Source organism: Colias philodice, chromosome 23, assembly GCF_061535455.1.
Source record: "Colias philodice isolate Cphi_HAF_F1 chromosome 23, ilColPhil1 Martin Lab GWU primary, whole genome shotgun sequence".
Classification (NCBI taxonomy): domain Eukaryota; kingdom Metazoa; phylum Arthropoda; class Insecta; order Lepidoptera; family Pieridae; genus Colias; species Colias philodice.
The window spans coordinates 3761863-3882515 of NC_143108.1; the positions used below are offsets into that span (position 1 = coordinate 3761863).

At 32.3% G+C, this 120653-nt stretch overlaps 3 protein-coding genes and 2 non-coding genes across 7 annotated transcripts; 3 read left to right on the forward strand and 2 right to left on the reverse strand.

Moving 5' to 3' along the window:
* Nucleotides 1–2556: 2556 nt before the first annotated feature.
* Nucleotides 2557–12031, reverse strand: LOC149477975 (uncharacterized). The gene is made up of 8 exons (XM_089709752.1): nt 11961–12031; nt 9642–9870; nt 9158–9372; nt 5251–5481; nt 4778–4894; nt 3739–3905; nt 3090–3182; nt 2557–2632 (listed from the first exon to the last, which is right to left on the reverse strand). The coding sequence occupies exons 2-8, from the start codon at nt 9748–9750 to the stop codon at nt 2563–2565; spliced, it is 1002 nt and encodes a 333-aa protein (XP_089565878.1). The 5' UTR covers nt 9751–9870; nt 11961–12031; the 3' UTR covers nt 2557–2562.
* A 1804-nt stretch (nt 12032–13835) lies between these two features.
* Nucleotides 13836–13954, forward strand: LOC149477976 (5S ribosomal RNA). The gene has a single exon (XR_016317524.1). It is a non-coding gene; the product is annotated as a 5S ribosomal RNA (ribosomal RNA).
* A 910-nt stretch (nt 13955–14864) lies between these two features.
* On the reverse strand, nt 14865–73241 carry LOC149477977 (lateral signaling target protein 2 homolog). Of its 3 annotated transcripts, XR_016317506.1 has the most exons (15): nt 73008–73241; nt 50153–50293; nt 38510–38647; nt 37962–38152; nt 34614–34761; nt 34040–34145; nt 33382–33537; nt 32376–32475; nt 30646–32046; nt 30048–30152; nt 29309–29508; nt 28722–28929; nt 27431–27564; nt 17070–18567; nt 14865–15080 (listed from the first exon to the last, which is right to left on the reverse strand). XR_016317506.1 is itself a non-coding variant. In XM_089709963.1 (14 exons), exons 1-14 carry the CDS (start codon nt 73068–73070, stop codon nt 18434–18436), a joined length of 3225 nt encoding a protein of 1074 aa, XP_089566089.1. In that variant the 5' UTR covers nt 73071–73241; the 3' UTR covers nt 17058–18433. The 3 variants fall into 3 exon arrangements, 2 of the variants coding, with proteins under 2 accessions (XP_089566089.1, XP_089566090.1); XM_089709963.1 differs by lacking the exon at nt 14865–15080 and having other exon boundaries at nt 17058–18567; XM_089709964.1 differs by lacking the exons at nt 14865–15080; nt 73008–73241 and adding an exon at nt 53052–53142 and having other exon boundaries at nt 17058–18567.
* Nucleotides 36757–36873, forward strand: LOC149477978 (U5 spliceosomal RNA). The gene has a single exon (XR_016317525.1). It is a non-coding gene; the product is annotated as a U5 spliceosomal RNA (small nuclear RNA).
* Nucleotides 73242–78832: 5591 nt separating the features above from the next.
* Crz (Corazonin) lies at nt 78833–86592 on the forward strand. Its single transcript, XM_089709732.1, has 3 exons — nt 78833–78887; nt 82798–82988; nt 85733–86592. Exons 2-3 carry the CDS (start codon nt 82800–82802, stop codon nt 85817–85819), a joined length of 276 nt encoding a protein of 91 aa, XP_089565858.1. The 5' UTR covers nt 78833–78887; nt 82798–82799; the 3' UTR covers nt 85820–86592.
* The last annotated feature ends 34061 nt before the right edge of the window (nt 86593–120653 follow it).

Consider the following 120653-nt stretch of genomic DNA (forward strand, 5'->3'; position numbering starts at 1 on the left):
TGCAACGGCGAAATGACAGCACACATAGCTTTATGGAAATGACGATAAATTATTCGGTTTAGTTCGGCAACGCTCCATCTGTCTTTTATTTTGTAATCTAAGCGTTCAGCATGTTTGATATTTTGGAATGGTATCCGTCTTACGCATGGAATATAAGGGCTAAAAAAATCCGTCTTACGCTTTTTCGATCAGGCCACGTGTCCTGACGCGAGTTTAAGATTTTATACCCAACGCCGCTAAAGAAGTTTTCACTTCAAAAATAAATATCGATGTTGGTCCAGTTGTTCACTTCATGAGCAAGGGAAATAGGGATTCATTTTTGTATACAGAGATATAATTGTAATAGAAAATAGTTCGTCTTCTCTCACCTATTATTGTTAAGAAATATTGTAATAAAAAATAATTCGTCTTCTCTTACCTTCCTTCCTACAACGTATAGTGAGCATATATCGTTGTTTTGTATGTTTCCTGCGACACGTGTATTGGAAAGTGGGAGACGTTATAGAGAGCTCGAATTTCCCTACCGATACTATAAAATAGGAGACTGAAACACACTGAATAGATGAAATCCTCAATACTTGTGTCTAAATTGCGGAGTCAGAGTTGTATCATGTATATGTACCTACTGATATTTTTGCATTAGGGGTACAATGTAGTATGTAGCTTCATAATATGGTTCCGATATTTATAGAATCGGCGTAAAATAACTGTAGCTGATTTACACGGGCACATAAAAAACTAAATAAATTTCTCCGAATTTTCATCTCTTGTAAGAATTGAAAAAACTGAATCGTCAACTGTAACTTTTACCTATTAGGTATTAAAAATCGTACTTATATCTACTATAAAAAAATAAATTTCTATATTATATTTAAATACAGCATTATTCGTAAATCACGAAGCGTGAAACGTTAGTTTGCGTTCGCAATTTAATGCTCGGTGATTTAGTGCACGACTAACTGTGTTGTGAGATTTAACAACTTTTAACTCAAGCAAAGTTTGGTGACGAAACTTTGTTGCTAAGCTTGTGGACTGATGTTGAAGAGTTATGAAGGTTTAGACAGGAGTACTCGTCATTATTTATAAAAAAAAACCCTTAACCCTACAGTAGTCGCGTGTCTTAATGTGACGTGTGAGGTCGCGTGGTCTACAAGGGTGGTCTACATGCCGGCGACATGGCCAGCGGCCGTGCCACCGTACCAAATAACGAAGCTATTTAAATACATATATCTACTTCCAGATAATGAGAATGAACGTCCTTGAACCTTACCAACCTTGAAACAAAAGAAAAGGTTATAAGAAAAATAAATATGCAAATAAGTCATCGCCGCCTGAAACTTTTGTAATTACCGTTTTGTTTAATTTTACAATACTTAACTTTAAAGAATTAGAGAATTTAGAGAAGAATATAATATGTAACTTATTTAAACAATATCTTTGAAATAGTGAAATAGTGGCATATCTATAAATTAATATAAATGATTATACATAATATTTAGTCTGTTCTTTTTTTCTGTAGAACTTGATAACGTTTCGTTTAAATAAAAATTTTACATGCCTGTCTATAATTTCGAAACTCTACATCATACTTAAATAGTGTTAACAACAGCATATTCCAACCAAGACCCAAGTATTTAGTCTTACTGCAGTGACGTCACAACACATGCAGCTCGAATTAAATTCAGCCGCTGAAGAGCTTAATTACATTGTATGTATAATTTTCTAGTGCTTGATAAAGCGCTGCATAATATGTCTATATAACAAAAAATGTAATCTTTATTATAACGCAGTTTTACTGAATACTGGCGCTTTTGGCAACGAACAAAAAGTTTCATACTCCCAAAAAATTATCATAGCTTGGCTTTAACTTGGATTTAGATACAATCCTTTCCTTACAGTATTTTCTGCTGACTGTATTTAGTGACAAAATTCAATCAATTCAGCATTCGTTACGGCATATTAAATGCACAATAATGGGTATAATATACCTAATACCTATTATTAAATTAAAGTTCAATAAAATAAAACCCATAAATTTAAGTAGAATTTAAATCAATAAGATAATTCATTAAAATTTTAATAAACGAAGAACAATAGAAATAAAACGACGAAGTAATGTCACAATCACTACATTAAATTAAAACAAAAACGCCAAATTTAAACCAAATTAAATTTAGCGACTAAATTAAAACCATAAATAACTTAAAAATTTTCAATTAGAAGACGTCTGGCACAAACGGAGTAATAAAATAATGTTAATTAAGTTACAAGCTTCAGTCTAAAATCAATCAATTGCTTAGTTCTGCAATTCGTAATGAGGTAATAAATCATTGGCACTTTATTGTTTTAAAGTGTATTGAAATCGTCTATTACTTTGCTTAACATTAATTTGTATAAATTTATAAGAATACAATATGTTAAAAAAGCGTAGAGAATATCAATAGGCTGCACGATAAAATCTCACAGGATGAAATAATATTACAAATAAGGCAGATTTTGACATGACAGGATACCAAGGCTTAATAAAACTCGCATATTTTTGAACATTTTTATTTTTCGTTTTCAACCATAAACTCCAATCGGTATTTGCGGTCGAAGTCTGATCTTCTCTATTCTTTCGTTTTCAGCTGGTCTGTGGAGAAATTTAAATGTTAAACAAACGTTTTACCTATAATAAGGACTTAGTGATGTGTATTATAATCTACATTTTCGTAATGAGAGCCGTCAATTCACTATCAAATACAGTGCAATGATTAACTATGAACAGTTAATAGTATAGGATAATCTATAATATTAGTTTTGGACTCTACATTAAATTTAAACTACTGCTGTTTGGTTGTTTGAACTTTGAACGCGCTAATCTCAGGATCTACTAGAACGATTTTAAAAAATTCTTCGGTGTTAGATAGACCATTTATCGAGGATATTAGGCTATATATCATCACGCTAAGACCTACAGGAGAGGAGCACTGCGGGAAAAACCGCGGGGCACAGCTAGTATACTATAAAAGGTTATATTGCTAGCCATAATAATTTAGAGGAATATAAAATATATGCAAAATAAAAATACATATAATAATCATAATCACCCGTCAGGATGGTTTATCCAAGATATTTTTCTTTCTACAATATCGAAGCCTCGTTCCTGTGGTGATAAATTACATTGCCTTCTCGAGCCTTTCCTGTAAAAAATATTTATAATAAGTATTTCCATACATTTTTAATAAGTTTAGTATAACTACAGCGACTAATAATATTAACTAAATGTACCAAGTTTAAGCATCAATATGCATGTTCTGAAACTTCTTAGACTTCTTATGATATACTTCGGTTATAGTTAATTAATCGATTTTTAACGAGCTTAGAGTGTCATTAAGTGCATTTTTTTTATAAAATACTTACAGATGAGTTGGTAATTTTCAATTTATTTGTACACTGTTTCTACCTATTAGTGCTAATATTCTCATTCGCTGCTATAAGTTACTTATTAACTCAAATAAAACATTTCTTTTTTATTTTTAGTATATCTAGCAATTTAGAATCGCCAACACGTGGTTTTACACTGGTCGAAAAGCATTACTATGGTAGCTAAATTCTATGGAATTAGAAAAATTTAAACTGCTTTTTTATCTAAATTTAATTTTTTTTATTTAAATGTAGAGTCATCCATTTGAAAGTCTTTAACTTAAATGTATTATCATCTATTTTAAAGCAACGAAACGAGAAATATTTCCTTACCCAGATAGATTCAACACGCAATCCAAAAACACTCCGTTACACTGTGTACTTGTAAAGAGGTAAGGTCCATCGCACTCCAGATTCGACTTCACTCGGAACACAGATGCTACACCGATCAGTACTTCATGTGTCCCCACCCAGGTGACGAGCGGACCGCCGTGATCGTTCTGAAATTAATTACAGAACTAGCGAAATTAACGTAAGGAATATGTTTGTCCTACAGGGATATATGCATCTTATGAGGGTATGAGGGTACTAGCTCATCGCCAGTGACTTTGGCTGCATATTCAAAGAAAATTCATCCAACAAAGGAAAACCACGGAAATGACATGTTTATCCACGGTTCAAATAAGGCTATATAATATATTACCTACTTTCTAGCCAATTATCTATCGCCAGACACAAAAATCGATTCAAAAAATCACTTGGCTGCGATGTGAAAACACATTTGTAAGACATAATTAATTATAATATCAGTACCTAATGATAACGTCGATTATATTATGGATATTTTATAAAGATAAAAGAAATTGTAATTTGCAATGTGAATAAAGTGCAGATAAATAGAAAATTTATTTGAACACTATTGCTCTTGAGCAACCTCTGTTTTTAATGTTTATTTCATACGAATACATACATATCATTATACTCAGACAGAATAGAGCGAATTTTATTCTTTGGGGAACGAATTAAAGTGGATAAATATGAATTGTTTCGGTTGCTTGTTATAGAATATAATAGGATTCATTTGAAAAATAATTGGTAGAAGGTTTATAGAAAATTATATAAAACCACTGAGAAATTTAATGATCCCTGAAACTTATACCTAATGCGAATCTTATAATTAGATAAATTACGTATGATCTAATTTTACTAATCAGTCTCAAAACCGTGTATATCCCAATAATTATAAATAGGTGTGTACTGCGTACTTTAATTTATATAATATAATTTTGCTCCTACATTTTAGTACCTGCTGTATTATATAATTAATCTAAAGGATTATAATTATTAAAATGATTACTTATTATTTTTGTACCTGACAAATACCATTTCTTCTAGTGTAAGTATAATTTGTCATAAGAGTTACATTGTCTAAATTTCTTCTAGTATCGTCGCTGCTTTCATTCGGGTCCTTAGCACATTGTAGATATTCCTGAAAATCTTCTGTGATTAAAACAATAAATATTCTATATTATTTAAACTACTTCGACTACTAACGTTTTACTTGTTTATTTAGTATAATTTACTTCTAAATTGATACGTTTAACAGTATAAAAAAATCATCATTACTAAACAACTTGCAACTGCAACTTAATATTATGTAGTTTTATTGCGTAACCTATTTTAATATTAGGTATATTTATTAAAAGCCTTGTTATTTACCAACCAAGAATACATTTAATTTCCCAACCTGTGTTTATATTTTTTATTGGGAATTGCCAATCACGTAGCTTAATTTAAAAAGACATTTAATTTAACAACTTACACGCTAATACAATATGAACTCACCACACCATCAATAAGAACTTTCTTATACACGCATCCATCAGCTACCAATTCTGCCTTCTCAATAATTTCGCCCTTGTCATCAAGATTGCCCGCCGCATACGTACAGATCATGTATTTATCTATAATCTGTTCCATTTCAGCAGAATAATGTTCTTTACACCTTTCCTTGCTGTAAAGTCGAGTGGACGCATAACGCAGCTTTTCTTGGTTCCAGTCTTCGCGCTCTTTCGTCTGTTATATTAAATAAATATTTCAGGACAATTTTCACACACCGCACGGTCTGATCCCATACTAAGCTTTCGCTTGTGTTATGAAAACCAGATGGCTGATAAACATACATAATATATATTTTTAAATAAATACTTATATAGATAATTAACACCCAGACACAGAGCAAATATCTATGTTCATCACACAAATATTTGCCCCGGGTGGGAATCGAACCCACGACCTCTGGCTTGGAAGGCAGGGCCACTACCAACCAAGCCAACCGGTCAGTCAAATATTAACCCTTAAATTGATTTCGTCCGTTTTAAAGGACATAGTATTTACACACATGCTGGCGCTGTTATAGCAGACCTAAGCTTTGCTAATCGGTATATTGGGAAGGTACTAGCTATGTCCTTCGCGTACATGCAGGTTTTTTTACCAAAGCGAAGTACAGTCGCGAATGGTGACCATTTGAAAATTGCAAAAAACAGATCTCTTGACTCTCCTGATAAAATTGATAATAACTGTAAGTATTTTGGCTATTTTGCTTATAATGTTATATTATTAGTTAGAATACGATTGTAAGTATAGTATTTTGACATAATTTTTACATATTTTACAATATTTGGAATACAAATCTTAGTTTATATACGATGTCCCATAAAACGGACGTTGACAACTTGGAGTATATTATACTGGGGTATTCTACACATGTCCTATGTAACGGACGTTGCCAATAAGGCCCTTCATTTTCAACGTCATCCTTTTGATATATTTTTCTCTATTTTTAATATGTTTTAGAGGAGCATGACTTGGCAATCAATAAAAAATTCCCTCACTACCTCTGGCGGAAGCTGAAGAGTCTGGCGTTGAGTTGAGATGACGATTTTGAAGGAAATGTAGACCTACGGGAGTGATTTCACTATGATAACAGTGTCAATCATTTACCCCCAGCACCATACCTTCGGAATTAAACGACATATTGATTTGAGACACAATGAAGACCCAAAAAGTCATAATTTTTACCATCAACAAAATATTATTGCTGCAGAATTACAGCCATTACATGCGGTGCGAGATGAATCTTCCCTACTTCTCAGTAGATATTCAGCCACAGCATCATGTTACTTACCAGAAATACCACCCAATGTTTGAAAATTTAAATAATAATACCTTACAAAATAAAAAACTGGCAGAAAATGGATATAATATATGCCAAAGAATCCAAAAAAAAAGCGATTTAAATTTCCTGTTTGTTTTGGTACTTCAGGCATGGTATACGACTTCTTTGCATACGATGAAGCAAACACATTTCAATCTGTACAATATAAGGAATGGGAAGAGGACTTTCTTGGTGTATTAGATAAGTTCTCAGGCTATGTAATACTATTTCTATTCCAATTCTTAGCATATTCTTAGGCTGTGATTTTTGGTAGTGTCGTTTTTTAAAATCCATTATTTTTAACGATATCATTAAAGTTTTAACCAACATTTTAAGACAGATGTTTGAAAAGCTTATTCTAGATCGTCCATAATTATAATTTTGAAATACAGAGTTGAAAATGTGCATTGTATTCATGTTCCACAGTTGCAGGAATAATGTGCAATGTCCGTTATATGTGACGGTTCGAACATGTACATATAATTGGCAGTGTCCGTTTTATGTGACATAGTGAAAACAATAGAAAAAATTAAAATTTTTAATTTTTTTTTTCATTTTCCTCTTTTCTATCCTAATTCCAACACATCCTCCAAATTTGGACATTATAAACACAAGTTATCTAGGGGTGACAATTTAAGGGTTAAGAGAAGAACGTAAGAAACCATTAAAAAATTATTCTTAACTAGTATTTGCTTTATTTTTCATAAATTATGCAAAATTTTGAGCATTTTCATACTTCATGTAATGAACTCATTTTTTTAACAATAACAGAAAATATTACAATGAATTCATAGTCAATATTTTTTTCTTCATGTAACCAAGCTATCGAAATCATAAATAAATCTACTAAAATATATTATCATTAATCGTTATCTAAAGTTCTATCTCTTATAAATTATTGTAACAGATTATTCGTAGAATATATTAGAATCACATTTCACAAGAAGTATGATTGTATTATTTTCAGAAAGGTTTCAGCTTGGATTCAGTCAGAAGAAATATGAATCGAGATAATATTATTGACATATTGACAGTACTGTGCCTCAGACATAATATTATAAAATACTAGCTGTTCCCCGTGGTTTCACCCGCGGGGCTCCGCTCCTGTTGATCTTGATGATATATAGCCTATTGGCTATAATTGCCTTCCTCGATAAATGGGCTATCTAACACCGAAAGAATTATTCAAATCGGACCAGTAGTTCCTGAGATTAGCGCGTTCAAACAGACAAACTCTTTAGCTTTATAATATTACAATATATACTACAGTAGCACCTCTATAAGTCGAATATCAAGGGAGACGCCAAAAATTCGAGCTATAGAGTTTTCAACTTATGGAGGATTTCGACTTAGGCGGATTTTGATTCGACATAAAGAGTTTGAGGTTTATTCTTATAAATTTTGAGTTAGAGAGGTAAAATAAATTGAAATTCAACTTGTAGAGGTGACAAATATGTTTTTATTTATTATAAACCAACATTATTTCAAATCATTAATCTTATATATAAAAATGAATCGCAAAATGTGTTGGTAAGCGCATAACTCGAGAACGGCTGAACCGATTTCGATAATTCTTTTTTTATTATATTCCTTGAAGTACGAGGATGGTTCTTATGTAGAGAAAACGTAAATATGTACCACGGGCGAAGCCGGGGCGGACCGCTAGTTTAAAATAAAAAATACTGATGACTTTTTTAATGCCAATTAAAAAAGTCAGTATGTATTTTTTTTGCTTTAGATAATTTGGTTGTTCTCTAGCATTTTATAATCTATAATGAGCAGAAAATTATTCTTCTTTTTCAAAGATACTGGTTTGCTTTATAAAATTTCGTAAGGTATTCAATGCGGTTCTTGCCTCTTTGATGGAAACCCATGGAGCGCATGTACTATTTACGTCTTCTATGTCATCTTAATCATTAGTATCGGTTTTCTGAGCTACTGAATCGATAATTTCGTCATCAGATACTTAACGCAAACACGTGTTTCGTGAGCCATAAATTAATTATCGTATACTCCGAAAATGTTTTCTAAGAAACAATAGTGTACTTGCACAAGTTCTTAAAGTCGGTAACTTATTTTTGTTCGAACAATAGAGGTAATAAATTCCAAATCATCAAGTTATAAAGGTTGTAAAATAAAACGTTGCTATGTTTGAGTACAGAGGTCAAATTTGATTTTTTCAAGTTATAGAGTGAAAATATGTACCAAAATGGCTTGGAGGGACTCTGTGATTATTTCGACTAGCAGAGGGTCAAAATTTCAAGTAAAAGAGGTTTTCGTGTTTGAAGGGAAGGTAACAAAACATTTTTTCGAGATTTAGAGGTTTTTGACTTATCGAGGTTCGACTTAACGAGGTGCTACTGTATATAGTATAGAATATAGATGAATACAAACAATGCAATATCTCTAGTGTGTATTTGTGATTATAGTTTCTTACGGAATTCAATAAACATTTATAATAAGAAGAATTTGCGTTTTAATTTAACAGTCCTTTATAATAAAATGTAGCTTATACAATGAAATAAATGAATTTACCGATCGCCATCTACTCAAATGTCCCCAGCCCATAACAATAGCATCTATCCCTGCTTCTTGGTACTTGGGGTCGTAATTGACAGATATAGTAGCAGGTATGTAAGAACAATCGGTATTATATGTCTCGTCTGATAAACTGAAGGCTGATTCTACTTTGACTACAGCTATGTCGATGGACGACCACTTTTCGATCTTTGCGTAGTCCAAATTGTATGCTGAAAATGTTTTAAAATGTTGAGACTTGTATTTTGTAAACTTATTGGCGTTTAGTATTCGCTAATGTAAAATATGATATTCTCTGAAAAGTACAGTTTCTATAAAAGGAGCTGACATTTTGAGACGCGACTCTATATTTTCTCTGAGAAAATATAAAGAAAAGATTTTAACGGATTTTAAACGCGATTTATTGATTATGCTATCATCCCTTTTCTTCTTCCCTTCTCTTTTTAAATTTTTGCCCTGATCAAAAGAATAAAAAACTTACTTTTAGGCACACACGTAAACACAACCTTTTTTTTCTTCGACTTAGTGCATTTATCCTTATTAAGATCGTTGGGTTTCACATATTTATCATAACCAGCTATCACATACATATGACGAACGTCTTCAACGCAAGCTGCAGAGGTGATCACAAACCAGGGGGTGACTAACGCCCCCCCACAGATCCAGGCATCGTACTTTTGGGGGGAGAGAGGCGCTTTGGTAAGGTAGACCTGGTAAGGGATTTAGCAGTTTAAATGCAAATGCAAGTTGAGTTATTAAATATTATATTAATTAAGAAATAAATAAAATAAATAATTTCAAACACGGCACGATCCACCATATGGCTGATAAACATGTACATATTATATAATTTTAAATAAATACTTATATAGATAATTAACACCCAGACACAGAGCATCTATGTTCATCGCACAAATATTTGCCCCGGGTGGGAATCGAACCCACGACCTCTGGCTAGCAGGCAGGGCCACTACCAACCAAGCCAACCGGTCAGTCAAACAATTGTAAGAAACATTTGTAAAAGAGAATTACTAGATTAGTTATAAGAAAAAAATTCAGGGAGAGCTGAATGACTTAATGAAATTAAAATAACGAGATTTTATGTTAATAATAATATGTATAATGATAATCTTAACATTAATATAACCAGTTTGAATTTTGAATTTGAATTTGAATTTGAACCAGTTATAGGTATACAAACTGGAGAGCTAAGTATAGCAAAACATAATTATTATACTTATACTGAAATTTTCATCTAACTCTATGAATGTTTGTTTTAAGTAATTTACCAAGAAAGATAGCTATTAGGTATTATAAAGAACAACATACATTGTATCACAAATTATTACTTAACTCTGAGACAATTAATATTTATTTATTTATTTATTTACGGCATACGCCAAACCATACATATAAGTATTAAACTTAATTCTAAACTTATCACTATGTTCTTAGTTCTAGGTACCCTTACATTCTTCACCTATCATTCCCATCCCTGACACAAATCATTTACTGGTGCAGAATTGGAATTGAGTTCAGCAGTGAAAGCATGCGAGGCACCGGAGACTGCTGGCGTTGAACCGTGCGTGTGCGCCAAGCAGCTAACAGTTGGTGGCTACGAGCCCGTGTAATATAATTGTCAGGCACATTAAGCCGTAAGAGCATTTCTACTAAATCATTAGAATCTATTTTATTGTATAAAACGTTAAGAGCAAATTTAACAGTTGATAGACTTCTACGAAGTTCCAGCGACATCATTATATAATTTCATCAGTCATTGCTTCATATTTAATGCTTATGAGACTTGAGAATTCTCTGATATAGTTGCGTCTCGTTAGCTAAACCTCTAGTGAATTGTTTGTATGTAATCAGGTCTTGATGCATAACTAGCAAGGAAAACCAGCGTCTAAGGCAATTAACAAAGTCCCTTACCAATTTATAATTGAAAGGGTTTAATTTTTAACAGCCTTTGCATTTTCGCCAGAACAAATTATGTAGGTACATAATTAGGTACAGCTAGAATTTGAAACAATATTTTCGTAGAGATTTTAGTTTGTATGCCATTCGGTATTCCTCAGTCATCACTATAATCAATTAAAACTACTATCCACAAGTAAATTATGGTACATATTGTTAATTTTTCAGTTCTGTTTTAGGTGGATATTTAAAACTGACTTGAAATAAAACAAAAGAGAGAATTCTGAATTCGCCTGTTTAAATTAGATTTGTTTATTGTTTTTGTTAAAAATAATAAGTATTATAAATAATATTATACACTTCAGAACAGACATCGTTATGTACCCATGCATAAAATAATATATTACAAAGGTGTACAGAAACGTATTAGATATTCAGCATTATCTTAGTTCAAATGCCTCAAACGTAATGCACAGTCAATAGTCAAAGGCACATAGTATTTCTGTGCAAATTAATCCAATGTCCAGATGAGCTGAAGCTTAGCATTCATAGGAAGCTTATTGTGCTATTACTAATTACTATGGAATGGATGAGGCCCGTAGCTTGATTAAAATCTTGTTCAATACAAGTTTCTTGAAGGGACAAGTAAATGTAACACGTTCTACCTACATAATAACATTATCACTAGCAACACCGATATTATTTTCCAAATTAATCAAGAAGGAGATTGTAATTAATCATTGGCAATTAATTGAAAGCAATATAGGTATGACTCTACCATACAAAAATTATTGAGAACTAATTTTACTGCATAGGATGCAATATGGTGTAGTTATTAGATTTATAAAATTGTAGTTATTTAAATAAAAGGTTTCTTGCTTACCACGTATCTCTTCTCACTGCTTAGTACGAGTCCATCTTTAATTCTTCTTTCTGATACGCAACCTTAAAATATGAACTATATCGAAATATCTCAAAATATAAGTTATTATTAGGAAGATTTTTTAAAATAATTATAAGTGTTCATACTTAATACATACATCATAACATTATAATAAAATTATCAGAATAGAAATATAGATATGTACCTATGTAAGTAAAAGATTATTAAGGTTAAAAATTCGTGCAAAAAATTTCAAACCAACTAAAACTTACATCTCAATAAAATCAATACACCAACTAAACAACAACAGAATATCTGCGCCATTTTTATAAAATCTCTGCATTGTTATTATTTCCTTCCATCGCATGCTTGAGTGGAATACAAAATTAACTAAGATTAATCGGCTTTACTCTAAAAATATTGCGCAGTTCATACAATTTACGGAAAACAATTTTCTATTAGACTAGCAAATTGAAATTTTTTGCTCGTGCATTTTAATGACGTTTTAATATATTTTTGTTAAAATAAATCATCTCTAAAATGTATTTTATATTAAAAAGGGGAAATCTCTTCAATTGTAGGTATTGCATAAAAAATGGAAATTCAAATAAATCTACCCATACCGAAATAATATAAAAAATGGTACAGAATCTAGAACGACACCGCTGCTTCTACATAATATTATGTCCACTATATTTTAAATAGGAAGAGCGACTTAAATACAATGATCGCGTTTCTTGTGTCTCTTTACAAATTAAAACGTTTAAAAACACCAACTATTTTCGTCGTTTTCTACATGATTTTGTTATCTCCACAAAGAAAAAATTCTCTGGTTAACCATATTAAAATTATCGGTTTCAACTTTCACTCACACTTAAGTATATCTACCTACTCAGGATTCTCTTGCAAAATTATAATCGTGTATAGCCTCTCCTTTGATCGAATTTTCTCAAGCGTAAATTAATTGAAGTTCGCAGATAATGCAAATTGCCTCTTATCCTATTTATTCAATACCTCGCTCTTGATTGAATCGAGACGACCAATGGTTGAGGTCACTCGATCTTATTATATCGAGATTAAACCGAATATTCTATTATTGTATCCTTACCATTATGGAAGCAAGACGTGACCAGGAAATTTAAAGCATTTTATTTTCATAAAATATACAGCACAGGTAGGCTGTGTGGGTGGCGTGCTACGACTACTAAAAGCTGTACTCACTTCATTATAATATTATATCGATATTATTTTAGAGAAATTTGATATTTATTACTTTAAATACAGCTAAAGTTATAAGTATCAAATTATGGTATCGGTTGAATGAGATGTTTTACGGTCAATAGGTACTATTTATTTTCCAAAGATTAGAAGTTAACTAATAACATCCGTTATGTGATATCGTATTAAAATAGACGCAGCCGTTTCAAAGAAACCCGCATATAGGCAAGTACTGACGCATTTAAAGATAGCTATTAATTTATTTTATTATAATGAACTGTATACCTACCTACATGGACAAGTACCTACATGCACCAGTACATGCACTTAATTTACTTAAAACTTATTGTATAAAAATTTAAAATCATTATTAAGCGCCACCTATAGCAAAGTGATGGAACTAACTTCAGCACAGGATTCATGCTGTTGACACTAGAGACATTCCACTACTTTGAAGTCAGGAACGCTACATAAAAACTCTATGAAAAAATTTTGGTGCAATTTTGCGGTTTTTAAACATTTTTATAACAATACGGCCTACTGCCTATAATATACTAGGCCTTCGTAAGCTATAAATTCATTATTAAAAGTGTTCAGTCCTTCCCTAGAGGTAATAGTTATACAATAACACAATACTTAGAAGTATGATGATTCATCGCCAACGTCGATACCACGTTGAATACACCGGTTCTCGTCCGATCACCGAAGTTAAGCAACGTCGGGCGCGGTCAGTACTTGGATGGGTGACCGCCTGGGAACACCGCGTGATGTTGGCTTTTTGCTTTTGTACTTTTTAACACTAGGCATAAACATTTTTGATTGTAAAAAATGTATAATATCGAGTTTCTTGTAACTGCAAATTAATTATGTAGAAAGTAATTTCAAGTACCTCAACTATTTAATTTGAGCTGCGTGATTTTTTTTGTTAAAAATCACCCACATACCGTGCGGTGATTACACCTTGTTAATTAAATCATATAAATTTATAGTTTATTTAAAATTAATTAAGAAGCTAGTCGAAAAGAACCTCCTCCTTTTTTTGAAGTCGGTTAAAAAGCGAATATATTTGATAAATAAAAAAAAAGCTCAGATTATAACATTATATTTCAACAAACAGCTTTTTAATATTCTCTAATATCTAAAACTGAAAAAAAACTCGACGTCTTTCTAAGAATATACCTACCACAGAATAAATAAAGGTATAAAGAAAACTCCCAATTCCTAATATATGACATTTATTTTACACAAATTACATAACAGTATCAACATATCACTTATTGGTCTCCATCGTACCACATCTTTTCATAAAATATACAAAAAGCAATCTATGGGTACAATGTTACCTTTACAAAATTTACAATAAAACTTACTCGAACCTAATCTAACACCTTCGATTATAAAAATGTATGGAATATAATTTTTATTTCAACACGTTCACGTTTAAAAATATAAACATCGTTCGCTCTTAAAATATATTTCTATTTATAAAGGGTTTATTTTTTTTACGGTAGCTCTGTTATTTTTGGCCAATTCTTTAAGTCAACGATTACTTTTGTCTTTTGTCATATTTATTAATTTTCATCCAATTTCTTGAAATTAAACGTCCTTTTGATTTAAATTGGAGGTAAAGGAATCTTATCTTAATTTTCTCCAAAAAAATTAAAGATTTTTCCCTTTTTTCAACTGTTTTCTTTCGTGCATTGGCCAAAAATAACATGGCTACATTTAACATTAAAATAGCATAGCAACAATGCGTATTTATTTTAGAGAGCTACCTATAAAAACACAACTTAATACATAACGTTTCATCAGTCAATAATTATGGAAAAAATATATTTTAACACTTTCTGGCCTTTACCAAACAAACTGCGTTAAGCAAAAATAAACGATAGTACCATTAAACTTGTCAACTCTGGTAGGGTCATTGACAAAAGTGCTGATGTTGCGCTTGCTTTTGAAGATTTCTTTAGTAGTGTCCCTGCTAGTTTAACTAAGAATTTAAATTCGTCTTCAGCGCTTGCAGAGTCTTTATTGAGGGATCACGTTGCCGAGTGTAACAAATTATTTGAATTGCGACACGTGACTGCTGATGAAATTGTTAAAACCTTTAAAACATTAAATTTAAAAAAAACCTGTGATCTCTGGGGTATGTCTGTAAATTTAGTAAATAATATCATAGAAAACATTGCCAATCAACTAGCGTTTATATTTAATCAGTGTTGCGACTGTGGTATATTCCCTGATTTACTAAAGTTTAGCAAAGTTATTCCTTTATTTAAAAGTGGTGACCAAGAAGACAGTAATAACTATAGGCCAATTTCCATATTACCAACTTTGAGCAAAGTCTTCGAGAAACTAATTTTAAACCAATTAAATAGTCATTTTGCATCAAATGGTTTACTGCACGCCAAACAGTATGGTTTCACAAAGGGGCGCTCTACCACTGATGCCGGAGTAGCTCTTTTGTCACATATATACAAAGCATGGGAAAATTCAAAGAATGCTTTGGGGATATTCTGCGACCTTTCTAAGGCTTTCGACTGTGTAGAACATTCCACTCTATTACGGAAACTAAATTTTTATGGTATCAAAGGTTTAGCTCAGGATCTCATAGCTTCATATCTTCAGAACAGGGTACAAACCGTTGTCGTTAATGGAGAGAAATCTCGCGGTGCGCCGATTAACATAGGTGTTCCGCAGGGATCTATCTTAGGACCGTTTTTGTTCTTAGTGTATATTAATGACCTACCTTATTATTTGCAGGATATGTGTGAAATAGTACTGTTTGCAGATGACACCTCATTAATTTTTAATGTGGATAGACATGACACAAATGTTGACGAAGTAAACTCTGCTCTTTTACGCATATCCAATTGGTTTAATGCTAATAATTTACTATTAAATACAAAAAAAACAAATTGTGTAGAATTTATCCTCCCAAATGTAAAAAAGGTGAAAAGGAATATTATTTTAAACGGGGAGGTATTATACCCTGTGGAATCGACTGTTTTTCTTGGTTTGACATTAGATGAGAAGCTTCAATGGGGGGCCCATGTTATCACCACCGCTGCTAAGCTCAGCTCAGCTGCATATGCAGTTAGAAGAATAAGGCATCTCACCGATGAAGAAACGGCTAGATTGGTTTACTTTAGCTACTTTCATAGCATAATGTCCTATGGAATTCTGCTATGGGGCAGGGCTGCAGATATAGAAACTATATTTATATTACAGAAAAGAGCCATACGCTCTGTATATAATTTGCGTGCTCGAGACTCACTAAGAGATCTCTTTAAGAATACTGGTATCCTTACTGTACCGTCGCAGTATATATTTAATAATATTTTATATGTACATAATAACGCTTACTTACACACAAAAGTAGGAGATAGACATTGTTATGACACAAGAAACAGAAATAAAATTGAAATGCCATTATTCCGGCTAGCTAAAGTTAAAAATTCATTTATGGGCCAAGGTATACGCTTTTACAACAGAATTCCTCATAATATTAAAGAGTTAAGTAGTTCTAAATTTAAATCTTATATAAAAAATGTACTTGTCAAGAGAGCCTATTACAGTATTAAGGAATATATGGAAGATAAAAACCCATGGAGGGTTGTCGCGTAAAAACCACAGGACAGTTCTTTGGCATATTATGATAATATAATATTATGATATTATTACATATGTAATTTGTAAAATTGTAAATCTGACATGATTAAAAAGAGCAACTATGGAGTTTCTTGCCGATTCTTCTCCGTAGATACTGCTTTCCGAATCGGTGGTAAATGTTAAAATATGTACTTAATGACGTTTCAAAAGTGCTTCTAGAAGAAGTCTAATTGAATAAATAAATGTTTGAGTTTGAGTTTGAACCTTATGAATAAGAACAAACTATATATTTAATATTATTATTGTGTGTTTACACTCAACGTAGTTTCTTTGACATAGGCGTAAGGTAGGTAAAACTATAGATTTTGGAATAAAAATAAAAAAATATCACGAAAAATAGTTGGAAATATATTTATTTATTTGAATAATAGATGGTTTTGAACGCTTAATATTAAGAAGGTTAGTAAAGACATTATACATAATTTTTATTTAAATCTATGCCAAACTTTTTAATGCGTAAAAAATCTATCAATTTATAACCTTAAAAATATGTATCATAAGATTCAAAATAGCTATTAATTATCTTTTCAATATTAATTTTTCAAAACCTCTAAAACCAATGTGCGAAATATTGAACTTATTCAATATAAATGTGGGTTGTTAACAATACGTAAATATTTTTACATTTTGTAAACTTTACATGTGAGAAATATCACATTATTAAAAGGTTTAATAATCCATAGCACATGAATATTTGTTGATTTTAAACCTTATTTTCTTATTATTCTCTTTGTTAAATTTACAAAATATAAAATAATATCCATGTATTACATTTTTTAACATTCACACGAAGTGAGTATTGTCCGTCATATGAAGAAAATCACTCGAAATTTTATACAAAGTAAATCAGTGCAATATTATTTTAATAAAGGTAATATTTAAAATCATAAAAGAACAGAAACAGAAACTGTGGAAGAAATTATGAAAATGAAGAATTCAATTGTCAAATAAAACAAGATTGCACGGAAATTATTTGATAATATCATACATTTAAATCCTTTACTTTTTTACATAAATTGTCGATATGATTTTTACTATGCGTCAAAACAAACATATTTGTCGAACTGATCAATATTTTCTTATTATTTTTATGTGAAAATGTAGACACATTAAAATTTTTAAGTTTCTGAAGGTTATTTCATGTGTCAAATATATTTTTATTATTTTCTGCGGTTTTCTTTGTTATATTTTTTTTAACGAAACACTGTCTCATCATCCTTCTCTTATCAACATTAGAGAGTGAAAGCGACAAAATATTGCTTAGTTCATGCTTTAAAATTATTTTTCGAGTCAAAACATCGCTCAATTTTACTATTTAACATTGAAACTAAAAACGATATCATCACCCATCTCTTTTCATAATTTACGAATGAAAATCCAAAACATGTTTAGCTCGAGTCTTTTAAAACAACTTCTATTATGAAAATGGAAACTCAAACACAATCAAACAAGTTTTTTCAAGTTCAAATCACGTTTTTTACAAAAAAGTACCCACTTTTACAAAAATTTTCGCGTTTACCCACATTTTTTTTAAATAATTTTTATTGTTTTTTTCTTGCATAATTTAATGTATTTTCACACAGTTACCGATACGTGTGCCGCCTGCAAGTGCGCGCTATACACTGGAAGCACTCCTCGCAGACTCGTACGGGTTTCATTTGCCCGTAGCGAGGCAATGGGATTGAATTCGAACTGCACGACGCGCAGAACACTTTGCCTGTGAATTGTAGACACATTGTTGTTACATTATAGTTATTTATTTATACTAAATTAGAAAGATTTGTATTTTTGTATATTATAATAAAAATCTCAAAAAACCTTAATGATTTACGTGTATGTAACCTGCATGCATGTCTAACTAGCGAGTATTGTTTTTAGTTCTTTAAGTTTATTGCTCAATTTTGTAGTGAAGGTTTTTCAATTAACTCGCTCCAAGCTTGCACAGCGTGCCACATATGCATTACCTGTATCCACGTTTCCTACAGTTGTTCGTCACCAATACGAGAATCACGCAGATGATCCAAACTATGACTATTTTTACTCACCTTATTTCTTGAAGCAATTCCGCTTCTAGCATGCGCAGCGGCTAGCGGCAGCGGCGATATGATATTATATGACCTACACGTAGGGCGCACAGCAGTTTTTGCAATAATTCGATATACGTTACCCATACAAGAACCACGCCGATGGATCAGTGCAGCACGCAGTTGCAGAAGACGCGGACTTTACATACTTTGGACCGGTTGATCTATCGCCCTGACCCCGAGGCATATTATGGGGACATCAGCTTGGTTCTGGTACGCATGCGCGGCACCACAGCTACATATACCTAAACACGACTGATACCTCACTGGCTGGCACGACCGGCTTGACACCACATCTAGTGCGCATGCGCGACACCACCTATATATATTATACAGGGTGTCCCACTGTTGGTATACTAAGCTCAAAGGAGCTTATAGTTTTGCATACGCTGAGTACGTAAAAAATACTTATAAAATTCCAGGAGCAATTTTTTCAAATATATGAATTCTTAAAACTCTATGTGTACACCCATAACAAGCAACCCGCCCAACTTTGCTACCAGCACGTGAGCTATCGTTTAAGATTATGTTTTCATAGACAAAATGCGCACATTAGCGAAGCGGTATATGCCATCTGCGCGAAGCTAGAGAAGAAAACATGAATTTTCAGAAAAAAATTAGCAAACATTTTTTGATGTAATTTTGTTGTTTAAGGTGATTGCAACGATCTGTTCCCAGCCAATATCCCGCTAGATGGCGCTGAATTCTACATTTCTAGTTTATTTGAGTTTTTGCGTAATTGGAATAGTCATCAAACCTAGGAATAGTCATGGCGGTTACTGAATATTATATTTTATTGAAATATGTTATATCATTGCCTTAAAATCCACCCAATTCGGTAAAATTATGCGTTTTAACATCTGTCATTGCATACAGGGTCGTTTACACACACAGACGTATACAAAAATGATAAAGATTTAACTCTAGATGGCGTGAATGTAAAGCGCGTCACACACGGTGAAGATACTACCTATAATATTTTATCTAATCTAGTAATATTTTATATTACAGTATCTTAAGGTATCCGGTATCAGCGTTCTGACCATCATTTTTCTTTTTTCGCTGTAGAACCGCCATCCTGTTACAAATGACCCACAAAGGAGAATGACCACGGGTGGTATCGGTAAAATTTTAGTTGTGCCACGTATTCGTTATATTGTTAATTCCTATTTGTATTTATAATGATCATATGTATCAATATTAAGTCTTAATTAAACCGGATAAATTGAAATAATAGTAAAAGTAAAAGTTTTTCTTTTGAAACATGTATGAACTTTCGCATTAGTAGGAAGTAGGATTGTTATAAAAATAAAAGTTATATTTGTTGGCGTAAACTATTTTATTGTAATTTTGGGAAATAAATAATGTCAAAATTGATTACCTACAATAAAACGCAGTTTTATTTTATTACCTACATTACACTATTGTTTTTTTTTTATCAAAACATGTATTTGAAGTAGCAAATATGATATTATGCTGATCCAAGCATTTTCACTCAAAACTAATATCACTAATGATTTGTAAAAGTAAATTATTTCAAAATACATTTCATAACCAACAAGTAAGAATAATTATTCATACAACAACAAATCAAAAACACTATTTACTATGGAAAAAAAACCAGGAAGGTGAAAAACATATTTACGATTTCGATGCACTCGACTTTTAGTAAAATAATAGGTAAAAATATTATTATGGTTTTGATCACAGACATATCTGTGGTTTTGATTTTAGCTACTAGTATCAGAAAGCTGCGTGTTCAATGCACGTCGGGGTCCCACAACTGTGGAGGAAGGAAGGTAGAATACCTCCATCGAATAAGTGAAGTTTCTCGACATACTCGATTTGCCGGCCGGCCTCAATGAAGATTGTCCGAAAGTTGTATATGTGCTCTGTAAAGAAAAAATTTCGCTAGCGCGATTCAGAGTGAGGTGTCGTACAATATACCTAATGAAGTTTTTCATCTTTTTATTTTACTGCAAATACAAAATAAAAATTAAACAATGGTAATGTAAATTCTAAACAAACTACTACCAAAATACAATTAGAACAAAAATCATTTGACTTGTTTATTTCACCCAGAGGCCAGAGGCGGCTCGTGACAAAATTGTATAGGTGTTCACTTGAAAATTGAAATAAAACAACGAAAATACAATAGCGTTCGGGATGATTTATTACAAAAAAATGAGCACCACATTTTATAAATGTCTATAACACTAAAAATTACAAAGTACAGGCTATTTCAAAACGAATTCAATGACTAGGTATCAATAATTAGTAAATCACCGAATTTGCATTCGCGAGCGTAGGTATCCATAGTGTTTGTCACTGACGGTCACTGACCTCTATAACTTATAGTTATAGAGGTCAGTGGTGTTTGTTGTGTAAACATGTATGTATTTGAGTAGTTAGTAGCATATTATATTCTGAATTTCTGATCCATGCCTATTCACTCAAAACTAATAACACTAATGATTTGTAACAGTAAATTATTTCAATAGGTAGGTATTTGAACATTTCCCAACAAGACGTAAGAATAATTATTCGTAGGTATACAAGATACAATAACAAATCTAATACACTATTTATTATTTTATTATTTACTAGCGGTCCGCCCCGGCTTCGCCCGTGGTACATGTTTACGTTTTCTCTCCATAAGAAGTAATAGCTAGAGAGCTAGCGCAAAGCTACCTGTATGTATTTGACCAGACCTGGATTTTTGTGTGTTGATTCCCCTATACCTACTATACATGAGATGAGGAGTCACTAAGCCCAGAGTGGTGGACGGGGCGCGCGCTTAGGTAAGACAGGTGGAAATTTTTGGCGAACTTTGAAACCATTTGACCACGTCTGCCATTTTGATATTTGAAAATAGATTATTATTACTATCGGAAAATAACAATGGCAGACCATTATCACGCGGATAACATTCTGGCAGACACTTATGAAAGTGCTGAAAAAAATACAATTTTGAAAGTATTTGACCAGATCTGCCATTCATATATTTTATTTATTAGGGTCTTAAAAACTTATTTTCGAAACGGCAGACATTTTCATTGCGTACAGACTTCAGCAGACAACAAAACTTTACAGACTTCAGCAGTCAACAAGACTTAGCTTCTACATGGTCAGATGTATATATGTATTACGTTCCCTGACCTTACATCAATGATTTACTTTATTAATGTTTTTATGGTCATTTACATTTAATTTTGAAAACTATGGAATAAAATTTATAAATTTGATGATACAAAACTAAATATACATTTGTAAAGAATCTCAAATATAAAGTTGTGTTGCAAATAACAAATCATCATTTAAATATTTAGTTTATTTCTTTATTTAAGAAACAATTAACAATTACAAAACAACATAAAAAAACACGCATGCATTTATTGAAATGTTCATTCATCATCACTATCGTATGGCGTTGTGTGACTCGTCTTCATAATCCATTGAATCGGATTCTGTAAAAGTAAAACGTAAATTATATAATAAAAGAAATGAGTCATTATAAACTTACCTAGTAAGGCAATGCCTTTGATGTCGCACGATGCCGCCGCGCCGCCAGTGTAGGTACTTCTGCTGCTACATGAAAATATGCTAGGGTTGCAACAAATGGGAAATAAAACAATTGTGATTATTACTATTATGATGTAATCATTTATTCATATTATGTACATTCAAAACAATTGCTATTATTAAATCTGATGTAATTATTTTTTCATAAATATATAATTATTATTAATTACATAATATATTGCACTGTGAAATATTTACGTATCACTTTATTTTTGATGTTCTTAATTGTCTTTTATAAAATTTAAGTGACGCATTCGCATTGGGATCAACAATCCGATAAGAAAAGAATGGAGACAACATATACATAGCTTTGATTTCAATTCTACAGATACAAAATATACAATCTATCTAAAATGATACAACGGATGTTTCCTGCGTTTTCTCGTCAAAATACCGAAACAACGTAATTATTGTATAGTAGTTGGGCGTGAAAGTAAAAAAACAAATGAAAAGTGTTTTCCAACTTATGATTACTTATGATTATTTATTAAATTTACGCGATTAAGAATAATTTCAACGATACAATTTAGTAACCGAGAATTCAGAGGATTAAAGAAAATACCTGCCTGATCATTTTATCAAACTCTAAAAGAATTATGGTTATTTCGCATCACTCGGTTTATTAGTTTGGTAATAATTATTAAAGGTAGTTACAACCCTAGCCATTGAGTCGAACGGTAGGCAACACAATATCGACTTTGTGCGGGTACATATGGTACATTTCTTCTTGCTGTGAAGCGTAATTATTATTATTAAGATTTTTTAGGCTATTTTGAATCAGCTGTTCTAATTTAATTCTAGAAATTTATTAAAACGTGATTTTTTTAAAAGTATATTATGAGTTTATAAATACCTCAACCAATAGTTATTGTGTCCTATCCTCATTTCTTTATATCTTGGTAGTTAACTAAAGTGTTAAATTTACATAACCTCAACAACAACATTTACACTGCCACTGCACTAAAACTAAACTAACTAGCTCTCTAGCTATAAGAACCATCCTCGTACTTCAAGGGATATAATAAAAAAAGAATTATCGAAATCGGTTCAGCCGTTCTCGAGTTATGCGCTTACCAACACATTTTGCGATTCATTTTTATATATAAGACTAGCGGTCCGCCCCGGCTTCGCCCGTGGTACATGTTTACGTTTTCTCTACATAAGAACCATCCTCGTACTTCAAGGAATATAATAAAAAAAGAATTATCGAAATCGGTTCAGCCGTTCTCGAGTTATGCGCTTACCAACACATTTTGCGATTCATTTATATATATATATACTAGCGGTCCGCCCCGGCTTCGCCCGTGGTACATAATATTTACGTTTTCTCTACATAAAAACCATCCTCGTACTTCAAGGAATATAATAAAAAAAGAATGATCGAAATCGGTTCAGCCGTTCTCGAGTTATGCGCTTACCAACACATTTTGCGATTCATTTATATATATATATACTAGCGGTCCGCCCCGGCTTCGCCCGTGGTACATAATATTTACGTTTTCTCTACATAAAAACCATCCTCGTACTTCAAGGAATATAATAAAAAAAGAATGATCGAAATCGGTTCAGCCGTTCTCGAGTTATGCGCTTACCAACACATTTTGCGATTCATTTTTATATATAAGATAAGATTATGTGAAAATAACCAGGAAGGTGAAAAACATATTTACGAAAACATAGTAACATAATATGGCTGTCGCTACAATAATTATATTTCAATTTTATCTTTTTATACCTAGTAGAACTGGCCGACGAATAAAAAAAATCGTATTAGAATAAATACAATAAATTACGGAACAAAAAAAGGATTGTAACTGAATTAGGTAAGTATGTTTGTTTCTGGGCGCACCGTTTTCGACGACGCGACGCGCGACGTAAGCGTATAGGTATAGGTACCTACTTTGCTAAAACAAACTAATAAAATTGTGTGTCTGTCTGAAAATTCGGAAAAGCATATTTTGCAAGTTTGTAATTACTTTGATAGTTTACCGATTTATAATAATTGTAATTGTAATTGTATAATATATAATTTGCAATGTGGTGAAATTTCATAAAAATCACGGGCCAATTTTTTGTTTTGAATCCCACCGAAAATATAATTGCGTTATTAGAATAATTAATTACTATACCTACCCACGATCAATTATTACAATATAGTCTCAAATGCATACTAGAGAAATATTGCAATTTGATTCAATTAAAATGCATAGCATACAAAAATAAATTCACAACACAAGAAATTCCGCGCGCAAATCATAGCGCGTGTCAATGAAATCAAGAATGTTTTATATCAAGCCGACGCGGACGACGACGCGACGCCGAACAAAAGTACCTACGACGGACGACCACGCTTCGAGTTGCCAAACAACATGAGTAATAAATTGTTTACAAAAAAAACAAGTTTTCCATTTTTCTGTATGAGTAGACAGAACTTCAAAACGCCACCTGCTACGGTTTATATTATGAACGATTGTTATAAAAATAAAAGTTATATTTGTTGGTGTAAACTATTTTATTGATCAATAATTTTGGAATTTAAAATTGTCAACATTGATTACAATAAAACGCAGTTTTATTTTATTACACTATTGTTTTTTTTATCAAAACATGTATTTGAAGTACCATATAATATTATGCTGATCCGAGCATTTTCACTCAAAACTTATATCACTAATGATTTGTAAAAGTAAATTATTTCAATATACATTTCATAACCAACATGTAAGAATAATTATTATTATTCCTACCTACAACAACAAACCTAAAACACTATTTACTATGGGAAAATAACCAGGAAGGTGAAAAACATATTATTATTTACGATTTCGACGCACTCGACTTTTAGTAAAATATAGTAGGGAAACATAATATTATGGTTTTGATTTTTGCTACTAGTATAAGAAAACTGCGTGTTCAAACTACTTGTTTGTCTGTCTGAAAATTCGGAAGTACTTTGGTAGTTTACCGATTTATAATAATATTGTATATATCGTTGTTTAAAAAATATTCAAACACAATAAAATATGATATATGTACTGATTTATCACTGGTTTCAGTGATGAACTGATGAGTCAATTATAGCCACTATACTTTCGTCATACGTGTGTATGATTGATGTGATTTGCAACGTGGTGATATTTCAGAAAAATCACGGGTCAAATTGTCCCACCGAAAATATAACTGCGTTATAAGAATAACTATACCTACGATAAATTATACATAATACAATATAGTCTCAAATGCATACTAGTGAAATATTTTATTTGAATCAATAAAATAAAAAAATAAATAAAAAATAATAATAATACAAAAATAAATTCACAACACAAGAAAATCCGCGCGCAAATCATAGCGCGTGACAATGAAATCAAGAACTTTCGAGCCGACGCGGACGACGAAGGAGCCTAACAAAAGTACCTACAATCATAGGCGGCTCGTGACAAAATTGTATGGCCGTGTTCACTTGAAATAAAACAACGAAAATAGGTACCTACAATAGCGTTAGCAGTACAAAAAAAATGAGCACCACATTATAAATGTCTATTTATACACTAAAAATTATAGAGTATTTCAAAACGAATTCAATTATTATTTAGCAATAATTAGAAAATCCCCGAATTTGCATTCGTGATCGTATTCATAGTGTTTGTCTACACTAATATTATAAAGAGGAAAACTTTGTTTGTTTGTTTGATTGTAATGAATAGGCTCATAAACTACTGGACATTTTACCAATGTTTGCAAGTTTGTGATTACTTTGATAGTTTACCGATTTATAATAATTGTATACTTATATCATTGTTTAAAAATATTCAAACACAATATGATATAGGTACTGATTTATCACTGGTTTCAGTGATGAACTGATGAGTCAATGTTAGCCACAATACTAATCACTTTCGTCATACATGTGTATGAACTATGATTGATGTGATTTGCAATGTGGTGAAATTTCATAAAAATCACGGGCCAATTTTTTGTTTTGAATCCCACCGAAAATACATATATTACTAATTGCGTTATTAGAATAATTAATTACTATACCCACGATCAATTATTACAATTTACAATATAGTCTCAAATGCATACTAGAGAAACATTGCAATTTGAATCAATTAAAATGCATAGCATACAAAAATAAATTCACAACACAAGAAATTCCGCGCGCAAATCATAGCGCGTGTCAATGAAATCAAGAATGTAATTTTATATCAAGCCGACGAGCGACGACGCCGAACTAAAGTACCTACAGTACCATTTACCTTCAGTGTACAATACAGTTTACAGACCTACGACGGACGAACAATAATGAGTAATAAATAAAAAAAAACATAGTTTCTAAGGTCATTAGTTTTATTTTATTTTATTGTTATTTTCTTTGAACGATTGGAAATGAAATTACTCAATTTTTACACAGAACTTTGATTTATTAGAATTATGCTCATTATGCATAAGATAACGAACGCGAATGCACGACATCTAGCGCGTCAATGTCTAAACATCGCCTTTCGTTTAGACATTGACGCGCTAGATCTGTAATAAGTATATAGTCTATGCGCTAGATGTCGTGCTTTATGTCGTGTTTCGCTTGGCAAAAGTCACGCACACTACTGTAGAAGTGTCAAATTTTTCCGGTATTTTACTGTTGTTTTTCTAAGTAAATATTGTAAATTATTGATTAAAAAGGTCGAACGCGCACACATTTCATTATAGAGAAGTGATAAAATGATTAGTTTTAAAGAAATAGTGTCTGTGTTAAGTGTTTAGAGGTAATCAAAAATGTATGGAGGGACGGTCGGAACATCAACCTTAAGTATTTTTTACGTGATCAGTGTATGCAAAACTACAAGTCCCTTCGCGCTTAGTATACCGTTAGTGGGACACCCTGTATATAATAGTGTGCAGGGCGCTTACCGCAGTTCCGGCAGTGGTGCCGGCGGCGGAAGGCGGTGAAGCTGTTTGCGCAGCGCATGCAGGCCGGCGCCGCGATGTCCGGCACCCACTCGGGCAAGCGCTCTACGTGCGGGCCCTCCGTGCGGGAACGACCGCTGGAAATTAAACAAAAAAAGACGTGTGGCACTCGGGGACTGCCGCGGTAAAGCTATTGCATGCTATGCCTTCAAGCCACACCTCCGCGCCCGTCCCCGTGGGGAGCGTGAGGTTTTTTCGTTACGGAATTTCTCGATTCGGTCCCCGCGCTCAAGGCCCGCGATAGAAGCTATGCAATAGCTTAAAAAAATATTTCGATACAAGTAAAAACTATTTTTATACTAGCTTTCCGCCCGCGACTTCGTCCGCGTTTTTTCAAAAAAAACCCGCATAGTTCCCGTTCCCGTGGGATTTCCGGGAAACCTATCCTATGTGTTAATCAAAGTTACCCTGTATATGTGTGCTAAATTTAATTGTAATCGGTTCAGAAGTATTTGCGTGAAAGAGGAACAAATATACACATACACATCTATCCTTACAAATATTAATAGGATTTGCATCATGAATAAAATGGAAAAACAAATCAGTCTTCAGTGAAACACGCTTCAAAATGCAAGAGATTACTCGACAAAGTTTCCACACACGCAGCACGCGGGAGGCACCCGCTCTCAACATTGATCACGTTTATTCTAGACACATAAAACTGAAAGAATAGAATAAATTCGATTGCTCTGGCGGGTCACGAGTGGCTGAATTGGTCAGGCATCCGCCCCGGAATGGCGCGAAAGGATACGGGTTCGAGTCCCGCCTCGTGATCGAACTTTTTCTATTCTTTATAAATTTATATTTATATAAATTTGAATGCCATAAAACAAAAAATATCAATTTCAACATTGATCACGTTTCACACGCTACGCACGTGCAAAATGCACGTTCACATAAGTTCACTACGCGACCTACTTGTAGGCGTTATATGTTTGACTATATTATCCTAGGAATCATTAACTGTAAGCTGTTAAATTCGATATTAAACAATTCCTTACGTTGCTTGATTTATTTGACTATTGAGATAATTTAACCCATTGAGCCCCGATCGGTCCACGACACAATAGATTTTTTATTGTGTCTGTGATTCCGGGGCCTGAGTTATTAACCATATTTCCTGTGCATGTGACTGTTATATTTTCAAATTACTCGCTACTATCTCGCTTGCTTACACAAGTCAGGTAATTACCTGATTTTTAACTAAATATACCTTTAAAAATATCATAATTACCTCAAAGTGAGATCACCAGTGGACACAGAGGCTTGTAGATTCCCGTTATTCTCCATAGATTTCCGTCTACCCTCATTCTGTGTCGTTTCGTCAATTGTCGCAGAGTTGACCGTATTCCGTCTCGCTATGTGACCGTTCTCTGAGGGAGTGTCCGAATTACTGTCCGCGTATACTTCCTCCGCTGAATATACGCTGTCGAATGAACTGCCTGTAAGTGAATTAAATTTATTATTAAATTTACACTTTTGATGGAGTATAAAAATTTAAAGTTTTATTAATATCGATATAATTTGGGATAAGTATTTTTTGATTCATACAACAAATAGTGTCACGAGAGAAAACAACAGAAAACTATTTATAGGAGACTAAATCAAATTTAATTTTAACTACATTAATAAACTCAAGCATTTAGTTATTCAATTAGACTTCTTATAATAGTACTTTTGAATTGTCATAACATTTTTTTTACATTTACCACCAATTCGGAAAGCAGTCCTATAGGAGAAGAACCGGCAAGAAACTCCATAGTTGCTCTTTTAAAATCATGTCAATATTACAATTTAATTTTACATAGTAACTACACTTACCATTCTGTATAACCTGATCCTCCGTAGGCTGGTACTCTATAGCAGGAGGTGCTTCCTCCTCTTGTGGAGTATCACTCGTCTGGTTCATAATGAACACAGCCTTCAGAATGTTCCGAAGGTCTGCTGCGAAATTCGTCTGCAACTGGTCTGCAACGCCCGCTATACAGACGAACAGACGGTGGATCAGGTCTTCGCTCGATCTGAAATTGTTATGTTTAATTACTAGTTTTCCACCCGCAGCTGCGCCCGCTTTGCCTAAAACATGATAAATTATATACTTAAACCTTCCTCTTGAATCACTCTATCTATTAAAAAAAACCGCATCAAAATCCGTTGCGTAGTTTTAAAGATTTAAGCATACAAAGGGACATAGGGACAGAGAAAGCGACTTTGTTTTATACTATGTAGTGATAAGTTAAGTTTTAGAATAAAGGGATCAACAGTTTAATATTGTACAACATAAAATAATCTGTATTTTATCAAAAGAAAAGACTTACGATGCTCTGAAAATGAAATTGACATTCAACCAATAGCGCTACAGCATAGGAAAAACTATACAATAAATAACATAGAAACCGGTTATGAAATAACTACAAGCAAATCTTTAACCCTTGCAAAATTAACATATATAAAAATAATCTCGTAAAACTTCAATGTAGTTAAAAAGTGAACGTACGAAGACTATTTCCAAAAGATAAACAGAACTTCTTAAACACGATTTAAAATTACAAAAACTTACTTGAATTTCGCTCTAGCCTGATGTCTAGCGGCAAGTTCTTGAGCTTGTAGCGCTAATGCAATTTGCTCGTCGTCCGCACACTCGGAGGTGCCACACGACGTTCCACTGAAATATCAATAAAATCATTTAAAAAATTAAAAAAAAAATTGGTTGTCTGTAAAGTCGGTTAACTGACGATAGTTGAACGTGACAACGTCCGATTGTGCTTCTTTGTCGCTCGTTCTCTCGCTCGCACATGGAACGTCTCAGAGCGAGGTAACGCCGCATGAGTCATGTTTTTTCGAGCGTGCAGCCGGCTCTATCGAATTATAAGACATTGTCACGTCAAAATATAACACGCACAATAATATCTATACCGAAAGATGTTTTCTACGACTAATCTGTTACCATAGTTCTTAAAATTAAGAATTAGAGAAATTGTTTTGTTTCATTTTGCTACGATAAATTACAATTTTCCGATTGTTATATTCAGTGAAATATATTTACACAATTTTAAGAAAACAGAATATCTATACAAAATGGGCATAAGCTGCAAAACTTTACATGTATAGAGTAAGATTAAATGAAATATGTCACATTAAAAATGATAAAAACTCACCTTTCCTCAACGAAATGGTCCAAATTCAATCTGAGCGGGCTATTCTGCGATTGCGTCGTCCTATTATCCAATATCACCATACTGGGCGACCATTTTTTCTTCTTACTTTTGCCCCCACTCTTTCGTTTCTTTCTAACACTGCTTTGTGACGAATTCGGCGTCTCTGTTCTCTCTTCTACCGGCGTTAAATTAATATCGGACAGTCTTTGCCTTCTCAATTCGGTTATAACTTCCTCTATCGTCCTAAATTCTTCTTGCGCATTACTTTCATTGGAACTCTCCCCTTGGAGCCTATCTATAACTATTTGTGATGATCCAGCCTCGTTCTTCTGATTATCCTGCTCCTTATAATTTATATTTACAGTCACCTCGCCGGATATATCGAAAGAACTCTCTAGATTGTTTTTTACGTCTTTATCGACTTCCGTGTTTAATACCCTGTTTTGTTCCATGAAATGGTTGTCTTTTATTTTATTCTGGTCTGTGTCGGGAGATCTATCTAAGCTTGTGTTTTCTGTGCTAACTCCAGAATCGACGGGCGATTCGTGATCACTATCGTAACCTAACATGAATTTAACGCGCTCATCGTTGTCCATTTTGGCGGAATGAAAGCTCGTGTTATCTTCACTTCGGTTATCGATATCTATTATTTGTCTAAACTCTTCGTTAGTGAGTAGGAGGGAACTTAGATTAACGTTAGCTAGGGAGATATTACTATTTACAATTTCTGCGTCTATATTGTCGGGTATGATGAGGGGGAGATCATTGTTTCCTATTTCGTTGCCGTCGTCTTGGTTGAAAACCGCGGAATTGTTGTGCGACAACGAAGCTAATACTACTGGTTCTTGGCTTATTGCGTTTGGAATCAAATATCCGTGACTAGTAGAGGGCATGCAACTTAATTGGTCATTCCTGGGTCCGGGGAAGAATGTTTCCGAATTCTCAGTCAAAGTGGGCACATCGTTGGTAGAATACGAATGCATTTGGTCCAGAATGTCAACATCGCTAACTATAGAGGAGAGTCTATCAGCTATTTCCGTGACTTGTTCGTTAAGCGACGTGACTAGTTCTTGGTCCGGTATTTGTCTGGGCGTTTCGTTTGACGTGGACGCTGCAACTGCGTTTATGACAAGCGGGTCGAACATCATAAGGCCGTTGGTGGATAGATTCCTCAGTGAGGACAGGTCAGTTTCAGCTCTACTGATTTTCCTGCTTCTGTCCATACTCTCGTTCGTTTGGAACGTGTCTGTGCTTGTCGTGTCTGTGTGTTTGTCTCTGTCGTCATGTTCGGACACGTCGTCCATGTCCTCGTTGAGACGCCTGAGTCCATCTATGATTGGTGTCATCACTTCTATATTGTCTGGCAAGTAGTCAGCGTCTGTTATCGTCGGTTCGTTGGAACTGAAAAAAATTTGCGATCTTTAAATTCAAATTCAAATTATATTTATTTGCAAGAACGTAGTTACAAATTACAGATGTTTTAATTAAAATATTATGTGGCTAATACCTATCGATTGGGTGTGCAAATATTTAGAATTGTGGTAACAAAAATATAATATTTCCAATTTTAATTTTATTATGTGTTGTAAAGCAAATAAAAATATTTGGGATAAACGCTTGATGTAAATCAAGAAAGATTCATTTCATAATAATGTAAATAGGAATACTAACTTTCAATACAATTTGTTGCAATTAACAAGTTATTTATCTAATAAAGGACATAAACATACCTCTGCGTATACAACTCTTTACAATGTGCGTGGTCCGCGTAGAATTTCGACACAAATTCACCGATGTCCGGGTAACACGAATCGGCTGATGAGTCTTCCACTGAAATGATAAGAAAGAAATTATTAAAATCATGGATTTTTTTTTAACTTTAACACATAATCTACCAATACTTAAATTAATTGCAAAAGTTTCTCTTTCAATGTTATTTTTATAGTAGCACAGAAAAGTGCTTTTAATACTGCTTTTTATTTAGCTAACGTCGGCTCACGCAGCCAGTCGTTACCAACTTCAAAGCGTTAACACACACATTTAACCTGTGTACAGATGTCTAATGCTAGTGTGAGTGTCAAAACGATACTTTTGTATGGAGTATCCGGGGTGTAATAGTAGTAGATGACGTTTAGTGCAGAGGATAATCTTCGGTCGTATGTCGTCGGTGTGGACCATGAGACCATGATCGAGACCAACACCAGGTCGCAGATCTTGATTTGCGATACTTAAACAGTATTTTTTACCTCTATAATAAATATTATAGGACATTATTACACAAAACGACCTAGTCCCACAGTACGCTCAATTAAGGCTTGTGTTGTGGGTACTAGGCGACGATAAATATAATATTTAATAAATACATATATAGATAACACCCAGACCCAAGAACAAATAATTGAGTTCATCACACAAATATTTGCCCAGACCGGGGATCGAACCCGGGACCGTCAGCTCAGTAGGCAGTTACTTACCACTGCGCCAACCGCGTCGTCATATAATAAAACTAGATTTCCGCCCGCGGCTTCAAAGGAAAACCCGCATAGTTCCCGTTCCCGTGGGATTTCCGGGATAAAACCTATCCTATGTGTATCCAAGTTACCCTCTATATGTGTGCTAAATTTCATTGTAATCGGTTCAGTAATTTTTACGTGAAAGAGTAACAAACATCCATACGTCCATACATCCATACTTACAAACTTTTGCCTTTATAATAAGTAGTAGGATAACACTGACCGGGCGGCAGATCAAGGCCGGATAACGCAGCCAAGTCCCCGTTAGTGCACAGCAGCCGCTCGAGCGCGGCCAGCTCGCGCCGCTCCAGCGTCCACAGCAGCGAGCGGATCTTGTGCAGCAGCGTGCGGAACGGACGGAACATGTCCGACATCTCCTCTGCGGATAAATAAAATAAATAAAATAAAATAAGCCTTCATTACTGCAAAAACATTACAAACTACTACAAAAATCTTATACTACTATATGCCGTTGACATTATTCCTTATTTATTCCTATACTAAATTGTATATTATTTTAAACGTTTTTACGGATAGATACGAACAAATGTGTGAATCATCTATACTGAAGAGTATGTTTGCTTGAACGCGCCAATCTCAGGAACTACTGGTCCGATTAGAAAAATACAATACACGACCTACAATTCACAACCGATACACTAAAGAACTAATTCGACGTTTCCTCTGCAAATACCATTACAAATTTATTTTCTTCATATTATATTCCTTTGAATTTTACATTTACAGTGTAGAATTTTTAAATAAATTAATGATATGAAGTACCATCTTTTACATTTTAATCCACGACCACTTTTCACACTACACAGACAGAACACAAAAGACAACACGAATCATATAACATTTAAATAAAATCAACTTACCAGGCGGTTTATCGATAGACAGCGGGCCACTAGAGTATATGAGTAAGCCGCTGACTATCGCAAGGCGGGGCACTGCGAACATCAACGCCGGATCGTACGAATCCACCTGAAATATTTACAAATTTATTTTGTTAATATACAATATGAATACGAAAAACTAAAATATCTATTTGTTTATTTTTGTCAAATATCCCTTTAAAAAAACGTATTCTAATTGCCCGTATTTGACAGTTTACGTGACATTTTAATATTATCGTGTAATACTTGGACGGATAAGTTTTATCCAAGCATTGAAAAATCGTCCCTAAATCCTATAATTAGAACGAAACTAAGTGACTGCTAGTTCTATTTTGAGAAAATATTCGGATAATGATAATGATTTTTTATGCAATTTAGCTGCGTCCTGCAGTTTCATCCATGATTAATTTTAATCCCAATATTGCTTATCCTTATGAAATATCACATTTAAAAGTAGCCTAAGTTACTCCTTACATCGGCTATCGGTGATAAATTTCATAGTATCAAAATAATAAGAATCATACATATTCCTCATCAATAAATAAATGCTCCATACCTGTTCCTGCGTAAGCAAGTTGTGTTTCAATGCTCTTCTCAAGCTCTCAGAGAAAAGCACACAAATAAGTTGTTGAGCTTCAAACTCGTGCGGTGTTTTTACGTTGACCATTGCGCTCACGTAGCATAGCTCGAATTCGGCGAACAATCTGAAAGGTAAAGATAAGGTATTTATAAAAAATATTGTGTGGTTTTATGAAACCACGGTAAAAGTGAAACTGTTCGAACGGTTCCGAACACTGCTTTGTGTAGCGCATGTCGCGTGACGGTCGGCTGCCGAGTAGGTATACCTACTCGGCAGCCGCGATACACGCGACATGCGCTACACAGACCAAAAAGTTTGAGACGATGTAATAAAAGTTTCACTTTAATAATCATTAACTTTAGATCATTATAAAGTTGCAATCTAACGGCCTTACTAATAAAAAGTTAAACAATGGATAAATTTCTACGATTTTCTACCATAGCTGTGTCCTGCTCTTGCTCACATGAAACGTCAATCATAAAAAAAAGACAGGTTATTGCAATAACTAATTCATTGCATAGTGAATGGGTAACATTTTATTAGTAAGACCGTATTTATAGTATTAGGTAGTTCAATAAAGAAACGAATCTTCAATGGCGGCCAAAGCTGACACTGACGTATGGTAGGGTCAGCAAAAAAGAAAATAAAAATAACGTAAATGTATAATTATTTTATTAATTATTTCAAATTGTTTGTTGACAAACTTTTTTGTTATGGTATTTGTGTATTTATATGAATTATCATATTTACGTATACAGAATGTAACAAAATCCCCATAATATTTGTAATGAGCCCATAAAACTGAACAACTTTTCCCAAAGAACATATTTTGTCAAATTCCAATAAAACATTATTTACTTTCGCAAATGCATAATTGTCATTGTAAATTTAATAACAATTAATAACAATAACTAATTCATTGCATAGCGAATGGGTAACATTTTATTAGTAAGACCGTAATTATAGTATATGTATTGTAAGTAAAAACACAGTATTACAATATTATTTCCTACAGTAAGGAATCGCCTTTGATGTCGCGCGATGCCGCCGCCAGCGTAGGTACTTACGCTGCCACACGAAAATACGCTAGGGTTGCAACAAATGGGAAATAAAACAATTGTGATTATTAATATTATGATGAAATCATTTATTCATATGTACATTCAAAATAATTGCGATTATTAAATCTGATGTAATTATTTGTTCATCTTATATATAAAAATGAATCGCAAAATGTGTTGGTAAGCGCATAACTCGAGAACGGCTGAACCGATTTCGATAATTCTTTTTTTATTATATTCCTTGAAGTACGAGGATGGTTTTTATGTAGAGAAAACGTAAATATGTACCACGGGCGAAGCCGGGGCGGACCGCTAGTAAATATATAATTACAGATATTGCACTGCTAAATATTATTTACGTGGACACTTTATTTTTGGATGTTCTTAATTGTATAGTATACCATTTGAGTAAGTAATGCATTCGCATTGGGATGCACAATCTGATTAGAAAATAATGAGGACAACATATAGGTACATAGCTTTGATTTTAATTCAACAGATACAATTAATACAATCTTTCTGAAATATTGTTTCCTTCTGGGATTTCAATGTAGATTTACATCCGTAAACGGAACAGTTTTTGCGCGTCATAATAGAATATGTAAGTACCTATGTATAATAAAATTATTACACAAAAAATACGACTGCGTCGTCCTTTCGCGATAGTTAATGCAAACTCAGCGTGATTGCATTAAGCGGCCCGCGTCGCCCGACCCCCCGCCAGTTCCCCTCCGTTTCTCTGCACAAGTACATTCGTCGCCATACTGTAGGATGGTAATACTGTGGTAAAAAGGTGTAGGTTTAGGTTATAAGCGGAAGTGGCATGTTGAAATGTGACTAATGAATACATTATTAACCTATTTAATTTAATATCAAAACTAATTGCTACAAAATAACATTATCTGGGTATGTAACAAACAACCCATATGAGTAGGTCAGGCAAACTAGGTTTACTAATACGGCCACTAGATGGCACCACCGTTGTTCATGCTGTTTGTAACTCGCGCTTATGTTATTCTTTTCGTAAAACTACTTATTCTAACGCATATTTAGCTTCGGCACTCTGGTTTCCCTTCAAAACGTATAAATCTTTCGCCTTTTACTAAAGATTTCCGTGGAGGGGAACACTCAAATGAGTCTAACTCAATTTTTTACACCCTACATTCGTGTAGGGTATATAAATTATACATTAAAATTATTAATTAATAACATATCATACCGATTAGAAAGACATGTTTTATTAAAAAAAAAACATTAAAATGAAGGGAATGTCAAATACGTTAAGATCTTATTATGATCTATTGACTATGCAATATGCATGCTTTCAAATCAAATTCAAATTTCAAATTTATTTATTTGTTTCACAATTTTTACAACTCATATAAATTGTAGTAAATCCCTGGTTAACCCACTAGGAAAATCCTGTGCGGGGTCAACCAGTGACCTCCGTCGGCTTAGCATATTTTTAACAATATGATTTTAACAATACATATTTAGAGACAGAAATTTTTATGTAGGTACAATCTTCAAACTTAGTTAGACTTAACTTTAAAAAATAAATAAATATATAAATAAATAAGATTAATATACATATAATATATATAAAGATATTCATTATAAAATGGTTTCTTACAAGTTATCTAATTATGTGAGTATGTGTGTCTGTGTGTGTGAGTGAGTGTGTATGCGCTTGCGTGTACGTGTGTGTGCGTATGTATGTGTGTGTTTGTGTGATTTTTAGAGGATATCATACAAAATTTTTTCAGTGTCATCATAGCTTAATCCTTGAAACCAGTCGTGTGCTACTGTTCGAAGTTTGTAATTAGATAGATTAGATATTTTAAACTCCTTATTAGCAAAATTATATAAGGCGGGGCCCAAGAAATTTATATGATTTCTGCTTTTTTTAAGATTAGTTCTAGGAATAATAAAAACTTTATTCTTTTTACGCTTTGAAGCCAGGGTTAAGTCACTATTATCTCTAGGGAAACTATGCTGTTTTAAAATAAGGCTATGAAAGAATAGTTGTCGCACTGTGAGAACTTTAAACTCTTGATATAGGTCGAAGGTAGGGAACAGAAAAGGTTTGAAAGTAATAATTTTTAAGAGCATACGCTGAGCTCTTTCGAGACATATTAGACGCGTTTTTGCAGCTCCACCCCATGCGAGTATACAGTATCGAATGACAGATGGTTATATTAATATATTTTTTGCCAAGCGTTGAGCGACTTTATAAAATCTTTTTTTTTTTTCGACTACTAACCTATCGAATATCCTCAAGCTCTCATGCAGCATATCGTCGTGGTCCTGTAGCGCGAGTCCCCGCGGCCTGAGGCACTGTTCCCGGAGCAACGATCGCACCGTCTCGAGGCTGCGCGTGAGCGCTTTGGCTAGCGGGCGCATCGCCGCCGATTCCTCTTCGCGGTTCAGTATTGACGAGCCCGCGGCTAGGCACTGGAAATTTAAGTTGTTTTTTTTTTTTTTTGGTGACGAGAAATCAGTTTATTTATATTTACAAACATGGTCCTCTTAACGTAAATAACACAAGTAAAAACAGTATTTAATACTACAAATATACATTCGTGATATACATACATTATGTCTACAAATATAAGCGTTTGTTGAACTCATCTCTATCTATGATAAACAATTTTTCCATAAAGCTATGAATACTCATGTCTCAACCACACTTTAAGCTCATTCACGATCCATTAATGAAAACGATATTTTAACCATTTAATTAAAATAGCATATGTTTAAAAATCACTTCCATTGTTAAATTTTCATCAAAAATAGATACACAAAACTGACCTCAGCACCGAACCACAGCTGCCCAGCGAGATTGTCCTGCAGCACGTCCTCCGGGAACTTGACGCGGAAGCCGCGCGCCACCCGCTCGTCGCCCAGCACTTGGTCCATGATTTGGCTTGTGATGTTTAGCACACGATCCTGGAACGTAATAGGAACTATTATAAGATGAGTTCGTAAATGGTTGATGTATGAACGGGTACGTAAATGAAACGTTTCGAGAGTCAGTATATTGTAAAGAGCAACTACGAAGTTTCTTGTCGGTTCTTCTCCGTAGTAAACTGCTTTCCGAATCGGTGGTCGTTAAAACTATGTTATGACAATTATTCATAAGTGCTTCTGGAAGAAGTCTAACAGAATGAATTTATGAATGGGTAAGTAAACGATATTAGCACTGCTTGATGTTCAGTCGTAGTTAAGTATCAATATAATCACATTTCTTGATAAAGCTAAGACGCGATCATCTTTAAACATTCAGTACAGACAGGTGGCTTATGGGACAGGACAGACAGGTGGCATAACTTGAACTTGGTTTAAGTGTCATTATAATTGAATTCATAGAATATACCTAGAATCAAAAAGTCAAAACATCTTGAGATAATCGAGCAGATGTTTTTCGGAGTGATAATTATTGATACGCAACAAAACTCGTTCACATTCCACAGCTTAGTATAGAAATGTTCATGAAAAGGCATGTGCGTACAATCCTATCTATGAGTTTAATTAAACTTACAAGCGGATCAAAAAACACCCATACATCAAAACTCAGCGTAATTATGTAGATTTAAGCATAGGTACAGACAAACAGGCGGCAGAAAGCGACTTTGTTTTATGCTATGTAGTGATAGCGTTTGTTACAATTCGGTCCCATTTTAGAATCTGGAGCGTTATCTCTCTACCCTGGAAGGCTGGAAAGCTGGTAACTTTTTCGTTGAATATAATTTATCCAAATGACATTTGACACGCTACTCTCTCCACATCTCATTTGGATCGCCTAGTATATCACGTCGTGTCAGGTTACCGCGTCACGTGACACGCATTGTCCATACAGTGGACACCGGTCCGGTTCGCTGACCGCGACGTGTTCGGTTTCAGTTTTACTGTGTTACTGTATATTAGTGGCAAAGCTCTATGTGCCTAGGTGAAATTGTAGAAGGGACATTGACGACTTCATTATTGTAATTACTGGTACTGAGTGGTTATTGTCTTGTATGGCTATAAATTATAATCATTAACATTGGTATGTGACACAGGACACTTATGTGTCAATTCCAATTCGCAAGATGCTTTAGTCTGAATAATAAAATATTCAAATTGGTACGAATATATTACATTTGTTTAGTTTTAGTACTATTTTATAGCTTATTATTTGTAAACTGTTTATTAAAAAAAGTTAAAACTAAAAAAAATCTAAAATAACATGAAAGAATTCCAATGAAATGCTACGCATTTATTTCACCATCACGCTACCTAGTACCTATAACCACAACTACACACACACACATACAAACGCATTTGTTACTAGCGACGCAATCGGTCGCGTGCACACGTGATAAGGTCCAGTGCACACTATCGAAGTATCGAGTGTCGATCTGTCACTGCGCATGAGATTTTTATTAGGTACTTAATACGACCGAACTTATGTATTGCTACTAATGCATTAGACAGAGATTTTTTTGCTATATTTTCACCAATTTGATATATATTTCATGCATAAAACTCATTGGCTATTTTAAAGACTGGTAAAATAACATGAAGTAATCATATACTATACTACTACATTTATTTCACCATCACGCTACCTAGTATCTATAACCCACAAATACACACACATATACACACATGTATATACATACAAATGCACTTGTCACCGTAGCGAGGCAATCGCAAGACGCAGACGCGGTCGCGTGCACACCGGTTGCAATCGCATCACACGCGATAAGGTTGAGTGCACACTATCGAGTGTCGATCTGACACTGCGCATGAGTCGCTTACAACTTTATACACCGGGAAGGTAACTACATTATATTAATATTGCATATATAGTTTCTCAGACACGTGAATAGTTATTCTTCCAGCTGTAATTTAAATCCCTTCCATAGCTTTCGCAACCCCTACCCAACAAGCATATGAGACTTTGGCACATATTAGACAATAGACAATAATAAACAACACACAAGATATTTGTTAAATAAATTATATACAGATATGAAACGACGTAACTGAAAGCAAACAAACCTCAAATACACCTTTAAAATTGCATATCACCATCTCACCACTGTATCTGCATGTAATTCACCAAACAAAAGCATTAATTACCTGCAGTGTACACGTTTCGGTATCGCGTTTATCATAGTAATTACATCGATGAGTGTGTTCCTTGTAACGCATTAATTAATATAATTAAAAGCCTAGTAAACGATTGAACCTGAACGCATTGATTGCCGTGTTGTTCATGTTAATTTCAATTAAATATAAAATAGTAAAGGGGCAATTTTGGAGCGCAGGAAAATTATTGGAAACATATAAGTAGTTCATTCTTCGTTTATTATTTGTTTTTGGTAAGAGTTATTATTAAACTGAATTTTTTATCTAATAGCAGCACTGGCACTTGGCAGACGTCGTTCTGCCCTATTGCGACTTTTTCGTGTTTTCTCTCCATAACAAACTTCTTTGTGCCTTAACAAAAACTTGAAAACATTAGCCGAATTGGTCGAGCCGGTCCCTATAACTCTTAGCAACAGCTTTGGCAATTCATTATAATACAATATGGACAAAATAAAGATCTAATCACTACATAGTATTTAAAAACAAAGTCGCTTTCTCTGTCCCTATGTCCCTATGTACGCTTAAATCTTTAAAACTACGCAACGGATTTTGATGCGGTTTTTTTAATAGATAGAGTGATTCAAGAGGAAGGTTTTAGTATATAATTTCATAAATACTAAACTTTTCTTACATAATTAATTGACTTCATTAATTGTAAAAATACACTCTTATTTGTGTGATTAATTACAAGCGCACGCACATATCATAGGAATTATTATTATGTAGGTTTTTCATCTGATCAGAGATTCATAACTTAATTTGCATTGATCATAAAATATGATAATCCGGAACAACAAAACCAAATAGTTCACGTGAACGAAGCCCGAGGTAAATACCAATTAAAAGAAAGTTTTAAAATGTATACCTATCGAGAGTTAATTACCTACATAATATGATATATGCTCAAATTTATTATGTTTTAGACAAAGCGGGCGAAGCCGCGGGCGGAAAGCTAGCATGATATAAAAATAAGTTTTACTAAGAGCATTCAACTACCTACATGATTTGCGAGTATAATATTATTATCGATACGCTATAGACGATGTGAATGATCCGTATACTATTTACATATTGAGGAAACAGATGAATTTTGTCGCTAAAATATAAATAAATTTTCTTTATCACTACCTCGGGGATTTATCCTTATACAAAATTGTATCTTAAAATACAGACGGAGATATTTAAATGGCATCAAAATTAAACTTATTTTAAGTATAATTATTAATTATACAACACATACCCATCTGTCTGTCTGATAGTGCGCATAAAATTTTAAGATAAACTTGATTTGAAAGCATTGTTTAGGTATATTTTGTTTGGAAAACATTTATTTCTGAGTAATAGGATTTATTTCTTAATATTTTTAACGCAGAACTCATGTACCTAATTACCTAAATTAATAAGACAAGCCTTATTATCCAACTATCTAGATATTAGAATGTACCTATACAAAATATATTTCGGTTAGTTGATTACTGTTTCGGACGTTGTTAGTTAAGAGAATTTAACCACTAAGCCACAGCCCACAAACGTCTTACAAATTTAGATAACAATGATAATTAGTTTTTTTTTTGTTGTAGATAAGGAAGCGCTTGACCACTATCTCGCGGCTCGCCTGATGGAAAGCTAAGATGTGGTCTAAGATAGTAGGTACGCGCAGCGCGCTTCCCTCATTTTACCCGTTCACTCTCCCCTTGAAAACCCCCATATTGTACTTATAATTAAATTAGTTTGAAATATTTACATCTGTTCAAACACAATTCGACCTAATATGTAATTAAAATATAACCTAAACAATTAAGATAAACCTACCACAAAATTCACATTTTATGTAAAATTTTAGCTACTCCTCGAATATCTACTAGGTACATCATGACAAGCAATATAATATATGTATGTACTATGTACCTATAACCTACATAATATGAGACCAACACATGTATAAAAATAAATAATTAATAATAGATATAATATGCTAATTAAAACATTATTGTTACATTGGTAAACACTAAACAGAAATAAAGCCCAAAACAAATAGAAATTTCTATTCACTATCGTACCTATAATACGCGATTCTTCACGAGTTTATTTACCTTCTACATATTTTACAGAATTTACCATTAGTAGAGTGCCGTAAGGCATAAAAATGGTCAAACCTCGGAACCCAGGGCCAGTCAATGAATCTGTATATCAAGTATGAGACTGCATTATTAAAACCTCAAATAAAAAAGTTAAAAAAAAAAATTGACCGATCTCGATTTACAACAATTTTTAACAACAATTTACTGAAAAATTAGAGGCGGAAGGGGGAAAAAGTGTTTATAGTGAAAAATTTAATTTTATTTGTAATAAATTATATGTGCAGAGTAACTTCAATGTTAATTTATTAGATTATCGTAAAAATAAGTTACAAAAAAAAATTATCATTAACTATACACATTGTTACATCATTGTACATTATTGTCGTCGTCGTCGATCTCGTTGATATAGATTGTAGGTGAAGGATTAGTGCAGCTGTCACCATTGCCTTCTAAGCAAGCTGCAGTGCAGTTTAATCCACTTTTCCTGCACCTACAAGATGCTCCACATCCTGTTTTGCACGAGCAAAAAATAATTTTTAATAAAGATTCCTGAGCTGGTCGTTGCGTCATTGTTTGCGGTGTAAATAAGCTGAATTTTTTTCTCCCTCTGAGTCTGTTTTAGCGTTGTTTTTAAACACATGTAACAATCCGCGTGATGTTTAGCTCCCTGAGCTACTAAATCTAACACGCCCACAATTCTTTTATGAATATTGCGACAATATTCACTTTTGTCTTCACATATCAAACTTACAATACTTTTCTTGAAATCAGTACTAGTGACGTAGCTGATTTGTTGTCTTGACGACTTGGACTTCCTTCTTTCCTTCATTTCATCCGCTTCTTTTTCACAAAAGAAGCACCTAGTTTTCCAATCAAAATCAATTGAAGTAGCTGTTCAAAGCTTTTTTTTAGGTGGAGAGCATGCAGATGTGGTGTTCTTTTTTTTAAATAAGAATTAATGCATCCTTTATTAATATATTTTTGTCTGCCTACCGAATGCACGTAGACAAAGTCGCGAGTATTAATATACTGAGAAAGTCCATCCCCTCTTTCCGCAGATGCAGCTTTTAATGATGATATGCCTCTAGTGACTTTTATAATATCTCCTAGTTCAGAGCTTAATTCAGAACTAGATCAGATTTTATCACAAATGAGGCAATCATTGCTTGTATCTACTATCAATACTGGATGGTTCACCCATTGCGACACGTGGCTGCAACAACAAATATTAGTATCTAATATTAATAACTAACTTTTACATAATAAATGATTTATATTATTAAATTCTACTATTATATTCTAACTTTTAACATCGTTTTATTACAAAATATTCATAACTCTTTTCAAAAGCATGTAATATAAATGAAAAACAAATACTTACTTACAATTTATGCCACTATTTTCAAAGTTTTTAAAACTCAGTAATGTTCAGTAATCAACTTTTATCACACTCACTGCACAATAATATACTTAAACATTAATTTTTAATAAACAAAAATCTGAAATAAATATTTTTCGGAACGAAAACAACAGCTCCTGTGAGAGCCCGCCATGAACAATACCGAACAGCTGCTGTTATCCCCTCTATTCTCCAACCCGACCTTCATTGGTATATCTGCAGTCCCTAAAGATCCAAGATCAAGTTTTCAAGTTTGTAATAGTTGTTCTTTTTAAAATATGACTTTTGACTAATATAAATCAATGAAAACTCCAAAAAATTAATAATTGTTTATAATAATTATTAAAAAACTGAGAGCGCGAAAAAAATTTTTTTTAACATTTTTCTATATACTATTAAAAACATATTTTCAAGGTTTATATTAAGATTCATTGACTGGCCCTGGATTCCGAGGTATAAACCTTACGGCGCTCCACTACATCAAATACACAACGACTCATTTTGATGAATCTGTACGTCGACCGTAACCTGACGTCACGTTGGTCATCCAATCCATCATTTTTGGCTCTAAATATGACGTCATCATTCACGTAAACACATTATACATAAGAATTGAGCATGTTTTTAAAACGGACAGATTACGCCTTTATTTTTATAGTATGGCTTACTTGAGACATATTAAACGATCGAACAAAATAAATATTCATATCCACGAGGAAATCCTGTTATATAAACGTTTTAAACACAACGCAAATAAACAACATCGAGGGCAAGGTACTCTAATGGAAAAATGGAAAGAAACCGGTTTCGAATAATGCCTTTTTTATTGTGTGATTGCTAAAATTTTCGATATTATGAAACTTGAAAGTATAGCATGTGACTTCAAAAATAACGTTATAGGTATGTACTTTAGTCTTCCTTAATCGCAAATATACACTCTTATTTGTGTGATTAATTACAAGCGCACGCACATATCATAGGAATTATTATTATGTAGGTTTTTCATCTGATCAGAGATTCATCACTTAATTTGCATTGATCATAAATGATAATCCGGAACAACAAAACCAAATAGTTCACGTGAACGAAGCCCGAGGTAAATACCAATTAAAAGAAAGTTTTAAAATGTATACCTATCGAGAGTTAATTACATAATATGATATATGCTCAAATATATGTATCGGATAAGCTCAAAAGTTTATAATGAGTCATTAGTTCGGACATCGAGTTTCGAATTTGCTTTGTGGTGAAATTTCGCTAATGAAGCATCAGTCGATAATGTTGTTAACTCAATTGCCGTTTAAAGTGAGTTATGTTCAATGAATTTTATTATTTGTATGCATACAGATAGGTGATGTTATCTCGATTCACACAATATTATAAGTAATCTTATTTAAATACAATTTAAAAGTTTTTAATTTTTATACTACTTATGTATTTACTAAAATATTTTCATACTGACTGTTTGCTCTTTAACTTAGATATCAATTGCAGTATTCTCTCTAGACCCACTTACCCTAAATTTGATCGTAAACGGTGTCTTTTACAATTCACAAAAAAGTCGGTAAAAGTTTATTTTCTTTGAAATAACATCTTTATTCTATATTGTATTTAAGAAAATTCTTCTACCTATTTCAATTGATACCGCTACGTTCCGCATAATCAAAACAAACGACGCTCAATAGCACAATAGTTAACCTTAATACCTAAATAATAAACATTAAATAAATGCACAAAACCACGAGCTATGCTCACCATTGTTATATTACCACGACCTCCAGTATGAATCACACAATCACACACAAACATTCAAGGTGCGATAGTTTATCCTATATAGGCCATATTGCACATACATATTATAAAAACTATTCGTCCACGATTTTTTTGTTAACACGGAATAGGTATAAGGCGCTAATTTCGTCTAAATCTATGCAAATATTAGAAACGCATATATTATTACAATTTGTAAGTGATAATGATTGAAGGTACATAACGGATTTAAATGTTTTTGCAGACATTTGATATATTTCATAGATTATTATTATTGAAAGGATTATAAAATAAATAAAGTTAGTACATAGACTAGTAAAGTGCTTACTAACCGCCAGATAATCATACTAACTATATTATGGTAGATTTGGTGACGAAAAATTCAAAATGTTATAATTACAATAAAAAGTTTCCCGTTTTTCTGAAAACCACATAGCAAGTTACATTCATATCAAAATATGTCCATTTAGAAAAGTGTGACCTAGACGAATGTTACTCTAAAATGGGCGACGTTATCCAAAAAGGCCAGGTCAAGAGCACTTTAAAGCAACGAGAGCATGAGAGCTTTGATAAAAGCTGGAAACCCTAAAAACTAAGAAGGATATAAATATAATACCTATCTACTGTATGTCTATTTACTAATTTATCTGAGATAACTGCAATTGTTCATTTTCGACCTTATAAGACGGAAAGTTTTTTTTTATTCGCGGATTTAATTACATTTCCACCACAGAAAGGCATACTATTATTCCTGAGTAATACAGCATTTTTTTTTTTGTTCAAACAATTCAATTTTATTCAATACAAGTTACAACACATAATTTTAACATGCATATTACATTCCTAACCCACATAAATGGATTTAACTGTTCAATTTAACCACATAATACTACTGTAGGTATACATCTGCTGTTACGACAATATTTAATATACAATAATATCGAATCAAATCAAAATTTTATATTGTGCATTATATATAAATATTAATATAAATTAAACAATGTAACATAAGAGCACAAAACACTGTACTTATATTGAAAGGTTTATATCTTTCTTATAATCGCCCTACCGTTTAGAGAACAAAGGCCAACATTACCCTCCAATTATAAAACAATTAAAATGACAATATATTTAACTTCACGCCCATTTAATGGTAATATTATGAATCACGTGCCCTAGATTATGAGCTTGTCACGTTTTCGGCAAAAAAAAGTATATTTATTGACATGATATGATATGGCCGCAGCTGTTTCGTTATGATAATATTAAATAAAAGAAATTTAATTTTGTCTGCACTCGAGTCAACAAGCATTTTGATTTTGTAGATATCCTTGTTTACCTATACCTACTCACATTGTTTTAACTACGGAAAACTGAATTATAGGCTTTAGATAACACGTGTAGAAGATAAACAATAAGAGAAACACTAAGTTTAGGTGAAACTTTAAAAACAAGCATCGAGGTGATAAATTTAAAATGTTGATATCCATCTAAAGTAAACTAATATATGACTACCTAAATATTCCTAATTTTGAGTAATATGTTAGCTACTACATTTTAAGTAGGGGAGACCGGGGATGGTTGACTAACTTTTGACTTAAGCTCGTATATCTCTGATGTTTAACTGTATATAACAAAAATAGCAGTTGATACAGATAGAAGAACTATTCAGGTACCTAAAATACTAATCTATAACCTATATATTTATCATTATAATATTTATTTAGTCGATTTTCTAAACCCCTGACGCTTGGTCAACCTACCCCATGTCCGGGGTAAGTTGACTATAGGCATGGGGTAGGTTGACCTAGGCAGTAATTAGTGTAAATAAAGAGGATTAGTATAAAATAAAACATTAAAATGTACTAAATGATAGAAACTTTTTATTTAATTATAAACAAACTTAAATTTGAGATCCATTCTCGGTTAATAAAGAACTTTACTAAAGGTAACTTTTTAAACTATTAAAAAAACTAAAATTAACAATTCTTGAGGGATTAATTTTTGTACTTTCTGTTTCAACCATAATTGTAACTTGAATTATTCTAATAAATCGCTAATCACAGATAAAATTGCTTTTATAAAAATATTCAACATACATAAACTTGTGAGTATCTAATAATAAAACAGAAAACTTCTTTTCTAAATTAACTTATTTATGAAAATAGAACAATCAGTCTCATATTAGAGTTTTTAAGTATATCTGCTAACAAAATATTATAATCTTTGAAATAGTGATTATCATTAGCCACTTTAATATTTACCAAAATATTAAAGTGGCTAATAAATATTATTCTTTTTTGCGTACACAAATGCAAACTTGCGTGTCTCATACGGTGTTAATCCATAATAAATGTCAGCAGCCGTCTTCAAATAAGCTACCAGTTTATTTTCTTCGTCATCGCTAAATACCTGCCTATTTTTTATGTACCCCGCCGTGTCCAGGGTCAAATCAGCTTTCCCGAGGTTCGGATAACGTTCTAGCTTTTGTTTAAGTTTAGTCACATAACGATGCAACGTTTTGTATGGAATTTGGTATTTCTTTGATGTGGCGTTGATGCTATTATTATCGAAGATTACTGCGTGGCAAGCTCTTTCTATGATATCTTTTGGTACATCACCCCTTTCAGATTTTCTTTTGTACGTCCTCATTTTCTGTAAAAATACAACTGTAATTTAGTATGTGAGAGAAGACTATAATAGTGTTTACATTGATGATGCACATTAACCATTAGCCCACACAATTCTTTAAATAAATGATAAAATGTTATACTTATTATAAAGGGGTTGGTTGACCAATTAGTCTACCTACCCCGAACAAAATCAGTCAACCAACCCCTGACGCCATTTTGAATTTCACCTGCGTATCATATGCAAACTCTTGCACTAACATGGAAGCTTTACTGTGTAATATAGAATAAAATTATCATATTTACATTTGGCATAACAACAGCATTGTTTCTAACAGATCCAGAGACACAATAACAAAAAAAGTACGAACGAAAAAAGTTACTTACCGAGACCAAAAATACAACATGTGATGCCACTCACGAACGCCACGCGACTGCGGCGGCTCACTTCACACAAGTTAGCGGGTCGTAGGGAGGCATCGTCGCTCGTGATTGGTTGATGAAAAACACGTGATGGTGGCGAGTTATTGTTGTTTAGTCTACCTGCCCCTATAGCCAACCATCCCCGGTCTCCCCTATTCTGTGGTAATACCTAGGTAATAGTATGTTAATGAATTGGCCCATTTTACATCGGCTATACGACTATCACCTACATTCATTTCATTAGTGATTAACTGATTAGTCAATAGTAAATTATAGATCTCAACATAATATGTAAAGAAATGAGGTAATATTTCACAACTTTTAAGCCTGTTATTAAACTATAGCATGTAATGTACAGGATATCTATTTACGTTGCAAACACACTTAAAGGTCTTTTACCTTTAAAGTTAATTTTTATAAGTATTTTATAGAATATACCAGTCTTGCTATCTCTCTTTAAAATTTGTCATACGTATTGCTACGGAGACACACTTCCAATATTCCATGCAACTTGCAACACTTTTTTCTCACGTGGTTTAGGAGCAATTTCATGGTATCATTTGTGGCTAGATATATAGTTTGGAATTTAAGTAAAGGCTCTTTTACCGCAATGAAAGTGTGAAACATCTCATTCCCATGGGAATTTACATTGACCACGCAGGCGAAACCGCGGGCGAACAGCTAGTACATCGATATGTCTCAATAAAGCAATAACTACCTATATATTTATCACATACTTCAACATAATATGGTCAGTTAGAATATAATACATAGTAATAAATCACAACTCAAAAATATCTTAAATCTGTTCTTAAACTATAGCTTATAATATACAGGGTGTCTATTTTATTAGCTTCTAAAAAAATCCTACATTTTATGGATGACCAGCCACGCCATATTTCATTTAAAACTTTTCCTTTGAAATACTATGGAGCATAGACTAAAGACACTCTTTATCCATTAGATAAAATTGTTATAAAAGTATAGATTCTCTGTTTATCATTTATTCCCTCACCTGTGCATGCCGCAGCTGATTGACGAGCGTGGAGCACCTGTCGGGGTCCTTGCGGCCGTCGAACGAGTCCAGCTCAGCAGCTATCATGTTTAGGGCATCGTCAGCGAAGAAGAATTGCGCTAGCAGTGAACGGTCGTCCCTCTGGAACAAGAGATATGAAAGTTAAAGCTTATAATACTCAAATGAATATAGTTTATAGTTGCAAGACATAGGGCGAAATGCTTAAAATTCCACAGAAGTTACTACACCAACTATCCCTAGCAGAAAGTAAATGCTAACTGGACAATTATAGGCACGATAGAAACTTAGGAATGATGTGGTTTTCTTTTTGTATTCAGGAAAAAAAACACAACTAAGTCAGATTCGATTCTAGGAAATATGCTTATTTATAGTCAACTAAAATATTCAAATACCCGCAAATACATTTAGGAAATGTCGAATCGTTCTCTCTCCTCACTAATCACTAGATAGACCCAAAGTTTCGACTTTTTCAGCTTCTGAGTTTAATACTTTTAGCGGTTGGCAACAAAGGTACCTACCTATATAACTTATTGTAAATAATACGAGCACTGTATCGCTTACTACGTGACGCACCAACAGGTTTTCCTTTGCGTAAATAATACGAAAAAAAAACAACACAGACTGTATCGTTATTCTCTTTGATAAATTTATTGTGCAAGATTCATACAATCTATTTACGTGCAGGCTCAGTTTTCATAATATTTCGAAACTGTAAATAAAATGAAAGGAACTTGTGTATTGCAACATTGGCGGAAAATTAAGTTTTTCCCATTAATCGTGTCATTTTCAACTCTAATCGTAATACAATATTTTAAAAGCTAAAACCATAGCAGTCATATTTTCTTTTGAACACCTACGACATTTCACATCCATTCATAGTCCAAACAGCATTACGAACATAAATAGCTACCTATTTCTGACTTGATATTTAATTAATTTCATTACAGAGTATGGATTCTCATTCGAGTGAAATAAACCGTGACACGTGTCCACGTGTAGGGTTCCAACTTCTACGCAAAAGCCTGGAAGTTGAATGACTCGTTTGACATTTAGATTCTTGAGTTACTACCATATAGGTATGGGAACTATTTTCTATCACCAAAATTTATATTTGTCATCAAGTTGTATCACCTAATAAATAGATCTATCACCACGAATTATTTTCGTTCTCAGATAAACAAAAATTGTTCCCAGGTATGAATTATCAAATTAATGTTAATATATGTGTAAAATAATAGATCGATAACCAATAAAATTATATTGCATTACATGAATAAAAACGTTGTTCTTATAATAACAGTTTTGTTACTTAAATAATAGGCTCTGTGCTCAGAATGGTAGATCTGTCACCAAATAAATCGATTATCGATCCCTGACTGCGACTCCTTTTTAATTGATATTTTGTCACCAATACAGTAGTAACATTTTATTTCGTTCAGATATTAAATTAATAGTATTCGTTACCAATTTAATACATCAATTTATAATTTTAAAGAAAAAATGATCAAAGGGGCGGAGACAAATTGGCGCGCTTTAAAAATTGATTATTTTAACTTTAATTAAGTGTTTTATCTACAATTGTGCTAGCCATAAGCCAGCTATAAAACCAGAGCTGATTATTCAGTAGTTATTATTTTTAAGAATAAATATTGATTATTTTAACTTTAAAGTGGTAATTATTTTAAACAATAAATATTGATTATTTTGACTTTAATAATTGTTTTATTTACTACTCTGCTAAAAATTTTATTTAAATATAATTTATACTACCAGTGGAAATTTAGAACCTTGGGAGTCTAGTTAAGTAGCAGAATCTTTTGGTTGAAACGATGATGACAACCCTAGTTTTTTATTTGAACTTAATGCAATTTTCTAGTAACATAATATGATTTATTGGTGATCTCTTTAAATTAGTTTGCTTAAATACTTATTAGGACACACCTATTATAATACATACAAAAACATTTATTTGGTACTAGACCTTATATCTCAGGATTTTAGGTGATTTATTGTGGAACTGATTTTGCATTGTTTGGTGACTACATTTTGGTGACAGATCTACTATTTTGAGGACAAACCCTATTATTTAAGAAACACAAAACTAATTAAATTGGTGATAGCTTAAATGATACCCTATAGGTATTATGACGAGTTAGGGTTAGGAGAAATAATAGGATACATGACACCGTTTGCCGCATCTATACATAATGAAGAGGAAAGATTTGACCAAACACCTTCACCAATAGCTACATTACTCCTGAAAGAAAAAGGCTTTATCTTTCAGTTTTTATCCCAATTCAACTGGGACTGAGCCAGGGCGAGATGCTAGTAATCTAGATAATTCATTGCAAACACTAGAACCTACTGATAACCCTTTTGATTAAATGAACAAAAACTAAAAATCTATAAATAGTATGTTTCTCGGTTGTTTTGTGTCACCAATTGCATTTACAAGCTATCGTTTTCATTTTCTTTGTTCGACTTGAGATAGCGTTACCTGCCTACATTCAATTTTAAATAAAACATTAAAGACGATTCAAATACGGCTGACAGACCTAAAATACGAACTAAATCTAGGTCGGGTACGATCAGTACGAGCAAAAACCTTGAATCAACTGTCAAATAAATCTATGCAGAAATAATTTGAAAGAGAAAATGCCATTGCAAGCCATTCATTCGTGCCTTCATGATCGTGACTTCGCATAAAGAGTGAAAGTGAGTTACTATATTCAAGGAACTACGTTTGCTTATCTGTTTACTCCAACGGTCGCATCCTTCACACATGTGCACTTTCTGACACACAAACACACACAACCATTCAGCTGCATCATCACTTCACAAACACGCACACACGCACAGAACATGAAAACCGCATTACTTTCCGTATGCTCTTGCACAGGAGATAAACAAAAAGCGCCTCCTTCACGTCCATATCCCTCGGCGATGTCCACAAAACTGGCTAAACCGGCTCGTTTATCAGCTGAGGGCAATGTTTTCTCAAATTTCAGGATTAAAAAAAACACACCTGAATAGGGCACTACGTAGGCAATGTGCAGTGTAAGTTTTAAAGGCCAGCGGGTTCAAGGGACACCTGCTGAAGCTCTTTGACGCAATAACAACATCTGTAGACGGTTGCACATGCCGCGTTTATACATTATTATTTATGTACAATTCATATACGTATCCTTGAAGTTAAATTACAGCCTTACCACGCCTCAGTTTTAAATGCAATTGTATGATTACTTATGTAGAAATTTAAATTAAATGCACTTATCCTGGAAGTAAAAATACATACGAAATCCGCTTGATTTTATTTGGCATTACCATCGCTAGTACAAATATATTGCAATTCATTATTGCTGAGCAAAATAACGAATGCGTTGACGCAGACCCATGTTGTAAATGAATACATTTTACGACCATTTCGTGTTAATGCATACGATTTCATTACATTGTATAAACTTTATAATGCATTTATTTGTTGATATGTGTATGATTATTATACATTTGGAAATCAAAACAAATATGAAGCATTTTCAAATCTAGAAGATTCACCAATAACCTCCAGGACAAAAAATAATGTGTATTTTGAGCCATAACAAGTAAAAGAGCCGTAAAAGAATATTTCGACAGTTTCGTGTACCTACGATAGTACATTACTCTTATCAATATCGGCTTAGTCACGTATACTTGATAGTTCCAATATATTCTTCTATTTGTTCATAGATTATTAAAACAATTACGTACAACCTACTTATATGTAGGTATACAAAACGATTAGACACATAGAGCAACGCTCTCATTTCAAGAATACTTGTAAAAAGATGTTTGTTTTAAATAGGTACCATGACGTATTCATGCAATTAAAATGTATTTTTAAAAATTCATAATAAACACTGTACGCAGTGGAAAGAAGTCGACATTGCCATTCCAAAAATAGTCATTATCGAGACTTCAACCAAAACATTACGAGTAAAAAAATATACATGTAAACAAAGAACTTACCTTACTAATTAATGTGAGCCGTTTTAATTACAAGCTAGTTTATAGTGCACGACTAGTTTTGATTAGAACTTTGAATATAAATGTAGAATTAATATTATGGAAGCATAAAGTTATTTAAAGCGTATTATAGATGTGAAGAGTGTAAGAAATGGCTGAACTATTCACATGTATTTTATAATCACATATTCAATTTTATTATTTTATCATAGTATTTAATTTATTTAAGCTTATAGGATTACTCATAGCCTTCCCATTTATTGTTAACTACGTAAATATGTTATTTTTCTTTCTTTACATGCTGTATGACTACAGATTATCTTAGTTTGGCAGAAGAGTCTACCTTTTTAGATGAGAAATACAATTTGTGTAATATTATGAAGACATTTACCGAGTAGGTAGGTACGTATAGATACGGGGACGTATTGTTATTGCATTGAGTTACACATATTAATAACACTGAAGTGCAGCTATGTGCAACTGCTTGTGAATCCCTTGCGACTAGGCAAGCATAAAATAGGGAAAATATCATACCTACGATGTGATTTATCATAACCTATATTTTATAATATAACTATATAATGTTATTAAGGTTTACGTGTAAGTATCTATACCTAATTCTAGTTTTGGAACACGCAACTAAAATCTCGAGTCTAGAGTCTAAACCATCATAAAATATCCACACCTTTGAAATACGTTAAATAATTAGAGCGTGAATGTAATTAACATTTTTAACAAACATCACGCTTTAGTTATGGCTCCCGTAAAAGGATAATAGTAAATTACAATAACAGTTACAATTACAGTAATAGTAAATAATAATTGTGTATGCATTGAGTAGGTACCTACATACTTGGGTCATGGGTGGGTATATAATATAAAATATTATGGTTGTGATTTTAGAATAAGACCAATTGGAGATAATGTTTAAGGAAATTATCTAACAACATACAAAATGGTTATTTTGTGTTGGTAGGTACGCCATCTAAGCAATGTAGCAGATGGTGGTTTATGTTAAATGATAAATCAGGTTTCGGATGTACATACATACATATGAACATATTATATTTTACAATTTAATTAAAATTGATTGAGGATATTAATGACATTATCATCCCTAACAAAAACTTTTCCATCCATCAAACATTCTAGAAAGTGCACAATTTCTTGTACACATACCTATATTTACCTATATGTAATTAACCTCGTATTTTCATCCTTCGCGCCTTGTACGTAACTGACCCGACGAGATAGAAAATGGTATCCACTGCTTACATCACACCTACTTACATAGTAAACTAATGACTTACATAAAACATAAAATACAGTGTGGCACATATCGTCACTATACTTTGGTGAACTAATAAGATTCATATAGACCTAATATGGAATTGAAACGCACTTGATAACGTCGAAACTTAATTCATAATACATTATGCTTATCACGAAGCTTTAAACTTTACGTTTGCAAGTTAATACAGCATATTACATATTAATCGATCAATAATACCTATCCAAGAGGAGATAAATCCTGAAAATAAATAAAAACCTACAAATTGTGTAATAATGTTATATGGAATTATCCTATTTTTGGAGACAAGGGCGGCGCAAAATCATTACATGTATGATGTATATGTAATGATTACAGATGCATGTTTTTGAACATTACTTTTATAATATAATCAGCCACGAAATTGTTCATCACGAACATTACAAAGAATCGACAAGCTAAAAGTATCATTTATGATATAATATGTATTTATGATTAAAAATAATACGGAAACATAGATTATATCCATTACAATCTTTATAAATAGAGAAAGTATAAATCCCCAATTTATAGCATCATATCAGTACAGATTATCGAAATTATGTACACACAAACAAAAACACGACAAAAGGCATTAATACTTCCTGAAAAATAAACACCTATGGAAACATTAGCCTTCAAAGTATTGTACTCTTATAAATTCACAGCTGGCCTTAATGACAAAACCATCAATTTGATATTGGCGACAACATTTTTAGTGTTTCACATACCTTGTAAGGTTTCTAACCTCGAACCTAAAAATCTGGACGACGGCACTATTTATCTACACGTCATATTTTTTACGGCTTTGGCATGCAACAGTTTCGCAGGTAATCTGATTTTCTTGTTTTGCCTACCTATAGGAATTAAGTACCTACCATACCGCACATTTCAGGTCTCCCTATCAGCGTGATTTATTGCAGTATTTGATTTTACTTCTCCGAGCTACAGTTTACAGTTACTATTTAGTAATCTGTGCTAATATTATTGTAAAATTTTCACCCATGCAACGCTGAACCGTTTTATGTCTCACTTATCGTATCATTAACACAATAAAATGATTAGGTACAGTTATTTCACACAAATGCCATATTCAAAGCACGCATACATTTACATCTCTAAAATCTAAATAAACCACAGCCCACGCGATCGAAATACCCGTACCAAAGTTCAAAAACTCTTTTTCAAAAGTTTTTTTACTCGGGCCAGGTCATTCACACTCGCGTAGGGTGAAGGAATTCCACGCGAAACCTACAAGGTGTAAGGTACCCACCTGAATGTTGAATGCGTTTTAGACACGACAAAATTCCACGATCGAGAAATAAAAATAAGGCAGTAAACGCCCGATTAGGTTTGCATGATTCAATGCGGATATTTGATAACGATAATATAAGTTCGAGACCAGGCAGCGTGCAGGAAATAAATTGATTTTTCAATTGTCATGTTGCACATGTTGTTAATATCACCACTGCTCGAACGATGAAGGAAAACATCGTGAGGAATCCGACATGTTGAAGAATCAAAACTTTGACGACATGAGACATCCGCCAACCCGCACTTGGCCAGCGTGGTGGATTATAAGCCTATAACCTCATAGGAGGCCCGTGTCCCAGCAATGGGAATGTATATGTTATGATGATGATGAATATTCAGTTCTTATAAGCAAGAAATACCTCATTAACATTAACAGTTATAGTTTCAAATACATACTTAAACAATAATGATTATTGATTAATAATTGAGTTGGTCATGCCTCATTCGTTTTTCTTGTAAAGACCTACAACTGATTAGCCTACTGATAACAATTTTATGTTTGTTATCATCATGATAATTGCATCAATTCATTTCATATTCTTCTCTAGAAGCTTCCACTGATTATTATACTAATATTATTAATATTAAATCGCTGAAAAGTGAAAACCAACTAAAACACAAATTTTGACCAGCGCAAAAACTATAAACACAATGCGGACTGCGAATATGTTAGGGTTGTCACTTGCCATATACATACATACATACTTTCTAAATAAATAGATACGTCTATATCATCATACTATACAGTAGGTACCTAGAATTTTCGTCATTTAAGTATCGACGAGAGTTCTCTTATAGAAACAATGCACGTAAATGGACAGTATCTACTTTCATAAGTTGATAACGCCACTTGCATTTCATATACATATTATAACCTTCAAAAGTAGTACCTACCTCTCCAATTGTACATCATTTAATAATAAATAATCAAAGATATGATACAATAGTTAATAGTACTTAATCCTCGAATGAATTATACATACCTACCATATCAATCGGAGTGGATCATATTCCATAATTCCTTCGCTGTTCAACTTTTTTAAGCCTTATACTAATTTTTTTAAAGATGCATTATTTATTAAATGAATCTTAAACCATCAAAAACACGTATACGGTATCAATATAATCCAAAAAACTACATTATCATACAAAAATATAGCACACCTCTCACATAGAATAACTATTAAAAGTCAACCCTACTGCGGGGGTAAGTTATATTCCAACCAACGTCACTAGACAACCTTCATGCGACCCCGAAGGGCGCGCTGAATGCTCCCGTTGGCGCCACAAGTTCAGGGTCACCACACGGACCTTTGGCTTTGGCCACCAAACTAGAGCTTTGGCCAATGTTGAATAGAACTAACTATAATTATGTACTGTAGAGTATAATTATCGGATTCGCTCTAGTTTGTACTTTATAGCGAGCAGCGTAATTAAATGCTTACAGCTTTTGATAGCTTGTTTGTTTTATGATTCGAAGCCTTTATTCGACTTATTTGTGTATGTTTAATGTGAAATTGTGTTTATATTTAGCCAACCTGTTCTTTTAAAAAATATTTACAATAAAAACTAACTACGTCAGCTACGTCTGTTGACTGTTGGCTTATTTTTTTTAATATGACCCCCAAATTTTAGTTTGTTTATTATTTTTGTATACAGACCTCGTATGCAATATTACGCAATACATATAAATCCATAAAAGACTCTTGAAGAAAAAAAGTATGAACTCAACAAACTCGACAACTCAACAAATTCATGTCATGTATTATTTTTAAACTTGCACCTGACACGTAAATATATCAATACTAGCTGCGCTCCCGGTTTCACCCGCGTGGCTCGGCTCCTGTTGGTCTTAGCGTGATGATGTATAGCCAATAATAGCCTTCCTCGATGAATGGGCTATCTAACACAGAAATAATTTTTCAAATTTGACCAGTAGTTCCTGAGATTAGCGCGTTCAATCAATCAAACTCTTCAGCTTTATACCTAATATTAGTATAGATGTAAATAACGATAAAACAATATTTTATTACATTCGTATGAAATATGAATATCAAAAATATAGCTCGTCTTGCACAAAACGCCAACAATGTGTTACTTAATATTAGCACGTGCCAGTCAACTGATAAGCCGCGATAGCTATTCATATTTATTTATCAAAACCAATACACAGTGTAATTTTCCGCTTCACCGCTATTATTTATTCGTATAAATATATTTCCATCTTAAAAATAGCTACGTATTCACGTGTATTTTTAAAGTTATACGAATAAAACATTATAATAAAACTAGCGGTCCGCCCCGGCTTCGCCCGTGGTACATCATTACGTTTTCTCTACATAAAAACCATCCTCGTACTTCAAGGAATATAATAAAAAAAGAATTATCGAAATCGGTTCAGCCGTTCTCGAGTTATGCGCTTACCAACACATTTTGCGATTCATGCGAAAGTCAAATCGTTTGACTTTCGCTATTTTTCCGACGAATTCAGCTAACGCCCACGCGACTCAGCCACCGATACCAGCGATCACACCATCATTTTTCTTTTTATCATTGCGTACTAAGACCCCTGTAGAACCGCCATCCTGTTACAAATGAGTCGAAATTTTGTGTCAGTATCTCCCGGTCTAAAATATTAATATTTATGAAGAAGATGAAGCACTTTGAAGATGATATTATTAAATGTACAGTGCAGTTTTATTCTCATTCTCAATACGATCACGTACCTTAAGCGATTCTTAATTATTATTTAATTTTAACGCACCATTAAAATAACGATTGCATTGTGCGTCATTTGAAATAGTTATGCGTTTATTGGTATTCAGTACTTTCCCGTAATGTGCAGTTAATTGCACTGGTATGCAGTTTATTTCTTTTCTAATTTCGATCGAAATAAAGGCAAAAATACATGGGTTTTCTAACGAAACAAAACCTATACAGTATACGTATCAGAAGGATAGAACAGGAATGATAGTGGTAGCCCATAAAGCATCAATAGGTCTTCCTTCAGAACTACCTTCTATAATCTAATCTTAAAAGTCTTCATCAAAAATAGGTTTTTTTACGTAAAGTGATAATTTTTCTTGTTCGTGTCGAACTTTTAAATTTGATACGCATCTATTTACAACTGCACAAAGAAGCAATTTACATAACACCATAATAAACCCATTACTATAAATTTATTAGTTCCTACATTTACAAGCAGCTAAAAAAAAACAAACCAGAGCGCGCGAATAAAAAACCGGTTCTTGACAAAAAAGAAAAAAAAAACAAAATGAAATTGAAAGGTCTGTCGCCATTCGCCAATGACGCGATCATGGCTCATGCCTCATACAGTGAGAGAAAGCTTCGTACAATCATCAATTGAGCCGCTGTAGGATTTAAATTTTATATTATTGACTGACCTGAATAGGACCAGCTGTTCAGCTGAAATTCTTTCTATTCAGCACACGTCAAATAATGACTTCGTTTCGTATGTAGGCACCTACTGACATGTAATATTTTAATTAGGCTCGATTTATCAATGTCCAAAAGGGGTTACACGGCATATAAGTATAATTATAATGATACCTATAAGTTCCTCTAATAATAATCTAAAGGAAACTGAAAAACAATACCTTGATAACGTTTACCTATAATAATAGGCATGACGACAGTATCCATAAATGATCGAATTAGTGTTTTTAAGGGAAAATTTATAATAAATAAATTAAAAATAGTCACTTAGAAATAGTAAAAACATTAAGATTAATGAGATTATCAATAAAATAAAACATAGAAATTCTGCAGTCGGCCATCTTGACTGAAACACGCGTGACGTCACGTCTATGTAAACAGCTTCGCGTCAGGTATATTTTGTTGTTATGAATATGTTGAGAATACGCATTTTTATTTATTTTCTATTTTTAACGTATGCTTTATCGACTCAGTACAGAAATATAATTGTGAATTCACGAATATGTGGTTCGGGTTTCTCTCCGTTCAATTTATACAATCATTTCATATTATTTTCTCTTTAATACTTTTTTTGGGTATTATTTTTATGTAGATACACATTGCAATAATGCAACCACTTATAAACTTTGAAATTAGATTCTATAATACTTAATAATTAAATATTTGTTTAATTTTGCTTCGCTATGCATACAGATAATTACGTATTTACGTAATAGTGACGTCACGCCTACGCCATGACACCTGTGAGCTGTTTTGGCACAGTTAATAAATATTTTTTGAAAAATAGCTTTTATCTTCGTTAAATTTAAGTATATTAGCGAAATATAGGGTTTTTCTTGTTTAATAAACGTATACACACATTATGGAAGAGGTTTTGAAAATCTTTCGTCATGCCTAATTGTGTAACTCTGTGGTGTAACTGCTATATAATATGATGATATGAATATTGAATTTAATGCACCCAATTTTTCTAACATTTTCTATAATTACCGTCATTAGGTAGTATCTGAGATAAGATTATGTGCCACATCTAATCGTTTCACATCCTAATAAGATAGGTAATTTATAATAAAAAATATATCGTATCACATAATAATCGATCACATAAACTATTTTAAAAGTTTATTCCACTTTAAAATCTAGAATCCTCTTGCTGAACCATAAAAAGACGTATTTTTAAGAAAATTGCAGTTTTAGATTTAAAAAAAGGTTTTTATAAGATAGCCTTGGTATCATTGAATACGTAATAAGTGAATGTCTGTTCCCAAGGCTTTGATTACAGTTTTGTATTCACTTTTTACAAGATTTTTAATCTTTTGTCGTTATAAAATACGATTTTACTAAATATTATGTTGAATCCTAGCCTTTGTGCTAACCCATACTATAATCTAGACTGTATCTCAAACAAAAATATCCGATCTGCTGATTTTGCGCGAGAGAACATACATACATACCTACCTACATTCTTACAAACTTTCGCGTTTATGATAGGTAATAGATAGGTTTTAGTACATTAATGAAAATTTAATTTAGCGAATGAGCAGTAAGCCGAGCTATAAATCTCAAAAGATGTCACTAATCACTATGCACTATTTTAGAAGCAGGAAAATACACGTCAGCTTTACCGGGACTTGTGAATCATCAAAAGTATACTAGTTTTACGCAAACAGCAATATTACATTAATACCACAGATTAATACACACACAGACATAGGTATAATATATAAAATATAAATTTTCTAACAACATTGTAGAAACAAGCGAGTTATAACTTATAATAACAACCGATATTTAAAAAAAAAACCCTGTGTTGTGAATTGTGGAGCAAAATACAAATATATCGATGTTGATAAAGCACATTCTAGCGGTCAAGAAGCAGAATAATGAATTCTAAATAATGCAGTTAGTACTTCTACTTCCTACACCTATTATAAAAGCAAAATGTTATGATGGATCCATAAATGATTGTTCCTCATTCACAGACAAACGGCTCTGGGTAAAATTTTGTTATTTAGACCAAACATAGATTATAATTTATTAATTTATAACAGTCCGAAAAAGTCTACTTTCTGACTGCTTAATTTGATGCTTTAATTATTAGTTATTAGGTTATTACTAAAGAAAATGTACTGGCCGAATTGAGGACCTCTTTCTTAAAAAAAGAGGTCTTCATATTTTTACTGCGAACACTACCTACGTTACATACCTAACTACAAATGGTATCAAATATGATAAGAAAAAACAAAAAGATTCAACCTATTCGTCACTTATCCTCATTACAAAGGTATGCACATATTTCAAGACACATTTTTAATGCACCTTATTTAGATAGTTAGTTGTGTATTTTCTTGAAAACAGTATTTTTTTTAAACCAAGATGGCGATTATTTGGAACAGTCATTAACTTAAAAAATTTGCAACGCACAGAGAGTTAAATATAATACTAGATTCTACCGTAACTAACATGGAATGAAGTGGTCTCAGCACAAAATACATCAAATATTAATTTATGTATTTTGTGCTTTGTACACTAATAAGTATATCAATCAACAGACATAGACAGGCGATATAAATCAATTATACGTAATTATCGCGTATATTACTTGCGTTAGTTTGATGAAATAAATCATTATCTTAATAAATGTAAAGACAGCTGGCTCTACCCACCCATGGATATCGTAGTAGCATAGTAGGTATAAAGAGAAGAAGTAGGCCGTCTCCAGGCGTTTAGGAGCGCACGGTACCTAAAGAACGGCCCATGAGATTGAGAAGGAACCGAGCTACAAACAGCGCGATGTACCTTCTCTTTATACTATGGTAGTAGGTACTAACTGGCTATAGAAATGTCGTAGTACAGCCACCCCAATATTAATTCTTTAACAGTTAACCGTTTAAACTGACTCTTTACGATAATTCTCTTAACTATTTACTTTAATCCTATCACACTAATGACTAAGCCAATTGCGTGCAAATTGAAATCGACGTAGTTACTAATTACTGTAATTTCATAGCATTTTATGTTTTCCGTTGCGTAGGTATATTCCATTATTTCTTAATGAGACGAAACTCGTCATTGTATAAAAGGCAAGGATACCTTTTATGGAAGAATTTACAATACAAATGGAATTCGTGGTTGAAGACGACACGAAAAATAACTTTACAATTGCAGAAGGTACCTACTGACTTAAAACTGATGGCAAGATGGAATAATTGCGTCATTATTTTTTAAATATTAATATTGTTTCAAGATGCAGCTTGTTAAATACAAATAAACTTAATAAGACTATAATCAACATCTGTAACAAATTTTGTCGATAAATGTTGTGACAAAACGTCAGACGTTTTCGCCTTAGGCGCGGGTCAAACACAAGCGGCGCGGGCGCGGGCGTGCCATAAGCGCACCTCTTGAATCTGTTTTGCACCACGTCCTTCTTATACATTTTGTATGAAAGAATTTTGGAAAGGCGACGAGGCGGCACGCCACGGTTGCGCCGCGGGCGTACCGCAGGCGCGCTTCCCCCATCGCATCCAAATAGAGGTCAATTCACGGTCATACACAATCAAAAACAAATCGGGTGGTAGGAGACGGTAGCCTGTCAGTCAAAAATGTGTTCTGTCTGTGTGGAATTATATAGAGCTGCTATTACATACCCTTCTTCGTTTTGTTTTTAAAGGTGAATTGAATTAATCGATGAAATGATTTACAAATTACACAGGTGATGGCAGTAGGGAAAGTGAAAATGAAGAAGAGCATAATGAAAGTTCCCATGTATTTACAATGTCAGAAATAAAGATAATCCTGATTTTGATTGTGTTTTTTATTTATTTGTAATTGTAATAATATTGTGGAATGATCAGTACTGTAAATACTTTTGAACTGAGATTTTAATGATAAGATTTATATGGTTTAAATGTAAACCTGTGTTTGAAAACCATATTTTATCTATACTAATATTATAAAGAGGAAAGGTTTGTATGTATGTATGTATGGTTTTCACGCATAAACTAGGTACTGGACCGATTTTGATGAAATTTGGCACAGATAATCTTTAGACACTGAGAAAGAACATAGGCTACCTTTTATTGCGAAATATGTACCACGGGCGAAGCCGGGGCGGACCGCTAGTACAATATAAATTTTGTGTTATTTTAACCTTCTTTTCTTCCATCATTACACCAGTACTACTTTAAAATTACTTTAAAAGTACTATAAAATTTTCCAAGTAAATTCCAACATTTCCAACAAAGATATATTTGCAATCGTGGGGTTATCCTCGCTATTTACTTACAAGGAATTATCAAAACAAAATCGTTACTTTCAAATTAACGTTACTTTCAAATCTCTTTTAGCACAAAAAACATAATTTTACTAAATTATGCATGAAGAAAATGCATTTAACCACTCTACTCTAGAGTGGTTAAATGCATTTTCTTTATATATCTTATAATTCTTTTCATATTCCCACGATTGCAAATATATCTTTGTTGGAAATGTTGGAATTTACTTGGAAAATTTTATAGTACTTTTAAAGTAATTTTAAAGTAGTACTGGTGTAATGATGGAAGAAAAGAAGGTTAAAATAACACAAAATTTATATTGTACTAGCGGTCCGCCCCGGCTTCGCCCGTGGTACATATTTCGCAATAAAAGGTAGCCTATGTTCTTTCTCAGGGTCTAAAGATTATCTGTGCCAAATTTCATCAAAATCGGTCCAGTAGTTTATGCGTGAAAACCATACATACATACATACATACAAACCTTTCCTCTTTATAATATTAGTATAGATAAAATATGGTTTTCAAACACAGGTTTACATTTAAACCATATAAATCTTATCATTAAAATCTCAGTTCAAAAGTATTTACAGTACTGATCATTCCACAATATTATTACAATTACAAATAAATAAAAAAACACAATCAAAATCAGGATTATCTTTATTTCTGACATTGTAAATACATGGGAACTTTCATTATGCTCTTCTTCATTTTCACTTTCCCTACTGCCATCACCTGTGTAAATCATTTCATCGATTAATTCAATTCACCTTTAAAAACAAAACGAAGAAGGGTATGTAATAGCAGCTCTATATAATTCCACACAGAGAGAACACGTGCAGTCACCACCAATATTTAAAGACGACTGACGGATTTTTGAGTTTTTTCATTTTTGACTGACAGGCTACCGTCTCCTACCCTATTTGTTTTTGATTGTGTATGACCGTGAATTGACCTCTATTTGGATGCGATGGGGGAAGCGCGCCTGCGGTACGCCTGCGGTACGCCCGCGGCGCAACCGTGGCGTGCCGCCTCGTCGCCGCGTATTTCCAAACTATACATAGCCAGAACGCAACCATAGGAAACTGCTCGTGTATACTTTGTAATGCTGTTTTTTAAGTTTGTTATTACAATATATACACGAATTTTGCGTACTGATCGTGTATACTTTGTAAAGCGGATGCTTGCTTCTTCTTTCCAAACTATACACGATCAGTACGCAAAATATGTATAACTAAATATAGCTAACACCACTTACGCTTGAGCGAAATAATAAATATATAGGCAATCAAAGACTTGTACAGCTATATCTATCTACTTTTATTCTTCTTGATTGATTCAGTAAAATATGGAATAAAAATATTATTAGGTAAGCTTAGAAAAATAAATAGGTAACAGATATAAGGGTTACCTATGGGTTAGGTTAGGTTCGTGTTTTTTTTAACTACACTAAAATAGGAGCCCCGCGAAGCGGGGCTCCGTCGCCTCCCAACCGTCTTCTTCTGGACTTATTAGATTCTTACATTTTAGCACTATTGTCAATTGTAAGTCGTGCAGTATAGTCGGGAACGAAGACACAAGCATCCTCGATACAAAAAATATACGATCAGTACGCAACATTATATACACAATACACATGCATTTTAATAATAGATTTCAAAACAGCAATACAATAATATAAACGCGAGCAATGGAGAGACGCCGCGCTTACTCCGAAACATACACGATTAGTCCGCATGCGTACTGGCGCTGTATGTTTTGGAGCGCTATTCTTACTTACTTCACTACAAAGTATACGCGAGTATTTGCAAGTATTTGCGTACTGCTGTTGTATAGATTGGAAGAACTTTGTAAAAAAGTTATTTCCAAACTATACGTGATTAGTTTCACACCGTTGCGTACTGGCCTTGTATAGTTTGGAAAGACGCCTCGTCGCCTTTCCAAAATTCTTTCATACAAAATGTAGAAGAAGGACGTGGTGCAAAACAGATTGAAGAGGCGCGCTTATGGCACGCCCGCGCCCGCGCCGCTTGTGTTTGACCCGCGCCTTATTTATAAACAACGATTCATCCTCACGAAATTTCACTAGTAGCAAAAAGATAGATAAATTCAATTCATCTCTAAATCCAAATATTAAATATATATCCAGAACATCCAGTCCTTTTAAATTATAACTGACATAAGCAACCAAAAATGCACTACAGCCCAATTTCTAAATCACGATGTAGCTACCTAAATACCAAAGAAATATCTTAGACTTTTAGAATATTATCACCCTCGTAAACCAATACCTACTCCTATAATATTCGCATACATCTACACCATTGTCTCTGCGATGCACAATGACAATCAACGAAACCCCTTTGAACTGCACCAAGTAATCGTCACTTTATTGCCGTCAATTGAAATCACGTTCGACTCCCGAGCGCCGACCTCGACATTGTAACGAATCATCTTATTTAAATGTTCCGGACGTTTCTCGAAATGCACTTACTAGAATCGTGTGTCCATTTTCTTATTTAGGTAGGTACATATAATTTATTCAATATTGCACTCAAAGAACATTTTTTAAGAAAACCAGGACATCATAAGATGCAATAACAGCTGCAGCAGACAGCGTTACAATAATTATTATAAATTCGACTCCATAGTAAATACCTATAAAATAGCCCATTAGTATTGAAAAGTAATAATGGGATATTTTGCAGTTGTTGTTTGTGAAATTAAAACACGCCGTAACTTAATGTTTTTATTTATATTTACCTCCACTTGAAGCGAATATTTACGATATTAAACATATGTACTTTGTTTAGACTAATTTTATTACTGCAATTACCATACGTTATAATTTAAAACAAGTCATCGTAACTATAACTTTAATCGAACATACCTACCTACCTAGAAATAACTTCAGGTATTCAAAAAACAGAAAATTATAAGTTTACGACAAAAGAGGACATTCAACATATTGAGAGATATAACTATGGATACAGAATATGAATAGAATAAAATATAATAATAGATGGGTCGTTATCGATCTAAAGTATCGACTTTAATCAATAAAATGTGACTCTGGCATTGACCAATAACCGTTGTAATCTAGCCTAGAATGCATAAAATTCGCTTGGATGTCTATTAAATACTTTAAAAAGTTTAATTATGAATGTCCCATAGAAACTAGGAGGTTCCGGTAGGTATTCTATAATTAGACAGAATTAACTGGACATCTTTAGAGACGTTGATTTTCTAAGTACCCACTTAATAAAGTAATTAAGGCAGTGATTATTATTTAACCGTATGCAATATACATAGATTTAACGGATGTAAATGTAATAACGTAGTTAGTTGCAAGGAAAACGGCTTATAACCAATGACATTATAAATAGAGACATTTTATTAAAATTATAATTTTATGATAACGAGTATTGACTATTGAGTACCTACCTATAAAATTGATAAATGTTCAAAAAATCCATACATAATCCATCGAAATCCATGTTCCAAAAATCTAATTAATACATAACTAGGTTATCTATGTAAACAATCATATTTAAATATTCAAACACGTGTTATGTACACAAACACAAAAAACAGTTGATATAAAGAACTACAATAAATCTTATCAAGGCATGATAAACGTTTAAAAACGTAACATAATGCCAACAACAATGTAGTCGTAAGTCCTTAATTGTCACTCGTTGTGCAAATCGTAAGTAAGTAGGATTTATAGGGTGCTTCGCCTTAAATTGGAATTGCATTTCGCAAGGACGACCATCCTTCAAGACTACAGTCTACAAGGTGTTCAACTTCGCCTTAAATATATGCTGAAAATAATGAGTAAAGCCAGTGTAGGTATACATATGTTTTACATATGTATGGACAGACTAAAGATGAGTCGTGAGAAAAAAAATCGTTCGTAAAACATTCTGATTGGTATCTTTTAACTGCTGGATCGATCTTGTTTTAAAACAAGATCGATCCAGCAGTTAAAAGAAAGGTAGTTAACTACCTACCTATATTTCATGACGGAATAAACTTCGTAGAAATAGGTTATGGAGTTAAATGAAATGACATTTTCTTATGAACAATTTTACCAGTGAAAGTTAAGAGGAGATAGACACGACTTGATAAAATTCTGGCAACCATAACAAACAAGCGAATGTCACGCAAAGTAACGGTCTAAAAGCTGTTTAACTGTAAAGGTTACATTGTATTGTCAAATTTTTTCATTATTTTCTTATCTAAAAATCACAATATCCTACATTATACAATAAACAGCGAATATTAAACAATTACGATACAACCTAAAGCCCGTAAAATCTGGTTAAATAAACGTCTAATAAAACGCAGTGCTAAAGAACGTCTCAATTGTGGAAACATTAACCTCGTGTCCTACAAAACACGAAGGTCTCTATCTGTCTACAGATAGCTTGTTGCTTACAGGCTACAGCATGATTGCAATAACTAATAATTAATAAACAATAACAATAATTACGTATTTGACATTAGCTTTTTCATAATTAATATTGATTGACGTTATTAATGATGACAGATGTTAATTTATTGAGAGAGGGTTTTCCAACAGAATCTATTCCTTTATATATATAATGAATAATTTTGATAATAAAATATTATTAAGTTATATTTAATAACGAAACGGTATTTCGCGACTTGAATAATTGAAAACAATATTCTTCTGACTGTACCTATTCCAGCCCCAGGTAATAAATATTAAATATTTATTTATTTATTGGTAAGATAATTATAATATAATTCACTAAACGAATCTTGTTTTGCAATAACAGCAAGTGATGCATGTAGATGCACTAGGTACAATAATTATTAATAACAAAAATCTTATAACAATCAATAATAATCTTAGTGAACTCAATAGCATATAACATACAGGAGGAAAAATTAGGATTTAAGTACATGTTAGTGTGAATAACTGTAATGTAAACTTATTCGTCGATTTTGTTTAGTGTGTCGCAAACCAACCTCGAATTTGCATCGAAGCCTAACGCTATACTAATGAATATTTATAATTTACTCTCATTCACTGAGGACGATTATAGAGAATACCTTATTAACGATCGTTCAATGCTTATTAATACCTTTATGTCGATTGCTTTGTAATTTATGACACTAATATGTTAACGTCTAATTAATAATTGTATTTGTACCTTCCACTATGTTGCTATGAGCCTTTTATGAGACATTTTTATATTTTCTCATATCTTAACTACCCCAGTACCTAACAATGAAAGGGTATTGAGACATAAAAAATAAATATTATGCAAAAATGCCTAACCATTTCCTTGTTCTTATCTATATTCTAACTTTGATAACTGTGTTTGTACCTAACATACTTCGAGAAATATAATGAATAATAAAATTACATATTATTCTTTCATGTAAGTAAAAAGAACATAAACTTATTGCCGATAGGAAGGATCGCTCCCAACTTTTGCGTGGTCCCAACTCCCAACCTATGAAAGGCTCTTCGCAATTCTCATGTAACCATGATCTATATTTAAAATAACAACAGTCACGAATTATTACTTCAAATAAAACACTCCTACCTCAATACATTCTATCTAACTTTCCATAGAAAATTCCCAACAAAAAGTGCCAATGATTAAAGACTACCGAAATGATTACGCAATACAACTTTTGCTTTAATCCTACAAAAGTGGACATAATACACAAGACCAGGGTCACCCAAACAACAGGTTAATTCGCACAGATTTTGCAAACTAGCCGAGTTTCACCGTGTATTGGGAAAGCGGCGAAAAAAGTGAAAGTAACGATCTATACGAATAGGACGTTTATCGGCGGCAAATGGACGTCGGATTGAAGGCGATCTAACTTACGTATACTGGAAATTAGATATTTAAAATAATCTATCAAACATCATCATGATCAAACAATTTTTCCACATTAAAAAAAAAGGTCTACTATGTACATTTCGGGAATAATTCATTAGGCTGGCCGAAGTCAGTATGTTCCTTTAACTGTTAGGTAATTATAGTATTCTAATAAATAACATAAATAATACAACATAGTTACATAGCAGCACCAGGTGTTATGTGTGTGCAATGAGCAGTCTTTAAAATATTGACTGGCAAAGGTAATAATATGATATATTACCCAATTAAAGAAATTAAAAATTGCACTCACTAACACTTAACATACACATAAAGTGTTAGTAAGTCTGTGTACACACAGAGATAATCCCACTGTTAGTGTATTATGCTCAAATAACTGATTTTATTACAGAATTATAGAATGTTTATGCTATCAATAACATCTACACTTCAAACTTATTTAAACTTAAATATAGTTATACCATTTATAAACAAATAGTATTCTTTCCTTCTGTCCGTCAACATTCTGTCCTTGCCCCACTAACTGGGGTCAACACAACATGTTGCAACAAACAATTGTTTCGTTCCAACCTATTATTTAATACCTATTCAAATAAATCATAACAAATGTACTACAATCTACAGTTTATAACTTTATATGTAGTATAAAGCTGAAGGGTTTGTATGTTTGAACGCGATAAGCTCAGAAACTACTAATTCGAATTAAAAACATCTTGTCATTGTGTTTAGTAAATTTATCAAGGAAAGCTACAGGCTATAATATAACATTACGCTTCAACTAATAAGAGCATCACTAAAAAAGTTGCAACACATGAAAAACATGTATTTTTTTATAGTAGGAACATACAGGTCAACTTGTACTATTTCAATAAACATTCATTCAATAATTGTAAATATCTTGTTAAATTAAAATAAATTATCAATACACTGATATAAAGTTATTGAGGTTATTTTTGACTGTGATAAGTAAACTAAGTTATTGTTCTGATAATATTATCAATATGCGACAAATAAATTGAAATGTCACATGTTATAATAATACTAGCTTTCCATCCACATTTTCAAAGAAAAACCCGCATAGTTCCCGGTCCCATGGGATTTCCGGGATAAAACCTATCATATGTGTTAATCCAAGTTACCCTCTATATGTGTGCTAAAATTCTTTGTAATCGGTTCAGTAGTATTTGCGTGTAAGAGTAACAAATATATATTCACATACACATACAGCCATCCTCACAAACTTTCGTATTTATAATATTTGTAGGATATAGGATAGGATAACTGATCAAACATCATCTTGCAAGATTTAATAAGTCATTATGCCTTGAAACTTGGTCAAAGGCGATATCATTTAATTAACTAATGACATTAGCTTTATGATGATTCTAATTAGCCTAGTTAATGATGCATACACATTAAATACCTCAACTGTACAAATAAACAGTTATGAGTTGAGTTTAATAAAATTGGAATTTGTGACACCAATCATTTAACAGTGTTACTTTTATAATCTACTAGCTGTGCTTCGCGGTTTCACCCGCATTTCTTCACTACTGTTGGTCTTAGCGTGATGATATATATTGCCTACAGCTAAATGGGCTATCTAACACCAAAAGAATTTTTCAAATTGCACCAGTACTTCCTGAGATTAGCGCGTTCAAACAAACAAACTCTTCAGCTTTATAATATAAGTATAGATATACATATTATAATAAAAGTCCTCCCACCGCATCTATGTTTATGTCTGTTTGCAATAGACTCAAAAATTACTCCATCAATTTTTATTCTATTTTACCATTGGACAGTGTGGTCATGAGCATAGGTTCTAGTATATAATACGGAGAAGCTGCAGGTGGAATGCTGGTTTTAAAATACAGCATGGTAAGCAGCAAGCAATCTCTGCATATTATATATTATTTGCACAAAGGATATTTTGGACGTACTTCCTTAAAACTTATCAGATAACTCGGCAGATAATGAAAGATATAATATAAGATAGTTATAGAAGTGAAAATAAACATTTTATTTATTAAGTTTACTTTCGATAATTATTCACCCACACTCTAAACAATTTAATTTTATAGGTAATAATTAATATCCAAACAATATCAGCATAATAAAAGGTCAAATGTCAGAAATGGAATAATAATATAATATTGATATTATTTAACAAGCATGTTGCATGATAATGTTGTCCTTTCCAACAAAGGAGATCAAAAACAGTTCGTAAATTGAATTCATAACTTTTGATAACCGTATTCAAACACTACTAACACGAAGTTATATCGTGACGTAATTCGAAACAATACTTATCGTAAAGTAAAACAGCTATTGTAATTTGTAGCGAATAGAAAAGGAAATAGGTGTAGCCTCGATGTGCAATCAGTACCTAGGTAGAACTGGTGGAAGGAAATTTAGAAACATTTGATGCGTCAGTAATAACAAAGAATAACACGTAATACAATAGTATAATAACCTTGCGTTGCACACCCTGACATCAACTTTACACAACTTATATATCAATAGCGAGGGTGAAACGCAATAAATATGGACAAAATAGAAATTGCAACAAAGTTGTTTTGACGTACCTTTGGTTTGTAGAACCATTTTCTGAGAGACTCCATCGGACCAGTTTTATATAGCAGCCTCATAAGATCACTAAACGATCACACACACATTATAAATTTGTACAGCACCAAAATTCACCACGCAGTTGAAAACACAATATGAATTTTGCTAATATTTACGTCAAAAAACACAAAAGGCGGACATGTTTCACGAAACGCGTTCACATTTGAGAGTGATGAATGAAACAATCGAATGAGTATATTTCCATAACATGTGACGTCATGGTGAACGATTTAGTAAATTGTGTCAACTTCATTATCCGAACATGAACTCATTCACAATCGGATATTTCTATTCATATAAAAAAATAGTATGCGACTTTTAATATTTATTATAATTTTAAAAGACTAGAAAATAAAAAATTATGCATCGCAGACTTTGCTAAAGTCGAATAATAACAATGATTCATAATAATGTTCACCATCAAGTTTAGTTCAAGTAATTTCCAACACAAACACTAGATGGCGCTTAACACTACAAAGCACTTACAAAGCCAAAGTTTACTTGATTTAAAACATGATACAAGCTGAGATAAAAGTATGAACATAATAATTTAATCCTTGAATCGGTAAATTACATAAGGTAAATTACATTGAATCGGTAAATTACACATCCTTGAATCGGTAAATTACATATATATGTTTGGTAGGGTATTTTTCAGGGTATTTTTACCGAGATTTAAGTACTTTTAATTTTTTTTTGTTTTTTTTACCCACTTCGGAATGAATGCAGCCTACCAGTTACCACCCAAGCTGGCTGATAAGTTGATAACGATAGTTAAAAAAAACAAATTAAACTTTTAACAACCCGCAAAAAATACGGAAACGATATCGAAAACTCGTATTTTGACACTCGTGATCGTTACGATTTTGTTACAAAAGAAAAAGCGATTCAGGATAACGAGGTAGGTTTCATATTTCGTTTCTCAATAAATTCGCTTATTTGTAAAATACACCAAGGGAAACTATCTACAGTCTACTTACGCGTTTTACACACAATCGAAACTATACTACCTAGTTACAACGCGGTAATAAAAATGCAAATTCCATAGTTAATTGAGTAATTTTTTGATAACTTCTCTGTAATTAATAAGTTTGTTAAACAAAAACATCCACACACAATATAATTATTGAGACCTTATTTGTTAGTGATTGAGAAGTAGGTTGTTTTGCCAACTGCGGCTGCTGAGTACCTACATACAGGACCGTGTACCTGTGGACTGTGGTGTACCTACTACAGGAAGGAATTATCTATCAATTGCTTGAATAAACAGGTTTATTGATATTTTGAACATCTATAAAAATGGAATAAGTATCTAGTTACCTACTAAAACTTTAACTTATAATAATTATTGTGATTGTGTATATATTATAGTCTACGCCCCATGGTTAATGTGATGCATGGTCGTTGCATACATCCTCATGCCCAAGGACCACAGCAAGGACCGCCGCCGTGACCGATATTCAGTCAGAATTCAGAAGTAAGTAGTTACTTATATTTAAAGTATTTACGATTTACACATACCTACAAATATTCGTATTCATAAAAAACAATTAGACCTAAGTACATACCATTTTGAAATTTTTGATCCGTATTTTTAAGTCCTCAAAATATCACAGAAATAATAATGACTAATGAGCATTGAAACTTTGCGATCAAATCTTTTAATCCTATTCATTATGAAGTGAAGATAATAATTTTTACATTATGAAACTGTTGGAATTAATATAAAACAAACCGCTTGACGGATGAGATATTATTTAAATTTCTATTTCAGCTTTTCTTGAATTACGTATTCATGAACAGTTTATAATTCAGTCTTCTAGGTATCATTTATAGACAAGGTATAGACTATAGACGTACCAACTGCTAAGAAGCCTAGAAGCACAAAATATAGAACATAATATTTAAGTAACTAGGTATTTAATAGTTAAGTTTGTGTTTGATTTTAAATTAAAGAACTAAGAACTACTAGTTACCTGTGCATGCTGTTTTTATTTTTTGATAGTTTTATACACAGATCACAGTTTTATATGATAGGAACATCAAACCTGCGGTGTCACTCGGTTCTAATCCAAACTATAGCTAATATTCTATTTTCGAAACAAAATTTCGTCCGTATCAAATCAGCTGTTTTTTCCTGAGAAGCAACAAACACACATACTTACAAACTTTCGCGTTTAAATATGTACGTACCTACAATATTAGTACCTAGGTAAGGTTAGTTAGGTATACTTAGCTAAACTTATTCCTTAGGTATATATACATATAGGTATATGAAATATTCGATTTCGATACAAATCTGGAGATTTAAAATATCACAGTAGCCTGTAGCAAGGATAACGAAACTATAATTTTCCAAACATATTTAAATACATACTTACTACGGCACGATTTCTGAGAACGCAATTATGAATTACAGCCGATAATAAACCATTGAATTTGAATTAATAATACAGATAATTAATAACTTACATCTTTCAATAGAACCAGTATTTATAGAGCCACTGGAAGGTTCAAATAATTATTGACTTGGAGACGAAATCTGATGTTTAGTAGTAATTAGGATTGTAATTGAATGTTTTGATGAAATATGAATAACGCCAACGTTTTTGTCTTCTTTTTACCTATATCCAAAATATTAACTATCTATCTAATCACATATTCAATTATTACTCTTAGATCATTAAGTAAATGATCTAAGTTATTACTACATAATATATAAATTATAATAGATAGGTACGCATGAAAATTAAAAGGGTGGTTAGGTACTTTAAAAAAAACCCTTTTCAAATGATTAGTAGAAATTCAAAATGCGCTATTTTTCTGATCTCAATATTTAATTTTATTTTGTTGGTCAATAGAACACCGTCGCCTGAACAGTCGCCTGCTTGTAAGATGACCTAAGATGGAGCGCTTCCCCAGAAGCCTAGAAGATACCTCTTTTGAAAGTCTTTTGAAGTCTTGAGGACCCTACAGTACTCATTGTACAGATTCGAAGCATGTAAATATTTATAACTTTTTTGTATTTTTTCGTAATAAAATATAGTTATCATATCCAGTATTTAAACCTATCTAGAAGCCATCTAATTATAATATTATAATGGTTATTAATAATGTGATTAAAATTACAGGGTAAGAACAATTTTCATCTTGATTGTATAGATTGTATATTTCCATACATCGTCTACGAACATAGTACCTGCCACAGACTAATGATAAATAATTTGGAAAATCCAAAAGTGCACGCCTCATAATTTTTTTTTTTATAAATATTTATTAATTATTATTTTTGTTTATTTAATAACAATTAAACCACATCGAATCAGACCCTGAAAAATGAAAGGGTTCTATTCCTGAGCATACTCAAGCGTAAGTGAAAAAAAAAGACTCGATTAGTAAAGTATTTCGGTCGCTATCGTGTTAACAAGAAAAAGGATCCGCACATACAGACACACGGACGTCCAAGACAGAACTTTTTTAAACTGTTTTTTAACTAGTTTAAATAACAAAAATGACATCAAAAATATCATGAACGTTAAAAATAGTGTTTTTTCTTAATATGTGTGTGTATGTATTATCTTACAAGTGCAATGTATGATACATAAAGACATTTTAAGTTTGAAAAATCAGATGTTTTGCGCGAAGTGACAGTAGTACCCACCTCAACGCTTCGCTTATGAGGCGTGCAATATACCACGTAGTACCTACGAATATATTTATAATATTATGCGTAGTTATTTCAGGAATAACATAATAATATAATATATTTATAGTACGAAACGCGTGTGTTGCAAGATTCTAATAATCGTAAAATAATGTTTCGTTTTAACTTTTTTTAAATACATTCTGATAAGCATTTTATAGGCTTGTTAGAAAAAAAAATTAAGAATACACAACGCTTTAAATATTATATTTATTTATTTATATTCAGTTGGTATATGTACTATAAACGTTCGTTTATTTCCATGCTCTATAATCTATTTTCATACAAAGGTAATAATTGCCATCGCAATAAGAGCCCTTAATCATTCGGCAGTTTTTAGTTTCACGAAATAAGGTAAATACCCGGGAAAGGGTAACTGTCTGGCCCACAGATCACAGAAACTAAAGGGTCTGGCCTAAAATAAGCTGTTATTTTATTGTAGCCATACTCCAAAATGGCTAGACCGATTGTTATGAAATTTTGTGCTAGTTCTGAGAATATAGATACACAGTTTATGAAGGGTATAAAAAATATGTGAAATGGTAGAATACTTGCCCGGTCGGGAATCAGGAAGTTTATCTGTACTTTTACTTTTTAATATTATAAAGCTGAAGAGTTTGTTTGTTTATTTGAACGCGCTAATATCTCAGGAACTACTGGTCCGATTTGAAAAATTATTTCGGTATTAGATAGCCCATTTATCGAGGAAGGCTCAGCACGCTAAGGCCTAAGACCAACAGGGGCGGAGCACTGTGGGTAAAACCGTGGGGCACAGCTAGTTTATAATAATCACTGAAAAACTACCAAACCAATTGCGATGAAATTTGATACTTAGATAGAATATCATAACACACTACAATATTATAAAGTATAAATCATACAAATTTACGTAATAAATTCCGATGAACTTCTACGCTAAAAACTTCGATACAAGTAAAAAAGGTTTTATTCAATTTGCCCACGAAAACATCCACTATTTTTAGCACAGTACAGGCAGGAATACATCTTGTCTAATTATTATTAATATGTTTTAAATATAACATGTTAATTGCACTCACATTTGAGAGGCTTCGTTACTTCATTAGGTTATAAAACCTATGAGGTTTGCTAAAATACATCGGAAATAGGGCCGGGGTATACTAGGTTTTAACTGTGGGTTAAATTTAAACGATAGTTTCAGGTGAATTGAAAAAAATCATACATTCTATCCTAGCACTTACCACAGACTTATTTATTTAACTAGGTACTTTTAGTCGTGTTTGTATAAAAATGGAAATTATTTGATTCTGACGAATCTGATAAATTAATCTTAAGAGATGCAATTGCAAAAATAATTTGATCCTCTTTTAAATTTTGTTTGATAAGGTTTGATTTTAGAAGCTCTGTGAAAGAAGGTAGGTAGATTATCGCGACAACTAACAAAAAAATTACCTATAAATTATTTACAATCATTCATTTTATTAATTGTTCTCTATATTGTGAAATAGTTATTGTTCTATTAAACGATAACTGTGGAACTTGACTTTTTAGAAACCGTTTGATCTCGACACTCGATGCGAGAGGAAGTGTGTTCTACAATGACCGCATTTCAATTAATCAACTTTCCTACATCGACAAATCCGAAATTAAACATACCTAAATGGTGAAAAGGGGCAGTTAAGTTTTATTCAATCTTGTAACATTTGCTGAATTATGTAGATATTCTAAAAATATAATCTTCTTAAAATTCTATCCAAAATTAGGTAGTTAAGTATTTTGATTTTCCGTCACACAGAAAAATAACATTTTATGTTCTATATTATATTAAACCCTTTATTCTTATTCTATATTAAATTTTGTTTAATGCATATTATTACCATCTTTCCATTTAAAATATTTACCTTGAAGCATTCCAAAAACTTTGAAATACCTAAAAATATTCTGCATAAACCAACCTATATTCAAAATAAGTACAACATTATAAAGTTCATACCTACTAGTGCAGCGTGGGTTTATAATGAAGGATCAATATAATATATATTTGAGTACATTGTATAGCGTCCCGTTGCGTATATAAGCTAAGGGTTGGCGACAAAACTCGTAGTCCAGGATTAGGGGTAGGAGACGAAAGTTCTGTGTGTTTTTTTATTATAAGGTAAGATATAAATTTATTCAATTTTAATATTTAAAATTTAAAGAGGTAAAATAATTTTTACGTTTCTTAAAATTTTTTTTGATTTAGTAGTAGGTATTTTAAAACGGAGAATAGTTTCTGTATATTTATTTTGCGATAATATATAACGTAATACAATTTTTGGGTCACCTAAATTGTTAATACATACTATATAAATAAATACATATTATATTATTTCAAATTGTGGTAAAAAAACAAAAGTAGGTATTATTTCAATGATATAATAAATAGGTAAAGATATTTTAGTTTCCATAATATGTACAGTCTACCTATTTAATACAAAAACTAAACCGTCTTCAAATGGTCTGAAATGTAGAAAAATTAAATGGGACTAAATAACTTACTGGAAGGCACTAGCTTTCAAATTAGAAAAAAAGAATCATCAAAATCAGTTCACATCGAAAGTTGTGATCTATACCCAAATAAAATTACAGTCGAATTGAAAACTTTCTCGTTTTCTTCTTCAATATCTATATCTATAGTTACATCTTTAATAAATTTTACAATATTTACGGTTTATTTCAATTAAAAAAAAAGTTATCTATGTTACTTATATAATTATATAATGCCTATTTATCCATTTATCAAGGAAAAATATATTGAATTACAAATGAATAATTGTTTATGTATCATCTTCCACGTCACAACAGAACCATTTTATAATATAATTTTTGTGTTTGGAGATTTTAGGCTCCAGTAGGTATTCAGCCTACTACTTTTTACCACAGTAAAACATCTCATTCCCATGAGAATTTCCTTTGACTAGTAATAAATAAAATAAGCGGGTGGAAAGTTAGAAATAAACTACATAATATGAATAAATCTTGCTAGTTGCTGCCTTACTTTATCAAACTGGTATTAAAAAAATGTGGTTCAATTCTCAGACCTGCTATATGCACACAAAATTTCCTGAGAATCGGTCAAGCCGTTTAACTTCAAACAGCGCAACAGGAGAATTTTATATAAAACTAACTGTGCTCCGCGGTTTCATCCGCATTGCTACGGTTGGTCTTAGCATGATGATATATAGCCTATAACCCATAGCCTTCCTCGATAAATGGGCTATTTAACAGCGAAAGAATATTTCAAATCGGACCAGTAATTTCTGAGACTAGCGCGTTCAAAAAAACAAACAAACAAAATCTCCACAGCTTTATAATATTAGTATAGATAATAAATGTATAGGACACATGCAAGATTACAAAACCAATTTAACATATATGTATAGACTATAGACAAAACGAATAAGATAGTAATATATTTCTATAGCCTAAAATCTAGACTGCAGACAGCAGAGTTTTAAAAGCACGTACTGTAAGTCAATACGAAATATATCTTATCACGAAACACGGAAAACTCAATCGCAAACTTGGTGGACCATCTGAGAATATTATTTCAAACATAAAGTGCAAGGGTAGAATATATTGAGTTCAATATTGCAAATAAAACTGTTATACGTAGTACCACAGGCATTACCTACCTACTTAGTAAAAATAAATTAGAATACCTTTAATTGTGCTCTGCCATATATTTTTCATGTGTAAGTAGGGTCATAGATCATAAATATATCGTATAATTCCTTAATCATATGTAAAATAAGATAATACAAATACCTACTAAAATTGTGTTCTAAATTCAGTGCAAATCACTCGTCAAGGTTTTTGGCATATTATGTTTGTTTTCAGTCAGTTCGCAGGAACTTTTCAAAACCTATCTATACCTACTTGTACGGAAAACTGATTACATACCTATATAAAAATAGGGAATCGCGGAAAACTAGTGTACTATATTATAATGAAAAAGGCAGTCAGGTCAGTCCAGATGAATACGGGAAAAGTAGCTAGTAAGAAAAAAATGTTTAGAACAGGAAACTGTGTAAAAGTAATTTATACATAGGTATGTAATATAATACTAGGTAATATACACAGATAAATAATTATTAAGTAAAGCCATGGCCCGTGTAACTATTAGCCTAACAACTTCATGAAACTGAAAGTTATTATTTTAAAATTTAAATGCTTCTAGAAGCGTCTACTAATGTTCTCGATCCAATTTCATTTGCATGCCATAGAAATATCATTTTAACTCGTCTTAATTGTAGTCATTTATCAAAGGAAGTATTTCATATTTATTCATTTCTTTGTCATTATTCATTACCTAATTGATTTGCTTTTACATTTTTGATATAAGTAACATCTTCCTTTTTATATTATATATTAAATTAATATTTATAAATATTAATTTATATACACTACATATATTATAATAAGTAAAGTAATAGTGCAAATTACTTGCTATACTAAATGCGGAAAATAGAATATCTAAACTCTAGATAAGAGGACAATAATTTATGTATGTTTCATAAAATGTGTTTAAATATTTATCCAGTTCACATGAATCTACAATGAAGTATTAAACTACGAGAACAACATAATAAATAGATAAAATAGATAACCTAAAAGGTAATATGTACGGTAAATGTGCCACTAAAGTCAAACATGTACGCCTAAAGTCACCTCCAGTTACTAAAGTGAAAAGTCGAGCTAAAGTCATTCTATACTGCATTTTTCTAAAGTATTTAATTAATCCTTACGCCTTTGCATTTCGATTTGTAAATTAAAAACGTACCTTGTAATTATAGACCGGAGGGACAGCGGAGAACAAAATGGGGCTTTTATTGAAGCCGTTTCATTATTTGCGTTTTAACACCTGAACGGAAAATTGCTGGCTATATTTAGAGCTGGTCATTTGGAAATTCTATTAGGAGATTGTTGTCTATGCTGTATGATGATTATACTTTGTGAAATGAATTAATTAAAGGATATATTTATAACTTCTATACTAATTTTCGTACGTAAGAAAGGTAGGATTTCATTTTCTTTAATAAAACATATAATTGTATTGTATGTTATATTGCGTTTATTCATTTTAATTATTTTGTCAGTGTTCACATAACCATATACATACATAGAAAATATCAATTAATTATAGCTTAAAAGCTCGAGCTAAAACTAAAATTTGTCGAGCAGGCTGTTCCGAAAAACTGACCAACGTGCAGCACGCTACTTGAATTTTTCTTTCTTCAGGCTTGTGTGCTGGAAAAAGAAATTACCTATGATTAACTACTTATGATTAATTACCTTAAAATAAACTTGATTCTTTTGTTTTATCTTGTATTATTTTAGGTATTATTGAATTTTCTAAGTTTGAGACTCTATTTTATTAAATATACTCTATTTTTAGCAATGCCTATATCTAATTATAGTACCTATGTAGGTTACAAGCAAATCCGGATATAAAACCTTGGCATTACCCACCCACTATGTAACAAACACTTACCTGAACACATATTTTTATTATATTGAAACGTATAACAGAGATGTTATCCTTTGATCAAATTGTTTGCATACAAGAGTATCACGTATACAGGAGTTTAATGCAAAGCTCAAAATAACAATTGTTACTGGATCTATTCATAAGTAGGTATAGGTATATACCTACTTGTTTGTTATTTTATAATATTGAACTTCCCCTCGTGACTTTAAACCTACATCCTCAATTATATGTAATTGAGGATGTAGGTTTAAAGTCACGAGGATATGTCCTTAAAGTATTTTAATAATTAATATTATATTGTGTAAAAATATGTAGTTATCTAACACGTACTTATATTTCACAAAACTTACCTTTCTAAATTTAGTTATCCGTAGATAGAGTTCGCCCTTATACTTACGAAAAATATTTTTCTGTTGCCTATGTAGAGAACCTATACAATATGCTCAAGTTCCATACAAATTTTAGTTACAACTTACAAGTCAAATTGTTGTTCAAGTACCCTATATCATTATTTCATTAAAATATCTCTTCCCAGCCATGTCAAACCTAACCCTCTTCCTCATCATGGTGAGCGTCACGCTGGTGACGTCACAGACCTTCCAATACTCGCGAGGATGGACGAACGGAAAACGCGACGGGCACAAGACGAGCCTCGACAAGATACTCTCGCCTTGCCAAGTGCAGAAGCTGAAGTATTTGATTATGGGGAAACCTTTTACGGAAAGAGTGAGTATTTAAAGTTTTTTTTATTCGTAGCGTGTTTTTAGTGTTCTTAAATCTGTATGAGCTTTCTCTAAAATCGCGGATTCTTAAATACTCTAAGCGCGGATCAAACCAATTATGATTGGCAGAATTCAGTAGGTAACATTAGGTATATTTGGACATGATTTGCACATTAATTTATATTTATAGAGAGACGATAGTGCCCATTATAATGCAGTTCTACAAAGTAAGGACAGTTTAAAGATTTGTCGCTGTGTCGTATAGAGACTGTAAAATGGACAATATTATAATAAACTTGTTATTGTTATTTTTAAAACTAATTTTACGATAAGGAGATTAAAAAACGAAATATGTGTAGTAGGCCAGTAGAAATCGACACTAAAAAACCCTAAATTCGCAAAGCACGATGTAGATTTGAATTTTTGGTATGTTGTTTGGATCAGTTAGGGTGATGTAAATCCCAATTTGCAACTTCGAAAAAGTTGTGCTCGCTGCGCACCACGTGATAAACTGCGAAAATTTTGGACTTTTTTCACTTTTTGCTCTAAAAGTCATAAACTATGCGTTTCCGACAAGTATGATTCAGTACATAAATTAAGGTTATTAAATTTGCAACAATTTAAGCCTAACCGCAGCTCTCTAAACCTTATAACGACTAAACTGTGGCCATTCGAAGATGGTTCATTTTTCCCGAAATATTGAAATTTTTAGTTTTGCTCCCGTTTGAAGCAAAATATTGGCAAAAACCGCTCGTTCTATGAGAAGTTCGTATAATAAAGTTGTAGTGCATTTAATTTTCTTTCATAAGAGCATAGAACAAAGTCTGTGAGACAAATAGTTCACTCACAATATCTGAAAAACAAAAAGAAGGTAGAAATAGATTTTTAAAGAATTGAAACTGAGGGCATATAAAATCATAAAAAGGATAATACTTTTTCATTTGCAGGATAGGTAATTAACAAAATTACAAAGATAATTAAATTTGCAACAATTTAAGCCTAACCGCAGCTCTCTAAACCTTATAACAACTAAGCTATGGCCTTTCAAAGATAGTCAGTTTTTCCCGAAATTTTCAAATTTTTAGTTTTGCTCCCGTTTGAACCAAAATATTGGCAAAACCGCTCGTTCTATGAGAAGGTCATAAAATAAAGTTGTAGAAAATTTAATTTTGTTAATTACCTATCCTGCAAATGAAAAAGTATTATCCTTTTTATGATTTTATATGCCCTCAGTTTCAATTCTTTAAAAATCTATTTCTACCTTCTTTTTGTTTTTCAGATATTGTGAGTGAACTATTTGTCTCACAGACTTCGTTCTATGCTCTAATGAAAGAAAGTTAAATGCACTACAACTTTATTATACGACTTTTTCATAGAACGAGCGGTTTTTGCCAATATTTTGGTTCAAACGGGAGCAAAACTAAAAATTTGAAATTTTCGGGAAAAACTGACTATCTTTGAAAGGCCACAGCTTAGTTGTTATAAGGTTTAGAGAGCTGCGGTTTGGCTTAAATTGTTGAAAATTTAATTAGCTTTGTAATTTTGTTAATTACTTATACTGCAAATGAAAAAGTATTATCCTTTTTATGATTTTATATGCCCTCAGTTTCAATTCTTTAAAAATCTATTTCTACCTTCTTTTTGTTTTTCAGATATTGTGAGTGAACTATTTGTCTCACAGACTTTGTTCTATGCTCTAATGAAAGAAAATTAAATGCACTACAACTTTATTATACGACCTTCTCATAGAACGAGCGGTTTTTGCCAATATTTTGCTTCAAACGGGAGCAAAACTAAAAATTTCAATATTTCGGGAAAAATGAACCATCTTCGAATGGCCACAGTTTAGTTGCTATAAGATTTAGAGAGCTTTAATTAGGCTTAAATTGTTGCAAATTTAATAACCTTAATTTATGTACTGAATGATACTTGTCGGAAACGCATAGTTTATGACTTTTAGAGCAAAAAGTGAAAAAAGTCCAAAATTTTCGCAGTTTATTATTTGCGTATAATCTTTTTTCCTACTTTCCCAAATTTTGTAATTTTGTTAATTACCTATCCTGCAAATGAAAAAGTATTATTCTTTTCATGATTTTATATGCTCTCAGTTTCAATTCTTTAAAAATCTATTTCTACCTTCTTTTTGTTTTTCAGATATTGTGTGTGAAATATTTGTCTCACAGACTTTATTCTATGCTCTTATGAAAGAAAATTAAATGCACTACAACTTTATTATACGAACTTCTCATAGAACGAGCGGTTTTTGCCAATATTTTGCTTCAAACGGGAGCAAAACTAAAAATTTCAATATTTCGGGAAAAATGAACCATCTTCGAATGGCCACAGTTTAGTCGTTATAAAGTTTAGAGAGCTGCGGTTAGGCTTAAATTGTTTCAAATTTAATAACCTTAATTTATGTACTGAATCATACTTGTCGGAAACGCATAGTTTATGACTTTTAGAGCAAAAAGTGAAAAAAGTCCAAAATTTTCGCAGTTTATCACGTGGTGCGCAGCGAGCACAACTTTTTCGAAGTTGCAAATTGGGATTTACATCACCCTCACTGATCCAAACAACATACCAAAAATTCAAATCTACATCGTGCTTTGCGAATTTAATGTTAATTTCCACTGGCCTATAGGTATTTTGATCGTCTTCGTAAATAATGATAGATTTGTTGCTTGTTTTGAGTAGGTTTAAAATTAAAAATAATGATATTATTGAACTAGGTACATTTATTTTTTCCAGTTACTCGTACCATGTGACGATGAAGATGATGAGATCCCGAAAAGGTATCGCTCCGATCACCAGGACATTTCCGATACTTTCCAATGAACACACCGACCGAGCCAAATTGTTATTAGGTATTTATCTATAAGATACGCTATTATTGATACCAAATATTAAAAACAGGTGGTACTTATAATTGAGCCAGATTTAACATTATAAAAATAAATGTATACTAATAATAATGCAGGAAATAAAAGTGATTTGTTTTCAAAAATACATTTAATTAATAAGTTACTAACAGAAACCAATACACCATTTTATATTTAAACTATTCTCGTTAAATTCTCGTTAAATTTACTCAATTTAGGTACTCATAATTATATTATACAGTGAAGCATTATTATATTATAATTACTGATTTCTCACTTATTCAATGCGTAATAAAAGGCTGGAATTACGCATTGATTACGTTTGCTTTATAGTCAATGTTTTTGTTATAATATAATTATTAATTATATTGAAGCTGAAATGGAAAAATATATTGCGCCATCAAGATTTAATTAGTAGTCAGATTTTTAGTCATTTTCCATAAATAGAATATATTTGTATAATATATACAAAACTAGGCCTTATATTTTCCCATTACTATAGGTACTTACTGAAAAATATCCTAAAAGCTTACTTCCTGCAATAGTATACATACAATTTAACCTAGGTAGGTTAAAAATGTTTTTATTGTCTATACAAACAACTATATTGTAATCTAGTTAAATGTGTTTATTTTTGTTGTCTGTTGAATCTATACCTACTGTTTCTTGTTGCTGTATTTTGTATTATAATATTATAAGATTATTACGAATCCAATATAAAGATTACTTAACGTAATTAGTAAGAAAATAATGTAGTGCCATGTAATATTAATGAATAAATATTATATTGATACAGAACGACTCGTTTTTATTGTTTTTGAAATACCTACCTACCCAAGTTTGAATAAGTATTTTATACGAATCACCTGACCAAAACATGATTAAAATTAAGATATGTACCTATTTCCTAGTTCCTTTTTCCATAACCAGGTGGCAGATTCACAAGGAAATCTTTTTGAATTTCTAGAAATTTAATTTTCAACGAAAATATATAAAACTAGCTTCCGCCCGCGACTCCGTCCGCGCGGATATCGGTCTTCGCGTGGATGGTCTCCATTTTGATTAACTCTGACAATGTCATCTTATAAATATCTATTGGACCCAAATACGGCTAGGCCTATAATAATACGCAACGTGTTCGCGGTTCTACAGAACAACGTCTATGGATAAAACTGAAAAATTAAGATTATTTTTTTTCTACGTATTTTTCCAGGATAAAAAGTATCCTATTTTACGCCCAGGATAATAAGGTATAATTATACCAAGTTTCATCGAAATCGAACCGTTAGTTTTCACGTGATGTCTTCACATACAGACAGACAGACAAAAAAATTTTTAATGACATATTTGGGTTTGGTATCGATCCAGTAACACCCCCTGCTATTTAATTTTTTAATATTTTCAATGTACAGAATTGACCCTTCTACATATTTATTATATGTATATTGTATAGATTTTAATTTGATAACAGCGCCATCTAGTTGTGAGAAGTAGTACTAAATAATAATTTTATAACAGCGCCATCTAGTTGTGAAAAGTAGTACTAAGTTATAATTTGATAACAGCGCCATCTAGTTGTGAGAAGTAGTACTAAATAATAATTTTATAACAGCGCCATCTAGTTGTGAAAAGTAGTACTATGTTATCATTTGATAACAGCGCCATCTAGTTGTAGAAAGTAGTACTATGTTATCATTTTATAACAGCGCCATCTAGTTGTGAAAAGTAGTACTAAGTTATAATTTGAGAACAGCGCCATCTAGTTGTGGTAATAAAAACTATATTGTCGTGCTATTCAATACTAGATGTCGCTAATTAATTTTTAAATGAAATGGTATCTGAGCGTTTTCAAAAAAAAGTGTACCATGACTGAATTTATGGATAAATTTTAAATGTTGCATTTTTAATGAAATTTTGATTTAGAAATTTTAAATATACATCATAGTAAGTGAAATTGTATTTAATTGCTTGCAGATTAATTTGTTTTATGAGAAATCATCAAAATAAATTGGGACTGTGAAAAAAAGTGTCAGTTAATGCTCATGTAACTATTAACTACGAAGGAAGTTGATTGTGTTACGAAGATTATAACATACATTATTTAAAAAATAGAAAATTGAAGTCGACAAATTAATAAAATTCCTATTAAACTAGCTTTAAGTTCTGTTTTGCCACAGCTGATGCCAAAGTAGCCGTTACTTTTACGATACTTAATACATTTTGATTAAAATCGGCAAAGTGATTATTTTATTTCGGAACAGCAAAACCATTTTAAATATTGAAATCAAATTATTTGTGTCCCTTATAATAAAAAAATGTAAAAACTAAAATTTTTCTTGTCGCAAAACGGGGGACTGTCGCAAAACCGATAGACCATTTTTTATAAGGCTAGGTTTATATTGAATCCAATTTACATGGTTAAAATAAAACCGAGAAAACGTTTACAAAAATTTTATTTTAGTATCATAAAAAAATACACCAACACACAGTTTGACATAGTATCAATTTTAGGGTAAAACTCAGAAGAAATAAATACACTACACCTTTTAACTTTCCATACATGCATCACATACGTATTCAGGGTATACCTGCTGACCAACGCATTCATTGCAATACCATTTTTTGAAAATTATACATGTCCTTTTTGGTCCCGAGATTAGTGAAACCTAAAAATATGAAAAAATTATAAAAATTATGTAGAATATTACAATGACAATCTAGACTTACCTTAAGCTGTCAGTTTTGCGACTTTTCTTGTCAGCCTATAGGTCACGAAGCAAAATGTTGCAAAACTGACGTGACGTTTTCTTCTCAGTTTTTAGTCAAAATTAAATTCTGACGAAAAAATGTGCCTACACTCATTATCAAATGTAAATAACGGTTAATGAATATATTGCTCATCTTCTGAAAGTATTTAAACGATGTTTACTTACCTGTATCAAGTAATAATATGTCTCAAACCAGACAGTAGAAATTTCAACGGCCGTTGCACTCACAAAATACATCTGTTTTACTCGAACTGTATTTGAAAATAAGCTTTTTTAAATTGGCGGACGGTGAAAGTAAACGATAATTTTGCCATTAAAAAAATTCAAATAGTAATCTAAAATTTCTAAGTGGCATTATTAGCCGTGGTAAACCCGACATGTCCGGTCGGTACCACTTTATAAGATATTTTTGGAAATCAAATTGTTTTTAAACGATTATAAGGTCGTAATTATGAACTACATGCGACGATTCGCAAATAAATGTACTTTTAAACGACACTAAAACTTATGGTACCCTGGTATAAAACTTTTTAGTATCGCTTCTCTAACATCGAAGAACTTGGATGGGGACACGCCAAAAACTGACACTTTAGTTTTAAAAATGATTATTTCAAAAATAGTACGCAATGTTTCCGTGAATTAATTGTTTGCATTTATCAAATTATGATGTATTTAATACTTTTCAAGTATTACAATAATTAGCCAAGTATAAATTTTACTTGTTATTCGACTTGAAACACAGGGGACAGGCCGAAAGTGAGGGGTACACTTTTTTTTGAAAACGCTCATCTGTTGAGTGCTTTTAAAATTAAACTATTGTGATAATATTGAACACCCATTCCATTTTGAATTATGTATAAATAATATATATAAATAATTAATAAATAATAACATTACAACATGTATGATATGTAGGGAAACACTGATTAATAGGTTTTTATATAAACCGAGCTTTTTATATTATAAAAGTCGTGTTCTAATTTCCATCACAAAATAATAATTCTAGTTGCTGTATAATGCTGCATACTAGATGTCGCTGAGTATTTTTAGTGGAAGAGTAATTGACCGTTTCATGCGTGCATGCATTGTAAAGAAACAAAATTCAGATAATATAATATTATAGTAGGTATTTATGTACCAATTCAACCTACGATTATTAAAAAATATCTCAGTGCAATACGATCAATATTTATTAAGTTGTCTTGTTAAGTAGGTAAGTGTGACAAAAAAACATTGATTGAAATTTAAATGTTTTAAGTTAATTCCTATCTTAATACCTATATCTTTAAGGGCGCGTATAAAGTCAAATCACCAATCAACTTTTAGTTGATACGTGTAATATTCAAGACCAAATATAAAAAATAAAATATATGTAAAACTTGATGATATTTTCGATTATATTGTCAGATCAAAAACATAAAATATTGAAATTGACTCGATAGAAAAAATTCACGAAGTTACCTCTAAATTTCACACTTTTACGTTTTTTACTGGACATGGTAATACTTATTAAGATTTTTTTTTCATAAACAATTATATTAAAACATTTGCAATATATTTGTCAGAGCATTTTGTGTAATTACTTTTAGTTTTGGTTTAATCACGATAAAACACTTTTGGCGCTTACTATATTTTTAATTACGCAAGAAATCATCTTCCATCGCACGTTCCGGGAGCTAAAAACATAATTCTATTTCATACATCAGACGCTATCGCTCCGTTGAGACGAGTAGACCACGCTAAAATTGCTGCGCCGTGTTTTATAATTACGCCGAATATTGATTTGTAAACAACAAAATGAGAAACGAGAACTAAAAAAGATTCAAATTGAAAAGATAACTAAATGTCGAAGGTAAGTTATAATAGTATTGTTATAATATTAATAAATAATAATTATAATATAAAAAGATAAGTCTTGATTTACCTATTTGAGAAAGTTTAGTTTCTGTAAAATAATTTCCGCGGGCTGAATATTGACGCGATAGCAGCAGCAACTATAGATAGGTAAATAAAATTCATAGTGGTACCTAATTCTTACAGTCGCGGTGCAATCAATCAAGTCAAGAAAGATTTATATTATTATTATTACTATAGGCAGATCCTATGTTCGCTCCAGTAAATAATAATATCAATAATATGTAAACCGGTTGTGAATAGTACATATATATTATATTTACAATCTGTATTAGATAATCATACATAACATCTATACATAGGTATAACAAATTCGTACGAAAGTCAAAACTGTACTTACATTGAATAGGTATTTTTTTATAATATACATAATATGTATATGTATATATATAATATATTCATAATCTGTATTACATAGTAATATGTAGTACATATCTATACATAAATATAGTTTTTAGAATTTTTGTACGTCTGTCTGTATGTATGTCTGGGCTCTAATTTTGGTGCAGATATAGCTTGAGACCTGAGAAAGGTCATAGGATGAGTTTTATCCCGTAAATAAAAAAAAACTGTCTGTGTTTGTCTGTTTGTTTGTACACGCTAATCTCCGGAACTACTGGACGGATTTGAATGAAAGTTATTTTGTTGTGTAGGTACTATTATATTATCCGGGAAATATAAAATAATAATTTATTTTGAAAACTGAAACACCTGATGCAGAACCGCAACAGACCACCTAAACTATAGATTCATTTGAGAAAGTTTATCCAGGCGAGTTTGGATATTATTATTTGTGTAAATTCTGTAAATTCGTTTCGGGAAAATCGGGAATGTTTTATAATATTATATATATATATATATATATATTATAGTATTACTATAGGTAGATTCCTATGTTTGCTCCAGTAAATAACCAATACAAGTTGTGAATAGTAACTACACATTATATATATTTACAATCTGTATTAGATAATAATATTACAATCACATAGGTATAAAAAAAAATTGTACGAAAGTAAAAACTGTACATTGAATATTTTTACGAATACCTACTTGGGGCGTGATTTTCAATCGATATAGGAGCCAAATTATAGAATTTTTGTCTGTTTGTCTGTATGTATGTCTGGCTCTCTAAGCTCTAACTTTGATACAGAGATAGCTTGAGACCTGAGAAAGGACATTGGATAGGTTTGTTCCCGTAAATCCTAAAAAAACTCTATGTGTCTGTTTGTTTGTACACGCCAATCTCCGGAACTATTGGACGGCTTTGAATGAAAGTTATTTTGTTGTGTAGGTATTATCTGGGCAATATAAATATACAAATTCGAAGATCTAGAATGTATGATGAGGGACCCTGAGATCACACTCTAACATTTATAGGAGTGACGTCAACAAAAATTGTTGCGTCTGATGGAAATTTTCTGTTGATTAAAAAAAATCAAAGATCTGGAACATCTGATATAGACCCATAAGAGCCCAGCTACACATTTATAAGAATGATTTTATTTTTAGAATAATTGCTGAGTCGAAAAATGTCGTACAATCTAATAGTCCATTGAATAAAAAGTTCTAGAGTGCGTGAGTTAGTAACGTAAGATGTTTCTTCGGAAACATGTCAAGAGTCCCTAGGTAATAAACATACTAAAACCCCGGGCCACTAGGAGGAGCCCCGGAGTGGGGGGAGGGGGAAAATGGGTCCATTTTTTTCATTTTTCGCTTAAATCTCAAAAACGGTACATGTTAGAGAAAAACTTTCAAGGAAAAGTTGAAAGGCCATAAAATTATCTACAAGTTGTACCTGAATCATTTTTTCCTATATCCTACCGTTTCTTAGTTATACGCAGTAAAACATGATTTTGGCTCAAACAATTTCCACATCAATCGATCAAAAAATATTTCTTTCTTCCAAAAAACTCAAAAGTGCAACTTGTGACCGGTACTGATAGATTGCTCTTAATTAGGTCTATAATTGGTAAAATAAACACATTCCTCCATGGAAGCCTTTAGGAGGAATCGATTGTCAAAATATTATATTATGGTAGTTTGAGTTACTGAACTTGATCTTTTTTATTTTTTTCTTCCAAAAAACTCAAAAGTGCAACTTGTGACCGGTACAGATAGATTGCTCATAATTAGGTCTATCATTGATAAAAATACTAGATTCCACCATGGAGGCGTTTACGGGGAATTGAATTTTATTAGGGTAGATACGATACTTGAACTTTTTATTTTTTTTCTTCCAAAAAAACTCAAAAGTGCAACTTGTGACCGGTACCGATAGATTGCTCATAATTAGGTCTATCATTGATAAAAAAACCAGATTCCACCATGGAGGCCTTTAGGAGGTATTGAATTTTATTAGGGTAGTTACGACACATGAACTTTTTAACTAACTACCCTAATAAAATTCAATTCCCCGTAAACGCCTCCATGGTGGAATCTGGTATTTTTTATCAATGATAGACCTAATTATGAGCAATCTATCTGTACCGGTCACAAGTTGCACTTTTGAGCTTTTTGGAAGAAAAAAAATAAAAAGTTCATGTATTGTAACTACCCTGATAAAATTCAATTCCCCGTAAACGCCTCCGTGGTGGAATCTGGTATTTTTAGCAATGATAGACCTAATTATGAGCAATCTATCTGTACCGGTCACAAGTTGCACTTTTGAGTTTTTTGGAAGAAAAAAATAAAAAGATCAAGTTCAGTAACTCAAACTACCATAATATAATATTTTGACAATCGATTCCTCCTAAAGGCTTCCATGGAGGAATGTGTTTATTTTACCAATTATAGACCTAATTAAGAGCAATCTATCAGTACCGGTCACAAGTTGCACTTTTGAGTTTTTTGGAAGAAAGAAATATTTTTTGATCGATTGATGTGGAAATTGTTTGAGCCAAAATCATGTTTTACTGCGTATAACTAAGAAACGGTAGGATATAGGAAAAAATGATTCAGGTACAACTTGTAGATAATTTTATGGCCTTTCAATTTTTCCTTGAAAGTTTTTCTCTAACATGTACCGTTTTTGAGATTTAAGCGAAAAATGAAAAAATGGACCCATTTCCCCCCTCCCCCCACTCCGGGGCTCCTCCTAGTGGCCCGGGGTTTTAGTATGTTTATTACCTAGGGACTCTTGACATGTTTCCGAAGAAACATCTTACGTTACTAACTCATGCACTCTAGACCCCCCTTGGAGGGACTCATTCAATGGACTATAACCAAATTAATCAAAATAAAGTTCTGGAGGAATGTGTGTCGTCGACTGCGTATGTTTATTTAAAAATAGTATCTATACTCGCTATTTCGACAGACTTTTTTTACGGATTCGTGCTCTATACTGTTTCCCTAATATTGTTTTTTTTTATATATTACATACAGACAGTTTTTTACTGTTTTATAATATGTATCGATTATCATTAATAATTATAAACAAATAATAATAAAAAGACATATTACATAATTTGTGATGATTTCAACTTCACTGTTTTATACAATTATTTTAGACAACATACCTACTAACTACCGAAAATACGCGTTGAACGAGCGAAGAATATTGTGTATAATTTAGCGTGCGATGAACTTTACGTACGTTGGATGAGCCGGGTGTATGAGGGTATTGTGAGGGCGCGCGGCATGGCGCGTAATGTGCGGGGCTTAATCGTAGAATTATCTGGCTTTATACGCACTCTTAAATATTATGTCATAATAATAATATATATTTCATGTCAATTCTGTACTATTATAGGCTTTTATTATATCTATTAGGTATAATAATTGTATTGAAAAAATAAAGTAGGTACCTACCAAATAAAAACAATTCTAATTTTAGGAGTAAAGTCAAATGAGCAAGCTAGTATAACTACTTCTACATGTTATATACCATATTTTACGATATGCATGAACATGCATTTACAATAAATTACCCACATGTATACGTTAATCATACGTCATTAACGATACTGTTGAACAATAATAGCTTCTATCACAACGTGTTAAGGTTTAAATTAAATTAACCATATAAATAGAGGTATTCCTAGTAATTTGTGCTTCATCTATCATCTGTAACAAGCATCATTATTGGTGTATTAAGCTTTGAGTTGTTACACGAAATTAACTTTCAAAAAGCATGTTCGATTAGTGTTGCCATTAGGTACAATCGATATCGATAGATTGAATAATTGATTCGATAAGTTTGAATTTAATGCGGTTGTTTGGAACGCACGGTGTAAATTAATGTGATAGTGTATTTAAAGATAGGTACTTGTATACTAAGATGTCTATATACTTACTTGGAACATAAGTATGAAAGTAAATCTGTTTGTAAATTTGGGTCTGATCCAGATAACTGATTTAGTTAATATATGAATTAAAATTAAAAACATTAATTTACTTAGAAAATAATTTTCGGTTTCAGACACTTAAAATCTTAAAAATTATTTGATTATCTATTCATGCAATTAATAAAAAAAGTAAGACATAAAAATTTACTTGGTTTAGGTAATCAATACCTACTAGAAAGATTATTCATATATTATGTATGTACCTACTTGATAATTTTACAGTTATTATGTTTATAGTTTATACCAAATGAAATAAGTAATAATAGGAATAATTCGTTTTCCACGTTTTAAATTAAATTCATATACCTAAAATGTATAGAAAACAAAAAACCCACAAATTATTAAAATATGTCAATACAAATTATTTTAACGTCTGTAAGTTGTTTCAAAATCATTCAGCCAGCTCAAACTTGCCTCGTTTCAATTAGACTGCTAGTGTTGTTGACGTTATCTATTAGATATCGATAAAAATATATTAAATTGTATACCAGAATCGAAGTTTATGTCTTAAAATAAAAATATTGAATAAAGAAAAATATTGAAATAGTGAATTTGACCTACCTTATGTATTTAAAATTATTTGATAAGTAGTTATTATTTGGGTACTGTAGTAATAGAAATCGAACCAGGGGATAATTAATTTTTTCATATAAGTTTTCATTATTATAGACGATTTAAGATCGATAGTCTTTTAATCAGCCATATTAGGTATGTATATGCAATAGAAATTTATTACTGCAAAATTTAACTTCTTGGTATTTTACTCTACTTACCACTACCTTTTTTTTAAGTGGGGAAATCTTGCATAGATGCCCACGGCCCCTGCCCCCTGAGGATGAAGCCATGGGTTTTGTCGGATTCTTACCGACTAAAACACCACTGTGTTCCGTCGAGCCGCTTTAATGATGGGGCCGTGGGTTCTTCAGCGACATACCTACTTACCACTACCTAACACTTAACACTACCTAAAAGTTATTATATAAAATGATGTCTGAAATGTGTGTTATGTAAATTTAATTTATTTCCGTTTGTTGTCGTTTTATGTCGTCCGTTTTATGTTAAAAAAAATGGATAATGTAGTACCTAGATATTATTGACATGATGAATCCGGGCTTATTATATTGTAATAGTTTTATCTTTGCCGTTTATTGTCGTTTACTGCCGTTTACATTATTCTTGCCCAAATTCTACGAGTACCTATACTGTGATTTATTGTCAAGATGGAATATAATTTATGCAAAGAAATATGTAATTCGAATAATAATAATTCTGGGTATTTTTATATAGGTAGTTGTTAAGTAGATATTTCTTAACCGCTTTCACCATACGCATAGGCTATGTTTCGTTTACGTTTTTTACAGAACTGTCAAAAACTGAACAAAGTGTGATAAACGAGGATAACCCAAGGGATAACCTATGCTCATCCATACTATAATATTATAAATTCGAAAGTAACTCTGTCTGTCTGTCTGTTACTCAATCACGCCTAAACTACTGAACCAATTTGCATGAAATTTGGTATGGAGATATTTTGATACCTACCCGAGAAAGGACATAGGCTACCTTTTATTGCGAAATATGTAGGTACTACGGGCGAAGCCGGGGCGGACCTCTAGTAGGTTATATGTAGAAGAAACACTATAAACTTGTCATAAATGATTCAAGTTATATTGCAGGAATCTACAAAGCAATGGAAAGTGGTCGATAGTTAGTACCACAACGTTATCTTGAACATCACTATATCGTAAGAATGAGATGCCCTAAACGAAATCCGTTCAACCATCGTGCAATCAGATCCCGAACTGACCAATCACAAGCCGGGAGGGAGGCAACAGCCGGCGTTCCAAGCACACGATTGGCTAAAATTATTCACGAGGTTACCATTAAAAAAAAACTCCACAGAACACGCAATTGAATGCCTTTTTTCCACTCGTGTTAAATTGATGAAAAAAGACTCGCGAAAGATGAAATATAAAAATGATTTATTGTGCGTCGCCAACTTTTTTAACTTATTGGACATTAATGACTTTTGATTTTGCGCAGTGCCTACGTTTTTAAAACTCCCCCGTCTGACTTTTATTTTTATAAATGTTACGTCCGTTCTGAATGAGTAATTTGGGAATTTAATTTGAAGTTATTTTAATGGCGCGCCTGAAATATAAATTGGGAATGGCTTTTAAATTCTACTTTTATCCAGAACTTTATATGAATCTCTACAATTTTATAAATTACTTTTGCATCTGTGTAATTAGTTGAAAACTATACACAATTTCATTTATAAAATCGAGATCGATCGTCATTTGCACCTGTCAGTCTGTTTACCTATTTGAACCTGCGAAACAGCACTGAAAGCAGATTTAACCGTTTTCAACCGCTACCCTAACAGTTTTGGAATGTGAACCTTTATGAATAATACTGTTCATAGCTGTTATAAGTATCTAATTAAATATCATATAAGTTACTACCTAAATACCTACTACAGTCATTTCAGAATAATACTCTCAAACAAAATTTTCAAGATTTACATGAGCAGGTTTAGTGTTTATAGTTTAGGATTTTCACATCTACCTTAGTGAGTAATTGTAATGTAATAGTAGCTTTGCCTGAGTAGGACCTATTTGTATGTGTTCTTAGTACTTACTTAGGTATGACGTCATAATATGTACGAAGCTAGCAGGCAAGATACCCAGCAAAAACAGTTTCTTAAGTCACAATTTTAGTGGTTCTGTTCTTTATTTCTTCCAACAAAAAGCTTATATTTATTCATTTAGAATTAAAATTGTAATGTAAAAGAATATCCATTCTATTAAATATCACATGTAGGTAGGTAGGTACACTGAATCTTCACAAAAGCGTAAATTTCATAGTATAAGTACAATTATACCTCACAGTAAAAAGGTGATATCTCTATTGACAGCGTTAACAATGAGCAGAAATAGTGACTTGTAACTAATAAAGATCTTGGCTGAGAGCAACATGGCTTACATTTTATTTGCGAGATAAGCCGGCCCGGGGAGTTGCATATGTCTAGCGTGCCTTGATTTGAGTAAGGAATGGATCTCATTTGTTGATTCAAGCAATGTAGGTAGGTTTGGTTAGAATGGTAGTATAATTTCGGTAATGTTAAACTTGTTGATTGTTATTAAGAATGTTATTCAAATTCCATCATGGTGATAAACTGAAAATAAATCTTTATGTTGTTTATGCATACCTACCAGAACAAAAGCATGAAACCCTAACAAATAATTTCATCGTAAATTATAATATTAGGTATGTTATAAACATATAACTTACTTGGTTATTTTTTTTATTGTAACATAAAAACCTACTCTACATTTCAGTGTAAGCTGTTCCTTACCATAGCTAATATACAACATGCGACGCTCCGTGGGCAGCGGGGCCGATACGATATCGTGACGACTTTATTTCGCGACGACCCGACGATTTACGTTCGTTGATAAAACTTGCTCCATATTGCGAATCCATCTCAAAGATAGGATGGAGATGTACGGAAGATGTGTATTATGTGTATAAGTTTTAGTAAGAGATAGTTTCTAGGTTAGTCTCGTTTATTGTGTTAAATCTAGGACAATATTTAAAACTTGATAGATAGGTACTGGGGCACAGCACAAGGTTATTGAGTCAAAAATAGTTAGAAATTATTTAAGTTTCTAGCTTCTCTAAAGTTATTTTGTGGTTTTGGTTAGGGTATTATCATTATAACTTTGCTGTCCGATTCCTGCTGGGACTAAAAAGCTTGTTCTAATCATAAAAAATACGTACTAGGTACTTAATCACTATTCACTAATCATGAAGGCTGAAGCTTTCGTTAAATAATTAGGTAACACAACTTTTGTCAGCAAAACAAATTAAATATAATATTTATTTTATTTTTTATTTTTACTATCATCATCATTTATTCCTTGCGGGAACACAAAGTCATGATTAGGACTTCTAAGCCATTTTGGCTAACATGCAGATGTAACATTTCGTTGAAATTTTTGTGTAGGTACCTAATATGCCGGTTTCCTTCACAGATTGAAGCAGTGATGACGTGGATAAAGAATAAATGAAAATTAATTTAATTTTTGCATGCCTATAACGTTCTTAACCTCGATGTTTTATTGGTTTTGAGAAGATTTTACCACACAAAAAACAAAAAAAATACAATATTTGAATCCGGGCTACATTAGGTAAGTATTGGCATGGCATATTGGCTACCTACTTGGCATTTATAAAAGAGGAACTACAGAATTACAAATAAAACAAATAATACTTAAATAAAAATATTTATTTATATTGAAGACTATAAACCCAGACAATATTTTAAATCGTATACCGTTCGATTTCTGTAAATTGCAAATATAAAGATAAAGCCTCATATAAACAAGTAATTTAACAAAATGCATAAGCCTTATTAATTCTCTGTTAATGTAAAAATTAAATGCATACAAGCAATTATTGGAAAACATGGAGTTAAAATTTAGTTAACTACTGCATTTGGGTTTACTTGTGTTTGTAAAAGGGGTCGTGTGGAACATTAATACGATGCGTTTATCACTCTTTCATTTAAATACCTCTGCCTTGTAAGGCATTACGGTATGGCAACAAGAAAGTTACATTTTATAATTTTATACGTAAAAGTTTCGAATTGAATGTATCGACTTTTTTATAAAATTATCAACATTTTAGGAGAAATATTTGTTTGTCACCCTTTCTATAAAAAGCTAGCCACATTATAATAAGAGAAACACGCCTACTATTTTCAATGAACACATGCGTACTAAATATTTGAATTACCTGACCACATAATAAACTCATATAATTAACTCGTATTATATGGAAGCTTTTAAACATACATTCACATAATATTAATATACATACACAAATTGTTTTAGAATGAAAAATTGTTTTTCGTAAGGAATTATTTTATATTTTGCTGTTTCTCAGGCCAAATACCTAATGGAAAAATTAGCTGAATTGTACATTTACTAAAAATAAAGAGTAATTTTTTAATATGACCAATTTATTAAACATATTTAAAAACTCAACTACTTTCCAAGTGCCATACCGTCTTTAATAATAAAGTTTGAAAAGAACATAATATTAAATAGCTTTTAACATTCCTCACGTTATCTTAATGTTTCTCAGAGACATTTATATTTAGCCCAATACGTGTTCGAAGTTTACCTTTTTGCCTCTTTATCACTATTTCTCCTTTTATGCCTTTGATTTTAAAGTTCCGTGTGAAAGTCACAAAAAACTTTATTAACGAATTCTAAAAAAAAAAATTACAAAAAAAAATGTTTACCTACTAGTAACTAAGTAGATAGATATGCAAATACGAATAAACAAAAAACAAGGAATCAATAAGATTAAATAAAAGTCATTAAATTAATTCAAATTGGCAATTACGTCAATGTTTAAACAATTTGTTTATTTTTATTTATTTAATAATAGACCTAAGGACTTAAAATAGCCTAAATGTATCTTTAATCATATTCCTATGAATATGAAATGAGAGTAGATATTTTAAGCAATTGTTGAATCTCATTTAAATTATTGAAGGCATATATGTATGTATATAGTTCAAATATTATCATTATTATTGATGAAGCTGTGATTCTGATGCCTTACCTTTTCTTAACCTTCTAAAAAACTAAAACTAACACTTTCTATAAAATTAAATGAATAAAAACAATAAAAATATCTACAGAACCCACGGATATAAACACCAACTCACGCCTAATGGGGTTACACCAAGTGATTTGTGTTCATTTCGATCTCATATTGAATGCTTTAAAACCTTTTAAGTCCAACTGTCCAATGATAAGAGAATACAAACGTATAATTAATTAGTAATATTAAACAAGCCCCACTTATTCGCTGCATTTCATTTAATTTTAACGTTAATGTATTGGGATTGTTTTAAGTTGAACGTAGACCGTAATATTATTTTGTGGATAGCAAAAAGAGCTTATAGTTATAAAGAGTATTATAGTAAATGCGTAATAATATCTGAGGTTTATTAATTTTTTTATTATAGTAAGTATCACTTCGTGTACGTGTACTTATTGTTTGGAACTAGCAAGACAAAGAACAACCTGAAATAAACAAGATAATTTTAATTAAAATTACCTATATATTACGAAGACGATTTATTTGTTCACAAAATATTTAGGTAGGTACTTTTAATGCATGTAGTTACGTAGGTATATTACTCATGAGTGTTCTCTACCAATAACTGCAGAGGCCATACAAATGAAATGATACGTAACTAAATGATGTTAACATATTACATATCTACTAGCTATAGCGTTAGCTACTATTAAGTATTCTGTGCTATTACTGAAAAGAATAATAAATAAACAATAATATTATATAGCTCTACTTATATCATATACCTATATAATATAACTATATATTATATAAGTACGAATGGTTAACTTTCTGATAACAAATTAAATAAAAATAAGTCCATTACCTCCGAGTAATATTCTTCACGTAGAATTGTTCAATATAACGCCCACTCCTAAATACACCTTGCTATGATATAATTTTTATAAGAATGCCTTGTGTACATAGAGCAAATGGTTTTGATACTTGATACTATAATTTATTAAACTCACAAGCTTGTCGGATAAACTAAAGATTGATTAAAGGTAATACTCATTATTTAAAAGGGTTAAAGTTTCTTTCGTGTCCAACAAGTGTTAATTAATTAAAACTTTATTTTGTAAACCAGTAATGATAACCTCCGTCGGACAATATTTACGATATTGTAGACAAAATTAATTTTAATTTATCTGGTTTATGAATTTTATAAACATAGTGGGTAGGTAGGTAGATATAATATATTTTTGTTTTCAGTGATGCCAGTTAAATTTCACTAACCTCTCCAATTCTTCCTCTTAATTCTCAATTGAATTTTAATCAATGTCATTTATCTGCTTCTGTTTCTTCTCCTAGAAGACTCTACAATAGTTGACAAAAAATGGGGTAAAATATCCTATGAGTCATATGCATAATAATAGATAGAAATAATAGACTCATAAGTCATAAGTAGAAATAAATAGCATCAAAGTATCAAGACGCTTACCACCAAGCACCGGTAGATACGTGTGCCGCGTACAAAGCCGTAGCACACCCCTACTGAGTGTATTGTTATCTTATTTGTCAGGGACATTTACGACGCTGCGGCAACCATAGCTTACCCTTCGAGGCGATTAGAGATGTGCGGACTCGATTTGCGGATATGAGCTTTGGACATGTTTTTGGTTAGGATTTGAGGGAATAATGGCTATAGGAATAATGCATGATAATATATTATGCTATATAGAATTCTTAAACCAGAAAAAAAATTAAAATTGTAGGTATATTAAAACATTGTGTGGGAGAAATAACACAAGCATCTTTTTATTAAAAAAAAATAGAGGTCCCGGTGTACTTCGCAACTTTTTATGTTTTTCAACGTTTAAAGTAAACCTTCCCTGGACAAACACAAACATTTCAAAACCAAAATATCCTAAATCGGCCGTTCTCGAGTTTTAGCGAGACTAACGAACAGCATTTGATTTTTGTATATAAAGAAGCTAAAGGTAAAGGTATTAGCTAAAAAAATGGGCGGCTCTATCTGCTAGATAATTATAAGTGGGCTAAAAATGGTTATGAATATGATTAGAAATAGAAGTAGAATAGAATGAACTATATTTTTTGTGTATTTTTTATGTAAAACAATCGATGTACAGCTGCTAATGAGCCTTAATAAAAAAAAAAACTAGCTGTTGAAGCGACTTCGTTTATAAAGTTGCCATCAGAATAATTATTTTAAACTTGCATCACATAAATAAAGGAATAACTTACTCTACCTATTTATATCTAAAATCTAACATTATTTTAATATTTGGTATTTAACATTTGTTTCACTAGAGCATTCAATAGAGCTTTTTTGTAGGTTCTGAATAAAGCTCTATGGAATTCATTTAGTTAATTAAATTATGAAAACTTTTTTTAGAACTACTCTACTACAAAGCGACGTCGAATCTGGAAAATAGAAGAGACTAATAAAACACATATCTATTGCTATAGGAAGACATATGAAATTTTGCCGTGATTTGGACTTACAGCTACGTGACCAGAAATATATATATTATATGTATTCCGTAAACAAAATTAGGCCCAATATCTATATATTATGGAATCTTTATGAATAATACATGTTTGTCGTATGAAAGTTATAACTTCCAGCTTTTTAGTGCTTATCGGGTATCGAGCCCAGGAGAATTAATATTACTTATATTGATTACTTACTATTACGTATACATTAATGTATTTTTTACTCTATCAACATTTTTATGTACCGACTAGCGATCCGCCCCGGCTTCGCCCGTGGTACATATTTCGCAATAAAAAATGGCTTATGTCCTTTCTCGGGTATCAAAATATCTCTATACCAAATTTCATGCAAATTGGTTCAGTAGTTAAGGCGTGATTGAGTAACAGACAGACAGACAGAGTTACTTTCGCATTTATAATATTAGTATGGATGTGCTATTTATTAAATAGGTTTGAAGTTGGTGCCGAACATTAAGCACTTAGTATTAAGCCCGTGCACCGACATCAAACCTTTTTAATAAATAGCACATATAAAAATAATATGTAGTAAATAATAATGTCAAATCTTTTTTATTTCTTACTTTTCCGTTTTTGAAGTCGGTTGTTTTTAACGCAGTTATTTTTATTAGCTTTCCGTGCGATTAGAGCTTCTTATGAAAATTAAGCTCTCCGTGTGATTAGAGCTTCTTGTGAACATTAAGCTCTCCGTGCGATAAGAGCCTTTAATGAAAATTAAGCTCTGCGTGCGATTAGAGATTTTTGTGAAAATTAAGCTCTCCGTTCGATTAGAGCTTTTAATGAAAATTAAGCTCTCCGTGCGAAAAGAGCTTTTGTGAAAATTAAACTCTCCGTGCGATTAGAGCTTTTTGTGAAAATTAAGCACTCCGTGCGATTAAGAGCTTTTTTGTGAAAATTTAGCTTTCCGTGTGAATAGAGCTTTTTGTGAAAATTAACCTCTCCATGCGATTAGAGCTTTTTGTGAAAATTAAGCTCTCCGTGCGATTAGAGCTTTTTGTGAAAATTTAGCTTTCCGTGCGAATAGAGCTTTTTGTGAAAATTAAGCTCTCCGTGCGATTAGAGCTTTTTGTGAAAATTAAACTCTCAATGCGATAAGAGCTTGTTGTGAAAATTAAGCTCTCCGTGCGATTAGTTTTTTGTGAAAATTAAGCTCTCCGTTCGATTAGAGCTTTTTTGTGAAAATTTAGCTTTCCGTGCGAATAGAGCTTTTTGTGAAAATTAAGCTCTCCGTGCGATTAGAGCTTTTTGTGAAAATTAAGCTCTCCATGCGATTAGAGCTTTTTGTGAAAATTAAGCTCTCCGTGCGATTAGAGCCTTTTGTGAAAATTAAGCTCTCCATGCGTTTAGAGCTTTTTGTGAAAATTAAGCTCTCCGTGCGATTAGAGCTTTTTGTGAAAATTAAGCTCTCCATGCGTTTAGAGCTTTTTGTGAAAATTAAGCTCTCCGTGTGATTAGAGCTTTTTGTGAAAATTAAGCTCTCCATGCGATTAGAGCTTTTTTGTGAAAATTAAGCTTTCCGTGCGAATAGAGCTTTTTGTGAATATAAAGCTTTGCGTGCGATTAGAGCTTTTTTGTGAAAATTAAGCTCTCCGTGCGATTAGAGCTTTTTGTGAAAATTATGCTTTCCGTGCGATTAGAGCTTTTTGCGAAAATTAAGCTCTCCGTGCGATTAGAGCTTTTTGTGAAAATTAAGCTTTCCGTGCGATTAAAGCTTTTTGTGAAAATTAAGCTCTCCGTGCGATGAGAGTTTTTTGTGAAAATTAAGCTCTCCGTGCGATGAGAGTTTTTTTGTGAAAATTAAGCTCTCCGTGCGATTAGAGCTTTTTTGTGAAAATTTAGCTTTCCGTGCGATTAGAGCCTTTAATGAAAATTAAGCTCTCCATGCGATTTTATGCGGTTATCAATTCGGCCGGTATATTTTTTTTTATGTATGTGCACCGTACACCGTATGTTTTTTCGGATAGGCCCAGTAGTTTTTATTTTATGAGCATTTTTGTCTGTACTCGATGACTAAGTTGATATGTAGCAAGTAACTTTGATTCACGTCCCGGTAACCGATTGAGCTGAAATTTTGTATACGTATGTAAATTTGATAGCGATGAAACATTATCATGACATGAAGCTGATTTGATGATGGAATCGGAAGGTGGCCATAGGAACTCAGTAATATATTGACTCAACTTTATCGAGTTTGGGCTTGTTTGATTCGTGTTGAAAAATATACTAAAAAGTATTAAATAAAAATGACTGCGTTAAAAACAACCGACTTCAAAAACGGAAAAGTAAGAAATAAAAAAGATTTGATATTATTAACTAAGTACTACATAATATTATTGTACATATTTCGCAATAAAAAGTGGCCTATGTCCTTTCTCGGGTATCAAAATATCTCTATACCAAATTTCATGCATGAAAATAAAACGATGTTAAAAACTATAACTGCATTTTTATAGTATCGATCAGTCGCCCAGAACCATAAAACAGAGCAAAATAATTAAATATAGTGGACGGCATTAATAGCTGTATTAAAATTTCGACTATTACTCAATTCACTCAACTTTCGTCGCTCGGCCTAAAGCGCGTTACACACGGTGAAGATACTATAATATTTTATCTTATGATACTGTTGTATTTTATATTACAGTATCTTAAGGTATCCGGTATCAGCGTTCTGACCATCATTTTTTGTCATTGCGTACTAAAACCCCTGTAGAACCGCCATCCTGCTACAATTGACCCGAAACACTGACACAAAATTTCGGGTCATTTGTAACAGGATGGCGGTTCTACAGGGGTCTTAGTACGCAATGACAAAAAGAAAAATGATGGTCAGAACGCTGTTACCGGATACCTTAAGATACTGTAATATAAAATATCCTAACAGTATCTTAAGATAAAATATGTTTACATGAGTTTGTAATTTTCACTATCATGACTTTTTATTACCTACTTATAGTAGCTTTGTTGTCGTTTAGTAGGTAATTAAAAACGTTGTCCTTTTCAATCCAGATTCAGCTACAGATCTGTAATAACTGTTGATTTATGAAGATCTGTTCCACTTGCTTTTATTAGCTTTACCATCGATTCTGACCCACTTTAAATGGGTAGATCGAATTCAAACAATGTACACTTATTAAGGGTCATTGATATATAATTTAAATTTTAAATGTTAATTGCATGAGTTTAAGTCTGCTTTTTTTGGTCTACAGGACAAAAGAACGATGATATTAAAACTTGTGACTAGGCGATTGAAACTTGTTTTCTTTCTACATGGTTCTTATAGTTCACACACATCAATTGTAAACAATAATAGTCATAATATAAGAAAAAATTGTAAGTACAAATCGTAGTTTCTGTATGAGTAAGATTTTTTTAAATGAAATAGTGTTAAGTTCAAGTGTTAAATTTCTCAAACTAAAAGCTTATTTTTACTATTCTTAAGCTAGAGAGCTTAAATTGTTGTAGTTGTATTAAAAAGTTTATTTTTATTAATCTAGAGCGCTCGAAATGAACGGAACGACTTACACCATACTTGATCAACGCGACAGATGAGGCAAATGTAATTACACTGTAATTCGGCGCGTGCATTAAATTTATCGTCATGACGTAACTCGATTTCAGTTAATCAATTACTTTTCGCGGTTTCAATGTTAATTGTGCTTTTGAAAGTTGGAAGTTATTTTGGAATATTTCAATATTATTTGGTAGATATTCTTTATTATTTTTTTATGAAGAATTATTTAAGTTGAAAACTAATCTACAAAAATTGTGAGGGGATTCTAAAGCCTGTTAACATAGTTTAAAACGAACACATGCTTTAGTTTCCCCAAATGTATAGATATCTAGTATATAGTTACTGTCATTTTTTTTCATTTTCATTTCATTAATATTAATTTTTAAAGGTTGTCCTTACTTACAATTGCAAAATACATGATCGATCGTCGAAACAGAAGCAATCGCAAAAGATATTCAGCATTTATTGGACAGGATTTTTGGTTGGTGTTATGCCTTGTAAATTATCACATATTTAGATTCGATATCATTTACTAAACTATCCGCTTATCAACCGACTTTTTTAATTGTTTATAATAACAATAACAACAAAAATAATTGAAGCCAATATAAAACTCTCAACCTCGCCACAAACATGGCTCCCAAACACAAAATTCGCAAAGGCACACCCTTTTTAATTCGTCAAACATAAGTCTGTTATCGTGATAAACTCCTATCCCCCGATATTAACTCAATTATAATACAATATCCCATCGTTTTGTTCACAATTCCAATGGAATTAGAGTGAAGTCCCGTGTCCCTTAATGGGCAAGGGGACGTTCATAGCGTGAGTTAATATGTATTGTTACTTATAATAAGGATATATCTTTATAGACTACAAGCCCGCATATGAAAAAAATATGGGTCAAATGAACCACCAGGGGTCATATCTAGAACGAAAGAAGAGCAAAAAATAATAAGATTCATCACTATGCCGTCACTTGTAAGCTGTCCAACTGAGTGCAGATGAGAATTGAAAAGTACAGGTAGACTCGGTAAATTTTGGTCATATATTTTTGTACGGCATTCTTAACCATCGATAGATCCATTAAAAATAATAAGAAACCGCTCAGTGCCGTACAAAAATATTGGTCCACCAAGTCGGAATTTTAATTTAATTTCCGAGAGTTACCGGGGGTAAATTTGGTCATTTGACCATGTACGGCATCTGTGTCATACTATTGCTATACTGCTTTTAATCCATTATTCCGCAACGCCGTACAAAAATCATGGGGACAAGGGGAATAAATCGAGAGTTGCAATCCCCTCTCTTTCCCCACTCCAGGGGGTCATTTGACTAAGTACGGCTTCGGTTCCAAAACATTATCTAGCACTCAAAAGTACTATTAAAAGCAATGCCGTCAAAAAATAATTGTTCTTTTAAATGTATACCAATAATCATCTTAATTTCATCGAATTCTTGATATAAAGAGCTGTAAGGTCATTTGACCCTGTACGGGAACTTTTTTTTTAACATGATATTGTAAAATTCAATTGTTGTATAGTATTGCCGTTCAAAAGAAACCGTTCTAAAAAAAGTTATAGAGAAATGCAAAACCAGAAATTTTGTTAAAGTTTAAACATCGTAGATTAATGAAATATAATAGTTTTCTACACTTTATTCGTTGTTTTAAATAGTATTGACATAGATAAATTAGGAAAAAACGATGCCGTACATTTTTGTGCAGACCACATCTTTTAGGCTGATGAAAGCGACGAAAGCTACAATTTTAAGGGTGCTTTATGGCCATTTGATACAGTACGGCATTAACATATTTTTACCCAACTACGGCAAAGCAAAAGGAGGGTTATGGTTTTGACAGGTCATGTATGTATGTTCATCTATTCCCTCGTAACTTCTAAACTACTTATCGGAATTCGACAAATAACATATCATTAGAAGCATCTGAATTGTTCACTGGATAACCAGCGACCAGCTAGCTAAAGGCTATATGGGGTTTCACAAAATCTAATGTGGCGCCCTCTAGCGGACAAAACATACAGAGTAAAAAAATAAAGTTAAGATAAATATGCCGTGTTTGGTATCATTTGAAAGCGCTTTACTTGTACATTTTGAATATGTATATAATACTAGCATTTGCTTGTGACTTTACCTGTATTCATGGGCTGATTGCATATAATTCACATCTTTTCGTTCATAGCTTTTTTATTAGTTCATCAATTTAACGGAGTCCATTCCACTTGACTCCGACTTTCCAAGGTGATAATTAACCACCTCGAGCTTCTTAATATTAATGTATATTTATATTTTATTATCAAAATATAAAGCAAACATTTCGTTATATGGATTTTTTCTTTTTCAGATTTTTCCCCTTTGAACCAACGAAAATGTACGGCACATGAAAAAATATTATCTATGCATAAAATACTTTAAAAATAAATTTATTTCGTGTTGTGTCAAATGACCCCCTGGAGTGGGGAAAGAGAGGGGATTACAACTCTCGATTTTTTCCCCTTGTCCCCATGATTTTTGTACGGCGTTGCGGAATAATGGATTAAAAGCAGTATAGCAATAGTATGACACAGATGCCGTACATGGTCAAATGACCAAATTTACCCCCGGTAACTCTCGGAAATTAAATAAAAATTCCGACTTGGTGGACCAACATTTTTGTACGGCACTGAGCGGTTTCTTATTATTTTTAATGGATCTATCGATGGTTAAGAATGCCGTACAAAAATATATGACCAAAATTTACCGAGTCTACCTGTACTTTTCAATTCTCATCTGCACTCAGTTGGACAGCTTACAAGTGACGGCATAGTGATGAATCTTATTATTTTTTGCTCTTCTTTCGTACTAGATATGTCCCGTGGTGGTTCATTTGACCCATATTTTTTTCATATGCGGGCTTGTAGTCTATTATTGATATTATAATATGTAAGTCAAAAAATTAAATTAAGTAAAATAATATGCTTGAATACTTTGTGTACCTATTTCTTAACTATCTGTGCATTGCGGTTCCAGCCGTATTTTTCATTGATTCTTCACTCTTATTTCGTCGTTGTTTCATTGTAGTGAGATGTTATAAACTAAAACTAAGTGATTCAGCAGTGTGAAGATTTCTAATTTGATACAATTGAGAGTAAAGTAGGTAGGTAATATATTAATCTTTCATGATAATCAATGTTTAATAAGCCTTCGTTCGTTCTGTATTTCGTTAAACAGACTTCTATGAAAATAATCTATTTTTAGTTGACACCCCATCGTCTAGTTATTTCATGATTTACAATAGACATGAGGGTTCAAGCTTAAATGGTGGTTTGAAATATTTATTTGTTTTGTATTGAATTAGTATCGATCTTAATTATTTTGATAGGAATCTTCGTAATAAAGTTTTGTGGCTTTAATTTGATTATTGGAAATGTTAATGGCGCTCTGAGGTATATCTTTGTTTTCTTTAATATATTAATACTTGGAAATTAAATGTGTTTGGGATTTAATTAATATATTACGAGAATTAATTTATTGTTTGTGACTACGTTTGCTGTAAAAAAAGTACATGTATTATTCTTGTGAAACAAAAGGATAAGAAATATTAATAATACCTAGTTGAAAGAAAGCAGGTAATTTCTTTACCAAAAATGTATTCATATTATAATATTCACATTTTATTATTTTCTGCTATGTGGAATGATTATTACAGTCGAAATAATTGTGTCCCTTGATCATATCATGAGCACACTATTTTATAAAAAAATACCTATATAAGTATTTTATTGTGACTTTCTACTGTTCTAGAAACAATGGTTCAAAAATATTTGTTTTACATCTGTCCATAATAAAAATAAAAATAAAAAATAAAAAAGCCTTTTATTCAGATCCACATTACAATTATTATAATATGATTCTAATACAAATAAAACTTAAAATCTAATGTAAACCTTAATCTAGTCTCTTATTTGAATTTTGCTTATTTTTTGTAGATCTGTTTGCCAGTCGACAAAGGCCTCCTCCAACCGTTTCCACTCATGTCTTTCTTGGGCCACTCTGTTCCATGTGACGCCAGCCACTTTTCTAATCTCTTCACATCTGTCCATAACCGTACAATAAAACAATCTGTCACACAAACAAACAAAACAATTTAACAGCTACTTGTAAGCGGTGATCCTTGTATGAAAGTGGGATTAGGGCTGTCAGACTTTAATTTTTAATGTTTAAAATTTAAATATAAAAACAAAATTAATAATAATTAATAATATTTTTATCCTTATTAAGAAAATTCATATTGATAATGATAGTTTTAGGACGATATTAGTTATAATTTTTACTCTTAAATTATAAAAGAACACAGTGATTATAATGACAAAAGCAATGCAATAGCTAGCTCATATTATATTTTCAAAGATATAGTTGAAAAATAATTTTGCAAAACATAAATTACCTACTTTATACAAAAAGATGCATTAGATATTTCGAAATTAATTAAATTCTTATAAAATAAATAGTGACAACCCTAACATCAAAACGCATTACACAATACACCGCTCCTTTTATGTTAGGGGTGTGATAAAGTTATATTATAATCTACCCCAGTAGTAACCAGATGTAATCGTTCGATGCATTAATATAATAGGATAAATTAAATATTAATCTATTTACTTTGCCATTTGTCATAATCGCTTTAGTATCTTCATAGTATATTTATACTATGGTATCTTGCAGGTTCGATATTAAAGACATAATAATAAATAATTTGGAAAATCCAAAAGTGCACGCCTCATAATTTTTTTTTTAATAAATATTTATTAATTATTATTTTTGTTTATTTAATAACAATTAAACCACATCGAATCAGACCCTGAAAAATGAAAGGGTTCTATTCCTGAGCATACTCAAGCGTAAGAGAAAAAAAAAGACTCGATTAGTAAAGTATTTCGGTCGCTATCGTGTTAACAAGAAAAAGGATCCGCACATACAGACACACGGACGTCCAAGACAGAACTTTTTTAAACTGTTTTTTAACTAGTTTAAATAACAAAAATGACATCAAAAATATCATGAACGTTAAAAATAGTGTTTTTTCTTAATATGTGTGTGTATGTATTATCTTACAAGTGCAATGTATGATACATAAAGACATTTTAAGTTTGAAAAATCAGATGTTTTGCGCGAAGTGACAGTAGTACCCACCTCAACGCTTCGCTTATGAGGCGTGCAATAAACATTTTATGTTGCTCGTTTAATGGCGTGAGTCCATTACCCAATTAAGTAATGAATTTATTGTAATTAATGAGAATAAAACATTTACTGCAAGACCTTGATGTGTGTTGTTTATTGTTTGTTGTCTAGGGAAAGGAATAAAAAACAAAAAAAATAATTCAATGCAATACAATGCACGAAATACTATAGGTACCTACTATTTGCAGTTATGAGTAGTTTTAAATAACATTTTACATTTACTCATTTTCATGTAAAGCTTTTTAAAATCTTAAGAGCGGGGGCACACGATGCGTTGCGGCGGCGGTGCGGCGCCGGAGCGGTGTCGCTGCGTCGTCTTACATAGAAATATCTGTGGCATGTCACACGATGCGCTCCGGCGCCGCACCGTACTTGCAACCACCAAGACGAGGCGGGGAGGGGTGAATGCGGTGCGACGTCGGAGCGGCACCGCTCAGTTGTTTTGCATCACAAGGAAGGACACGCTGTGCAACGCTGCTACGACGCCGCTGCGACATAAAAACGTTACGGCGCCGCACCGCTCGTGTGCCCACTGACACGGTGAAATCTTTGCGGTGCGGCGCCGCAACGCATCGTGTGCCCGCGCCCTTAACGGTCGCGGTAGCGCAATAAAATGACCTTCAATATTATATGCATTTCCTTTAAAAATAACTTTAAAAATAAAACAAATGCGAATCGAACCTTTTGGACAAACATCGTTTCACGCGACCTAATCAGAACTGTCAAAACTATTCATAACTCAAGTAATACCGCATACATCACTATAACACAATTAAAAACGCTATGTCCACATGTCTAGAACATTCCAATTTTCCACCTCATCAATTGCTAGTGAAATTAACCGGCCGTGAGAATTCAATGGTATCAAACAATCCGCTGGGGCCAAACGAACACCCCATCTAATTTATATCTCTTTTAAACAAGATGTTTTCCATTGAGCTAACGTCAAGTGCGAAATTCACTGTTGCACCAGCGTAGCAGATTATGGGAATCACGCCTTGGTTCACGTTCTAGAAAGTTCTATGTATCATCAACTGTTTCATTGTAGATTGAACCTTATACTGTAGGTGCTAAATCTGCAATTGCTTTACCAGTGTCGCGCGTATAACCAATTACCAGATCAGCATCAAAAGATGCGAAGTCTCATCTGCAAGCTTATCCTCTTCAAACCGTATTTCAAAGAAGTTAAAGTCAAATTTAGCTTGGGTTAAAGAATCAATATCGAGAGTCAGTTAACACCGGTGATCTCTTGGGAGTCAAACCCCAAAGCTTTGTGGGGTGGATGGAAAGTTTATGAAGGCGCACTTGTTAGTTTGGGGAATTACAAAAACTGTTATTGTATCATATGAGGGAGGTTTTATGAGTTAATAAAAAGTGGAAATTGGCGTCCGTGAGATTTGCTTGGTTAATGTCTGTGTTATGAATGTGAATGTAATGGGAAAATGCATTTTTGTACTTCTCTGCTTATAAATATGGGAAAAATTAAAATCTATCGTATTTTTGGGCATGTTACGTTAATATGCACTTAATTCAGTAGTAGATACCTATCTAATAATGATTATTTAAATTATTCATCTACCTCTTAGATATATGTATATCAAAATTCGTCTTACAGCTTTTGTTTTTAACTTGAATAAATATAATTAATACCTATATGCTTTTATTCCAGACGTTACGTATGTTGTTACGATTCGATCAATTAGAAGTAGATTCTTCTTATATTATCTACAATTGTATTACAACAACATGATTACAGATCCTATATTGATAAGAGCACTTATAATAACATAAAATTATAACTACAATATAAATTACAAAGAAATACAATAACCATGGGCGTGGGAGTGCATCAGATAGTTTCGTGTGACGATTTACAAACATTTATAATTTGTCTCCTGAGAATTACCTCGAGGGGATTACTGACCATTTAGCATGACCTCCCGCTCCACTCACTCTCTGTTAGAACAGTCTAGAGTACAAAGGGTATGGCATTTTAAAGGACAGGGGCCTTGTAATGCTGGTTACTGCAATTCGCACGGATATTTGATGATATTTTAGATATAAGGATTATCGAGAGATTATGTAGGGTCAAGTGGGAAATATGCATTTTGATATGGCTGAGATATTTGACAGATGTGAGATACGCTATCCTATCATTTATTTCTCGTTAAGTTATCATAAAATTTGAAATGAAGAGGCAATTTTATTTTCAGTAGGTATAACAGGTACCTAAAACAAGTGATATTTTCTAATAGTATGTATCTAGAGATACTACAATATCGTGGTAAATGGAAACATTTACAACGGGACTAGACCAATATTTTTAATCATTTAATTTTCTTGTAACTTTTGACTGTTTTGAATAAAGGACCTTAGTTTTTTTCCCCTATTTCTGACAGCTTTAAGACAACGACCTCAGATACCAAACGCACAATAATTATGTATACTCTGTGCTTACAGACAACAGATGAACCACAAGTGAACGATCAACTGTTGACAGCGTCTGAATATTTGAACGAAGACGATTTCGGGTCAGCGTCTAACTGTCATCCGTCAATGTCAATTTTAACTTTAAATTCACTCTTTATTTTGTTCGTAGGGGGAAACATAAAAGCGTTATCGAGTTGGGGCGATGAAAATAATAGGGATGAAGAGAGAATTTTTAACATTGAAAAGTACTATGTTTAAATATTAAAGCGATTCGATCTGGACTTAGGTTTGGACTGCATTATTATTTACCTACGCGTTGGGGTTTACTTACCTTCGTCGGCTAACGTCCTTTATATTTAGCCTTACACAATTTTTCGCTTCAGTGTTTGTAACAGAATTATTAATGTTACAATTTGCCATATGCTGTATCCATCTATATAACAATAATTGATACTAAGGAACTTTGAAGACATTGAATGAATGAATGAATGAAAAATTCTTTATTGCACACACATACAGGATTACAACAGAAGAGCGATAAAGGTTAAAATATGTACAGAGGGCGGTCTTATCGCTATATAAGCGATTTCTGCCAGACAACCCGCAAAACCATAATATAACATAATTTTAGGGTGAAGGTGCAATTACAATTGGGTACATTTTGCTTAAAATTGAACAAAATCTATAAATAATTATTACGTAAATAATAAATACATTTAACGAGATAGAGAATCGAAGGAGAATCGTATTATAATAGGTAGGTTTCCTTCAATCTGTATAAGCGTGTTACCTGGCTAGATACTACAAAGACTAGAATATAATAATAAATAAAACCTCTTTCATTAAAAAAGAACTGTCAACCCAGACTTTTAACATTACTCGAAAATTAAAAAAAATCTAATCTCGTTCCACAAATTTAAAAAAAGAACTACAGTTTAAGTAAACATCGCGTGACACAATCGAACGTTAATCAGCGTCACAGTATAGCAATCAGTGATTGGTGTGCCGTGACGAATAAATCGTTCGATCGAACGAGTTGACAATTCGGTATATTCTGTCAAATGTGCCGTAATTGCTTCTTGGATTGGGCCGTTTTACCGACTTGGAAGAAGTAGAATGTTTGTAATATGAGTAAATTATGATATAGAAATAGAATGTGCATTGTACATTGTACTTCCAATGAGAAGAATGATGATTAATAGTAATATAGTTCCTGTATGAGTAGTTAAACCAAAATTTTACTTTTTCATTTTAAGGACCTTTTGCACAAATTATTAAATAGTTACCTATTTTATATCTACAGACCATTTTGTAGTATTTAGATAGTAATAATGCTTTCATTAATAGTTTTGTTCACATCTGAATATGGATATTTCTCTACTATTTTAGCGTCCATCATAATTTCGTATACATCTCATCTTCTACATCGAAGTTATTTACTTATCATTTTAGTCCCATTTACATATCAAGTTAGTTTAATTATCGAAATAACTCTATGTAGAGCCATTGAGATAATATTACTACGTATGGAGGAGACACCACGAACAAAATCTGTGCGCCATTTTTTTGCTCTAACTAAGTTTTAAAAATTATTATCTAGTAAGGTACTTACCGATGAAAGTTATTCCTTTGCACTTTTCCGTATTATTTGTATTATTTGTGCAATATCGTAACACACACGAAGGCATATTTGATGCGTTTCACTTTAAAACCATTAAAAAAAACCGCTCAACATACGCCACATGGCGTATGTTGAGTGGAACATAAATGATGTAGGCGGTGTCATCTCCATATTAATATTATCTCAATGTGTAGAGCACTATTTTCTACATTTTTTACCTTTATCAAGACCAAGATGTATTAAGGGAAGGGACTGGCTCTCTTAAAACAGGCTATGCCTAGCAAGAGAACCAGAGCCTCATATTCAATTTTGTATAATCTAAAGGTGAAATAAAGATTTATTTTATTATTATTATTTATTATTCATATTTTTCCAAGTCAGTAAACTCCAAAATCAACCTTGTATAAACCTCCTAAACACGCTACAACAATTATCTGCCGTCAAGTCTCGGGTTCGAATCCTGTACGCTTGCAGTTCATTTGGGAGCTAATTTGACGTCCCACACGCGATCATTAAAACTTTTTAAAGATAACTTGTCCTAACAAACGGAACACGTGTCCTTTTAAAGTCAGTTTTAATATTTTTGTTTTTGTTCTAAAGTTTAATAAAGTGGAATATTTAAAATCAATAGCAGAATCCATTGAAATGCTTATAATAGCAATACAATCAAGTAAGTTGCAGGAATTGCAAAAGGAACTATGTAGGTATGTAGGAACTATGTATTGTAGAGCTTTTGGCCAATTTCATTGAACTTAGTAGGTATCTTGTATTTAAGGTAAACTTCCTAAAGGAATTGATTATATTATTTATACGACAAAGATTTCAGTAAATGATACTTTTTTTTCAATATCAAATGAACACCAGTCAAATCGTTACAGTTATTTTTAATTGAGCGGATACTATTTTCAATTTTAGTAAATAGCATTTCCTTGTTTCTAGAATGACGAATAATCAATTATTATATTAATAAGGTATAACACAGCTTCTGGGAGCTCAGGTAATACTTGAGGTATATTAAACACGTTAAATATAATTTGCAGCGGTGCGGAAAGCAATTAGCAAGTAAGTGAGACTGATTAGCGCCGCATCAAATATAATCCGGGACGCGAAGTAATTTGAGTTTGTCTAGAATGTACGAAGTTTGGATGTGGTACAGTAATACCCCGAATAACGTTATCTCCTTTTACGGGACTTCGGAGTTACGCGATTGTACTCGCTGACCACTGAGTTTCATCCAAATAGGAAATACACGAGCTATTTTAACCTATTAAGACATGAAAAAAAACGTTGATGGATTCGGATTCACAAGCGCATGAAAAGCTTTACAATATGCGTTAACTACTAGAATCAGCTAATAATGAAAAATGTACGATTTTTTAGTCGATAATAGCTTGTATTAATTAATTAAACATTGATTGACTAGAATATAGCAGTTCCTGTTAATCAAATCGACACTGGGAAGAGAGAACACTGAACAAGCAACAACAACTTTATGCTAAAAGCTCCCTATGACAGTTTTTCGTAATTACTAGTAAACGTATCTTCAATACAATCATTGCATAGAATTTGAAGTGTCTCCAAATATAGCAGCTCCATGACCAAAACGAGGATCGTTCCATCCCCGTCTCATTATGGAACCGCAGTCGTATTAAACACGACTTTACCGACCTCAATCGTAGCTAATATACATTTGTGTGTTAGCTGTTAACCGTGACTTTGTTCGTATGTGGCCTTTGTAAACCTGGTACGGGGAAAATAATGTCGTTGGCTGTTTTGTAAGTGGGGAAAATAATAAAGAATTTTCGATAAATTTTAAAGTTAGTTTATGAACTTTTCCGTAAATATGGTATGGAAAGTAATCAGAACAAATTATTTTGAAATTAAATATTGGCCATAATTAAATAAATATACCTAGGCGGAAATGTTATCTTATGTGATGTAGAACTCATTATCATCACACATTATTATCTATGATGGATAAAGAAGACGAAGTGAAAAACATATATACGTAAGTAAGTAAAAGCAGTTACGTATCTTCGATCAGGAAAAATATCAAATATATATATTTTGGCTTATATTTCATAACACTAAAATATAAGAAGCTTAGAACCTTCTTAGAACATAATATAAGGAAAAGGTATAGGGAAAGATATAGTTTCAGATTTCCCAAACATGCAGGAAAGTACAACGGATGTAGAAGTTCTTCAAACATTTTTGACCCACCATTAAACGTATCCAGAACAAAAAATGACGTCCATTAATAACAGGACAGAAGTCACGTTCGTTTATAATCGAAGCCGATCCTTACACCGCAAGCATATTAAAATTATATTACCATTTTACAAAGATATTACGAAATTGTCGTTAAATCGAGCATTTTGGACGGAAACCATTCCCCAAATCGATTTCGTTTATTCCAAGACAATTGTTTGTCATTTTATTTTTTAACGTAATTTGAGGTTTGGAAGCAATTTAGGACGTTTATCTTTAGTTATTGAAGGATGTCTGATCGTTGGTGTAGTTTTATTATCTTTGTTATTTTAATAGCTTTTATGATATTATACTAGACTAGCTATTACCCACGGTTTCCTTGTCATGCTATACATATGCTGCCATACATAGTTAAATAAGTATTTTACATGGATAGCGTGACAATGTAGCACACGTTTAGCGATAGCAACACATTTTCATGCATGCCTGAATAAATGTTGCTAAAATTTTACTCCAGCGAGGCCATATTATGATCACAATAACCTGCCATGGTTAATTATATATATATATATATCTATACTAATATTATAAAGAGGAAAAGTTTGTAAGTATGTATGTATGTATGTATGTATGTATGGTTTTCACGCAAAAACTACTGGACCGATTTCAAAAATTTTTTCACCATTAGAAAGCTGCATCTTTACTGAGCAACATAGGCTATATTGCATTTTCAAAAAAATTAGAGATCCTTACCAAAAATGCAATAATGTAACCCAAGGTGTAAAAAAATCCTCAATAAAAAATCTGTCATCGCGTGCGCTGCGGAATCTATTGAAGATAGAACAAAAAAATGTTCTACGGTATTATAGAATGGATCAATATCTACAAGAAAGTCCGTGATACCATATGTCCATCTTCAGTAGTTATGTTACTACAACAACTTTTTTACGTTTTCAAAGTAGATAGAAGTGCCGACAGTAATCAAACCATGTTATCGATACACATATATTAATCCTTATCCCATTAAATGATGTTTTATTATAGACTGTTTCAATACCAGCAAAATACTTTTTAAATGAAAAGAATTGGATATTCCATTCAAAAGATATAACGAATTTTTAAAAGTGTCAATCTACAGAAAATAGTAGGTATACTGTTCGAGCAAGCCGTAGTGCGGGGGTCATGGAGGAATTCTACCAATATGCGTCTTGACGGAACACAGTGGGGTTTTGGTCGGTAGGAATCCGACATAACCCACGGCCCCTCCCCCGGAGGCCGTGGGTATCTATGAAAGATTTCCCCACTAAAAAAAAAAAAGGCCGTAGTGCGTGACGGGGTAAAGGTGATTTTGGGAAAGGTGAAAAATTAAACCTATAGTTCGACCTATAGTAGACTTTTCACTGTAACGATATCGCTATCTATGCGGGTGAAACCGCAGGGCATTGCTAGTATATATATATATATATATATATATATATATATATATATATATATATATATATATATATATACGAATTTGCCAGTCAGTTCAATTCACGGCGTAAACTGTCTGGAAATAAGAGGTCATAATTAATACGGCCCCTGTACCTGTGGCTGTGTCTGGTAGCATTTTTCTAATAATGATTATTGCTTTTTTATTTCATAATGTTAAATATATGTTCTACTAGCTTTGCAGCGATAGCAATAATACACACCTACATGATTCAGATAGACGGATAGTCAGAGTTATTTCCTCATTATTAATATTAATTTTACTAAGGTATGTATGTATATGTTTCTATGCACTTATCGCTAGTGTAAAAAACTACGATGTTTACATTCAAGAGCTTATTTCCCGTACCTCATGTTCTTTGGTGGTTTCTGAATTGAGAATTTATTTGAAAGGTAAAGTAACTGTCACATGCAAGCAGGATAAAAAATCAGCATATTTTAAGAAGTCTTTTTGATGATTATTCGTTCTTTTGTTATCTCACAGACAGTATTTTCAATAAAAGCTTTCATTTGGTTTTATTTTCTTGCATAACAAATTTTTCATATTATTAAGTATAACCTTGTTCATAATTTATCTATTGGTGAAAATTCATCAAAATTATGTGTCTTTACTTATGATATTTTACGTTTTGACTGTAGCTATATATACTTACCTATCTACCTCCAATGCAGTATGTACGTCCCTAACTTTAGATGTCTCTTTCATTACTGATCTGACTGACTATAATCTATACTAATATTAAAAGCTGAAAAGTTTGTTTATTTGTTTGAACGCGCTAATCTAAGGAACTTCTATCAGATTTGAAAAATTCTTTCGGTTGTAGATACCCTTTTATCGAGGAAGGCATATCATCCCGCTAAGACCAACAGGAGCGGAGCAATACAGGTAAAACCGCGGGGCACAGCTAGTCGTATATAAAAAGATTATAAGTTATGATCATGTTAGTGACTAAATAAGCGATTTAGCAACCTATTACTTATAAAAAAGGTCATGATGAAATAAACTTTATTTACACTTTACTCTAGTAAAGTGTGAGCAAACGGACATTTAAACATAGTTTATTTTCTTCAATTTCTAACGATTTTCATTATATATTTAACTACCTACTTATTATGCCTTT

Excerpts from the sequence above, each read along its gene's own strand:
- LOC149477975 (XM_089709752.1), bottom strand. The coding sequence starts at position 9,750 with ATGTATGTGATAGCTGGTTATGATAAATATGTGAAACCCAACGATCTT. Across the intron at positions 5,482-9,157 it reads ATTTGAGTAGATGGCGATCG|ACGAAAGAGCGCGAAGACTG; the intron begins GTAAATTCATTT and ends TTAATATAACAG. Across the intron at positions 3,906-4,777 it reads GAAGAAATGGTATTTGTCAG|AACGATCACGGCGGTCCGCT; the intron begins GTACAAAAATAA and ends AATTAATTTCAG.
- LOC149477977 (XM_089709963.1), bottom strand. The coding sequence starts at position 73,070 with ATGAGGCTGCTATATAAAACTGGTCCGATGGAGTCTCTCAGAAAATGG. Across the intron at positions 34,762-37,961 it reads AGCTTGAGGATATTCGATAG|ATTGTTCGCCGAATTCGAGC; the intron begins GTTAGTAGTCGA and ends TTTACCTTTCAG. Across the intron at positions 29,509-30,047 it reads CAGGCTAGAGCGAAATTCAA|ATCGAGCGAAGACCTGATCC; the intron begins GTAAGTTTTTGT and ends TAACAATTTCAG.
- Crz (XM_089709732.1), top strand. The coding sequence starts at position 82,800 with ATGTCAAACCTAACCCTCTTCCTCATCATGGTGAGCGTCACGCTGGTG. Across the intron at positions 82,989-85,732 it reads GGAAACCTTTTACGGAAAGA|TTACTCGTACCATGTGACGA; the intron begins GTGAGTATTTAA and ends TATTTTTTCCAG.